General features: G+C 45.5%; 3 protein-coding genes across 9 annotated transcripts in view; 1 reads left to right on the forward strand and 2 right to left on the reverse strand.

Annotated features, from left to right (window-relative positions):
• Positions 1-6,984: 6,984 nt before the first annotated feature.
• SYN1 (synapsin I) lies at positions 6,985-108,149 on the forward strand. 4 transcript variants are annotated; one of them, XM_056537702.1, is made up of 13 exons: positions 6,985-7,926; positions 35,995-36,052; positions 37,997-38,088; positions 56,542-56,698; positions 58,057-58,146; positions 83,386-83,448; positions 84,809-84,951; positions 98,912-98,986; positions 101,579-101,681; positions 101,804-101,947; positions 103,424-103,484; positions 105,809-106,481; positions 106,998-108,149. In XM_056537702.1, the coding sequence occupies exons 1-13, from the start codon at positions 7,622-7,624 to the stop codon at positions 107,131-107,133; spliced, it is 2,100 nt and encodes a 699-aa protein (XP_056393677.1). In that variant the 5' UTR covers positions 6,985-7,621; the 3' UTR covers positions 107,134-108,149. The 4 variants fall into 4 exon arrangements, with proteins under 4 accessions (XP_056393677.1, XP_056393678.1, XP_056393680.1 ...); XM_056537703.1 differs by having other exon boundaries at positions 107,036-108,149; XM_056537705.1 differs by having other exon boundaries at positions 6,986-7,926; positions 105,809-106,516; positions 107,036-108,149.
• On the reverse strand, positions 60,676-75,239 carry TIMP1 (TIMP metallopeptidase inhibitor 1). 2 transcript variants are annotated; one of them, XM_056537707.1, is made up of 6 exons: positions 75,091-75,239; positions 66,955-67,073; positions 65,302-65,381; positions 65,033-65,150; positions 63,143-63,264; positions 60,676-61,139 (listed from the first exon to the last, which is right to left on the reverse strand). In XM_056537707.1, the coding sequence occupies exons 2-6, from the start codon at positions 67,061-67,063 to the stop codon at positions 60,933-60,935; spliced, it is 636 nt and encodes a 211-aa protein (XP_056393682.1). In that variant the 5' UTR covers positions 67,064-67,073; positions 75,091-75,239; the 3' UTR covers positions 60,676-60,932. The 2 variants fall into 2 exon arrangements, with proteins under 2 accessions (XP_056393682.1, XP_056393681.1); XM_056537706.1 differs by lacking the exon at positions 75,091-75,239 and adding an exon at positions 69,398-69,519.
• Positions 108,150-122,881: 14,732 nt separating the features above from the next.
• Positions 122,882-144,179, reverse strand: part of ARAF (A-Raf proto-oncogene, serine/threonine kinase) — a 53,223-nt gene continuing 31,925 nt past the window's right edge. For 2 of the 3 annotated variants that reach the window (XM_056541233.1, XM_056541231.1), the window contains 15 exons: positions 143,980-144,179; positions 142,414-142,517; positions 140,431-140,533; positions 140,173-140,324; positions 138,230-138,316; positions 137,997-138,138; positions 135,856-135,883; positions 134,185-134,303; positions 131,981-132,183; positions 131,729-131,905; positions 129,024-129,070; positions 126,119-126,237; positions 125,904-126,032; positions 125,551-125,685; positions 122,882-123,978 (listed from right to left, as the gene is read on the reverse strand). The exon at positions 143,980-144,179 is cut by the window's right edge. In XM_056541233.1, the coding sequence (XP_056397208.1) occupies positions 123,838-123,978; positions 125,551-125,685; positions 125,904-126,032; positions 126,119-126,237; positions 129,024-129,070; positions 131,729-131,905; positions 131,981-132,183; positions 134,185-134,303; positions 135,856-135,883; positions 137,997-138,138; positions 138,230-138,316; positions 140,173-140,324; positions 140,431-140,533; positions 142,414-142,517; positions 143,980-144,179 (1,886 nt within the window). In that variant the 3' untranslated portion in view covers positions 122,882-123,837. The remainder of the gene's footprint in view (positions 123,979-125,550; positions 125,686-125,903; positions 126,033-126,118; positions 126,238-129,023; positions 129,071-131,728; positions 131,906-131,980; positions 132,184-134,184; positions 134,304-135,855; positions 135,884-137,996; positions 138,139-138,229; positions 138,317-140,172; positions 140,325-140,430; positions 140,534-142,413; positions 142,518-143,979) is intronic. The other variant, XM_056541232.1, reaches the window with a different exon arrangement.

A 144,179-nucleotide genomic window follows, 5' to 3' on the forward strand; every position in this document is an offset into this window, starting at 1 on the left:
ACTTAGCTATCTACCTAGCTGGGTAAGAACCTACCTAGATATCTACCTATCTGGCCACTGACCTTGCTACATACCTACCTGGCTGTCTACCTACCTATCTACCTAACAAGCTACATAGCAAGCTACCTACCTAATAATCTCCCTACCTATTTAGTAACCTAGCTACATAGCTGCCTACCTACTTAGCTAAGAACATACCTAGCTAGCAACCAACCTAACTAGCTACCTACCTAGCTTAAAACCTATCCACCTGGCTACCTACCTAGCTAACTACCTACCTAGCTAACAGCCTGACTACCTTTATATTTACCTACTTTCGGGGGGGGGGGGTGATCTATCATACCTATTGGGGAGGGACTATCTGCTTATGAGAAGACTACCTAATGAGGTAACTATCTTACTACTATATGACATACCTACCTAATGGTGGAACTATCTGCTTTTTGTGGGGGATATACCTACGTAATGGGGGACCTACTATTCACCCACTTTTAATGTGCAGGACACCATGGGGGGCATTATTATAGTTTGGGGGTCTATGGATGGAGTGATCCTGTGTACAGCTGATATCTACCTCTAAATAGTCCTGTATATAATCACATATATATAGTATTCAGATCCTGTGTACAGCTGATATCTACCTCTATATGGGAACTGTATGGGTGAATACCAGTCTGTGTACAGTGGTGCAATAGTCAGTCACTGTGTAATGTATAGTGTGTTCCTGATGCACCAATATTATTTGGCCTTTGTATTCTTTGTATACTGGTATTATTGGTATTGTTAGTCTGTGTATATTGTTTTTTTTACCCAGTATTGTGATATCCAATCTTTGTGTGGTGGTAGAATTTGATTAATGTATACTGTTATTATTGATACTATGGGTTCCGGTACTTTGACTTTGGTCAGTAAGGGTGCATGCACACCACGTTTTTGCTATCCAGTTCCCGTATATGGTTTTCCTTCAAAAACCGCACTAAAACGTATTGAAAACCGGATGTATTGACTTAACATTGCAAACCGTATTGCAAACGCATCATACGGTTATGTCCGTTTGGCGACTTTTACGGTTGGGCCCGGTTTTTCAGCCGTGTTCGCAACCGGAGTATACAGCGTTTTTAGGTCCGGTTGATCAACCGTATCCTAACCGGATACGTTTTTATTAACATGGAAGTCAATGAGAACCAGACTAAACCGTATGAGTGTACGGTTGCATCCGTTTTAATCCCTCCATTTTTATTATTGCACATGTGCAATGCAAGCCGAAAACACCACTACACCTTCTAGAATGCTCTTTCTGGAAAAACTTTATTTAAAAAAAAGGCGAACATTGACAGACGTATACGTTTTTTTAGGGTGGAAACGGATACAACCGGATTAAACCATACAACACGATTCAAACCGGATACAGGTTGATCTATGTGAACACGGTTTAATACGGTTGAGTCCGGATTTTGCCTATGCGTTTTTTACAAAAAACCTGATACGGGAACTGGATAGCAAAAACGTGGTGTGCATGCACCCTAACAGTATGATTTTAATATAAATGACGATAATATTCCTCCTTCTACACTGGTATTATTGGTAATATTGGTCAGTATACAGGATTTGGTCAGTTACAGTATGATGGTAATGTGTATGTGATAATATTCCTGCTTGTATACTGGTATTATTGGTAATATTGGTCTCGGTATACAGGATTTGGTCAGGAACAGTATGATGGCAATATGTATGGTGATAATATTCCTCCCTGTATAATGGTATTATTGGTCAGTATACAGGATTTGGCCAGTAACAATATGAGGGTAATATGTATAGTGGTAATATTCCTCCTTGTATACTGGTATTATTGGTAATATTGGTCTCAGTATACAGGGTTTGGTCAGTAACAATATGATGGTAATATGTATGTGATAATATTCCTCATATACTGGTATTATAGGTAATCTTGGTCTCAGTATACAGGATTTGGTCAGTAACAGTATGGTGGTAATATGTATGGTGATAATTTTCCTCCCAGTATACTGGTATTATTGGTAATAGTGGTCTCAGTATACAGGATTTGGTCAGGAACAGTATGATGGCAATATGTATGGTGATAATATTCCTCCCTGTATAATGGTATTATTGGTCAGTATACAGGATTTGGTCAGTAACAATATGATGGTAATATATATAGTGGTAATATTCCTCCTTGTATACTGGTATTATTGGTCTCAGTATACAGGATTTGGTCAGTAACAATATGATGGTAATATGTATAGTGGTAATATTCCTCCTTGTATACTGGTATTATTGGTAATATTGGTCTCAGTATACAGGATTTGGTCAGTAACAGTATGATGGTAATATGTATGGGGATAATATTCCTCCCAGTATACTGGTATTATTGGTAATAGTGGTCTCAGTATACAGGATTTGGTCAGGAACAGTATGATGGTAATATGTATGGGGATAATATTGCTCCTTGTATACTGGTATTATTGGTCATGGAAAATAATTTTACCTCGGTTTACATTTATAGCAGGGGGTTTGGGGGCAGCATTTCATTCTCAAAACCAGACAGCACAGTGGCCGGCAGCATGGAGGGAAGGACTGAAGCCTTTCTAATGCTCCCCGGCCAGCCCCATTCCCTGCAGGCAGGTTGGCATCAGGCGGCAGCAGGGGAGGTCATCTGCAGAAGAGGTCAGTACTGGGGCCGAGCACATGGGGCATTGTGTGCTGGGGATGTGAGCGCTACCTAGCTACATACCTACCTGGCTATCTACATAGCAGACTGAATTAGCTGGCTACCTATGTTACACTGTGTATGGTTTGGTGTCACACATAATGTAAGTAAATGGAGTCGCATTACGACCCACAGATGGCTGCAACCCCCATCAAAATCCTCAGCACCATGACGCTCTGTCCAGCCCTGCTCATACCCTCCCCCCCCCCCCTATGTTACAGTCTCTCCGCTCTATATATACCCTCAGCCTCTCTCTGTACAGTATCCCTATATATACCCCCAGCCTCTCTCTGTACAGTATCCCTATATACCCCCAGCCTCTCTCTGTACAGTCTCTATATATACCCCCAGCCTCTCTGTACAGTCTCTCTATATATACCCCCAGCCTCTCTCTGTACAGTCTCTATATATATATACCCCCAGCCTCTCTCTGTACAGTCTCTATATATACCCCCAGCCTCTCTGTACAGTCTCTCTATATATACCCCCAGCCTCTCTCTGTACAGTATCCCTATATATACTCCCAGCCTCTCTCTGTACAGTCTCTCTATATATACCCCCAGCCTCTCTCTGTACAGTATCCCTATATACCCCCAGTCTCTCTGTACAGTCTCTCTATATATACTCCCAGCCTCTCTCTGTACAGTATCCCTATATATACCCCCAGCCTCTCTCTGTACAGTATCCCTATATATACCCCCAGCCTCTCTCTGTACAGTCTCTATATATACCCCCAGCCTCTCTCTGTACAGTCTCTCTATATACTCCCAGCCTCTGTACAGTCTCTCTATATATACCCCCAACCTCTCTCTGCTCATACCCTCCCCCCCCCCCCCTATGTTACAGTCTCTCCGCTCTATATATACCCTCAGCCTCTCTCTGTACAGTATCCCTATATATACCCCCAGCCTCTCTCTGTACAGTATCCCTATATACCCCCAGCCTCTCTCTGTACAGTCTCTATATATACCCCCAGCCTCTCTGTACAGTCTCTCTATATATACCCCCAGCCTCTCTCTGTACAGTATCCCTATATATACCCCCAGCCTCTCTCTGTACAGTCTCTATATATACCCCCAGCCTCTCTCTGTACAGTCTCTCTATATACTCCCAGCCTCTGTACAGTCTCTCTATATATACCCCCAACCTCTCTCTGTACAGTCTCTCTATATATACCCCCAGCCTCTCTCTGTACAGTCTCTCTATATACCCCAGCCTCTCTCTGTACAGTCTCTCTATATATACCCCCAGCCTCTCTCTGTACAGTCGCTCTATATATACCCCCAGCCTCTCTCTGTACAGTCTCTCTATATATACCCCCAACCTCTCTCTGTACAGTCTCTCTATATATACCCCCAGCCTCTCTCTGTACAGTCTCTCTATATACCCCAGCCTCTCTCTGTACAGTCGCTCTATATATACCCCCAGCCTCTCTCTGTACAGTCTATATATATATATACCCCCAGCCTCTCTCTGTACAGTCTCTCTATATATATACCCCCAGCCTCTCTCTGTACAGTCTATATATATATATACCCCCCAGCCTCTCTCTGTACAGTATCCCTATATACCCCCAGCCTCTCTCTGTACAGTCTATATATATATATATATATACCCCCCAGCCTCTCTCTGTACAGTATCCCTATATACCCCCAGCCTCTCTCTGTACAGTCTCTCTATATATACTCCCAGCCTCTCTCTGTACAGTCTTTATATATATATATATATATATATATATAATATATATATATATATATATATATATATATATATACCCCCAGCCTCTCTCTGTACAGTTTCCCTATATACCCCCAGCCTCTCTCTGTACAGTCTCTCTATATATACTCCCATCCTCTCTCTGTACAGTCTTTATATATATATATATATATATATATATATATATATATATATATATATACCCCAGCCTCTCTCTGTACAGTCTCTCTCTATATATATATACCCCCAGCCTCTCTCTGTACAGTCTCTCTCTCTATATATACCCCCAGCCTCTCTCTGTACAGTCTCTCTCTCTATATATATATACCCCCAGCCTCTCTCTGTACAGTCTATATATATACCCCCCAGCCTCTCTCTGTACAGTATCCCTATATACCCCCAGCCTCTCTCTGTACAGTCTATATATATATACCCCAGCCTCTCTCTGTACAGTCTATATATATATATACCCCAGCCTCTCTCTGTACAGTCTATATATATACCCCCCAGCCTCTCTCTGTACAGTATCCCTATATACCCCCAGCCTCTCTCTGTACAGTCTATATATATATACCCCAGCCTCTCTCTGTACAGTCTATATATATATATACCCCAGCCTCTCTCTGTACAGTCTATATATATACCCCCAGCCTCTCTCTGTACAGTCTATATATATATACCCCAGCCTCTCTCTGTACAGTCTATATATATATATACCCCAGCCTCTCTCTGTACAGTCTCTCTATATACCCCCAGCCTATCTCTGTACAGTCTATATATATATATACCCCAGCCTATCTCTGTACAGTCTCTCTCTATATATATATACCCCAGCCTCTCTCTGTACAGTCTCTCTATATATATACCCCCAGCCTCTCTCTGTACAGTCTCTCTCTATATATATACCCCCAGCCTCTCTCTGTACAGTCTCTCTCTATATATATATACCCCAGCCTCTCTCTGTACAGTCTCTCTATATATATACCCCCAGCCTCTCTCTGTACAGTCTCTCTATATATATACCCCCAGCCTCTCTCTGTACAGTCTCTCTATATATATATACCCCCAGCCTCTCTCTGTACAGTCTCTCTCTCTATATATATACCCCAGCCTCTCTCTGTACAGTCTCTCTCTCTATATATATATACCCCAGCCTCTCTCTGTACAGTCTCTCTATATATATACCCCCAGCCTCTCTCTGTAGTCTCTATATACCCCCAGCCTCTCTCTGTACAGTCTCTATATACCCCAGCCTCTCTCTGTGCAGTCTCTATATATATACCCCAGCCTCTCTCTATATACCCCAGCCTCTCTCTGTACAGTCTCTATATATATACCCCAGCCTCTCTATATATACCCCCAGCCTCTCTCTGTAGTCTCTATATACCCCCAGCCTCTCTCTGTACAGTCTCTATATATACCCCCAGCCTCTCTCTGTACAGTCTCTATGTACCCCCAGCCTCTCTCTGTACAGTCTCTATATATATACCCCCAGCCTCTCTCTGTACAGTCTCTATATATACCCCCAGCCTCTCTCTGTAGTCTCTATATACCCCCAGCCTCTCTCTGTACAGTCTCTATATATACCCCCAGCCTCTCTCTGTACAGTCTCTATATATATACCCCCAGCCTCTCTCTGTACAGTCTATATATATATACCCCCAGCCTCTCTCTGTACAGTCTCTATATATACCCCCAGCCTCTCTCTGTACAGTCTCTATATATATATACCCCCCAGCCTCTCTCTGTACAGTCTCTATATATATATACCCCAGCCTCTCTCTGTACAGTCTCTATATATATATACCCCAGCCTCTCTCTGTACAGTCTCTATATATATATACCCCCAGCCTCTCTCTGTACAGTCTCTATATATACCCCCAGCCTCTCTCTGTACAGTCTCTATATACCCCCAGCCTCTCTCTGTACAGTCTCTATATACCCCCAGCCTCTCTCTGTACAGTCTCTATATACCCCCAGCCTCTCTCTGTACAGTCTCTATATACCCCCAGCCTCTCTCTGTACAGTCTCTCTATATACCCCCAGCCTCTGTACAGTCTCTATATACCCCCAGCCTCTCTCTGTACAGTCTCTCTATATACCCCCAGCCTCTGTACAGTCTCTATATACCCCCAGCCTCTCTCTGTACAGTCTCTCTATATACCCCAGCCTCTCTCTGTACAGTCTCTCTTTATACCCCAGCCTCTCTCTGTACAGTCTCTATATACCCCCAGCCTCTCTCTGTAGTCTCTCCTCTCTATATACACAGTCTTTCTCTCTTTCTATAATGTTTCTCCCTGTCATCCTTCCTCCTCTGTCAGTGCTGCCTTCTCTCCATCTTTCCTACTTCTTCCTTTGGGTACCGGACTGCACCATTTCTCCGCGTCATAGAGGGAGGGTTGTAGGTGATTCACCATCACCACCCCGCCTCCCCTTTTTTTTCACTTGGCACATCCTTACCCCGTTTAATTGATTAGGGGTCTGGACTTTTCCATGGTTGCAGAGAGGGGAGTCGGATGGAGAGACCAAGTGACCGGGGGGAGGGGGGTGGGAGATGCTCTTCTGGCTCGGTCGTCGAGGAGACAGATTGAAGAGCAACGAGCGGAGCGGCCGGAGCACCTGGCGGCTCTCCATCCTCTCCCGGCTCCGTCCTCCTCCGCCGCCCGAGCACCTGGCGGCTCTCCATCCTCTCCCGGCTCCGTCCTCCTCCGCCGCCCGAGCACCTGGCGGCTCTCCATCCTCTCCCGGCTCCGTCCTCCTCCGCCGCCCGAGCACCTGGCGGCTCTCCATCCTCTCCCGGCTCCGTCCCCCTCCGCCGCCCGAGCACCTGGCGGCTCTCCATCCTCTCCCGGCTCCGTCCTCCTCCGCCGCCCGAGCACCTGGCGGCTCTCCATCCTCTCCCGGCTCCGTCCTCCTCCGCCGCCCGAGCACCTGGCGGCTCTCCATCCTCTCCCGGCTCCGTCCTCCTCCGCCGCCCGAGCACCTGGCGGCTCTCCATCGTCTCCCGGTCCGGTCGGCAGAGGATCTGTCCGCGATCGGTCACCAATTCTGCGGGGACCTGATCGGTGACTGGAGCCGTGATACCGGGTCCCTGCCGGTCAGAGCCGAGCACCTCAGCGGTCACCGGTGACAGTACCCATAGACCCCCGATCAGGAGCGAGCCCCGGCCCGGAGCACATGATGAATTACCTGCGGCGCCGCCTGTCGGACAGTAACTTCATGGCCAACCTGCCCAACGGCTACATGAGCGACCTGCAGCGTCCGGACCACCCCGCCCCGCCGCCCGCAGTCTCCCCGGCAGTGTCACCGGAGCCCAGCGCCGGGGGAGGCGGCGGCGGCTTCTTCTCCTCCCTGTCCAATGCGGTGAAGCAGACCACGGCCGCCCTCAGCGAGCAGGTGTCCACGGCGGCCGGGGGGGTGTCCGGGGCGGCGGCCAGAGGGGCCAAGGTGCTGCTGGTGGTGGACGAGCCCCACACCGACTGGTGAGCACGGGATGGGGATGGGGTACAGGTCGGGACATGAGGGGTACAGGTCAGGGTGTAAGGGGTACAGGTCAGGGCATGAGGGGTAAAGGTCAGGGCATGGGGGTAAAGGTCAGGACGTGAGGGGTAAAGGTCAGGGAGTGAGGGGTAAAGGGCAGGGCATGAGGGGTAAAGGTCAGGGCGTGAGGGGTAAAGGTCAGGGCGTGAGGGGTAAAGGTTAGGGTGTGAGGGGTAAAGGTCAGGGCATGGGGGGTAAAGGTCAAGGCATGAGGGTTAAAGGTCAGGGCATGAGGGGTGAAGGGCAGGATATAGAGGAGAAGAGCAGAGGGCACGGACTGGGCATGGAGTGAAGGGCAGGGTCTGGGGTATCAGGATAGGTCAGAAGTGGTTTATCGGAAGGTCATAGGGTAGACTGGTAGAGAGGAATTAGGTGAGTGCAGATGGAGAAGGGCAGGGAGTAGGTGGGTACAGGTGGAGATGGGCATAAGATAGGTAGGTACATGTGGAGAGGGTCAAGGGGTAGGTGGGTACAGGTGGTGAAAGGCTGGGGTATAGGTGGGTACAGGTAAAGGGTAGGTGGGTACAGGTGGGAATGGGTAGATGGGTATACCTGTGAAGGGCAGAGGTGAGCTGGGTACAGTTGGAGAACAGCAAAGAGTAGGTGGGTGCAAGTGGAGAACAGCATGGGGTAGGTGAGTACAGGTGAAGAGGGCCAGGGAGTAGTTGGTAACAGATGGTGAAAGGTGGGGAGTGTGTGGGTACAGGTGGAGAAGGGTAGATGGACACAGTGTGTAGGGCAGAAGTCAGGTGGGTACAAGTGGAGAACAGACAAGAGTAGTTGGGTACAGGGGGAGAAGGGATCAGATTGAGATAAATTAGAGTCAGTGTCTGGCTGTTGAGATGAGTCACTAAAGAGGCAGTAGGTAAGGGCAGAGGAAGTAGGTAAGGGCAGAGGAAAAAGGTAAGGGCAGAGGAAGTAGGTAAGGGCAGAGGAAGTAGGTAAGGGCAGAGGCAATAGGTAAGGGCAGAGGAAGTAGGCAGGGTATAAGGAAGATCAGGGTATAATATTAATATATGTAGAATAAGGGCAGGGTATAGGGGTGATATAGGAAGGGCAGGGTATAGGGATGATATAAGAAGGGCAGGGTATAGGGATGATATAAGAAGGGCAGGGTATAGGGATGATATAAGAAGGGCAGGGTATAGGGATGATATAGGAAGGGCAGGGTATAGGGATGATATAAGAAGGGCAGGGTATAGGGATGATATAAGAAGGGCAGGGTATAGGGATGATATGAGGAAGGGCAGGGTATAGGGATGATATAAGAAGGGCAGGGTATATGGATGATATAAGAAGGGCAGGGTATAGGGATGATATAAGAAGGGCAGGGTATGGGGATGATATAAGAAGGGCAGGTATAGGGATGATATAGGAAGGGCAGGGTATAGGGATGATATAAGAAGGGCAGGGTATAGGGATGATATAGGAAGGGCAGGGTATAGGGATGATATAAGAAGGGCAGGGTATAGGGATGATATAAGAAGGGCAGGGTATAGGGATGATATAGGAAGGGCAGGTATAGGGATGATATAGGAAGGGCAGGGTATAGGGATGATATAAGAAGGGCAGGGTATAGGGATGATATAAGAAGGGCAGGGTATAGGGATGATATAAGAAGGGCAGGGTATAGGGATGATATAAGAAGGGCAGGGTATAGGGATTATATAAGAAGGGCAGGGTATAGGGATGATATGAGGAAGGGCAGGGTATAGAGATGATATAAGAAGGGCAGGTATAGGGATGATATAGGAAGGGCAGGGTATAGGGATGATATAAGAAGGGCAGGGTATAGGGATGATATAGGAAGGGCAGGGTATAGGGATGATATAGGAAGGGCAGGGTATAGGGATGATATAAGAAGGGCAGGGTATAGGGATTATATAAGAAGGGCAGGGTATAGGGATGATATAAGAAGGGCAGGGTATAGGGATGATATAGGAAGGGCAGGGTATAGGGATGATATAGGAAGGGCAGGGTATAGGGATGATATAGGAAGGGCAGGGTATAGGGATGATATAAGAAGGGCAGGGTATAGGGATGATATAAGAAGGGCAGGGTATAGGGATGATATAAGAAGGGCAGGGTATAGAGATGATATAAGAAGGGCAGGTATAGGGATGATATAGGAAGGGCAGGGTATAGGGATGATATAGGAAGGGCAGGGTATAGGGATGATATAAGAAGGGCAGGGTATAGGGATGACATGAGGAAGGGCAGGGTATAGGGATGATATAGGAAGGGCAGGGTATAGGGATGATATAGGAAGGGCAGGGTATAGGGATGATATAGGAAGGGCAGGGTATAGGGATGATATAAGAAGGGCAGGGTATAGGGATGATATAAGAAGGGCAGGGTATAGGGATGATATAAGAAGGGCAGGGTATAGGGATGATATAAGAAGGGCAGGGTATAGGGATGATATGAGGAAGGGCAGGGTATAGGGATGATATAAGAAGGGCAGGGTGTAGGGATGACATGAGGAAGGGCAGGGTATAGGGATGATATTATAAGGGCAGGGTATGGGGATGATATAAGAAGGGCAGGGTATAGGGATGATATAGGAAGGGCAGGGTATAGGGAAGATATGAGGAAGGGCAGGGTATAGGGATGATATGAGGAAGGGCAGGGTATAGGGATGATATGAGGAAGGGCAGGGTATAGGGATGATATTATAAGGGCAGGGTATGGGGATGATATAAGAAGGGCAGGGTATAGGGATGATATAGGAAGGACAGGGTATAGGGATGATATAGGAAGGGCAGGGTATAGGGATGATATAAGAAGGGCAGGGTATAGGGATGATATAAGAAGGGCAGGGTATAGGGATGATATAAGAAGGGCAGGGTATAAGGATGATATGAGGAAGGGCAGGGTATAGGGATGATATAAGAAGGGCAGGGTATAGGGATGATATAAGAAGGGCAGGGTATAGGGATTATATAAGAAGGGCAGGGTATAGGGATGATATAAGAAGGGCAGGGTATAGGGATGATATAAGAAGGGCAGGTATAGGGATGATATAGGAAGGGCAGGGTATAGGGATGATATAGGAAGGGCAGGGTATAGGGATGATATAGGAAGGGCAGGGTATAGGGATGATATAGGAAGGGCAGGGTATAGGGATGATATAAGAAGGGCAGGGTATAGGGATGACATGAGGAAGGGCAGGGTATAGGGATGATATAGGAAGGGCAGGGTATAGGGATGATATAGGAAGGGCAGGATATAGGGATGATATAAGAAGGGCAGGATATAGGGATGATATAAGAAGGGCAGGGTATAGGGATGATATAAGAAGGGCAGGGTGTAGGGATGACATGAGGAAGGGCAGGGTATAGGGATGATATAGGAAGGGCAGGGTATAGGGATGATATGAGGAAGGGCAGGGTATAGGGATGATATGAGGAAGGGCAGGGTATAGGGATGATATAAGAAGGGCAGGGTATAGGGATGATATAAGAAGGGCAGGGTATAGGGATGATATAAGAAGGGCAGGGTATAGGGATGATATGAGGAAGGGCAGGGTATAGGGATGATATAGGAAGGGCAGGGTATAGGGATAATATAAGAAGGGCAGGGTATAGGGATGATATAAGAAGGGCAGGGTATAGGGATGATATAAGAAGGGCAGGGTATAGGGATGATATAGGAAAGGCAGGGTATAGGGATGATATAGGAAGGGCAGGGTATAGGGATGATATAAGAAGGGCAGGGTATAGGGATGATATAAGAAGGACAGGGTATAGGGATGATATAAGAAGGGCAGGGTATAGGGATGATATAAGAAGGGCAGGGTATAGGGATGACATAAGAAGGGCAGGGTATAGGGATGATATAGGAAGGGCAGGGTATAGGGATGATATAGGAAGGGCAGGGTATAGGGATGATATAGGAAGGGCAGGGTATAGGGATGATATAAGAAGGGCAGGGTATAGGGATGATATAGGAAGGGCAGGGTATAGGGATGATATAGGAAGGGCAGGGTATAGGGATGATATAAGAAGGGCAGGGTATAGGGATGATATAAGAAGGGCAGGGTATAGGGATGATATAGGAAGGGCAGGGTATAGGGATGATATAAGAAGGGCAGGGTATAGGGATGATATAAGAAGGGCAGGGTATAGGGATGATATAAGAAGGGCAGGGTATAGGGATTATATAAGAAGGGCAGGGTATAGGGATGATATAAGAAGGGAAGGGTATAGGGATTATATAAGAAGGGCAGGGTATAGGGATGATATAAGAAGGGCAGGGTATAGGGATGATATAAGAAGGGCAGGGTATAGGGATGATATAAGAAGGGAAGGGTATAGGGAGTATATAAGAAGGGCAGGGTATAGGGATGATATAAGAAGGGCAGGGTATAGGGATGATATAAGAAGGGCAGGGTATAGGGATGATATAAGAAGGGCAGGGTATAGGGATGATATAGGAAGGGCAGGGTATAGGGATGATATAGGAAGGGCAGGGTATAGGGATGATATGAGGAAGGGCAGGGTATAGGGATGATATGAGGAAGGGCAGGGTATATGGGTGATATAAGAAGGGCAGGGTATAGGGATGATATAGGAAGGGCAGGGTATAGGGATGATATAGGAAGGGCAGGGTATAGGGATGACATGATGAAGGGCAGGGTATAGGGATGATATAAGAAGGGCAGGGTATAGGGATGATATAGGAAGGGCAGGGTATAGGGATGATATAAGAAGGGCAGGGTATAGGGGTGCTATAAGAAGGGCAGGGTATAGGGATGATATAGGAAGGGCAGGGTATATGGATGATATAGGAAGGGCAGGGTATAGGGATGATATAGGACGGGCAGGGTATAGGGATGATATAAGAAGGGCAGGGTATGGGGATGATATAGGAAGGACAGGGTATAGGGATGATATAAGAAGGGCAGGGTGTAGGGATGATATAGGAAGGGCAGGGTATAGGGATGATATAGGAAGGGCAGGGTATAGGGATGATATAGGAAAGGCAGGGTATAGGGATGATATAAGAAAGGCAGGGTATAGGGATGATATGAGAAAGGGCAGGGTATAGGGATGATATAAGAAAGGCAGGGTATAGGGATGATATAGGAAGGGCAGGGTATAGGGATGATATAGGAAGGGCAGGGTATAGGGATGATATGAGGAAGGGCAGGGTATAGGGATGATATAGGAAGGGCAGGGTATATGGATGATATAGGAAGGGCAGGGTATAGGGATGATATAGGAAGGGCAGGGTATAGGGATGATATGAGGAAGGGCAGGGTATAGGGATGATATAAGAAGGGCAGGGTATAGGGATGATATAAGAAGGGCAGGGTATGGGGATGATATAGGAAGGGCAGGGTATAGGGATGATATAAGAAGGGCATGGTATGGGGATGATATAGGAAGGGCAGGGTATAGGGATGATATAAGAAGGGCAGGGTATTGGGATGATATAGGAAGGGCAGGGTATAGGGATGATATAAGAAGGGCAGGGTGTAGGGATGATATAGGAAGGGCAGGGTATAGGGATGATATAGGAAGGGCAGGGTATAGGGATGATATAGGAAGGGCAGGGTATAGGGATGATATAAGAAGGGCAGGGTATAGGGATGATATAAGAAGGGCAGGGTATAGGGATGATATAAGAAGGGCAGGGTATAGAGATGATATAAGAAGGGCAGGGTATAGGGATGATATAAGAAGGGCAGGGTATGGGGATGATATAGGAAGGACAGGGTATAGGGATGATATAAGAAGGGCAGGGTGTAGGGATGATATAGGAAGGGCAGGGTATAGGGGTGATATAAGAAGGGCAGGGTATAGGGATGATATAAGAAGGGCAGGGTATAGGGATGATATAGGAAGGGCAGGGTATAGGGATGATATGAGGAAGGGCAGGGTATAGGGATGATATAGGAAGGGCAGGGTATAGGGATGATATAGGAAGGGCAGGGTATAGGGATGATATAGGAAGGGCAGGGTATAGGGATGATATAGGAAGGGCAGGGTATAGGGGTGATATAAGAAGGGCAGGGTATAGGGATGATATAGGAAGGGCAGGGTATAGGGATGATATAAGAAGGGCAGGGTATAGGGATGATATAGGAAGGGCAGGGTATAGGGATGATATAGGAAGGGCAGGGTATAGGGATGATATGAGGAAGGTCAGGGTATAGGGATGATATAGGAAGGGCAGGGTATAGGGATGATATAGGAAGGGCAGGGTATAGGGATGATGTAGGAAGGGCAGGGTATAGGGATGATATGAGGAAGGGCAGGGTATAGGGATGATATGAGAAAGGGCAGGGTATAGGGATGATATAAGAAGGGCAGGGTATGGGGATGATATAAGAAGGGCAGGGTATAGGGATGATATAGGAAGGGCAGGGTATAGGGATGATATAAGAAGGGCAGGGTATAGGGATGATATAGGAAGGGCAGGGTATAGGGATGATATGAGGAAGGGCAGGGTATAGGGATGATATAAGAAGGGCAGGGTATAGGGATGCTATAAGAAGGGCAGGGTATAGGGATGCTATAAGAAGGGCAGGGTATAGGGGTGATATAGGAAGGGCAGGATATAAGGATGATATGAGGAAGAACAGGGTATAGGGATGATATAGGAAGGGCAGGGTATAGGGATGATATAAGAAGGGCAGGGTATAGGGATGATATAAGAAGGGCAGGGTATAGGGATGATATAGGAAGGGCAGGGTATAGGGATGATATAGGACGGGCAGGGTATAGGGATGATATAGGAAGGGCAGGGTATAGGGATGATATAAGAAGGGCAGGGTATAGGGGTGATATAAGAAGGGCAGGGTATAGGGATGATATAGGAAGGGCAGGGTATAGGGATGATATAGGAAGGGCAGGGTATAGGGATGATGTAAGAAGGGCAGGGTATAGGGATGATATAGGAAGGGCAGGGTATAGGGATGATATAGGAAAGGCAGGGTATAGGGATGATATGAGGAATGGCAGGGTATAGGGATGATATAAGAAGGGCAGGGTATAGGGATGATATAAGAAGGGCAGGGTATAGGGATGATATAAGAAGGGCAGGGTATAGGGATGATATAGGAAGGGCAGGGTATAGGGATGATATAAGAAGAGCAGGGTATAGGGATGATATAGGAAGGGCAGGGTATAGGGATGATATAGGAAGGGCAGGGTATAGGGATGATATAGGAAGGGCAGGGTATAGGGATGATATAGGAAGGGCAGGGTATAGGGATGATATAAGAAGAGCAGGGTATAGGGATGATATAGGAAGGGCAGGGTATAGGGATGATATAAGAAGAGCAGGGTATAGGGATGATATAAGAAGGGCAGGGTATAGGGATGATATAGGAAGGGCAGGGTATAGGGATGATATAGGAAGGGCAGGGTATAGGGATGATATAAGAAGAGCAGGGTATAGGGATGATATAGGAAGGGCAGGGTATAGGGATGATATAGGAAGGGCAGGGTATAGGGATGATATAAGAAGGGCAGGGTATATGGATGATATAAGAAGGGCAGGGTATAGGGATGATATAAGAAGGGCAGGGTATGGGGATGATATAAGAAGGGCAGGGTATAGGGATGATATAGGAAGGGCAGGGTATAGGGATGATATAAGAAGGGCAGGGTATAGGGATGATATAGGAAGGGCAGGGTATAGGGATGATATAGGAAGGGCAGGGTATAGGGATGATATAAGAAGGGCAGGGTATAGGGATGATATAAGAAGGGCAGGGTATAGGGATGATATAGGAAGGGCAGGGTATAGGGATGATATAAGAAGAGCAGGGTATAGGGATGATATAGGAAGGGCAGGATATAGGGATGATATAGGAAGGGCAGGGTATAGGGATGATATAGGAAGGGCAGGGTATAGGGATGATATGAGGAAGGGCAGGGTATAGGGATGATATAAGAAGGGCAGGGTATAGGGATGATGTAAGAAGGGCAGGGTATAGGGATGATATAAGAAGGGCAGGGTATAGGGATGATATAAGAAGGGCAGGGTATAGGGATGATATAAGAAGGGCAGGGTATAGGGATGATATAGGAAGGGCAGGGTATAGGGATGATATAGGAAGGGCAGGGTATAGGGATGATATAAGAAGGGCAGGGTATAGGGATGATATAGGAAGGGCAGGGTATAGGGATGCTATAAGAAGGGCAGGGTATAGGGATGATATAAGAAGGGCAGGGTATAGGGATGATATAGGAAGGGCAGGGTATAGGGATGATATAAGAAGGGCAGGGTATAGGGATGATATAGGAAGGGCAGGGTATAGGGGTGATATAGGAAGGGCAGGGTATAGGGATGATATAGGAAGGGCAGGGTATAGGGATGATATAGGAAGGGCAGGGTATAGGGATGATGTAAGAAGGGCAGGGTATAGGGATGATATAGGAAGGGCAGGGTATAGGGATGATATAGGAAGGGCAGGGTATAGGGGTGATATAGGAAGGGCAGGGTATAGGGATGATATAGGAAGGGCAGGGTATAGGGATGATATAGGAAGGGCAGGGTATAGGGGTGATATAGGAAGGGCAGGGTATAGGGGTGATACAGGAAGGGCAGGGTATAAGGATGATATGAGGAAGGGCAGGGTATAGGGATGATATAGGAAGGGCAGGGTATAGGGATAATATAAGGAAGGGCAGGGTATAGGGATGATATAGGAAGGGCAGGGTATAAGGATGATATGAGGAAGGGCAGGGTATAGGGATAATATGAGGAAGGGCAGGGTATAATGTTAATATATGTAGAATAAGGGCTGGTGTAGGGGTGACCTGAGGTAGGGAAGGGTATCAGGTGATATTGGAATAACTAGGAGAAGGGCAGGGTATTGGGTGATTATGGGAAGGGAACTAGTTGACTTGGGGAAGGGCAGAGTACAATGGGGCTGGGGAAGGACATGGTATAGTTTGATTTGGGGAAGGGCAGGGAAAAGATGGCTGCATTATAGGTGGACTAGATAGAAGAGGGCAGTGGTTGGTGGGTCATGTGAAGGGTGAGCGGGGAATTTAAAGGTTTGGGCAGAGTTTGGTGGGATGGGATAGTATAGTATATATATATATATATATATATATATATATATATATATTCATTCATTTATTTATTTTATTACCCTTTCTACTTTCCTTATAACACATGGAGTTATGTTGTGATATGTGAGATTCTCCTGATGATGGCTGCCTATGACTACACAATGGTGGGCCACGAGGGGGTATTGGAACGAGAAGTGAAGACCAATGCTTAGATGTGATAAATACAGTGCAGTTCTTCCCATAACCAGAATATCCCATAATCCGGCATCCATCATTTGTTCGGATAATGCCGCAGATATATTTCCTTTGCTTTGATATTGCAGAATTCACTACATGTCCTTCAGAGCTCCTAGTGGGTTAGTAGGGTTAGAACGGGGACCATGTAGGGTTAGAACGGGCACCATGTAGGGATAGAACAGGCACCATGTAGGGTTAGAATGGGCACCATGTAGGGTTTGAACGGGGACCATGTAGGGTTAGAACGGGCAACATGCATGGTTAGAACGGGCACCATGTAGGGTTAGAACGGGCACTATGTAGGGATAGAACAGGCACAATGTAGGGATAGAATGGGCACCATGTAGGGTTAGAACGGGCACCATGTAGGGATAGAACAGGCACCATGTAGGGATAGAATGGGCACCGTGTAGCGATAGAATGGGCACCATGTAGGGTTAGAACGGGCACCATGCAGGGTTAGAACAGGCACCATGCAGGGTTAGAATGGGCACCATGCAGGGTTAGAACGGGCACCATGCATGGTTAGAACGGGAACCATGTAGGGTTAGAATGGGCACCATGCAGGGTTAGAACAGGCACCATGTAGGGGTTAGAACGGGCACCATGTAGGATTAGAACGGGCACCATGCTTGGTTAGAACGGACACCATATAGGCTTAGAACGGGCACCATGCAGGGATAGAATGGGCACCATGTAGGGTTAGAATGGGCACCATGTAGGGTTAGAACGGGAACCATGCTTGGTTAGAACGGACACCATATAGGCTTAGAACGGGCACCATGCAGGGATAGAATGGGCACCATGTAGGGTTAGAACGGGCACCATGTAGGGATAGAAAGGGCACCATGTAGGGATAGAACAGGCACAATGTAGGGTTAGAATGGGCACCATGCATGTGTTAACCCTTTACTCTAGTAAAGCTAATGCACATCACATGATATACAAAGTCAGTTTAACCCCTTTGTGCCCACACCCCATCATCCCCTGCATGCAGTCACAGCCTCAGGCACGGAGCCTTGTAGCATTGAGGATGAGGGGGGAGCAGATGGCATCGGCTGATTTGGCCAACAGGAAATAATTGCAGCAGCCGAGCACCAGGCGCGAGGGGCTAGTGGCCGCACCAACCTGCGTGTGATGTTATGTACAGTCCGGGGGGCATAGATAGTCATAATAATGATGAAAATGTGGGATGTGAGTGACTATAGAGGTCACAACGTGTTTCTCAATGTTCCTAAGCCGACTCCTACTCCAGTAATTTACTTGAGCCTCCACCAGTAAGGGAGGGAGCATCCCTCCTTACACCATCAAGTCAGACCCCCCCCCCCCCCCCCTCTACGACGGCCGCCCCAGGGGATCAGCTGATCACCCACAGATCCATTAACCTATGTTTCTCCTGCTCTTACATTCATATGAATGGGCGTCCATGGAAGGATAAAGTCCTCCACAACCGAAGGGTAGTGTTTTCCAAAGTGTGTCTCCAGCTGTTGCAAAAATACAATTCCCAGTATGCCCGAACAGCCAACGGCTGCTATTAGAGAATAACATAGAGGTTCTTGTGTATGCCTTTTGCTTACCTGTTTTAGCTGATGTGGCAGGCTTGTTTTTTTTTTTGTTTTTTTTTTTGTTTCAGCCATACTAATTGAATTTTTTTGCAGGCCTGCATTTCCTAATAAATCCTCTGGCTTTGCAGAGAGAGGGGTGTGGGGTTTGATCACTGCACCTGGTCATCTGATAAGACTGCTGGTGCTGGAGTAAAGCCCTTAAAGGGGTACTCCACTGAAAACATTTTTTATTTTTAAATCAACTGGTGCCAGAAAGTTAAACAGATTTGTATATTACTTCTATTAAAAAATCTTAATCCTTCCAGTATTTATCAGCTTCTTTATGCTCCACAGGAAGTACTTATTTTTTTTTTTTCTGCCTGACCACAGTGCTCTCTGCTGACACCTCTGCCCATGTCAGCAACTGTCCAGAGTAGGAGCTCTGGACAGTTCCTGACATGGGCAGAGGTGTCAGCAGAGAGCACTGTGGTCAGGCGGAAAAAAAAATAATAATTCTTTATAGCGAAGAACTTACTGTGCCCAGGAGCTTGGTGTTGTCCCCTGGACACTGGTCATCTAGGGTTGTCTGATGATGTCTATAGAGAGAAGAAAAATGAAAGAAACAAAAAAGACAGCAGGGGGCGCCCCTCGTGAGTACCGCTTGGGTATAATGAAGCAGTAATAAAAATGAGGCTCCTTACCCTAAGGTGTTGCGCTCAGAGCACAACACCTACAGTAGCGTTGGGAAAGCCAAGGTATGGGGCAGCTGGCACAGGGAAGTGCCGGAGATGACAACGTCAGGTACGGTATATTGATGAAAATCGGAAGGCTATGAAAACTTGCTTCCCTAGATGAACAATTTTTATTTTATGTTGCCAACATAAAATAAAAAAATGTCAGTACCTCTTCTGGAGCAAGCGCCTTCATCTCGGGAAGTAAGTTTTCATAGCCTTCCGGTTTTCGTATAGAGAGAAGAAGGTTTTCTAACCATATGACTTGATGGCGTATGGCTTTTTACCAGTGGGAGTCCGACGTGTGGGACAGCCAAGAGAACGTAGGGTGCACAGAGCTGGTGTAGTATGCCCAGATGGGTCTCCATGAGTGCCACCGTGCAAAGAGATACTCATGAGATGGGGTACAACGTTATCGAGTGATCGGGATAGACAAGAAGAGTCTCAGAGATTGGAGGCAATGTCTGTCAGTGGTGACTCAAGGAAACCTGAGTGATAGACTGAGATGGTTATGGGGGCTGGGATGGGAGTCTGATCAAATAATGGGGGTAAGAGAAGACCATCCTAACATCTAGAGAATAATGTACCAACCGGCTTGGTGTTGTCCCCTGGAGACTGGTCAACTAGGGTTGTCCGATGATGTCCATAGAGAGAAAAAGGTTTTGATGTGTATGGATGTGTCCTTACGATATGATCAGGGGGACAACCATGATGATGAGGACGTAGGGTGCACAGAGCTGGTGTAGTATCACAACTAGGTAGCCAGGAGGGCTACCGTGCAAGGAGAAACTCAGGAGATGGGTGACGTCATTACTATGGGTGGGAAGACCCCCCACTAAATGTCAGATGATTCCCCCAAGTAATGGTGGGGTCTAATAACAAGTGTCCAGTGTTTCTGGTCACCTTGAGGATTATTTTTGGGCAGTGGTTCTCTAAGGTCTATGGGCAGCTGAAGGGTCACGGAGTAACATGAAGAGATGATAGGAAAATGTAAGGTCATCGATGGAGATGGGAAGAGGGAGGAGAAGAGCAAAGGTCACGAAGAGAGGTTATTCATTGTGCGCCATAATGGATGATAGGACATTGATCTAAGTCCAGAGGATGAGGTAATGAAAAGGGGATGAGAGAGGACGGTCAGGAACATGGGGAGGAAGAAGGGTAGAATATTGGGGCTTATTATTATTATTATTCATTATTTAGATCTAAAGTGTAAGGAAGAAATATGGATGTACACGGGGGAGATTTACCAAAACCTGTGTAAAGGGGAGAGCGGTGCAGTTGCCCAAAGAGAAGTGATCTGATTGGCTGCTTTGGACAACTGCCTCACTCTTCTTCCTCTACACAGGTTTTGATAAATCTCCCCTACACGTGTACATAGGGGGCAGTATAAGAATATTTTTGTTTTGTTATGTTGCTCCTTGTGCTTTTTTCTGCCCTCAATATCCCATAATGACAAAGTGAAAAGGTTTCATACCCTTTCCTCAGGACTTAGGTGAAGCTCTTTTGACAGTGATTCCGGCCTCCTGTCTTCTTGGGGACGAGGCCAAAAGGTTTACACACCCGCATTTTTGGCACTTTCCCCCATTATTCTCATTTTCAGGTCTCTCCTGTTCCATTTGGTTCCGTCTCTGCGGGTCATTGTCTTGTTGGGAGGTGAATGATCCCAGTTTAAGGTCCAGAGTGTTCTGGATTAAGTTTCTATTAAGAATATCTCTGTACTTTGCTAAATTCAGCTTTCCCCTCAATCCTGATCAGTCTCCCTATCCCCACAGCATAATGCTGCCCCCACCATGATGACTGTAGGGATGGTATTGGGCAGGTGATGGGCAGTGCCTGGTTTCCCCCAGACATGATGCTGCCCCCACCATGATCACTGTAGGGATGGTATTGGGCAGGTGATGGGCAGTGCCTGGTTTCCTCCAGATATGATGCGGCCCCCACCATGATCACTGTAGGGATGGTATTGGGCAGGTGATGGACAGTGCCTGGTTTCCTCCAGACATGATGCTGCCCCCACCATGATCACTGTAGGGATGGTATTGGGCAGTTGATGGGCAGTACCTGGTTTCCCCCAGACATGATGCTGCCCCCACCATGATCACTGTAGGGATGGTATTGGGCAGGTGATGGGTAGTGCCTGGTTTCCCCCAGAAATGATGCTGCCCCCACCACGATCACTGTAGGGATGGTATTGGGCAGGTGATGGGCAGTACCTGGTTTCCTCCAGACATGATGCTGCCCCCACCATGATCACTGTAGGGATGGTATTGGGCAGGTGATGGGCAGTACCTGGTTTCCCCCAGACATGATGCTGCCCCCACCATGATCACTGTAGGGATGGTATTGGGCAGGTGATGGGCAGTGCCTGGTTTCCCCCAGACATGATGCTGCCCCCACCATGATCACTGTAGGGATGGTATTGGGCAGGTGATGGGCAGTGCCTGGTTTCCTCCAGACATGATGCTGCCCCCACCATGATCACTGTAGGGATGGTATTGGGCAGGTGATGGGCAGTGCCTGGTTTCCTCCAGACATGATGCTGCCCCCACCATGATCACTGTAGGTATGGTATTGGGCAGGTGATGGGCAGTGCCTGGTTTCCTCCAGACATGATGCTGCCCCCACCATGATCACTGTAGGGATGGTATTGGGCAGGTGATGGGCAGTGCCTGGTTTCCTCCAGACATGATGCTGCCCCCACCATGATCACTGTAGGGATGGTATTGGGCGGGTGATGGGCAGTACCTGGTTTCCCCCAGACATGATGCTGCCCCCACCATGATCACTGTAGGGATGGTATTGGGCGGGTGATGGGCAGTACCTGGTTTCCTCCAGACATGACGTTCAGTATTAAGGATAAAAACTTCCATCTTTGTTCCATCAGACGAGAGAATCTTGTCCCTCACAGTCTGATCCTTTAGATCTTCTCTGTAATCTCCAGACGTCTTCCATGTTATTACTGAGGAGGCTTCTTTCTTCTTTCTGTCCAGATTGTGGAGGCCTCAGTGATGGTTCTGGACCTTCTGGAAGTTTCTCCCATCTGTACACAGGATCTTTGGAGCTCAGAGTGACCATTGGGTTTTCGGTTTTCTCTTACCAAGACCCTTCTCCCCCGATTCCTTAGTTTGTTGGGGCGGCAGCTCTAGGAAGAGTCCTGGTTGTTCCTTCTTCTCCCATGTAAGAATTATGGAGACCACTGGGGCTCTTGGGAACTTTCAGTGCAGCAGACATGGTTTGTCCCTTCTCCAGATCAGCACCTCCACACAATCCCGTCTCTGAGCTCTACAGGCAGTCCTTTCCGCCTCATGTCTTGGTGTTTGCTCTGATATACATTGTCAGCTGTGAGACCTTATATAGACAGGGCCGTGTCTTTGCAAATCCTGTCCAATCAGATGAATTTACCACAGGTGAATCCGACCAAGGGGGAGAAATGGGAGGAGCCAGAGATAAATATCAGGTGTCTTAGGAAATTTTTATTTAAAAAAAAATATTTGCAGGCATTTAAAAAAATTCTCTTATCACTTTGTCATTATGGGATATTGAGGGTAGAATAGTGGGGACATTCATTTATTTGTTTATTTATTTATTTATCACAATGAGCAACATAACAAAATGTGGAAAAAGTGAAAGGGTCTGAAAACTTTCTGAATGACTTTCGGAGTATTGGTTCTTAAAGGGGTATTCTAGGAATAAACTTTTTTTATATATATATATATCAACTGGTTCCAGAAAGTTAAACAGATTTGTAAATTACTTCTATTAAAAAATCTTAATCCTTTCAGTACTTATGAGCTTCTGAAGTTAAGGTTGTTCTTTTCAGTCTAAGTGCTCTCTGATGACACGTGTCTCGGGAACCGCCCAGTTTAGAAGCAAATCCCCATAGCAAAACCTCTTCTAAACTGGGCGGTTCCCGAGACAGGTGTCATCAGAGAGGACTTAGACAGAAAAGAACAACCTTAACTTCAGAAGCTCATTAGTACTGAAAGGATTAAGATTTTTTTCTAATAGAAGTAATTTACAAATCTGTTTAACTTTCTGGAGCCAGTTGATATATAAAAAAAAGTTTTTTCCTGGATAACCCCTTTAATGTTGGGGGGAGATGGAAGCGACTGGTGATGGAGTCTGTAGTATAGTGAACCCCCAGCTGTTGCAAAACTACATCTCCCAGCATGCCCGGACAGCCGTTGGCTGTCCAGGCATGCTGGGAGTTGTAGTTTTGCAACAGCTGGAGGCACGCTGGTCGGGAAACACTGGTGTAAAGGGGGATGTAGAGTATATAGTCCTCCATGTAATCTGTCTGTTCCTGTATAATTTACAGGGAAATCTCCTTTCAGGGAAGGCTTTGTTATATTTATTGCTCCTGTCACCCGTGGGGGCGGCCATGTTTCTTTTCTTTATTGGATCAATATTGGGAAGAATGTAGCCTGTCAGTGTATATCAGCCAGTGTCATGGCCTGATGTTCCTCATATCTCCCCGGAGTGTAGAACGTCCTCTCCTGTGTCTGTACTGGGGTCACTTATATGCCGGCCTGTTTATTGGGGTGGAGAATGATAATAACGCTACAATATATGGAGATTCCTCTGAAATCCTCTTATATTCATGAAGATCTCCCTAATGGCGGAAATCGGTGGTGCAAGTCTCCTATATGAGAGTATAATGGAGTATATGAGAGTATAAAAGAGTATATGAGAGTATAAAAGACTATATGATAGTATAAAAGAGTATATGAGAGTATAAAAGAGTATATGAGAGTATAAAAGACTATATGATAGTATAAAAGAGTATATGAGAGTATAAAAGAGTATATGAGAGTATAATAGAGTGAGAGTATAAAAGAGTATAAAAAAGTAGGTGAGAGTATAATAGAGTATATGAGAGTATAAAAGAGTATAATAGAGTATAAAAGAGTATATGAGAGTATAATAGAGTATATGAGAGTATAAAAGAGTATATGAGAGTATAATAGAGTATATGAGAGTATAATAGAGTATATGAGAGTATAAAAAAGTATAAAAGAGTAGGTGAGAGTATAATAGAGTATATGAGAGTATAATAGAGTATATGAGAGTATAAAAGAGTATGTGAGAGTATAATAGAGTATATGAGAGTATAAAAGAGTATATGAGAGTATAATAGAGTATAATAGAGTATATGAGAGTATAAAAGAGTATAAAAGAGTATAATAGAGTATATGAGAGTATAAAAGAGTATATGGGAGTATAATAGAGTATATGAGAGTATAATAAAGTATATGAGAGTATAAAAGAGTATATGAGAGTATAAAAGAGTATAAAAGAGTAGGTGAGAGTATAATAGAGTATATGAGAGTATAAAAGAGTATATGAGAGTATAAAAGAGTATGTGAGAGTATAATAGAGTATATGAGAGTATAAAAGAGTATATGAGAGTATAAAAGAGTATAATAGAGTATAAAAGAGTATAATAGAGTATAAAAGAGTATGTGAGAGTATAATAGAGTATATGAGAGTATAAAAGAGTATATGAGAGTATAATAGAGTATAATAGAGTATATGAGAGTATAAAAGAGTATAAAAGAGTATAATAGAGTATATGAGAGTATAAAAGAGTATATGAGAGTATAATAGAGTATATGAGAGTATAATAAAGTATATGAGAGTATAAAAGAGTATATGAGAGTATAAAAGAGTATAAAAGAGTAGGTGAGAGTATAATAGAGTATATGAGAGTATAAAAGAGTATATGAGAGTATAAAAGAGTATGTGAGAGTATAATAGAGTATATGAGAGTATAAAAGAGTATATGAGAGTATAAAAGAGTATAATAGAGTATAAAAGAGTATAATAGAGTATAAAAGAGTATGTGAGAGTATAATAGAGTATATGAGAGTATAAAAAAGTATATGAGAGTATAATAGAGTATATGAGAGTATAAAAGAGTATGTGAGAGTATAATAGAGTATATGAGAGTATAAAAAAGTATATGAGAGTATAATAGAGTATATGAGAGTATAAAAGAGTATCATAGAGTATATGAGAGTATAAAAAAGTATTTGAGAGTATAATAGAGTATATGAGAGTATAAAAGAGTATATGAGAGTATAATAGAGTATATGAGGGTATAATAGAGTATATGAGAGTATAGTAGAGTATATGAGAGTATAATGGAGTATATGAGAGTATAATAGAGTATATGAGAGTATAATAGAATAAATGAGAGTATAAAAGAGTATCATAGAGTATATGAGAGTATAAAAAAGTATTTGAGAGTATAATAGAGTATACAAGAGTATAATAGAGTATATGAGAGTATAAAAGAGTATATGAGAGTATAAAAGACTATATGATAGTATAAAAGAGTATATGAGAGTATAAAAGAGTATATGAGAGTATAAAAGACTATATGATAGTATAAAAAAGTATATGAGAGTATAATAGAGTATATGAGAGTATAATAGAGTATATGAGAGTATAATAGAGTATATGAGAGTATAATAGAGTATATGAGAGTATAATAGAATAAATAAGAGTATAAAAGAGTATATGAGAGTATAATAGAGTATATGAGAGTATAATAGAGTATATGAGAGTATAATAGAGTATATGAGAGTATAATAGAGTATATGAGAGTATAATAGAGTATATGAGAGTATAATAGAATAGGCCGTCAGTATCCGATGGGTCGGGATTCCAGATCCTGACTCCTCTCTGATTATCTCTTTATTCTACTCACTATCCATTTCATGTATCTGTCTGTCCCATATATCTCTCTCTCATATCTATCTATCCATCTATCTCATATCTATATATCTCATATCTATCATCTATCTCATATCTATCTATCTCATATCTATCTATCTCATATCTATCTATCTAGCTCATATCTATCTATCTATCTCATATCTATCTCATATCTATCTATCTAGCTCATATCTATATATCTCATATCTATCATCTATCTCATATCTATCTATCTCATATCTATCTATCTCATATCTATCTATCTCATATCTATCTATCTCATATCTATCTATCTCATATCTATTTATCTATCTATCTCATATCTATCTATCTCATATCTATCTATCTAGCTCATATCTATCTATCTATCTCATATCTATCTCATATCTATCTATCTAGCTCATATCTATCTATCTCATATCTATCTATCTCATATCTATCTATCTCTCTCATATCTATCTATATCATAGCTATCTCATATCTATCTATCTCACAGACCCCTTCTCAGTTACTATGCTTCCTGGCTGATGTTTTGGTCACTTTTGAATGCTGGCGGTGCTTTCACTCTAGTGGTAGCATCAGACGAAGTCTACAACCCACACAAGTGGTCAGGTAGTGCAGCTCATCCAGGATGGCACATCAATGCGAGCTGTGGCAAGAAGGTGGAGGAGGCGCTGTAGGAGGGCAACAACCCAGCAGCAGGACCGCTACCTCCGCCTTTGTGCAGGGAGGAGTACTGCCAGAGTCCTGTAAAATGACCTCCAGCAGGCCACAAATGTGCATGTGTCCACTCAAACGGTCAGAAACAGACTCCATGAGGGTGGTATGAGGGCCCGACGTCCACAGGTGGGGGTTGTGCTAACAGCCCAACACCGTGCAGGACAGTTGGCATTTGCCAGAGAACACCAAGATTGGCAAATTCACCACTGGCGCCCTGTGCTCTTCACAGATGAAAGCAGGTTCACACTGAGCACATGTGACAGACGTGAAAGAGTCTGGAGACGCCGTGGAGAACGTTCTGCTACCTGTAACATCTTCCAGCATGATCAGTTTGGCAGTGGGTCAGTAATAGTGCGGGGTGGCATTTCTTTGGGGGGGGGGGGGTGCACAGCCCTCCATGTGCTTGCCAGAGGTAGCCTGACTGCCATTAGGTCCCGAGATGAGATCCTCAGACCCCTTGTGAGACCATATGCTGGTGCGGTTGGCCGTGGGTTCCTCCTAATACAAGACAATGCGCGACCTCATGTGGCTGGAGTGTGTCAGCAGTTCCTACAAGAGGAAGGCATTGATGCTATGGACTGGCCGCCCGTTCCCCTGAATCCGATTGAGCACATCTGGGACGTCTTGCTCCATCCACCACAGACTGTCCAGGAGTTGGCGGATGCTTTAGTCCAGGTCTGGGAGGACATCCCTCAGGAGACCATCCCCCACCTCATCAGGATCATGCCCAGGCGTTGTAGGGAGGTCATATGGGCACGTGGAGGCCACACACACTACTGAGCCTTATTGGGACTTGTTTTAAGGACATTACATAAAGTTGGATCAGCCTGTAGTGGGGTTTTCCACTGTGATTTTTGGTTGATACATTTAATTTCCATTGATAATTTTTGTGATTTTGTTGTCAGCGAATTCAACTATGTAAAGAGGAAAGTATTTCATACGATTAGTTCCCTCAGATCTCGGATGTGTTACCTTAGTGTTCCCTTTCTGTTTTTGAGCAGTGTAATAGTAAGATCGTTGCTGAGGTTTAGCGCTCTGGTTTCTGCCATTATGCGGCATTGTATGGATCCTTAGGTGAAGGTCGGTATGAGGAGGTCGTCTTATCTCAGCCATTTAATGGTTTTATTTGGATCCTGGTTATATAAGGCTCTAATTTATTTATACGGCAGTTTTTCCGGTCGGCTGCCATCCTGTCCTCCCCTCCCCCCTGCCAGCAGCATTGCAGATTATAACCTCAATGACCACTATAGGAGTCAGGCTGTAAGAGCCCCCCCCATGTGCCCATCATTCATCCTGGCAGGATAATCAGTGGGTATAGGTGGACCCCAGAGCCTCCTCATCTAGGAGAGAAGAACAGCTGCATGCGCTGTAAGAGAGCGGACACCTCCATGATACCGCCGCATCATGATCAGCAGCTCCTCCGTGCAGAGCATATTGACTCGTGCTGACTGCAGGAATAAGCCGCCCGCATTCGCCTCATTCTCCCATAATTGTACCTTATAGCCGAGCTGGGGGAGGGGGGGAGGGAGGAATGCTGGCGTGATGGCGTTTATATCTCACAGCTCAGGGGGACATATCAGCATCGCCTGCTCTGTGATGTGATGGTGCAAAACTACAACGCCCAGCATGCCACAGACTGACCGGACGTGATGGACATTGTAGTTTTGCAATCTACTTATATCTATATCTATCTCATATCTATCTATCTATCTCATATCTATCTATCTCATATCCATCTATCTATCTCATATCTATCTATCTCATATCTATCTCATATCTATCTATCTATCTCATATCTATCTATCAATCTCATATCTATCTCATATCTATCTATCTATCTCATATCTATCTATCTATCTCATATCTATCTTTTTATCTATCTCATATCTATCTATCTCATATCTATCTATCTCATATCTATCTTTTTATCTATCTCATATCTATCTATCTCATATCTATCTATCTATCTCATATCTATATTTCTCATATCTATCTATCTCATATCTATCTATCTCATATCTATCTATCTATCTATCTCCATCATATCTATCTCATATCTATCTATCTCATATCTATCTCATATCTATCTATCTATCTCATATCTATCTATCTCATATCTATCTATCTCATATCTATCTCATATCTATCTATCTATCTCATATCTATCTATCTATCTCATATCTATCTATCTATCACATATCTATCTATCTCATATCAATCTATATCTATCTCATATCTATCTATCTATCTATCTCATATCTATCTATCTATCTATCTATCTCATATCTATCTATCTATCTATCTCATATCTATCTATCTATCTCATATCTATCTATCTCATATCTATCTCATATCTATCTCATATCTATGTATCTATCTCATATCTATCTATCTATCTCATATCTATCTATATCTATCTCATATCTATCTATCTCATATCTATCTCATATCTATCTATCTCATATCTATGTATCTATCTCATATCTATCTCATATCTATCTATCTCATATCTATCTATCTCATATCTATCTCATATCTATCTATCTCATATCTATCTATCTATCTCATATCTATCTCATATCTATCTATCTCATATCTATCTATCTCATATCTATCTATCTCATATCTATCTATCTCATATCTATCTATCTCATATATATCTGTCTATCTATATGTCTTATATCTCTCTCTCTATCTCATATCTATATATTTGTATATCTGTGTTCTTACAGTGCTGAAGTGTAAAGCATGGGGGAGTTTCTGAGAAGTCAGGAGGTGGGGGTCACACGGTCTTAGTCTCACACTAGGGTCTGAGGGATCCTGAATGATCCAAGTGGGGTTGTGGCTGCATTTGGGGGCCGTAATTATTCCCTGATAATTGCTAGAGGAGGGGGGGAGGGGGACTGCTGGCATGACAGTGTTCCTATGCCACAGCTCAGGGGAACATCCCAGCATCGCCTCCTACTGCTCTGTGACGTTGCAAAACTACAATGCCCAGCATGCCCGGACAGCCGAAGGCTGTCCGGGCATGCTGGGCATTGTAGTTTTGCAAAACACTGAGGCAAGGCAGAGGAGCTGGCACTGACAATGTCCATCACTGACAATGTTCTGCTCCCCTTCCCAGTCCTAGTTTATCAGGATGCGGTTTTCTAGCGATTCCATCATTACCGCCTGGTACATCTGCGGCCTCTTGTACTCCGGTCCGCGCCCTGCAGGGAGGCGACTACACATACGTATCCATTCCATGAAATCCTTCCAGTCCTTCTCCCCATCATAAGAGATCCCACCGCCATCATCTCCCTTTCCTAACCCCCCCCCCTCCCCCAGCCGCAGTTTCTTCTCCTTTTTCTTCTCGTGCAGCATCAATCACTCGTTTTTAAAGCAAAACGTTTTTGTTTTTTTTAAAAAAAAGTGCTAAGTAATTTTTCACAGTCTCGCCCCCTCATGCTGGAAATATGCGCCGCACAGATAAAATGACAACGGTGCCATCAGCTCCGGAATTATGGGCAGTGATTCACATTGTGCTAGGAGCAGAGGGATGATAAGACGAGGCAGGCAGGGACAATAAATAGGATTACAGGCTGCAGTGCGCGCGCGGAGGGATCGGGAGCCTCGGGGAAGGAGCCGGGGACGACAATCCGCACCATGTCTGCAGTCAGGGAGTGTTTGTCGTGTACAAGATGCAGGGGACCAGTCATAGACTTAGGGCTCGTGCTGCTGGATTATCTGGTGTCTCTTGACCCCATTACATTTTTTAGCTGAGATCTCCAAGGTAATAGAGTGTGTGGGGGGGGGGGGGGGGTCCTCTCTATAAGGAAAGGAGGGATTGGTAGAGGAGCCCTTCTATGGTGCCGCCCCTCTTAAAATGATGCATTGCCTGTGCAGAGGGGGAAACCATCAGAGCCCCCTGCCCAATCCCGCCCCCGCCCCTACAAACATTTTGTTATAGCTTTTAGAGGTAGTTCCCCCTGTGCTATTTCATCCTCCCCCTGTACCATGTCATCACCACCTTGTGCCATTTCATCAGCACCCTTTGCCATTTCATCACCCCCTTGTGCCATTTCATCACCCCCTTATTCCATTTCATCACCCCCTTGTGCCATCTCATCACCCCTTGTGCCATTTCATCACCCCTTGTGCCATTTCATCACTCCTTGTGCCATTTCATCACCCCTTGTGTCATTTCATCACCCCCTTGTGCCATTTCATCAGCCCCTTGTGCCATTTCATCACCCCCTTATTCCATTTCATCACCCCCTTGTGCCATTTCATCACCCCCTTATTCCATTTCATCACCCCCTTGTGCCATCTCATCACCCCCTTGTGCCATCTCATCACCCCCTTATTCCATTTTATCACCCCCTTGTGCCATTTCATCACTCCTTGTGCCATTTCATCGCCCTCTTGTTCCATTTCATCACCCCCTTGTGCCATTTCATCACTCCTTGTGACATTTCATCACCCCCTTATTCCATTTCATCACCCCCCTTGTGCCATTTCATCACCCCCTTATTCCATTTCATCACCCCCCTTGTGCCATTTCATCACCCCCTTTGTGCCATTTCATCAGCCCCTTGTGCCATTTCATCACCCCCTTGTGCCATTTCATCACCCTTTGTGCCATTTCATCACCCCCCTTATGCGATTTCATCACCCCCTTGTGCCATTTCATCAGCCCCTTGTGCCATTTCATCACCCCCTTGTGCCATTTCATCACCCCCTTGTGCCATTTCAGAGGTTTGCGGGACTGCACTGGATTGTGCCCAACCCGCTGTATGTTCTGTGACTGTCCACTCCCGCCCGCAACAACCTCATTACAGGGAAACCTGAATTTACGGTAGTGTTCCCCACTGAGACCACTGATGTAGGTGTGCTCCCCATATGGTACACTATTTCCGGGTTTTTTTTCCGTGTGAAATTTGCGCAGAATTTGCACGGGATTGATGCAGAATATTTTTTTGCTGGACTACAACCACCAATTAGAATTTCCCTTTTTTGCGCAAATTCCGCACGAAAACGATTTTGAGCAGAATTTTTTTTTACCATTGACTTCAATGGACTTCTGCTCGCGTGTTCCACAAGAAGAATGAACATGTTCTTTCTCCTAGCGGAACGGAATTCCGCGGCGGAATTTACGCAGTGTGAACAGTGCAGAGTAAACTACATTGAAGTCAATGGCAAAAACAGATGTTAATTATTTCTTATTCTAGAGGAATTACTCGAGAAAATTACTCTTGAACTACTCAGTGTGAATGCACCCTTGGGCTGAAATTGAACCTTCAAAACATGGAGCTCAGAAAGGTCCAGAAACAGCCCCCCCCCCACCTGTTAATATGGTCTGCATGTACGGTGGGATGTGAGGTCACATTGAGACATTAACCCTATTTTCTCCAGCACTGAGATGTGTGGGAAGGACAGTGACAATCTGTTCACATCAGTTATCACATTGTTCAGATCATTAATGTGGAGATCAGGAAGGCGTCTGTAAAACATCTCGTAGTCTGCAGAATTTTTACCTGACAGGTTCCCTTTAAGACCAGAACGTTACCGTTTCACCGCCTGGTTGAGTAACATAATTGCGTCTCCAGTGTTACAGTATTGATAGCGGAGATGTTGGCCTGAAGTCAGGTAGCTGGGACTTCTTCACTGATACGGTTTGGCGCAGGTCATACATATTGAAGTGTCTGCAGACTGACGCCCTGGAGCGGGGCAGGGTGCATGGCGAATGACGCCGTGATTTACTCACGCTCTCTGCTTCTATTTGAGAACAGACTAGAAGGATCAGACGCTGCAGTCACATCTGCCTGGATCTGGTGCAGCCGGTTACACCTATACCAGTCCATGGGATTCAGCAGATAATAGACCTCATTCTGATTCCAATAGGTCCCCTAATAACTACAGCTGGAGTCTATCCGTCCAGTGGTATCGACGTTAGTCCGATTCCTTACATTGAAGTCAACATTTTATAGCCATTGGTCACAAGTGTGGTCTGGAATGGCCTCATAGCCTTCTTATGGTCATGACTATAACAAGATGGCTAATGTTTGGAGTGCTTTCACAAGCTTTGACCTTTCCTACGTCCGGTGGCCGATATATATCAACTGTTCATAAACATCACCAACCTAAGTGGGTGGCACGTGATGGATGTTTGGACAACCTCGGTTAAGATTTCAGATTGGTCATTTAGAAGCCAAGACGATTCTTATGTCAATGGACCACTTAATGGAAATCAGTAGGGTCAGACATTGATGGTATCAAGTATGTGGACTGAACCCAACCCTGACCATACCTCAAGTGGAACCCTTTAACATTTAGCCACTACCATATCTATGTAATGTCAGATTGAGGAGACTATTGGCCAATGTTGGGTTGGAGCAGATTGCGGCATAGTCATCACTTTGTAACAAAGAGAAAATACGGAGGCACCCTGTTTACCAGCGATAACTTCTTTATTCTTTTACAGGTCCCGGATTCCACACATGGCCGATGGGCCGTTTCGCACACATGGCCGACAGGCCATGTGCGAAACGGCCCATCGGTCATGTGTTGTATCCGTGACCTGTAAAAGAATCAAAAAAGTAGTTGTTGGTAACCAGAGTGCCTCTGTATTTTCACTTTGTTACGTTTGGATATTGTGGACTTCTGGATGAGCACCGGGAAGGAGCGATTGGTGACGTTCCGTGAGTGTGGGCTACGATATACAAAGGACTGCATGAGGTACGGTAGTGCCGACTAAGCTAACTTCTATAATTGACTAGAGTCATCACTTCGATTCCCCCCGCTAGACATCAAAGAAGACCCAACCCTTACTAGGATCGTTATGTGGACACAATCCCATCCTGATGGTTCCCCTAGTCCAGTGATCTCAAACTGTGGCCCTCTGGATGTTCCAAAACTTCGACTCCCAGCATGCCCAGAGGGCCACAATTTGAGACCATTTCTCTAGTCAGACTCTTTCAGATTTAGCCACCAGTATATTTATGTAGGGTTAGCTGGTTGGTCCTCAATGAGATGGTCCTACAGGAGCCAGTTCTTCCACCTTTGGGGTGCATATTAGGGATCGACCGATTATCGGTTTGGCCGATATTATCGGCCGATAATCACGATTTTGGGCATTATCGGTATCGGCAATTACCTTGCCGATAATGCCCCACTTTAAATCAATGATCTGCAGCGGTGTCGCGGGGGGATAAATAGCCGATAACTTATACCGGAATATCGGTATAAGTTATCGGCTATTGGCCCTAACCTCCACCAATTATCGGTATCGGCCCTAAAAAAACTATATTGGTCGATCCCTAGTGCATATGGGTGATCCCAAGCTCTATGTACATCAGAATGCCCCTTGGAGATATTCTGGAGCAGCTCGGAACCCTTGAGCTAAATATAAACCTTTAAAGGGGTTCTCCACCCCCAGACATCTTATGCCCTATCCAAAGGATAGGGGATAAGATGTCTGATCGCGAGGTCCCGCCACTGGGGACCCCCTGCAATGTCCCTGCTGCACCGGGCATTCGTTTAGAACGTTGGGTACAGCGCCAGATGCTCGTGACGTCACAGGCGCGCAACCTCCCGTAGACTTGCATTGAGGGGGCATGGCCGTGACGTCACGAGCGGGGCGTGATCGTGACGTCACAAGCCTCCGCCTCGCATTGCCAGTCATTCGTGCACTGGATGTCTGGGGTGCTGCAGACGAGATCACGGGGGTCCCCAGCGGCGATCAGACATCTTATCCCCTATCCTTTGGATAGGAGATAAGATGTCTAGGGGCGGAGTACCCCTTTCAGACAGAAGGGTCCAGAACAGGTAGGCCTTCCCCGTGAATACTGTCTCCACCCCTACTGGGATTGTGATGTCACATTCAGAGGTCAACCCACGAGGGGTCTTTGTCCCACCCCCCCTTGACCTATTTCCTCCATGATTTAGATATGTGGTCTCCTTGTTTGGGTTCCTTATGTATTTAGGAGATCAGGGAGACGCCTACGTTGTGTAAAACATCTCGTATTCTGCAGATTTTCTTTTTTTTTGCATGGGATTGCTCTTCAATTTCTCCGATCGCTCCCCCCAGCGACATATTTTTAGGTTTTAACCCCCGCCTGTATCTCCTCTGAGTCCTCGCCGGCAGATCGTCTCATTACTTTACAATGATGTCTTCCCGGATCCCTCCGCTTCCGCCCGACCTGCTTACTTTATTGTCAAATCCGCCTCCAAAGCCGATCGATCCCAAGTGCGCAACGTAATGTATACGGTCAGATGTACATTAGTGGATTTAACCCCTTCTTGACACAACAGCACCTCATACAAAGCCAGCTATTCCTGTTAATCTTAGTGGGTTAGGTGCGTTGCAGAGTGCTTCACTCCCTGGCTCAGAGCTTAAAGGGTTGCTCCGGAGAAATGTTTTTGTTTTCAAATCTGCTGGTGCCAAAAAGTTACATATTTGTAAATTATTTCTATTTTGATATCTAAATTCTTTCAGTACTTGTCAGCTGCTGGATGCTACACAGGAAGTTGTGTAGTTCTTTCCAGTCAGACACGGTGCTCTCTGCTGACACCTCTGTCTGTGTAAAGAACTGTCCAGAACAGTAGAAAATCCTCATAGCAATCCACTCCTACTCTGGACAGTTCCTGACATGGACAGAGGTGTCAGCAGAGAGCACTGTGGTCAGACTAGAAAGAACTACACAACTTCCTCTGGAGCATACAGCAGCTGATACGTACTGGAGGAACACATAGTCTATTACTTTGTATGATCGCTGGGCAGGGGGATGAGCGGAGTGGAGCATGCACGTAACAGCAGCAAAGGGCTGCTGTAGACCCTTGGACTGAGCCAGTGTTTCCCAACCAGGGTGCCTCCAGCTGTTGCAAAACTACAACTCCCAGCATGCCCGGACAGCCGTTGGCTGTCCGGGCATGCTGGGAGTTGTAGTTTTGCAACAGCTGGAGGCACTTTTGCTAAAAAACAAACAAAAAAAACACACTGTTTTAACCCCTTACTCACTCATGAAGCTTTTCCTTCTCTTTTGCAGGGTGAAAATTTTTAAAGGGAAGAAAATTGGCGGAGAGTTTGACATCAAAGTTGAGCAAGTAAGTAAAGAGACTCTTCACCCCCCGCCGTGTTATGTCACATTGTACCTTACATCCTCACCGCATGTGTTTTATTCCTGTACAGCTGTATCCATACATTTCATTACTGTGACTGGGTCATGTGAGCACCAGCCTGACCCATAAAAAATCACAGTGTTTAATGTGCCAGAGATAAGTGGTCAGTCCTAGGTCAGCTGACTTCCTGTGAACTACAGGTTGACATCATCACCTATCAGATGAATTCTGCTAGCGCTCAGACACCTCCCCTTCCAGCTCTATCTATATACTGCTGCTGCTATCTCTATTGGATCAGGATATATAGTAGTTATACCCCTCCTCTCCAGCTCTATCTGTATACTGCTGCTATCTCTATAGGAACAGGATATAAAGTAGTTATACACCTCCCCTCCAGCTCTATCTATATACTGCTGCTATCTTTATGGGATCAGTATATCTAATACTTATACCCCTCCAGGTCTATCTGTATACTGCTGCTGCTATCTCTATAGGAACAGGATATAAAGTAGTTATACACCTCCCCTCCAGCTCTATCTGTATACTGCTGCTGCTATCCCTATTGGATCAGGATATATAGTAGTTATATCCCCCCTCTCCAGCTCTATCTATATACTGCTGCTATCCCTATTGGATCAGGATATATAGTAGTTATATCCCCCCTCTCCAGCTCTATCTATATACTGCTGCTATCCCTATTGGATCAGGATATATAGTAGTTATATCACCCCTCTCCAGCTCTATCTGTATACTGCTGCTATCTCTATTGGATCAGGATATATAGTAGATATAAACCTCCCCTCCAGCTCTTTCTGTATCCTACTGCTATCTCTTTGGGATCAGTATATAATAGTTATACCCCTCCAGCTCTATCTGTATACTGCTGCTATCCCTATTGGATCAGGATATATAGTAGTTATATCCCCCCCTCTCCAGCTCTATCTATATACTGCTGCTATCTCTATAGGATCAGTATATATAGTTGTTATACACCTCCCTCCATCTCTATTTGTATACTGCTGCTATCTCTATGGGTTCAGGATATATAGTAGTTATACACCTCCCCTCCAGCTCCATCTGTATACTGCTGCTATCTCTATGGGATCAGGATATATAGTAGTTATACACCTCTTCTCCAGCTCTATCTGTATACTGCTGCTGCTATCTCTATGGGATCAGGATATATAGTAGTTATACACCTCCTCTCCAGCTCTATCTGTATACTGCTGCTATCTCTATGGCATCAGGATATATAGTAGTTATACACCTCCCCTCCAGCTCTATATGTATACTGCTGCTATCTCTATGGGATCAGGATATATAGTAGTTATACACCTCCCCTCCAGCTCTATCTGTATACTGCACCTATCTCTATGGGATCAGGATATATAATAGTTATATGTGTCTCCTCCAGCTCTATCTGTATACTGCTGCTGCCTTTGGCTATAGGGGCATGCTGGGCATTGCAGTTTTGCAACAGCTGGAGGCACCCTGGTTGGGAAACACAGTATTAAGCCCTTGCCCTGGGAGTCTCTTCAGAGTTGTCCTTTACATTATGGAGTCCTTTACTCTGTGCCCCTGCTGTGTATACAATGGGACGGCCCTATTGATCGCCCCCTTTTACATTGTTTTTTGGTGCAGTGTTTCAGTGCTGGAAACGCTCCAGTCCTCCCTTTAATTCCTCCTCGCCGGCAGCCATTAGCGGTTCCTGAGGGAGGAGGTTTTACGGGGGGAACAAGCCGTCTTCATAAAGGATCTATAAAATACCTTCTAAAGCTGGAGATTTCACATCGCGTCAGATCCTCTGCGGGAAGGATAATATCCCAGAATCCTTAGCTCGTGTTCACACATAAATCTGCTGGAGTCAGAGTTCTCCTCTGGTGTCACCGCTCTCACTATATTCTCCTGGGTTTTTTTTCCCATTCGCAGGCGGAGTTCGCCGATCTGAACCTGGTGGCCCATTCTAACGGGACCTTCTCCGTGGACCTGGAGGTCATGAGAAATGGCGTGAAGGTTGTCAGGTGAGGTGACGCCCCCTACAGGTCATGGCGCCATTTACATTGCTTACCCTGTGTGTAGACTGCGACCGGATGGGCCCAGAAGTCAATGGTTGGTGGTGTCTGCCTCCATCATGGGAGGATGGGTTATCTAAGGACACATTCACAAAAATCGGCAGCAAAATACGAGTAAAGGGTACCCCCACCTTATAAAGTCACGACTAGGACGTGCCCATACAAAAGAGAGGGAAGAGCTAAGCTAACCATACATTTTTCCTTGATTATGCAGATTCCCTCCAGTACATGTGCACGCTCATCTCAGCCAAGTGTGCACGTACTGTAACCACTTAAAGGGGCACTCCACTGCCCCAGCGTTCAGAACATTTTGTTCCGAACGCTGGGTGCGGGCTGTGGGGGTTGTGATGTCACGGCCACGCCCCCTCAATGCAAGTCTACTGGAGGGGGCGTGGTGGTAGCCACGCCCCCTCCCATAGACTTGCATTGAGGGGACGTGGAGTGACGTCACAAGGGGCGTGGTCGTGACAACAACAAAACAAAATGTTCCGAACACTGCGGCAGTGGAGTACCCCTTTAAAGTACCCCTTTTTTTTTAATCAGCTGGTGCCAGAAAGTTAAACAGATTTGTAAATTACTTCTATTAAAAAATCTTAATCCTTCCAGTACTTATTAGCGGCTGTATACTACAGAGGAAGTTTTCTTTTTGGATTTCTTTTCTGTCGCTGAAGGCTGTCCGGGCATGCTGGGAGTTGTAGTTTTGCAAACAGCCGGAGGCGCACTGGTTGGGAAACACTGGCTTACGGTTACTAGTTACAGTCCAGGCACGGTTGTAAGGGAACTTTTCCAGACTCCTGAATGGTCAGATAATGCGATGATATAGGATAGACCAGTTTTTCCAACCAGTCTGCCTCCAGCTGTTGCAAAACTACAACTCCCAGCATGTTCGGAACGGCAAAAGAGGCTCTAGTATCCTGATAGGCGTCTCTAGCCTGGATACAAGATGAGATACGGTTGGGATACATGGAGGCTCTAGTATCCTGATAGGCGTCTCTAGCCTGGATACAAGATGAGGTACGGTTGGGATACATGGAGGCTCTAGTATCCTGATAGGCGTCTCTAGCCTGGATACAAGATGAGATACAGTTGGATACATGGAGGCTCTAGTAGCCTGACAGGCGTCTCTAGCCCGGATACAAGATGAGATACGGTTGGGATACACAGAGGCTCTAGTATCCTGTTGGGCGTCTCTAGCCTGGATACAAGATGAGATACAGTTTGGATACACAGAGGCTCTAGTATCCTGTTGGGCGTCTCTAGCCTGGATACAAGATGAGATACACTTTGGATACACAGAGGCTCTAGTATCCTGTTGGGCGTCTCTAGCCTGGATACAAGATGAGATACACTTTGGATAAACAGAGGCTCTAGTATCCTGTTGGGCGTCTCTAGCCTGGATACAAGATGAGATACAGTTTGGATACACAGAGGCTCTAGTATCCTGTTGGGCGTCTCTAGCCTGGATACAAGATGAGATACACTTTGGATACACAGAGGCTCTATTATCCTGTTGGGCGTCTCTAGCCTGGATACAAGATGAGATACAGTTTGGATACACAGAGGCTCTACTATCCTATTGGGCGTCTCTAGCCTGGATACAAGATGAGATACCGTTTGGATACACAGAGGCTCTAGTATCCTGTTGGGCGTCTCTAGCCTGGATACAAGATGAGATACACTTTGGATACACAGAGGCTCTATTATCCTGTTGGGCGTCTCTAGCCTGGATACAAGATGAGATACACTTTGGATACACAGAGGCTCTAGTATCCTGTTGGGCGTCTCTAGCCTGGATACAAGATGAGATACAGTTTGGATACACAGAGGCTCTAGTATCCTGTTGGGCGTCTCTAGATTGGATACAAGATGAGATACAGTTTGGATACACAGAGGCTCTAGTATCCTGTTTGGCGTCTCTATCCTCGATGCAGGATGAGATACAGTTGGGATACATGGAGGCTCTTGTATCCTGTTGGGCGTCTCTAGCCTGGATACAAGATGAGATACGGTTGGGATACATGGAGGCTCTAGTAACCTGATAGGCGCCTCTAGCCTGGATACAAGATGAGGTACGGTTGGGATACATGGAGGCTCTAGTATCCTGTTGGGCGTCTCTAGCTTGATACAAGATGAGATACAATTGGGATACATGGAGGCTCTAGTATCCTGTTGGGCGTCTCTAGCCTCGATATAAGATGAGATGCGGTTGGGATACACGGAGGCTCTAGTATCCTGTTAGGAGCCTCTTGCCTGGATACAAGATGAGGTACGGTTGGGATACACGGAGGCTCTAGTATCCTGTTAGGAGCCTCTTGCCTGGATACAAGATGAGGTACGGTTGGGATACACGGAGGCTCTAGTATCCTGTTAGGAGCCTCTTGCCTGGATACAAGATGAGGTACGGTTGGGATAAATGGCGGCTCTAGTATCCTGTTGGGCGTCTCTATCCTCGATACAAGATGAGATACAGTTGGATACATGGAGGCTCTAGTATCCTGATGGGCGTTTCTAGCTTGATACAAGATGAGATGCAGTTTGGATACACAGAGGCTCTAGTATCCTGTTGGGGCGTCTCTAGCCTGGAAACAAGATGAGATGCAGTTTGGATACACAGAGGCTCTAGTATCCTGTTGGGCGTCTCTTGCCTGGATACAAGATGAGATGCAGTTTGGATACACAGAGGCTCTAGTATCCTGTTGGGCGTCTCTAGCCTGGATACAAGATGAGATACACTTTGGATACACAGAGGCTCTAGTATCCTGTTGGGCGTCTCTAGCCTGGATACAAGATGAGATACAGTTTGGATACACAGAAGCTCTAGTATCCTGTTGGGCGTCTCTATCCTCGATACAAGATGAGATACAGTTGGATACATGGAGGCTCTTGTATCCTGATGGGCGTTTCTAGCTTGATACAAGATGAGATATGGTTGGGATACATGGAGGCTCTAGTATCCTGTTGGGCGTCTCTAGCCTGGATACAAGATGAGATACACTTTGGATAAACAGAGGCTCTAGTATCCTGTTGGGCGTCTCTAGCCTGGATAGAAGATGAGATACAGTTTGGATACACAGAGGCTCTAGTATCCTGTTGGGCGTCTCTAGCCTGGATACAAGATGAGATACACTTTGGATACACAGAGGCTCTAGTATCCTGTTGGGCGTCTCTAGCCTGGATACAAGATGAGATACACTTTGGATAAACAGAGGCTCTAGTATCCTGTTGGGGCGTCTCTAGCCTGGAAACAAGATGAGATGCAGTTTGGATACACAGAGGCTCTAGTATCCTGTTGGGCGTCTCTAGCCTGGATACAAGATGAGATGCAGTTTGGATACACAGAGGCTCTAGTATCCTGTTGGGCGTCTCTAGCCTGGATACAAGATGAGATACACTTTGGATACACAGAGGCTCTAGTATCCTCTTGGGCGTCTCTAGCCTGGATACAAGATGAGATACAGTTTGGATACACAGAAGCTCTAGTATCCTGTTGGGCGTCTCTATCCTCGATACAAGATGAGATACAGTTGGATACATGGAGGCTCTTGTATCCTGATGGGCGTTTCTAGCTTGATACAAGATGAGATATGGTTGGGATACATGGAGGCTCTAGTATCCTGTTGGGCGTCTCTAGCCTGGATACAAGATGAGATACACTTTGGATAAACAGAGGCTCTAGTATCCTGTTGGGCGTCTCTAGCCTGGATAGAAGATGAGATACAGTTTGGATACACAGAGGCTCTAGTATCCTGTTGGGCGTCTCTAGCCTGGATACAAGATGAGATACAGTTTGGATACACAGAGGCTCTAGTATCCTGTTGGGCGTCTCTAGCCTGGATACAAGATGAGATACACTTTGGATACACAGAGGCTCTAGTATCCTGTTGGGCGTCTCTAGCCTGGATACAAGATGAGATACAGTTTGGATACACAGAGGCTCTAGTATCCTGTTGGGCGTCTCTAGCCTGGATACAAGATGAGATACACTTTGGATACACAGAGGCTCTAGTATCCTGTTGGGCGTCTCTAGCCTGGATACAAGATGAGATACACTTTGGATAAACAGAGGCTCTAGTATCCTGTTGGGCGTCTCTAGCCTGGATACAAGATGAGATACACTTTGGATACACAGAGGCTCTAGTATCCTGTTGGGCGTCTCTAGCCTGGATACAAGATGAGATACAGTTTGGATACACAGAGGCTGTAGTATCCTGTTGGGCGTCTCTAGCCTGGATACAAGATGAGATACAGTTTGGATACACAGAGGCTCTAGTATCCTGTTGGGCGTCTCTATCCTCGATGCAGGATGAGATACAGTTGGTATACATGGAGGCTCTTGTATCCTGTAGGGCGTCTCTAGCCTCGATACAAGATGAGATACAATTGGGATACATGGAGGCTCTTGTATCCTGTTGGGCGTCTCTAGCCTCGATACAAGATGAGATACGGTTGGGATACATGGAGGCTCTAGTAACCTGATAGGCGCCTCTAGCCTGGATACAAGATAAGATACAGTTGGGATACATGAAGGCTCTAGTATCCTGTTGGGCGTCTCTAGCTTGATACAAGATGAGATACAATTGGGATACATGGAGGCTCTGGTATCCTGTTGGGCGTCTCTAGCCTCGATATAAGATGAGATGCGGTTGGGATACACGGAGGCTCTAGTATCCTGTTAGGAGCCTCTTGCCTGGATACAAGATGAGGTACGGTTGGGATACACGGAGGCTCTAGTATCCTGTTAGGAGCCTCTTGCCTGGATACAAGATGAGATATGGTTGGGATAAATGGCGGCTCTAGTATCCTGTTGGGCGTCTCTAGCCTGGATACAAGATGAGATACAGTTTGGATACACAGAAGCTCTAGTATCCTGTTGGGCATCTCTATCCTCGATACAAGATGAGATACAGTTGGATACATGGAGGCTCTTGTATCCTGATGGGCGTTTCTAGCTTGATACAAGATGAGATACGGTTGGGATACATGGAGGCTCTAGTATCCTGTAGGGCGTTTCTAGCTTGATACAAGATGAGATACGGTTGGGATACACGGAGGGTCTAGTATCCTGTTGGGCGTCTCTATCCTGGATACAAGATGAGATACGATTGGGATACATGGAGGCTCTAGTTTCCTGTTAGGAGCCTCTTGCCTGGATACAAGATTAGATATGGTTTGGATACACAGAAGCTCTAGTATCCTGTTGGGCATCTCTAGCCTCGATACAAGATGAGATACGATTGGGATACATGGAGGCTCTAGTATCCTGTAGGGCGTCTCTAGCTTGATACAAGATGAGATACGGTTGGGATACACGGAGGGTCTAGTATCCTGTAGGGCGTTTCTAGCTTGATACAAGATGAGATACGGTTGGGATACACGGAGGGTCTAGTATTCTGTTGGGCGTCTCTAGCCTCGATACAAGATAAGATACGGTTGGGATACACGAAGGTCTATGGCCAGATATAGAAGGGGGTGCAGAACTAAATCATCCTTGTGGCCTCCTCTTTAGGACCGGTGTTTCCCTACCAGGGTGCTTCCAGCTGTTGCAAAACTACAACTCCCAGCATGCCCGGACAGCCGTTGGCTGTCCGGGCATGCTGGGAGTTGTAGTTTTGCAACAGCTGGAGGCTGCCTGGCTGGGACACACTGCTGTATTTAATTGGGATACCCCTTTAAGGGACATGTATTAGGCCTTTGATGAATTGTCTGTTCAGTTGTTGGCATCTCCTCCATGTCTCTTTCCCTGCTCTATTTTCAATCACCCCCCCTGTATATAATAGGGATCTGTATACCTGCGGTGGGGGGGGGTGGGGGGGTGTTCAGTGTTCCTGTGGGTCCTTTCATCTCTCACGTCATCGAAGAGACAACATCTGCCCGAACGCCAGAGATCAGCGTAGCCTACACGCTGCGGCTGCCATAGTCTGTATGCTAATTTTCCAGATAACACCTCCCGTCCTTTGCCGCACTTTAATAGTGCGAGACCTGTGCTGACTGATAGGGAATACTGAGCGCGCTGAGGTAGCAGAGCCAATTGGAATGGAGCATCTAAAGGGTTAAAGGGGTACTCCAGTGAAAACCCCTTTTTTTTTTTTTTTTTTATTAACTGGGGCCAGAAAGTTAAGCAGATTTGTATATTACTTTCATTGAAAAATCTTAATCCTTCCAGTACTTATCAGCTGCTGTATGTTCCACAGGAAGTTCTTTTCTTTTTGAATTTTTTTTCTGTCTGACCACAGTGCTCTCTGCTGACACCTCTGTCCATGTCAGGAACTGTCCAGAGCAGGAACAAATCCCCATAGCAGACCTCTTCTGCTCTGGACAGTTCCTGGTATGGACAGAGGTGTCAGCAGAGAGCACTGTGGACAAGACAGAAAGGAAATTCAAAATAGGAAAGAACTTCCTGTGGAGCATACAGCAGCTGATAAGTACTGGAAGGATTAAGATTTTTCAATAGAAGTCATTTACAAATCTTTTTAACTTTCTGGCACCAGTTGGTTTAAAAAAAAAAAAAAAAACTGGAGTCCCCCTTTAAAGCTCTCCGCAGGTAATAGATATTTGCAGTCTTATCGCACGCCAGGGTTGTCTACGAAATACGCACGTGTGAACGTAACCTTAAAGGGGTCCTCCCACCTTATAAAGTGATGTTATAAAACTAAACAGGAAGGAAAAAATAGAATGAAATGGCGCTCTTATACTAAAAGACCGGGCAACTAGTAAAACACCAACCGCAGGTTCTATAAAAGAATAAATAGAAATAACAAATAGAACTATTCAGATCTTGAGCACTAGTTACATTTGTTATTTCTATGTTATAAAACTAGGATGTGCCCATACAAAAGAGAGGGACGAGCTAAGCTGGCCATACAGTTTCCTTTAGACGGCTATGTCTTTATGTCTTCTGATCCTACCCCCCCCCCCACCTCTATACACCCTATACACATGCACGCTCATCTCAGCCAAGCATACACTATGAACAAGGATGGGACAGAAAGTCACTCTTGACTCCTGTGTAGCAGCTTATCTCTACAAGTAATAAAGGATCGGGCATTTTGGAAACTAACATGCCCGACCGGCATCTGCTATGGGACAAGAGTTGGGGTGCCGCCTCCTACGCACCGGACTGGTTCGCCTATGACACCACAATCAAAGGGTTAGACCAACTTTAAAGGGGGATCCAGAATTAGAAAAGCGTAGCTGCCATACATTTTTCCTTTACCCTCCCCCCCACACACACACATCTTTATACAAGTGCACGCTCATCTCAGCGAAGCATGCATGTACTGTGATCAAGGATAGGGCAAAAAGGTGCCCTAGACCAGTGTTTCCCAACAAGGGTGCCTTCAGGTGTTGCAAAACTACAACTCCCAGCATGCCTGGACATGCTGCCGAAGGCTGTTCAGTCATGCTGAGAGTTGCAGTTGTGCAATAGCTGGAGGCACCATGGTTGGGAAACTCTGCTCTAAACTCTTATGTGGAAGCTTTATCTCTTCGAGTACTAAAGGAATAGGCATTTTAAAGTCCAATATGCCCGACCGGAATCTGCTATCGGCGTAGAATTGTGATGCCCCCTACATACTACTGCAAAAAACTGAGATCACGAGTGCCTGGCAGCCACTTGTCTCCTCTGCAATGAAATTATCTGAATGTACAGACTAGTACAGGAAACCTACAGCTGTTGCAAAACCACAACACCCAGCATGCCCGGACAACCTTTGGCTGTCCGGGCATGCTGGGAGTTGTAGTTTTGCAACCGTTGCAAAGTAGTAAAGTAGAAAACTAATAACCTACATATATGTAGATCGGTACAATAGGCTCACAGTATGGTGCATAAATAAAATGCCAGAATAGTAGTGAAGACTGACACATGGAGTACCATTGCTTTCCAGCTGTTCCAAAACTACAACTTTCTATATGAGAGCATGCTGGGAGTTGTAGTTTTGCAACAGTGAGAGACCGGCAGATTGGGGAACACTGATCTATGGGTTTGGAGGTTTTGTCTCCCCCCTATGCTCTCCGTAAGGCCAGTCCTCATGAAATGGTTAATAGTTGTCGCTCTACTCCACCAGTCTGATGGTGGCAGCGTGGCTTTGTGCCATGTGTGTATCAGTACGAGTGCCGCGGAATAGCCCGACGCCTGGTTTATATACACAGTGTAGTGGGTATGAAGTATCACTCACACACAGCAGCGCCATTCAGGTCCCCGCTCGCGCATTAACATCGATCAGTCTAATAACACATCACGCTGCTGTCATTGTGCCTGAGTTAATGTGTAGGATGCCCCCTGTAGAGAGCCTGGAGTATTACAGTAAAGTAACCACTAATTTAGTACTTTGTGTATTTTCTAACCATCATAGGAAGCTTTGTGCTTCAGTGACGTGTGACGGATTTGTCTGCAGCGTCTGACCTCTTGGTAACAAAGTTCAGTGTGTAATGGCTGTGAATGAGGCGGGTATCATAGACATAGTGATTGTAGATGAGGAGATATCATGGACATAGTGATTGTAGATGAGGAGAAATCATGGACATAGTGATTGTAGATGAGGAGATATCAAGGACATAGTGATTGTAGATGAGGAGATATCATGGATATAGTGATTGTAGATGAGGAGATATCATGGACATAGTGATTGTAGATGAGGAGAAATCATGGACATAGTGATTGTAGATGAGGAGATATCAAGGACATAGTGATTGTAGATGAGGAGATATCATGGATATAGTGATTGTAGATGAGGAGATATCATGGACATAGTGATTGTAGATGAGGAGAAATCATGGACATAGTGATTGTAGATGAGGAGATATCAAGGACATAGTGATTGTAGATGAGGAGATATCATGGACATAGTGATTGTAGATGAGGAGATATCATGGACATAGTGATTGTAGATGAGGAGATATTATAGACATAGTGATTGTAGATGAGGAGATATCATGGACATAGTGATTGTAGATGAGGAGATATCATGGACATAGTGATTGTAGATGAAATATCATGGACATAGTGATTGTAGATGAGGAGATATCATGGACATAGTGATTGTAGATGAGGAGATATCATGGACATAGTGATTGTAGATGAGGAGATATCATGGACATAGTGATTGTAGATGAGGAGATATCATGGACATAGTGATTGTAGATGAGGAGATATCATGGACATAGTGATTGTAGATGAGGTGATATCATGGACATAGTGATTGTAGATGAGGAGATATCATGGACATAGTGATTGTAGATGAGGAGATATCATGGACATAGTGATTGTAGATGAGGTGATATCATGGACATAGTGATTGTAGATGAGGAGATATCATGGACATAGTGATTGTAGATGAGGAGATATCATGGACATAGTGATTGTAGATGAGGAGATATCATGGACATAGTGATTGTAGATGAGGAGATATCATGGACATAGTGATTGTAGATGAGGAGATATCATGGACATAGTGATTGTAGATGAGGAGATATCATGGACATAGTGATTGTAGATGAGGAGATATCATGGACATAGTGATTGTAGATGAAGAGATATCATGGACATAGTGATTGTAGATGAGGAGAAATCATGGACATAGTGATTGTTGATGAGGAGATATCATGGACATAGTGATTGTAGATGAGGAGATATGGACATAGTGATTGTAGATGAGAAGGTATCATGGACATAGTGATTGTAGATGAGGAGATATCATGGACATAGTGATTGTAGATGAAGAGATATCATGGACATAGTGATTGTAGATGAGGAGATATCATGGACATAGTGATTGTAGATGAGGAGATATCATGGACATAGTGATTGTAGATGAGGAGATATCATGGACATAGTGATTGTAGATGACGAGATATCATGGACATAGTGATTGTAGATGACGAGATATCATGGACATAGTGATTGTAGATGAAGAGATATCATGGACATAGTGATTGTAGATGAGGAGAAATCATGGACATAGTGATTGTAGATGAGGAGAAATCATGGACATAGTGATTGTAGATGAGATATCATGGACATAGTGATTGTAGATGAGGAGATATCATGGACATAGTGATTGTAGATGAGGAGATGTCATGGACATAGTGATTGTAGATGAGAAGGTATCATGGACATAGTGATTGTAGATGAGAAGGTATCATGGACATAGTGATTGTAGATGAGGAGGTATCATGGACATAGTGATTGTAGATGAGGAGATATCATGGACATAGTGATTGTAGATGAGGAGATATCATGGACATAGTGATTGTAGATGAAGAGATATCATGGACATAGTGATTGTAGATGAGGAGAAATCATGGACATAGTGATTGTTGATGAGGAGATATCATGGACATAGTGATTGTAGATGAGGAGATATCATGGACATAGTGATTGTAGATGACGAGATATCATGGACATAGTGATTGTAGATGACGAGATATCATGGACATAGTGATTGTAGATGAAGAGATATCATGGACATAGTGATTGTAGATGAGGAGAAATCATGGACATAGTGATTGTAGATGAGGAGAAATCATGGACATAGTGATTGTAGATGAGATATCATGGACATAGTGATTGTAGATGAGGAGATATCATGGACATAGTGATTGTAGATGAGGAGATGTCATGGACATAGTGATTGTAGATGAGAAGGTATCATGGACATAGTGATTGTAGATGAGAAGGTATCATGGACATAGTGATTGTAGATGAGGAGGTATCATGGACATAGTGATTGTAGATGAGGAGATATCATGGACATAGTGATTGTAGATGAGATATCATGGACATAGTGATTGTAGATGAGGAGAAATCATGGACATAGTGATTGTAGATGAGATATCATGGACATAGTGATTGTAGATGAGGAGATATCATGGACATAGTGATTGTAGATGAGGAGATGTCATGGACATAGTGATTGTAGATGAGAAGGTATCATGGACATAGTGATTGTAGATGAGAAGGTATCATGGACATAGTGATTGTAGATGAGGAGGTATCATGGACATAGTGATTGTAGATGAGGAGATATCATGGACATAGTGATTGTAGATGAGGAGATATCATGGACATAGTGATTGTAGATGAAGAGATATCATGGACATAGTGATTGTAGATGAGGAGAAATCATGGACATAGTGATTGTTGATGAGGAGATATCATGGACATAGTGATTGTAGATGAGGAGATATCATGGACATAGTGATTGTAGATGACGAGATATCATGGACATAGTGATTGTAGATGACGAGATATCATGGACATAGTGATTGTAGATGAAGAGATATCATGGACATAGTGATTGTAGATGAGGAGAAATCATGGACATAGTGATTGTAGATGAGGAGAAATCATGGACATAGTGATTGTAGATGAGATATCATGGACATAGTGATTGTAGATGAGGAGATATCATGGACATAGTGATTGTAGATGAGGAGATGTCATGGACATAGTGATTGTAGATGAGAAGGTATCATGGACATAGTGATTGTAGATGAGAAGGTATCATGGACATAGTGATTGTAGATGAGGAGGTATCATGGACATAGTGATTGTAGATGAGGAGATATCATGGACATAGTGATTGTAGATGAGATATCATGGACATAGTGATTGTAGATGAGGAGATATCATGGTCATAGTGATTGTAGATGAGTAGGTATCATGGACATAGTGATTGTAGATGAGGAGATATCATGGACATAGTGATTGTAGATGATGAGATATCATGGACATAGTGATTGTAGATGAGAAGATATCATGGACATAGTGATTGTAGATGAGAAGGTATCATGGACATAGTGATTGTAGATGAGGAGATATCATGGACATAGTGATTGTAGATGAGGAGATATCATGGACATAGTGATTGTAGATGAGTAGATATCATGGACATAGTGATTGTAGATGAGGAGATATCATGGACATAGTGATTGTAGATGAGGAGATATCATGGACATAGTGATTGTAGATGAGATATCATGGACATAGTGATTGTAGATGAGGAGATATCATGGACATAGTGATTGTAGGTGAGGAGATTTCATGGACATAGTGATTGTAGATGAGGAGATATCATGGATATAGTGATTGTAGATGAGGAGATATCATGGATATAGTGATTGTAGATGAGGAGATATCATGGATATAGTGATTGTAGATGAGGAGATATCATGGACATAGTGATTGTAGATGAAGAGATATCATTGATATAGTGATTGTAGATGAGGAGATATCATGGACATAGTGATTGTAGATGAGGAGATATCATGGACATAGTGATTGTAGATGAGATATCATGGATATAGTGATTGTAGATGAGGAGATATCATGGACATAGTGATTGTAGATGAGGAGATATCATTGATATAGTGATTGTAGATGAGGAGATATCATGGACATAGTGATTGTAGATGAGATATCATAGACATAGTGATTGTAGATGAGGAGGTATCATGGACATAGTGATTGTAGATGAGGAGAAATCATGGATATAGTGATTGTAGATGAGAAGGTATCATGGACATAGTGATTGTAGATGAGGAGATATCATGGACATAGTGATTGTAGATGAGGAGATATCATGGACATAGTGATTGTAGATGAGGAGATATCATGGACATAGTGATTGTAGATGAGATATCATGGACATAGTGATTGTAGATGAGGAGAAAACATGGATATAGTGATTGTAGATGAGGAGATATCATGGACATAGTGATTTTAGATGAGGAGATATCATGGACATAGTGATTGTAGATGAGGAGAAATCATGGACATAGTGATTGTAGATGAGGAGATATCATGGACATAGTGATTGTAGATGAGGAGATATCATGGACATAGTGATTGTAGATGATGAGATATCATGGACAAAGTGATTGTAGATGAGGAGATATCATAGACATAGTGATTGTAGATGAGGAGATATCATGGACATAGTGATTGTAGATGAGGAGATATCATGGACATAGTGATTGTAGATGAGGAGGTATCATGGACATAGTGATTGTAGATGAGGAGATATCATAGACATAGTGATTGTAGATGAGGAGATATCATGGACATAGTGATTTTAGATGAGGAGGTATCATGGACATAGTGATTGTAGATGAGGTGATATCATAGACATAGTGATTGTAGATGAGGAGATATCATGGACATAGTGATTTTAGATGAGGAGGTATCATGGATATAGTGATTGTAGATGAGAAGGTATCATGGACATAGTGATTGTAGATGAGGAGATATCATGGACATAGTGATTTTAGATGAGGAGATATCATGGACATAGTGATTGTAGATGAGGAGAAATCATGGACATAGTGATTGTAGATGAGGAGATATCATGGACATAGTGATTGTAGATGATGAGATATCATGGACATAGTGATTGTAGATGATGAGATATCATGGACAAAGTGATTGTAGATGAGGAGATATCATAGACATAGTGATTGTAGATGAGGAGATATCATGGACATAGTGATTGTAGATGAGGAGATATCATGGACATAGTGATTGTAGATGAGGAGGTATCATGGACATAGTGATTGTAGATGAGGAGATATCATAGACATAGTGATTGTAGATGAGGAGATATCATGGACATAGTGATTTTAGATGAGGAGGTATCATGGACATAGTGATTGTAGATGAGGTGATATCATAGACATAGTAATTGTAGATGAGGAGATATCATGGACATAGTGATTTTAGATGAGGAGGTATCATGGACATAGTGATTGTAGATGAGGTGATATCATAGACATAGTGATTGTAGATGAGGAGATATCATGGACATAGTGATTTTAGATGAGGAGGTATCATGGACATAGTGATTGTAGATGAGGAGATATCATGGATATAGTGATTGTAGATGAGGAGATATCATAGACATAGTGATTGTAGATGAGGAGATATCATGGACATAGTGATTGCAGATGAGAAGGTATCATGGACATAGTGATTGTAGATGAGGAGATATCATGGACATAGTGATTGTAGATGAGGAGATATCATAGACATAGTGATTGTAGATGAGGAGATATCATGGATATAGTGATTGTAGATGAGATTATATCATGGACATAGTGATTGTAGATGTGGAGATATCATGGACATAGTGATTTTAGATGAGGAGATATCATGGACATAGTGATTGTAGATGAGATATCATGGACATAGTGATTGTAGATGAGATATCATAGACATAGTGATTGTAGATGAGAAGGTATCATGGACATAGTGATTGTAGATGAGAAGATATCATGGATATAGTGATTGTAGATGATGAGATATCATGGACATAGTGATTGTAGATGAGGAGATATCATGGACATAGTGATTGTAGATGAGGAGATATCATGGACATAGTGATTGTAGATGAGGAGATATCATGGACATAGTGATTGTAGATGAGGAGATATCATGGACATAGTGATTGTAGATGAGGAGATATCATGGACATAGTGATTGTAGATGAGGAGATATCATGGACATAGTGATTGTAGATGAGGAGATATCATGGACATAGTGATTGTAGATGAGGAGATATCATGGACATAGTGATTGTAGATGAGGAGATATCATGGACATAGTGATTGTAGATGAGATATCATAGACATAGTGATTGTAGATGATGAGATATCATGGACATAGTGATTGTAGATGAGATATCATGGATATAGTGATTGTAGATGAGGAGATATCATGGACATAGTGATTGTAGATGAGGAGATATCATTGATATAGTGATTGTAGATGAGGAGATATCATGGACATAGTGATTGTAGATGAGATATCATAGACATAGTGATTGTAGATGAGGAGGTATCATGGACATAGTGATTGTAGATGAGGAGAAATCATGGATATAGTGATTGTAGATGAGAAGGTATCATGGACATAGTGATTGTAGATGAGGAGATATCATGGACATAGTGATTGTAGATGAGGAGATATCATGGACATAGTGATTGTAGATGAGGAGATATCATGGACATAGTGATTGTAGATGAGATATCATGGACATAGTGATTGTAGATGAGGAGAAAACATGGATATAGTGATTGTAGATGAGGAGATATCATGGACATAGTGATTTTAGATGAGGAGATATCATGGACATAGTGATTGTAGATGAGGAGAAATCATGGACATAGTGATTGTAGATGAGGAGATATCATGGACATAGTGATTGTAGATGAGGAGATATCATGGACATAGTGATTGTAGATGATGAGATATCATGGACAAAGTGATTGTAGATGAGGAGATATCATAGACATAGTGATTGTAGATGAGGAGATATCATGGACATAGTGATTGTAGATGAGGAGATATCATGGACATAGTGATTGTAGATGAGGAGGTATCATGGACATAGTGATTGTAGATGAGGAGATATCATAGACATAGTGATTGTAGATGAGGAGATATCATGGACATAGTGATTTTAGATGAGGAGGTATCATGGACATAGTGATTGTAGATGAGGTGATATCATAGACATAGTGATTGTAGATGAGGAGATATCATGGACATAGTGATTTTAGATGAGGAGGTATCATGGATATAGTGATTGTAGATGAGAAGGTATCATGGACATAGTGATTGTAGATGAGGAGATATCATGGACATAGTGATTTTAGATGAGGAGATATCATGGACATAGTGATTGTAGATGAGGAGAAATCATGGACATAGTGATTGTAGATGAGGAGATATCATGGACATAGTGATTGTAGATGATGAGATATCATGGACATAGTGATTGTAGATGATGAGATATCATGGACAAAGTGATTGTAGATGAGGAGATATCATAGACATAGTGATTGTAGATGAGGAGATATCATGGACATAGTGATTGTAGATGAGGAGATATCATGGACATAGTGATTGTAGATGAGGAGGTATCATGGACATAGTGATTGTAGATGAGGAGATATCATAGACATAGTGATTGTAGATGAGGAGATATCATGGACATAGTGATTTTAGATGAGGAGGTATCATGGACATAGTGATTGTAGATGAGGTGATATCATAGACATAGTAATTGTAGATGAGGAGATATCATGGACATAGTGATTTTAGATGAGGAGGTATCATGGACATAGTGATTGTAGATGAGGTGATATCATAGACATAGTGATTGTAGATGAGGAGATATCATGGACATAGTGATTTTAGATGAGGAGGTATCATGGACATAGTGATTGTAGATGAGGAGATATCATGGATATAGTGATTGTAGATGAGGAGATATCATAGACATAGTGATTGTAGATGAGGAGATATCATGGACATAGTGATTGCAGATGAGAAGGTATCATGGACATAGTGATTGTAGATGAGGAGATATCATGGACATAGTGATTGTAGATGAGGAGATATCATAGACATAGTGATTGTAGATGAGGAGATATCATGGATATAGTGATTGTATATGAGATTATATCATGGACATAGTGATTGTAGATGTGGAGATATCATGGACATAGTGATTTTAGATGAGGAGATATCATGGACATAGTGATTGTAGATGAGATATCATGGACATAGTGATTGTAGATGAGATATCATAGACATAGTGATTGTAGATGAGAAGGTATCATGGACATAGTGATTGTAGATGAGAAGATATCATGGATATAGTGATTGTAGATGATGAGATATCATGGACATAGTGATTGTAGATGAGGAGATATCATGGACATAGTGATTGTAGATGAGGAGATATCATGGACATAGTGATTGTAGATGAGGAGATATCATGGACATAGTGATTGTAGATGAGGAGATATCATGGACATAGTGATTGTAGATGAGGAGATATCATGGACATAGTGATTGTAGATGAGGAGATATCATGGACATAGTGATTGTAGATGAGGAGATATCATGGACATAGTGATTGTAGATGAGGAGATATCATGGACATAGTGATTGTAGATGAGGAGATATCATGGACATAGTGATTGTAGATGAGATATCATAGACATAGTGATTGTAGATGATGAGATATCATGGACATAGTGATTGTAGATGAGGAGATATCATGGATATAGTGATTGTAGATGAGGAGATATCATGGACATAGTGATTGTAGATGATGAGATATCATGGACATAGTGATTGTAGATGAGAAGATATCATGGATATAGTGATTGTAGATGATGAGATATCATGGACATAGTGATTGTAGATGAGGAGATATCATGGACATAGTGATTGTAGATGAGGAGATATCATGGACATAGTGATTGTAGATGAGGAGATATCATGGACATAGTGATTGTAGATGAGGAGATATCATGGACATAGTGATTGTAGATGAGGAGATATCATGGACATAGTGATTGTAGATGAGGAGATATCATGGACATAGTGATTGTAGATGAGGAGATATCATGGACATAGTGATTGTAGATGAGGAGATATCATGGACATAGTGATTGTAGATGAGGAGATATCATGGACATAGTGATTGTAGATGAGATATCATAGACATAGTGATTGTAGATGATGAGATATCATGGACATAGTGATTGTAGATGAGGAGATATCATGGATATAGTGATTGTAGATGATGAGATATCATGGACATAGTGATTGTAGATGATGAGATATCATGGATATAGTGATTGTAGATGAGGAGATATCATGGACATAGTGATTGTAGATGAGGAGATATCATAGACATAGTGATTGTAGATGAGGAGATATCATGGACATAGTGATTGTAGATGAGGAGATATCATGTATCTTTCCCTTTCTCTTTATGCTTTTGGTTCCACCTTAAATCCCTATATACACAAGGACAATATATATTGTGACACCTGCTCCTGCGCCCTCAGCTACAAAGTGCTGCATTCCTCCACTGCAGTGGGGGTTACTGATGCCAGAACATTGCGACGCAGAGGATTTTGTCACAATTCAGTCACCGCTGTAAATAAACCCCTCAGGCCCGATCACTCCATATGTGAAGCCCCTGACAGCTCGGCGATTGTAGTCTGGGGGTCACATCTGGGTATTACACATCAATGCACATAACAATAGTGTCTGTATTCTCAGAGCGCCGCAGGGTCACCTGACCTGCCTGTATGGCCAGAAATCTCCTTACTCCCCCTAATCACACATAACTAAGGAGATTTGTCTCGTCTCTAGGAAAGCTGGGTGACAACTTCTGCTACCAATATTTCACCATAATATGAAAAATTCCCAGTACATACGAGTCCTGGGGGCAACCAATATGCGGAGCTCAGGACTCGTAAGTACTGGGAATTTTTGATATTATGGTAAAATATTGGTAGCTCCTTAGGATTGGATCTGGAGATGTCAATTGCGTCTGATATAAATGACTTCTATAACTCCTTGTTCTGCCTTACTGGATCTTGTAGGTCTCTGAAGCCGGACTTTGTCCTCATTCGTCAGCACGCGTTCAGCATGGCACGAAACGGCGATTTCCGTAGCCTGGTGATCGGACTGCAATACGCTGGCGTCCCGAGCCTCAACTCTTTGCACTCAGTGTATAACTTCTGTGATAAACCCTGGGTGGTAAGTACTAATATCTTCACATTTACAGTCACCTGTCTGTAGCAAATACCTTTCTATCATTCTAGGCTTTAATACAGAGAAGTGTACAGTGATCCCTCAAATTACAATATTATTCGGTTCCAGGACAACCATTGTATGTTGAGACCATTGTATGTTGAGACCATATCTCTATGGAAACCTGGTAATTGGTTCTGAAGCCCCAAAATGTCATCCAAAAATAGGAAAAAGTGAGGATTAATGAATAATAAGTAGATAACTAATATAGATAAAGCAAATCCTTACATATAAAAGTAATAAAGATCTGCTGGGAGCTGTAATCACTGTCTATATAGAGGACAGGAGCTTCTTCAGGGCCCTGTACAGTACACAGTGTCCTAAAAAGTAATGGAGCAGCCCTCACCTGGTGTCCAAAGGAGCAGCTAACCCTGGCACAGGTAAAGAGTACAGAACATGTAATACCTCCCTGTACTGTAGGGGGTGCTACCAGACACCAGTAATACAAGTAAAGAGTACAGAACATGTAATACCTCCCTGTACTGTAGGAGGAGCTACCAGACACCAGTCAGTGTATACACTTCAGTAATACAGGTAAAGAGTAGTACAGAACATGTAATACCTCCCTGTACTGTAGGAGGCACTACCAGACACCAGTCAGTGCATGTACTTCAGTAATACAGGTAAAGAGTAGTACAGAACATGCAATACCTCCCTGTACTGTAGGGGGCGCTATCAGACACCAGTCAGTACATGCACTTCAGTAATACAGGTAAAGAGTACAGAACATGTAATGCCTCCTTGTACTGTAGGGGGCGCTACCAGACACCAGTCAGTGCCTACACTTCAAGAATACAGGGGTTTTACCAATGAAATGTCCATTCTGATTGGTCAGTTCTTCTGGGTATTGACACGTTTCGCAGATCTGGACTGTCTGTAGCATTGTATGTTGAGTCTGGTTTCAGGTTCAATGGTCCAGAAAAGACCATTGTATGTTGAAACTATTGCATGTTGAAGGATCACTGTATATGAAAAAAACTGTATATTGTTTAGTTTCACAGCAGGCTGTAAAGCAGGATGGTCGTTGGTGTATTCTGCTTTGCTGACATCTGGTGGTCAGTATGAAAACTGCAGCATGATTTTAAAGTATTCTATTTTCTGCTGCCAGTGGCCCTTTAGCTCAGTGCTACCAGCCATATATAGCAGTGCTGCCCTGATATAACCGTGTTATAGGACGCATATGTTTGGGCAGCTCTGCAGTTTTCTCATTGGATGATATGATGATTCTTGGTTCCCTCAGTAAACATTTTCTTCTGTAACATTCGGCCAGGACCCCTTCATCACCTCCATCTTTTATCTTTCAGTTTTCTCAGCTGGTTCGTCTGCAGAGGAAACTAGGACACGAGGACTTCCCTCTGATCGAGCAAACGTACTACCCCAACCACAAGGAGATGGTGAGTCAGAGAATATTAATGTCCATCTGAAGCCACAGAGGTCCAGTCCGCATAGTCCCACCTAAAGGAGTCATTTCCTGATGTCATGAATAACACCTTGTTTGGGATCCTGCGTCCTGTATTGACCTCCGGGCTGCAGCAGCAAAGCTCCTACTGTACCCTACATGTTATCCCCCCCCCCCCCCCAGTCCGGAAGGAGGTTACGTGTCATGGAAAAAGCTTTGAAATCTCTCATGAAACCACTGATGTAAAACAGATGTCTATCTATAGAACGCTGTACTTAGCCACATATCTACTTTCTCCAGATTCAGTCAGCAGCAATTACTTTCAGTGTCACGTTGAGATCTACATGACCTATCCAGGCCTGGTCACTATAGTGAACTATACTGCCCCCTATGTACAAGAAAATAACCACTGTAATACTGCCTTCTATATACAAGAATATAACTACTATAATACTGCCTCCTATATACAAGAATATAACTACTATAATACTGCTCCTATATACAAGAATATAACTACTATAATACTGCTCCTATATATAAGAATATAACTACTATAATACTGCCCCCTATATACAAGAATATAACTACTATAATACTGCTCCTATATACAAGAATATAACTACTATAATACTGCTCCTATATATAAGAATATAACTACTATAATACTGCCCCTATATACAAGAATATAACTACTATAATACTGCTCCTATATACAAGAATATAACTACTATAATACTGCTCCTATATACAAGAATATAACTACTATAATACTACTCCTATATACATGAATATAACTACTATAATACTGCTCCTATTTACAAGAATATAACTACTATAATACTGCTCCTATATACAAGAATATAACTACTATAATACTGCCCCCTATATATAAGAATATAACTACTATAATACTGCCCACTATATACAACAATATAACTACTATAATACTGCTCCTATATACAAGAATATAACTACTATAATACTATCTCCTATATACAAGAATATAACTACTATAATACAGCTCCTATATACAAGAATATAACTACTATAATACTGCCCCCTATATATAAGAATATAACTACTATAATACTGCCTCCTATGTACAAGAATATAACTACTATAATACTGCTCCTATATACAAGAATATAACTAGTATAATACTGCTCCTATATACAAGAATATAACTACTATAATACTGCTCCCTACATACAAGAATATAACTACTATAATACTTCTCCTATATACAAGAATATAACTACTATAATACTGCTCCTATATACAAGAATATAACTACTATAATACTGCTCCTATATACAAGGATATAACTACTATAATACTGCCTCCTATATACAAGAATATAACTACTATAATACTGCCTCCTATATACAAGAATATAACTACTATAATACTGCTCCTATATACAAGAATATAACTACTATAATACTGCTCCTATATACAAGGATATAACTACTATAATACTGCCTCCTATATACAAGAATATAACTACTATAATACTGCCTCCTATATACAAGAATATAACTACTATAATACTGCTCCTATATACAAGAATATAACTACTATAATACTGCTCCTATGTACAAGAATATAACTACTATAATACTGTCTCCTATATACAAGAATATAACTACTATAATACTACTCCTATATATAAGAATATAACTACTATAATACTGCCCCTATATACAAGAATATAACTACTATAATACTGCTCCTATATAGAAGAATATAACTATTATAATACTGCTCCTATATACAAGAATATAACTACTATAATACTGCCCCTATATACAAGAATATAACTACTATAATACTGCCTCCTATATACAAGAATATAACTACTATAATACTGCCTCCTATATACAAGAATATATCTACTATAATACTGCTCCTATATACAAGAATATAACTACTATAATACTCCTCCTATATACAAGAATATAACTACTATAATACTGCTCCTATATAGAAGAATATAACTATTATAATACTGCTCCTATATACAAGAATATAACTACTATAATACTGCCTCCTATATACAAGAATATAACTACTATAATACTGCCCATATATACAAGAATATAACTACTATAATACTCCTCCTATATACAAGAATATAACTACTATAATACTGCTCCTATATACAAGAATATAACTACTATAATACTGCCTCCTATATACAAGAATATAACTACTATAATACTGCCCATATATACAAGAATATAACTACTATAATACTCCTCCTATATACAAGAATATAACTACTATAATACTGCCTCCTATATACAAGAATATAACTACTATAATACTGCTCCTATATACAAGAATATAATTACTATAATACTGTCTCCTATATACAAGAATATAACTACTATAATACTGTCTCCTATATACAAGAATATAACTACTATAATACTGCCTCATATGTACAGGTAGATGGTCCCCGCTCTCTCTGGGGGGCTGTGTCAGCCATGTTTTGGGGTAAATGATGGAATGATACCAGATCTATGTACAAAACAAATCCTAAAAAATATTTATTAAAATAAAGTCCAATACATGTATAAAGCAGTAGAGATCCTGTGACTTAGCACTGAGTGCTTACAACATTGGCTGAGGAGTGACGCTCACTATCAGCAGGGGGCGCTGCAGTTGCTCTTTCTTGGGGTTTGCCCTCTTGGTGTGGAGCTGCAGAGATGCTTTGTGCTACTTCTTGGTGAAGGGTCAGGAGTGGTAAATGTTGCGCCGGTGACCCCGCGGACCTTCTTACTGGGCTGTGTTGCTGTCAGTGGTGGTGGCGGTGTACACGCGGGACTTCAGGCTTTTCCAGCTGCACATGTCTTCACCATTGTACATGCAGGCGTAGGTGGCAGCCTGGTAGTTGGCGTACAGAGACTTCTTTCTCATCAGTGGGTCGGTCCAGAGACACTGGAGGCTGTTATCCAGAGAACAGGGCCCGAAGCACTGCTTTATCTGTAATAAGACAGGACGCGTAAGAGGGGGATCTACTGCTATAGTGTGGGGATCTACTGCCATAGTGGGGGATCTACCGCTATAGTGGGGGATCTACTGCTGTAGTGGGGGATCTACTGCTGTAGTGGGGGGACCTACTGCTATAGTGGGGGATCTACTGCTAAAGTGGGGGATCTACATTTCCTGCTATAGTGTGGGGATCTACTGCTATAGCGTGGGGATCTACGGCATCTACTGCTATAGTGTGGGATCTACTGCTATAGTGTGGGGATCTACTGATATAGCATGGGGATCTACGGCATCTACTGCTATAGTGTGGGGATCTACTGCTATAGTGTGGGATCTACTGCTATTGTGTGGGATCTACTGCTATAGTGTGGGGATCTACTGCTATAGTGTGGGGATCTACTTCTATAGTTTGAGGATCTACTGCTATAGTGGGGAATCTACTGCTATAGTGTGGGTTCTACTGCTATAGTGGGGGATCTACTACTATAGTGTGGGATCTGCTGCTATAGTGTGGGGTTCTACCGCTGTAGTGGGGGGATCTACTGCTATAGTGGGGAATCTACTGCTATAGTGGGGAATCTACTGCTATAGTGTGAGATCTACTGCTATAGTGGGGGATCTACTACTATAGTGTGGGATCTGCTGCTATAGTGTGGGGTTCTACTGCTATAGTGGGGGATCTACTGCTATAGTGTGGGGATCTACTGCTATAAAGGGGGATCTACTGCTATAGTGGGGGGATCTACTGCCATAGTGGGGGGATCTACTGCCATAGTGGGGGGACCTACTGCCATAGTGGGGGATCTACTGCTATAGTGGGGGGGGCCCAACTACTATAGTGGGGGATCTACTGCCATAGTGGGGGATCTACTGCTATAGTGGGGGATCTACTGCTATAGTGGGGGGTCTACTGCTATAGTGGGGGGATCTACTGCTATACTGGGGGACTTGTGCATTTACACAGCAGCCAATCTGAACAAGCCGAGCTGTAAGTATAAGGCATGAGGGGCCTTAAGGGGGTACTCTGCCCCTAGACATCTTATCCCCTATACAAAGGCTAGGGGATAGGATGTCTGATTGCGGGGGTGCCGCTGCTGGGGACCCTTGCAATCTCGGCTGCAGCACCCCAGACTTCCGGTGCACGGAGCGAACTTCACTCCATGCCGGATAACTGGCGATGCGGGAGGGAGGCTCGTGTGGTCACGGCCATGCCCCCTCAATGCAAGTCTATGGGAGGGGGCGTGACGGCCGTCACCCCCTTCCCACAGACTTGCACTGAGGGGGCATGGCCATGATGTCACGAGCCTCCAGCGCTGCACCTGACGTGCTAAACAAACGCCGGGTGCAGCAGGGAGATTGCAGAGGTCCCCAGCAGCGGGACCCCCACAATCAATCATCTTATCCCCTATCCTTCTTATACTCTTTGCACAGGATAGGGGATAAGTGTCGGATTAAATAGAGGCGGTATGTTGGCCACCATTTTGTGCCAGGGCACTGGGCAGGAGATCATGGGGGGTCCAAGCAGTAGGACCCCCGCGATTTCCTGCCCGGCGCCTCGGCACAAAATTGGGGCTGGCACGCCCCCTTCATAGTTCTCTTTGGAAGAGCCAGAGATACAGTGCTTGTGCATCATCCACTTTCTTATTGAGATACATGGAGGGGGCGGATCTCCGTGGATAAGGAGAGCCGGGGTTCTGGGCAGAAGATCACGGGGGTCCCAGCAGTCGGACCCCCTGGATCAGACACTTATTCTCTATGGATAGGGAATAAGAACGCTTGTACTGGAGCTCAGATATCTGAGCCTCTGCTGAGATTACAAGGGGATTAAGGACTTTAAACTGCGCAGCTCAGACTGGAGACTGTAAATAGCTGGTAAATATCACCTATAGGGGGCGCCCAGTCCATGTGTTAGCATGCACTAAAAGTCCCAGCATGCTCTTCACTGATCACAGCATTGTATGATTCTATACTCAGGCACTGGGTGGGGGTCTCACCTGGCAGTTACAGTGCTTGGCGTACACCTGCAGGAAGCCCCTCTTCTGGCCCAAGGACAGGGAGGCCCATGGTACCACGTAGCTACAGGTGTTGATGTAAACCTTGTTGTCCACCAAGGTCCCTGTGTGGGGAGAAACCAGAGAAAGGTCAAAGGTGAGGAGACAGGAGGAACGGTATAAAGACGGACAGGTATTATAGGAGGATGATAGGTGTTGGGGTCTTCTATAGAGAGTCCATAGATATTGTTGGTCACCATGGAGGGATGATAGGTGTTGGGGTCTTCTATAGAGTCCATAGATAATGGTGGTCGCTATGGAGGGATGATAGGTGTTGGGGTCTTCTATAGAGTCCATAGATATTGGTGGTTACTATAGGAGGATGATAGGTGTTGGGGTCTTCTATACAGTCCATAGATATTGGTGATCACCATATGAGGATGATAGGTGTTGGGGTCTTCTATAGAGAGTCCATAGATATTGGTGGTCACTATAGGAGGATGATAGGTGTTGGGGTCTTCTATAGAGGGTCCATAGATATTGGTGGTCGCTATGGAGGGATGATAGGTGTTGGGGTCTTCTATAGAATTCATAGATATTGGTGGTCACTATGGAGGGATGATAGGTGTTGGAGTCTTCTATAGAGGGTCCATAGATATTGGTGGTCACTATATGAGGATGATAGGTGTTGGGGTCTTCTATAGAGTCCATAGATATTGGTGGTTACTATAGGAGGATGATAGGTGTTGGGGTCTTCTATAGAGTCCATAGATATTGGTGGTCACTATGGAGGGATGATAGGTGTTGGGGTCTTCTATAGAGAGTCCATAGATATTGGTGGTTACTATATGAGGATGATAGGTGTTGGGGTCTTCTATAGAGAGTCCATAGATATTGGTGGTCACTATAGGAGGATGATAGGTGTTGGGGTCTTCTATAGAATTCATAGATATTGGTGGTCACTATGGAGGGATGATAGGTGTTGGAGTCTTCTATAGAGGGTCCATAGATATTGGTGGTCACTATAGGAGGATGATAGGTGTTGGGGTCTTCTATAGAATTCATAGATATTGGTGGTCACTATGGAGGGATGATAGGTGTTGGAGTCTTCTATAGAGGGTCCATAGATATTGGTGGTCACTATATGAGGATGATAGGTGTTGGGGTCTTCTATAGAGTCCATAGATATTGGTGGTTACTATAGGAGGATGATAAGTGTTGGGGTCTTCTATAGAGAGTCCATAGATATTGTTGGTCACTATAGGAGGATGATAGGTGTTGGGGTCTTCTATAGAGAGTCCATAGATATTGGTGGTTACTATAGGAGGATGATAGGTGTTGGGGTCTTCTATAGAGTCCATAGATATTGGTGGTTACTATAGGAGGATGATAGGTGTTGGGGTCTTCTATAGAGAGTCCATAGATATTGTTGGTCACTATAGGAGAATGATAGGTGTTGGGGTCTTCTATAGAGTCCATAGATATTGGTGGTTACTATAGGAGGATGATAGGTGTTGGGGTCTTCTATAGAGAGTCCATAGATATTGTTGGTCACTATAGGAGGATGATAGGTGTTGGGGTCTTCTATAGAGAGTCCATAGATATTGTTGGTCACTATGGAGGGATGATAGGTGTTGGGGTCTTCTTTGGCCGGTCCATAGATATTGGTGGTCACTATAGAACAGTTTTTCCCAACCAGGTTTTCTCCAACTGTTATAAAACTACAACTCCCAGCATGCCCAGACAGCCGAAGGCTGTCTGGGCATGCTGGGAGTTGTAGTTTTGCAACAAATGGAGTCACCCTGATTGGGAAACACTGCTATAGAAGGATGATAGCTTTGATAGGAATAGATTAGCACTGGACAGTAGGGGGCAGCGTGTTGATATACTGACCGACCACCAGGAACTCTTCGCTCTTGTTAGTTGAGGGGTGTTGGTAGCCGCACATACTCTCTATCTTCGAGCTGTACACAAACTGGACGTCATCAAGATCTTTAGGAGCCTTGAAAATCTGATGATAAAGAACAAATATATAATAAATAAATAAATATATATAAGGGTAGCACATACTGCGGCACCTCACTGGTTAACTGTGCAGAGAAATGGGAGATCTGCAGCGGGCACAGACCAGCCGGGCACACATGGGTAGACGAGGGACCTACCTTGGTGGCTTTCACTTCAAACTCCGTCCATTGCTCTCGCTCCGCGCTGTCTTTCTGTCCGATAAACTTTGCCTTGAACACTGCAGATATACAAGACATAACCTCTGGATCAGACATTACAGTAATAATCTCCAGGCGTTATGTAACTACTACTCCCAGCATGTCACCAGGGTCACAGATGCCCAGCATTCACCTGCCTGAGGGTCAAAGACAGACGGGTATGAATCCCATGTGATGCGCTGATCTGGACCCCGCTATCTACGGGTCTGTTCTGCCCCCACTTACAGGTATCACCTAATAGATACATAAAACTACCATTCATCATGACCCATAGTGTGTACTGTCAGCGGAGTGTGTGCCCTGTACATGAGGCGGAGGGGGTGAGGGCACAGATCAGCCGCCTGGAGCCTATCGGAGTAGTCAGGTGTCACATCTGTATAGACTGCATAACCTCTAAAGTGTACTTAGGCACTTAGTAAGTACATTACATACTTATCCTAGTAATGCACTCACTATTCTACTGGTGGGGGTCACTGTGTACATACATTACATTACTTATCCTGTACTGATCCTGAGTTATATCCTGTATTATACTCCAGAGCTGTACTCACTATTCTGCTGGTGAGGTCACTGTGTACATACATTACATTACTTATCCTGTACTGATCCTGAGTTATATCCTGTATTATACTCCAGAGCTGTACTCACTATTCTGCTGGTGAGGTCACTGTGTACATACATTACATTACTTATCCTGTACTGATCCTGAGTTATATCCTGTATTATACCCCAGAGCTGTACTCACTATTCTGCTGGTGAGGTCACTGTGTACATACATTACATTACTTATCCTGTACTGACCCTGAGTTATATCCTGTATTATACTCCAGAGCTGTACTCACTATTCTGCTGGTGAGGTCACTGTGTACATACATTACTTATCCTGTACTGATCCTGAGTTATATCCTATATTATACTCCAGAGCTGCACTCACTATTCTGCTGGTGAGGTCACTGTGTACATACATTACATTACTTATCCTGTACTGATCCTAAGTTATATCCTGTATTATACTCCAGAGCTGTACTCACTATTCTGCTGGTGAGGTCACTGTGTACATACATTACATTACTTATCCTGTACTGATCCTGAGTTATATCCTGTATTATACTCCAGAGCTGCACTTACTATTCTGCTGGTGCAGTCAATAATGTGAAGGACCCTATAAGCCATTGACTACACATTTTACATGAAGACTCAGGATATAATACTGCAGAGTATTTGTGCTGTGTGTTCAGTTTTGCTGTATAGCAGTGTTTCCCAACCAGGGTGCCTCCAGCTGTTGCTAAACTATAACTCCCAGCATGCCCGGACAGCCAACGGCTGTCCGGGCATGCTGGGAGTTGTAGTTTTACAACAACTGGAGGCACCCTGGTTGGGAAACACTGCTGTATAGTCTGTGATGGGTGGTCCGGGGGGCTCGCCCACTATTTGGGCACATTCTGCAGGCTTTACCATGGCTCTGTGATGTGGTGTCACTATCTTGCTAACTTCTCCAGGAGATGAATGAGCGTTACTGTTCTTCCCCTGTCCGGTACGCAGAATATTTCTCCCTACAAGAAGCTCTTTGTGCAGAACATGTCATGGTCTTACCGATAGGGGAGTCACAGTAGACTGTCTGGGGGTGACGGGGGCCACATGTACAGGACCAGGCCTCTCTGCTTACACATCCCAAAAGCATCAGCACCACAAGAGAGAACATCGTGCACAGTCTGTGGAGATAAAGACATCACAATGTAACACAACATGGTGCTTTCCCTGCCATAAGGTGGGGGGCCGGCGTTCGGTGGTGGGGAGGGGGCGGCGTTCGGTGGGGGCAAGATTGGTTCCATACAAACAAGAAGGCTCAGGCAGGAAAGCACATGAAATGTGGTGAGGATCTTGCGAGAGAAGTTAAATAATAGTCTGTGCGGTCTCGGCAGGAAATGAGTCGACGCCTTGACATGGTGGAACTATAATTTACATTATTTTGGGTGCCGGGAACACAAGGGTTAAGTTTTGTCAGAGACTGAAGGTTGTTATTGTGCGGATTGCTGGGTGGGAACATGTCACACAACGGGGGATCGGGAGAGTCCGCGCCGCGTTCTGGTGGATGACGGGGAACAAGTTTTGGCAATTTATTATCTGACCGAGCCGAATTATAAATGGTTGCAGTAGTCGTGCGGGGCTCAGTCACATAATGGTTGCAGTAGTCGTGCTGGGCTCAGTCACATAATGGTTGCAGTAGTCGTGCGGGGCTCAGTCAGATAATGGTTGCAGTAGTCGTGCAGGGCTCAGTCAGATAATGGTTGCAGTAGTCGTGCTGGGCTCAGTCAGATAATGGTTGCAGTAGTCGTGCTGGGCTCAGTCACATAATGGTTGCAGTAGTCGTGCTGGGCTCAGTCAGATAATGGTTGCAGTAGTCGTGCAGGGATCAGTCACATAATGGTTGCAGTAGTCGTGCTGGGCTCAGTCAGATAATGGTCACAGTAGTCATGCAGGACTCAGTCAGATAATGGTTGCAGTAGTCGTGCGGGGCTCAGTCAGATAATGGTTGCAGTAGTCATGCTGGGCTCAGTCAGATAATGGTTGCAGTAGTCGTGCAGGGCTCAGTCAGATAATGGTTGCAGTAGTCGTGCAGGGCTCAGTCACATAATGGTTGCAGTAGTCGTGCTGGGCTCAGTCAGATAATGGTTGCAGTAGTCGTGCTGGGCTCAGTCAGATAATGGTTGCAGTAGTCGTGCTGGGATCAGTCACATAATGGTTGCAGTAGTCGTGCTGGGCTCAGTCACATAATGGTTGCAGTAGTCGTGCTGGGCTCAGTCAGATAATGGTTGCAGTAGTCGTGCAGGACTCAGTCAGATAATGGTTGCAGTAGTCGTGCTGGGATCAGTCACATAATGGTTGCAGTAGTCGTGCGGGGCTCAGTCAGATAATGGTTGCAGTAGTCGTGCAGTGCTCAGTCAGATAATGGTTGTAGTAGTCGTGCTGGGCTCAGTCACATAATGGTTGCAGTAGTCGTGCTGGGCTCAGTCAGATAATGGTTGCAGTAGTCGTGCTGGGCTCAGTCACATAATGGTTGCAGTAGTCGTGCTGGGCTCAGTCAGATAATGGTTGCAGTAGTCGTGTTGGGCTCAGTCAGATAATGGTTGCAGTAGTCGTGCTGGGCTCAGTCACATAATGGTTGCAGTAGTCGTGCTGGGCTCAGTCAGATAATGGTTGCAGTAGTCGTGTTGGGCTCAGTCAGATAATGGTTGCAGTAGTCGTGCTGGGCTCAGTCAGATAATGGTTGCAGTAGTCATGCTGGGCTCAGTCAGATAATGGTTGCAGTAGTCGTGCTGGGCTCAGTCAGATAATAGTTGCAGTAGTCATGCTGGACTCAGTCACATAATGGTTGCAGTAGTCGTGCTGGGCTCAGTCAGATAATGGTTGCAGTAGTCATGCTGGGCTCAGTCAGATAATGGTTGCAGTAGTCGTGCTGGGCTCAGTCAGATAATGGTTGCAGTAGTCGTGCTGGGCTCAGTCACATAATGGTTGCAGTAGTCGTGTTGGGCTCAGTCAGATAATGGTTGCAGTAGTCGTGCTGGGCTCAGTCAGATAATGGTTGCAGTAGTCGTGCTGGGCTCAGTCAGATAATGGTTGCAGTAGTCGTGCTGGGATCAGTCACATAATGGTTGCAGTAGTCATGCTGGGCTCAGTCAGATAATGGTTGCAGTAGTCGTGCTGGGATCAGTCACATAATGGTTGCAGTAGTCCGGACGGGCTGATGTCCAGGGAAGATGCAGAGTTTGGAGGCAGAGAGATTTGTGGTTAATAAGATGGGCAGAGTTCCAGCAGACAGAAGGGTAAAGCGACTATTCAGAATTAGGGGACCTGAGGGGTTAAGAGGTATTTTTGCTGCCCCAATCGCACTGGTAAAGGGTTAATTAGTGCACATTATAGGCTGTCAAGTGTGTAAGGGGTTAAGTCACACATCAGGACCAAAATACTAGAGGGTCTGTGTGGTTGGGGGCAGCCATGCGGGTGGAGAGCGCCAGCGCTGAGAGCTGCTGCTTACCTTGATCTGAGAGTTGTCTACGGGTCGGAGGCTCAGCTCTGCTGCATCTCTCTCCATTCCCCGTCTGGAATTTAAAGCGTCCCCGTCCCCCTCCCTCCCGTGATACGATTGGCCAAGAGCCCAGCACCAGACGCCTTCCCCATTAGTCAGAGATTTCAAAACAGGAAGAGATCATACGGGGAGCTGGGAAATGGTTCTGGTCATCCACAGTGACCTCGGCAGGGCCCTCCATGGTTATGGTTACCAGATCAGGTCATCCACAGTGACCTCGGCAGGGCCCTCTGTGGGTATGGTTACCAGATCAGGTCATCCACAGTGACCTCAGCAGGGCCCTCCATGGGTATGGTTACCAGATCAGGTCATCCACAGTGACCTCGGCAGGGCCCTCCATGGTTATGGTTACCAGATCAGGTCATCCACAGTGACCTCAGCAGGGCCCTCCATGGGTATGGTTACCAGATCAGGTCATCCACAGTGACCTCGGCAGGGCCCTCTGTGGGTGTGTTTACCAGATCAGGTCATCCACAGTTACCTCAGCATGGCCCTCCGTGGGTATGGTTACCAGATCAGGTCATCCACAGTGACCTCGGCAGGGCCCTCCATGGGTATGGTTACCAGATCAGGTCATCCACAGTGACCTCAGCAGGGCCCTCCATGGGTATGGTTACCAGATCAGGTCATCCACAGTGACCTCGGCAGGGCCCTCTGCGGGTATGGTTACCGGATCAGGTCATCCACAGTGACCTCGGCAGGGCCCTCCATGGGTATGGTTATCAGATCAGGTCATCCACAGTGACCTCGGCAGGGCCCTCCATGGTTATGGTTACCAGATCTGGTTATCCACAGTGACTTCGGCAGGGCCCTCAGTGGGTATGGTTACCAGATCAGGTCATCCACAGTGACCTCGGCAGGGCCCTCCGTGGGTATGGTTACCAGATCAGGTCATCCACAGTGACCTCGGCAGGGCCCTCCATGGTTATGGTTACCAGATCAGGTCATCCACAGTTACCTCGGCAGGGCCCTCCATGGTTATGGTTACCAGATCTGGTTATCCACAGTGACCTCGGCAGGGCCCTCAGTGGGTATGGTTACCAGATCATGTCATCCACAGTGACCTCGGCAGGGCCCTCCATGGGTATGGTTACCAGATCATGTCATCCACAGTGACCTCGGCAGGGCCCTCCATGGGTATGGTTACCAGATCAGGTCATCCACAGTGACCTCAGCAGGGCAATCCGTGGGTATGGTTACCAGATCTGGTAATCTGCCGTAGGGTTTATTCCATATGGATGTTGCTTTGGATGTTTACTGGCGGAGTGCATGCTGGGTAATTCACACACGTACACATTTTTCATTGGTAACACATGTAGTTCTTCTCTATACAATGACATTCGCCAAAGGTCAGGCCCAGACAGCCATGAATCCTGGGGGGTTCTCTAGGGGATGACGCCTGTGACGCACAATACACCCAAACATGTACAGCAGAACCTCTCCAAAGGACCACTATTTTTGAGAAGACCAGGTTTTGTTTGTTAAAGGGGTACTCCGCCCCTAGACATCTTATCCCCTATCCAAAGGATAGGGGACAAGATGTCTGATAGCTGGGGTCCCACCACTGGGGACCCCCGCGATCTCTCCTGCAGCCCCCCAGTCATTAGCTTTGCTCCGATGACTCACGATACAGGGACCGGAGTACGGCCCCCTTGTGATGACACACTCCGCCCCCTCAATGCCAGCCTATGGGAGGGGACGTGACGGGACCCCCGCGATCAGACAATGTGCCCATTTTCTTTTCAGAAGACCACCCCCATGGATGAACCTTTTTTTTTTTTTCAATACAATTTTGGGGGTTTCTTTTCGGCGATGTCACTGCACATTGATGGCTTCATGGAGAACGTATGGAATGATAACGACTGCATTAAAGATGGCGGTCACATAAGAGATCAGGACATCAGCAGCTTCATAGTCAAGGAATATATGACGGTCTAACAAGTGTTTCCCAGGTGTTAACCAGGCTGCCTCCAAAACTACCGGCAGCTTGGTTGGGAAACAGCTTGGTAGGAACTGAAAGTTGTGATTGGCTAGGGATGTAAGGGAGGAAGTACATGTGTGTGTACTTCTGAGAAAAAAAATCTAAAATTCCACCAATTTCCTTGTTTCCTAGGTTAAGGCAGTGTTTCCCAACCAGGGTGCCTCCAGCTGTTGCAATACTACAACTTCCAGCATGCCCGGACAGCCAACGGCTGTCCGGGCATGCTGGGAGTTGTTGTTGTGCAACAGCTGGAGGCACCCTGGTTGGGAAACACTGGTCTAACATCAGTGAAAAACAACCAAAAATGTGTATAGATAGGGATCAGAACTCATCGATGGACAAGTATTGATGACCTTCTAGACTGGCATGGATTTTTAGAGATGGCAACGCAACCTAGCAAGCAGATATTCGACAAGTCTACGTGGGGAGATAAGCAACAGACGCCCTACTTGGTATACACTGTGTCCCCAATAGCCGTCGTCATAGACTCATCAGGAGATCACGTCGAAATCTGATGGATCCTCCAACAAATATCTGATGACTACAGCGCTCTTAAAGTTCCACCCATTGAAGCAAACAGTCTCCTTTGAACACCTGACTAGTGATGTAATGTCTCGGGCCGTACTGAAATCTGGGAAAACTGTTAAAAATAAACATCGGGGCTAAAATCACAGAAGAATTGCGAGAAGACCGTGAAACACAGGGACAGACATTATATTATGAATTACACTAACTTTACAGCCCCTGTAGCATAGTAATAAAATAAAATTTTAAATCCCGGAATACCCCTTTAAAGGGGTACTCCTGTGGAAAATGTTTTTATTTTTTTAAATTTTTTTTATCAACTGGTGCCAGAAAGTTAAACAGATTTGTAAATTACTTCTATAAAAAAAAATGTAATCCTTCCAGTACTTATTAGTGGCTGTATACTACAGAGGAAATGTTTTTCTTTTTGGATTGTCACGATCACAGTGCTCTCTGCTGACCTCTGCTGTCCATTTTAGGAACTGTCCAGAGCAGGAGAAAATCTCCATAGCAAACATATGCTGCTCTGGACAGTTCCTGAAATGGACAGCAGAGGTCAGCAGAGAGCACTGTGGTCGTGACAGAAGAGAAATCCAAAAAGAAAAGCATTTCCTCTGTAGTATACAGCCCCTAAAAAGTACTGGAAGGATTAAGTTTTATTCATTTTTTTTTAATAGAAGTCATTTACAAATCTGTTTAACTTTCTGGCACCAGTTGATCTAAAATAAAAAAGTTTTCCACGGGAGTACCCCTTTAACTCCTCATTGAAAGGAGAAATGACTGGACTGAAGCTTTGTCTTATTCTGGATGTTGTAGAAGAAGCTTATTCGGAGAAGACACGTATGGATAGAAGAGCAATAAGGAACGGAGGACGAGAAATGGAGACAAGCATGGAATCCATACTAAGGAGCCCGAGGACCCAACAGAAGGGATGTCCTAAAGCCGTGGTCTCAAAATGTGTCCCTCCAGATGTTGCAAAACTTCATCTCCCAGCATGCCCGGACAGCCAAAGGCTGGGACCTTTGGGGAGTCAGGCCGGGCCTAGATTGTCCTATCAGACCAGTGGTCTCAAACTGTGGCCCTCCAGATGTTGCAAAACTTCAACTCCCAGCATGCCCGGACAGCCGTCGGCTGTCCGGGCATGCTGGGAGTTGAAGTTTTGCAACATCTGGAGGGCCACTGTTCGCGACCATTATCCTAGGGTAACCCTACATGTTGTAGAGAGTGGTTAGTAGGAAATGTGCTATAATACACAAGTTATTAGTGGATATAATATATACTTCAGAGCCTCATATTACTTCCCCACATTCTTGGAGCTTGTATATACATCCTGACCGTGAAGATCTCATCCACATTATCACGTTTCCTTAATACAGACGCGCGCTTTCCCCTCGCTGCGGGATTTAATTTTAGACTCCAAGCCGCAGCCATGAGACTTAATATTAGAATCGCAAATCCCCTATTGTGTGAAGCCTTATGGTCTTAATGTACGGCATCTGTCACCGCGTGCCCCCAGGATCTCCTCCAAATGGTGAAGGATGACGAACGATTTCCAGCCAGCAAATTTGTAAGCGTGGCTCTGTGTAAGCGTGGCTCCTTGTAAGCGTGGCTCCTTGTAAGCGTGGCTCTGTGTAAGCGTGGCTCTGTGCAAGCGTGGCTCCTTGTAAGCGTGGCTCTGTGTAAGCGTGGCTCCTTGTAAGCGTGGCTCTGTGTAAGTGTGGCTCCTTATAAGCGTGGCTCTGTGTAAGCGTGGCTCCTTGTAAGCATGGCTCTGTGTAAGCGTGGCTCCTTGTAAGCGTGGCTCTGTGTAAGCGTGGCTCCTTGTAAGCGTGGCTCTGTGTAAGCGTGGCTCCTTGTAAGCGTGGCCCTGTGTAAGCGTGGCTCTGTGTAAGCGTGGCTCTGTTGTAAGCGTGGCTTTGTGTAAGCGTGGCTCCTTGTAAGCGTGGCTCTGTTGTAAGCGTGGCTCTGTTGTAAGCGTGGCTCTGTGTATGCGTGGCTCTGTGTAAGCGTGGCTCGGCAGAGATGAAGCCATAACCATGAAAAGCCTGGCCCGTATTACAGTAGGCCATGGCAGGTTGGAGACTCTCGTTGGAGTGGTCAGCAGGTGGTCAGCTGTTCTCTCCAACCTACGGCTGACCATCATACCTGTTGGGGTACACAGGATTAGTGTTCCTACAGTCGTGGTTTGTGAACGTAGGGAGTCCAGAGACCTGTGTACTGAACCAGAAACCCGGCCAACAGGGACCAACGCAGAATAAAAGGAAAGCCACCATAGAGCAATAACCTTCAATGACGACGTAGTGAGAAGGTACTGGGAGAAAAAGCTGACCTAAGGAGGGGGTCAACCAGGGCTCAAGTCCGGCAGCAACGCATGGGAACTGAGTTCCTGCACTTTTTCCACAGCAGGAACAGCCCTTGAGTGGAAATCTTGGGTGAGTTCCCACACTTTTTTTTCTCCAGGACTTGACCCCCGGGGGTCAACGTCACGACATGGGGCTCCAACATGGTTTTGGATATCTCCTGGCGTTCAGCCACCCAGGCTCAGGGATGAGCTAGCAATTGGCAAAATTATAGGAGGATACATGAAGGGAGAAGCTGCACTTGAAGGATAAGTTTTAGGGGATAAGTTTTAGATTGCAGGAGGGGGGTCCAAGCACTGGGCCACCACGCCCCTACATAAAGCTCTATGGGAGAGCCGAAGATTGCCGAATGGAAATGGAGGGGGCATGGTGGCTCCTGCTTTCGGCGGGGGTCATGACGCGCTCCTGTGCTAGAGAACCAGGGCTCCAAACAGGAGATCACGGGGAGGGGGGCCAGCGCTCGGACCCCCAGCGAACTAAAACTTACCCCCTATCCTTATCCCCTATCCAGCTGATTACCAATATTCGCTCTGTTCAGGGTGCGATCTGAGCGGCGCTGCAGAACTACATCTGTTGGCTTCTAAGAACATCGGTGCCCTATGTCGTAACATCCATATGGTCCCCACATATGTAGCCGGCTCAGGATGCCTAATACCAGTAAAAACCAGTTTACAGCAATGTGGATTTTTTTGGCAGGCTGAGGTCATACGTAAATAAAGAGAAAGTGGAAGGTATACGAGATGTGCGTGGCGCGGTGACGTCGGCCGCATTCTTACCAGTAAAGAAGAGCCACCCGTCATTTCCTGGGGTTTCCCCCTCACTATCTGTCTCCTGTATATTGTGTGTAGCGGGGCCGCACTCTGCTGATAAACGCCTCGGCACTGGAACACACCCAACGCTCTCACAGACACTCTCTGTCTGGACTTCAAGGCAGTCACGTGTTTTCCTGAGTAGACCACAACATTTACTGCCTGATGCTTCTTCGCTCTGGGTTTGTGCTAGGGACGCTGCCCAGAGGTGCATTAAACATAAGTCCCTGTATTCAGCCATCTCTTATGTTATGTCTCCAGCTGGGAAAGCTGGGTGACTGCCAATATGGCTGCCAAGATAGATACCACAGGGGGTTAACTAAGAAACTGCAGACTTGATGTCAAAAACAGTAGATACCAAGTCCTTGAGTTGCTTCTTAATTTTATCTGCTTCTTGGAAAGCTGGGTGACAACCAGTTTGGTCACCCTGACAGCCTAAATGTTTATGTATTGTAAAAACATGTCATGAGTTTTGATCACTCGGGGCCTGAGTGTTCACTAGAACGAGCCGGGACAAGAGCGCGTTCTCCCCGGGCTCTGTGCCACGTGACCGAGACAAATTTACAATGTAAGTCTATGGGATTGTCTCTTCTGCGCTCTTTCTAGGACACGGAGACCCCAACTGATCAAAACCTTTGACATGGCTCTAGGATAAGTTTTTTAAAGCAACATGTAGTGTCCCACGGAGCGCATCCGCAGCGGATTTCATGCTGCGGATGTGCCGATGGCAGTCACAAGAGCGAGTTCCCTGTTGCGGCCGGGTAGCTCTGTGTGTCCGCTCGTAGCGGCGGATTATCCGCCGCTACGAGCGGACACACAGCTACCCGGCCGCAGCAGCGAGTTCACTCTTGTGACGTCGGCAAATCAGCAGCGTTAAATACACTGCGGATGCGCTCCCTGTAACCCTATCCTTAAAGGAGTATTCCACCTTTATACATCTTATCCAATATCCAAAGGGGATAAGATGTTAGACCCCCCGCAATCTCTGGGCTGGCAGCTGTGATGTCCGGAACACGGAAGCTTGCAGCTTCCACGTTTGTGACGTCACGACATGCCCCCTCCATTCATGTCTATGGGAGGTGACGTGACGGCTTGTACATAGACTTGAATGTTGGGGACGTGGCGGCATGCATCGCCAGTCATCGGGCATGGAGCGGGGTACGCTTCGTGCACCGAATGACAGGGGTGCCGTGCCGGAGATCGCAGGGGTCCCCAGCGGCGAGCAATCTAACATCTTATCGCCTATCCTTTGGATAGGGGATAAGATGTGTGCAGCGGAGTACCTCTTTAAGGGGTACTCCCATCTCATAAATGATGGCATATTGCTAGGTTATGCCACCACTTTGTGATTAGTGGGGACCAACCCTGGGACCCCCACTTATTGTAAAAATGTGCTATTAGACCACTGGTCTAATAGGACAATCTAGTGCTGATTCGGCTCTGTGGCCTCTTTATAGCCTTTATTTGGGAAAAACGGAGAGGGGGAGCGCTGAATCAGCGTTTTTGTCCCTTAGTTCTCAGGATTGGTTGGAGTCCCCACCAGTCATAAAGTGATGGCAGACCACTGTTCCCCAGCCTTTTGGCTATCATGGCATGATGGGAGTTGTGGTTCTGGAGCAGCTGGAAAGACACAGCTTGGCGAACACTGTCCTAGCTATAGGTTACCCCAGAAATGCTAAGTGTCAACCATTGTGGGGCCTGTAACGGCGGATATAATGACACCAAACGTTTCCAAAAGTGGAATATCTATGACGGGTGTTGGATAGAATCTGTTACGTGAAAACTGAAGAACGAATATCTATGACGGGTGTTGGATAGAATCTGTTACGTGACAACTGAAGAACGAATATCTATGACGGGTGTTGGATAGAATCTGTTACGTGACAGCTGAAGAACGAATACTTGATGGTCAATCCTGGACTTGGGATGGAATGTACTATAAGCCATTACACCACAACAGAACGACTAGAAGAAGATTCACTTTTTCCATAGAAACCTTCCCAGGCTCGTTTCCTTTCCTTCTTCCCATTCGCTGTTTTTTTAGCAGCCCCTGCCCAGTCCTGTAAACCACAGGGCTGTGATCCACGACCCCCCCGAGACCACGTCTGCTAAAAATAAAATACCAGGTAATGAAATGATTATAATAGCCGGGCAGGAAGCGGCTACTTGTGGGTTTTAAATCCCAAATCTTATTGCTACCATGTCATTTCTGACCACAGCCCCTCAGGCATTTGTAATCCGATCTAAACAAAAGTGAGGTGACTATAGGCGGCAGCGAGATCTCCAAACACTTCTGGGGAGAGGATATTGTTTACATAACGTAAAGCTGGAAGCTTTCCGGCAGCAGCCTGACATTGAGTACACACGTCATTGTTGACTTTGCATCATTGAAGTGGCTGATCCCCGGCAGCTCTTGAGAAGAACATCAGAGAACGGCGGAGGAGATCCATTATCCCAAGGATTATGTCAGGGCTGAGGAATGTCGGTGAAAGTTAGGGTGAAGTGGTAGGCCAGTGAGGAAGCCATGGAAACTACGTCACCAGTGAAATCTATAGGTGTTAGCTCAGAAAGATGGGCTGTGAAATGTATACTCCGAGCTTCGTCATAGGCTTGACATGCAATGTCTTCATTACTCTACACGTGCAGTGAAGGATGACTTGTTCTGACCTATCAAGAAGACAACCAAGTCTATGGACTGGACAAATAACTGTCCATACATTTTACATAACACTTGTTTGGTCGACAGCTATCCCTCCTAACACCCCAATATACATGCAAGGTGACGTGGAGGGGAATTAGCCAATACCAAACTCCTCTGTTCCCTCCAGACTCTAATTTCCTCTCGAGATGTCTCTGTTCTCTAGACCCTTCTGTTCCCTCCAGATTACTCTATCCTCCTCCTCCAGACCCATCTGTTCTCTTCCTTCATACCCCTCTGTGCTCCTCTAGACTCCTGTTCCCATCAGACACCTCTGTTCTTCTCTAGACTCATCTATCCCATCCAGACCTCTCTGTCCCCTCCAGACTCCTCTGTCCCCTCCAGATCTCTGTACTCTTCCAAACCCTTTATCCCTCCCAGACTCCTCCTGTCTGTCCCCATCAGACTTATCTTTCTTCCTTTAGACTCCTCAGTCTCCTTTCGACCTCTCTGTCTTGTGAAGACCTCTTTGTACTCCTCCAGACACCCATGTCCCCTCCAGACTTCTATCTTCCCCCCAGACCGCCTCTGTCCTTCTCCAGACTCCTATGTTCCCATCCAGATCTCTCTGTCCTCCTTCCAGACACCCCTGTCCCCATCAGACTTTTCTGTCCCCTTCAGACCCCTCTGTACTCCTTTAGACACCCCTGTCCCCATCAGACTTCGTTGTCCCCCTCCTCCTGATCTCTCTGTCCCCCTTCAGACTTCCATGTGCCCCCTTTAGACTCCACTGTTCCCTTCAGACCAGTTTGTCCCACTCAGACTACTCTCGCCCTCTTCAAACCCCCCTTAGACTCCTCAGTTCTCCTCCAGATCCCTGTCTTCTCCAGACTACTTTGGGGTGACTTATTTTTCAGGATGAGGCACATAAAATCCAATTCCCCATTTGCTGCTGTAGGAGTCAGGAGGCTACGCGACCCGACACCCAATGGTGTGTATGGGCACCTTAGATATGTCATAAAGAGACCATTGAAATGTATTGAGTTCTAACTTATCCATAGTTGAGCTGGTGTTAGTATTATAACTGATAAGATGTAAGGTTCATGCCCCTTTAAATGTAGTCTCAGTCCTGAAGTTTTAGTTCTCTGTACTTGTTGGGTGGGTGGGTTGTTGTTACGTGATTTTTGTAGAAAGTTGCGGTGGAATGTCAGGTTCCTAGTTAACTGTGTGGGGGTTAAGCATCCTGGGTGTGAGGCACATAGTGTTACTGCCCTTCAGCTGACCACAGAAAAAGAGAGTGTAAGACCGCAGGAGCCAGAGAGGCGCATGGGGGGAGAGGGCACTGCCAGGACCACTCACTCTCACCCCTGCCTTCCTGTATTTCCACACTTGCGTTATGTGGTGCCAGTTTACATTAAACTCCTTCACCCTCTCCGTGCAGATTAAGAGAAGTGAGAGGCGAAGACGAGAGCCGGACGTCACATTGTTGATTGTTCTGGGTGGAAAAGAAAACATAAAGTCCGGGTGATCTCGTTCTTTTGTCCTCTGGCGTAACCACAGAATTCTAAAAGAAAACTCCCCACCCCTCACCCTGGACAGATTGAGGGTCCCGCACGTAGGCTGAGCGAAGAAAAATCTACACAGAGACGTCATTCATAGTTATATATGGCCGCTCTTTGTACATATGTTGGCATCTTGGCCCATGTTGGGGTTGGTATAAATCCCTATATTAGTTTTGCATATACACCGATCAGCCATAACATTAAAGGGGTACTCCACTGGCCAGCGTTCGGAACATTTAGTTCCGAACGCTGTGCACCCTCGTGTCGTCACTTTACCTCAATGCAAGTCTATGGGAGGGGGCGTGGCAGCCACCACGCCCCCTGCCATTGACTTGCATTGAGGTAACGTGACGTCACGAGGGCGCGTGGCCGATCCCCACAGCCCGCGCACACAGCGTGGAAGAAGGTGGCAGGTCTTTTTCATCACGTTTTCGATAATGTGGACGGACGGGAGCCTGTGCATCATTTACCTGGGGGAAAATATGGCACCGGGATGATGACAAGCCGGCAGGGGCAGTGTGATGGGCAATTTTCTGGCATTATGTGGAGGATACTGCTAAATGTTCCACCGACCTAAACATTGTAAAGACCAAGTCATGGCAGTGGGACCCTCTAATGGCAGTGGGACCCTCTAATGGCAGTGGGACCCTCTAATGGCAGTGGGATCCTCTAATGGCAGTGGGACCCTCTAATGGCAGCGGGACCCTCTAATGGCAGTGGGATCCTCTAATGGCAGTGGGATCCTCTAATGGCAGTGGGACCCTCTAATGGCAGTGGGAACCTCTAATGGCAGTGGGATCCTCTAATGGCAGTGGGACCCTCTAATGGCAGCGGGACCCTCTAATGGCAGTGGGATCCTCTAATGGCAGTGGGATCCTCTAATGGCAGTGGGACCCTCTAATGGCAGTGGGATCCTCTAATGGCAGTGGGATCCTCTAATGGCAGTGGGACCCTCTAATGGCAGCGGGACCCTCTAATGGCAGTGGGATCCTCTAATGGCAGTGGGATCCTCTAATGGCAGTGGGATCCTCTAATGGCAGTGGGACCCTCTAATGGCAGTGGGAACCTCTAATGGCAGTGGGACCCTCTAATGGCAGTGGGATCCTCTAATGGCAGTGGGACCCTCTAATGGCAGTGGGATCCTCTAATGGCAGTGGGATCCTCTAATGGCAGTGGGACCCTCTAATGGCAGTGGGAACCTCTAATGGCAGTGGGACCCTCTAATGGCAGTGGGATCCTCTAATGGCAGTGGGACCCTCTAATGGCAGTGGGATCCTCTAATGGCAGTGGGATCCTCTAATGGCAGTGGGACCCTCTAATGGCAGTGGGAACCTCTAATGGCAGTGGGACCCTCTAATGGCAGTGGCCTCTTTCAGCAGGACTTACTGGACGTATAAAATATGGCACCTTCATAGGTTTTGTGGAGTCCGGGCTTCGACAGGTCAGCAATGTTTGGGTAGTACAAGGGGAACCTATACAACTGCTACTCACCCTTTTCACAGTTTAGAAACTAGAAAATGGTTTTCTAACTATAAGTTATGAGGCAGATTAATTAAACACGGAAAAAAATAACGCTTCTATATGTTCCTCACTATGTCTTGCAGATTATTTACATGTCTTTTTTATGTGTCCAGCTTCTGTATTTGGCTCACAAATTCCTCTTTTCTGCTGCTCACTCATTCTGATACTCACTGCTCAGGAAGGGGCGTGTCCGAGGCAAGCACTGGGCCTGCTCTCACTCACCATTGATTAACCTCCTCCCTGAGTCTGCTGTGCTGTACTGGGTCTCTTCATCCAATCACTGCAGGCTGCTCTGTAACCCCCTCCTATCTGTTTTCATGCTGCGGTCTGATAGATAGGACAGGAGTGAGCACAGAGGAGTAATAGTCCCGCCCTCACTTCCTGGACTTTTCCCAGTCTGTGCTTCAGCCGGGACATAGGTGATGCTGCAGCCGGACAGGATTATCTACCCCTAGTGGTATTTTTATAAGCCATGATGGAAGAAGAAAAAGATGGAATTTTTTGTATGAAGTATAAAGAAAAATGTGTCTGGAGAAGAGCATCAGTATCGGATAAGTGGCTAGTTAGTGGTTTAATGCCTGCGATGATGGGACGGCCCGAGGGCGGGGGGGGGGGGGGGGTGCCTATAGATAATGATATTAGCATTTTCTGACAGGTTCTCCAGGGCTAACATTTCTATTCTTGTAAGATTGCTCCCCTTGAGCGTCATTTGAATAAACTTTTGACATGTTGTCCAGATATGTCAAAAGTTTAGCCCTGAGACCCGCTACAATCACAAGCAATGCGACGTGTGCGGCAGCCTGTTCACTCCCCGGCCCGCCGCCTCGGCTGACCTTCTCCCTTCGGTTTGGCCGGAGTGATTACCAATTCATTTCGGCAGCACCTGCTGCTCATGGAATGTCTGCCTGGAATTTTCCAGACGGATAATCCATAGTGTGCACATACCCGTATGGTTTTCAGTCTCCCTCAGTTTGAGTTTCTAGCATAATGGACTTGAAAAATATTCTGTCTGGATGGTACCGTATATATATATATATATATGTGTGTGTGTGTAAAAAATATATACTGTATGTATATATATATACACACACATATATATACTGTAAAAATAATATATATGTGTGTGTGTGTGTGTAAAAAAATATATACTGTATGTATATATACACACACATATATATACTGTAAAAAGAATATATATATATATATGTGTGTGTGTGTGTAGATCTATGTATTTAAAAATATATATATATATATATATGTAAAAAAAAATATATATATATATATACACACATGTATAGATATATATATATATATATATATATATATATATGTACTGTAAAAAAAAATATATATATTTTTGTGTATATATATATTTACTTTTTAATACCTACATATATACACACACATATACAGTGGTCCCTCAAGTTACAATATTAATTGGTTCCGGGATGACCATTGTAAGTTGAAACCATTGTATGTTGAGACCAGAACTCTATGGAAACCTGGTAATTGGTCCAAAGGCACCAAAATGTCATCCAAAAATAGGAAAAAGTGAGGATTAAACATAAATAAGTAGATAACTAATATAGATAAAGCAAATCCTTCCATATAAAAGTAATAAAGAGCTGCTGGGAGCTGTAAATCACTGTCTAAGTCAGTGTTTCCCATGCAGGGAGCCTCCAGCTGTTGCAAAACTACAACTCCCAGCATGTCCGGACAGCCAAAGGCTGACCGGGCATGCTGGGAGTTGTAGTTTTGCAACAGCTGGGGGCCACCCTGCTTGGGAAACACTGGTCTATGTAGAGGACAGGAGCTTCTTCAGGGTCCTGTACAGTACACAGTGTCCAAAAAAGTAATGGAGTCGCCTTCACCTGATGTCCAAAGGAGCAGCTAACCCTGGGACAGGTAAAGTGTACAGAACATGTAATACCTCCCTGTACTGTAGGGGGCGCTACCAGACACCAGTCAGTGCATACACTTCAGTAATACAGGTAAAGTGTACAGAACATGTAATACCTCCCTGTACTGTAGGGGGCGCTACCAGACACCAGTCAGTGCATACACTTCAGTAATACAGGTGTTTTACCAGTGAATGTCCATTCTGATTGGTCGGTTCTTCCGGCCATTGACACGTTTCACAGATCTGGACTGTCTGTACATTGTATGTTGTGTCTGGTTTCAACTTACGATGGTCCAGAAAAGACCATTGTATGTTGAAACTATTGTATGTTGACGCCATTGTAAGTTGAGGGATCACTGTAGATAGATATACGTATATGTCCATTACTTTATTCACATGTGTAGTGTATTAGTCTGTGTAAAACTGACAAAGGGTTAACTACAGAACCCCAAGACGTGTTATTTTATTGGAGCTGGGAACCTGAGCGCTTTTCCTATTGTAAAATTTTAAAATGGCTGATAACAGGGAGCAATAGAACGTGTTCAACTACACGGTCCATAAAGAGATTTCCATAAGACTCAGCGATTAGATGCGGATGATGTCACTACATTGGATTACATCACTTGTCTGTTCTCTTGCAGCTGACCGCCTCTAAGTTTCCCGTGGTGATAAAGATGGGTCACTGTCATTCCGGTATGGGAAAGGTGAGTGAAGTTTACAGGTCGACCCCGGGGCAGTCTATAGGAATGCTCAGGTCGCTGGACGGCTGCACATTACACACTATGACTTGTGACATCCTTCCTGTGCCCGAGGTGTCACCCGCCGGTCGCCTTCTTCCTCCGCATACATTTGGCCTTCATTTACCTCTCTTCCATTTCCTATGAAGAAACCATTGAGGTCTCCTATTCCCCAATCATGTAAGGTGTCCTATTGACCTTTAAGTATATACATCAGGGTGAAATGGCTTTATCGATGTCGGGTTGTTCAATAATAAGTAGCTGGGAGTTCCCCTGATTGGGCAATGCCATTAATCAGCACCTATGTTTTGCATTGGTTCACTTTTGGATGGGTAAGGAAGCTACTTTATCCATCAACGCCCTGATATATTGCTACATCCGGGCCTGGACCTCTACACCCTTACTGTCAGCTGCCTTTATAGGGTTCTGGCCTTCTGATTGAGATAAAACGTAATCCTTTATGATAGTCAGAGTCAAATTCATACATTACAGTCATTATCCCAGTGTTTCCCTACCAAGGTGCCTCCAGCTGTTGCAAAACTACTACTCCCAACATGCTCGGACAGCCTTTGGGCATGCTGGGAGTTGTAGTTTTGTAACAGCTGGAGGCATCCCGGTTGAGAAAAACTGGCATATAGTAGAAACTGAGTGTTGTGATTGGCTATCGATGTAAGGGAGGAAGTACCTGTGTGTGTGCTCCTGAGAAAAAAAAATAATAATTCCACCAATTTCCCTGTCTCTCAAGAATAGCTTAAGGCAGTGTTTTCTAACCAGGGTGCCTCCAGCTGTTGCAAAACTACAGGCACCTTGGATGGGAAACACTGCATATAGTATGAACTGAGTGTTGTGAATGGCTATCGATGTAAGGGAGGAAGTGCCTGTGTGTGTGCTCCTGAGAAAAAAAATCCCAAATTTCCACCAATTTCCCTGTCTCCCAAGAATAGCTTAAGGCAGTGTTTTCTAACCAGGGTGCCTCCAGCTGTTGCAAAACTACAGCCACCTTGGATGGGAAACACTGCATATAGTATGAACTGAGTGTTGTGATTGGCTACAGATGTAAGGGAGGAAGTACCTGTGTGTGTGCTCCTGAGAAAAAAAATCCCAAATTTCCACCAATTTCCCTGTCTCCCAAGAATAGCTTAAGGCAGTTTTTTCCAACCAGGGTGCCTCCAGCTGTTGCAAAACTATAACTCCCAGCATGCCCAGACAGCCGTTCGGAGCACTAAACTAGAATCACATTTTTGACCTTTTTAGATTTGCACAAAGAAAAATGTGTTATATTTATCTATCACTGATTGAATGACCCGCACTCTCATGACTATTCCAGGTGAAGGTGGACAACCAGTATGACTTCCAGGACATCGCCAGTGTGGTCGCCCTAACAAAAACCTATGCCACGTCTGAACCATTTATTGATGCCAAGTATGATGTCCGCATCCAAAAAATTGGAAACAATTACAAAGCCTACATGTAAGTACCAAACATACAGAAAGCACATAACTATAACAGGGACCCCTCAGCTCTTCGTGGGGACCCGTCACCTGTCAGTGCTGCCCAAACCACAGGCAGCATGAAACAGCTGCAGTGAATGGGATTTACTTGCTCGGGATGAGTAGTCACTGGAGGAACGGACCCCGCGTCTGTCACCCGCCCCACCAGCCTTCAGTGATATGTCTCACTGTACACAGATAGTGATATGTCTCACTGTACACAGATAGTGATATGTCTCACTGTACACAGGTAGTGATGTGTCTCACTGTACACAGGTAGTGATGTGTCTCACTGTACACAGATAGTGATGTGTCTCACTGTACACAGGTAGTGATGTGTCTCACTGTACACAGGTAGTGATGTGTCTCACTGTACACAGGTAGTGATGTGTCTCACTGTACACAGATAGTGATATGTTTCACTGTACACAGGTAGTGATGTGTCTCACTGTACACAGATAGTGATGTGTCTCACTGTACACAGATAGTGATGTGTCTCACTGTACACAGGTAGCGATGTGTCTCACTGTACACAGATAGTGATGTGTCTCACTGTACACAGATAGAGATGTGTCTCACTGTACACAGGTAGTGATGTGTCTCACTGTACACAGGTAGTGATGTGTCTCACTGTACACAGATAGTGATGTGTCTCACTGTACACAGATAGAGATGTGTCTCACTGTACACAGGTAGTGATGTGTCTCACTGTACACAGGTAGTGATGTGTCTCGCTGTACACAGATAGTGATGTGTCTCACTGTACACAGATAGTGATGTGTCTCACTGTACACAGGTAGTGATGTGTCTCGCTGTACACAGATAGTGATGTGTCTCACTGTACACAGATAGTGATGTGTCTCACTGTACACAGATAGTGATGTGTCTCACTGTACACAGGTAGTGATGTGTCTCACTGTACACAGATAGTGATATGTTTCACTGTACACAGGTAGTGATGTGTCTCACTGTACACAGGTAGTGATGTGTCTCACTGTACACAGATAGTGATATGTTTCACTGTACACAGGTAGTGATGTGTCTCACTGTACACAGATAGTGATGTGTCTCACTGTACATAGATAGTGATGTGTCTCACTGTACACAGGTAGCGATGTGTCTCACTGTACACAGGTAGCGATGTGTCTCACTGTACACAGGTAGGGATATGTCTCACTGTACACAGGTAGTGATGTGTCTCACTGTACACATAGCAATGTGTCTCACTGTACACAGATAGCGATGTGTCTCACTGTACACAGATAGTGATATGTCTCACTGTACACAGATAGTGATATGTTTCACTGTACACAGGTAGTGATGTGTCTCACTGTACACAGGTAGTGATGTGTCTCACTGTACACAGGTAGTGATGTGTTTCACTGTACACAGGTAGTGATGTGTCTCACTGTACACAGATAGTGATGTGTCTCATTGTACACAGATAGCGATGTGTCTCACTCTACACAGATAGCGATGTGTCTCACTGTACACAGATAGCGATGTGTCTCACTGTACACAGATAGCGATGTGTCTCATTGTACACAGATAGCGATGTGTCTCACTGTACACAGATAGCGATGTGTCTCACTGTACACAGGTAGTGATATGTCTCACTGTACACAGATAGTGATATGTTTCACTGTACACAGGTAGTGATGTGTCTCACTGTACACAGATAGTGATATGTCTCACTGTACACAGATAGTGATATGTTTCACTGTACACAGGTAGTGATGTGTCTCACTGTACACAGGTAGTGATGTGTCTCACTGTACACAGGTAGTGATGTGTTTCACTGTACACAGGTAGTGATGTGTCTCACTGTACACAGGTAGTGATGTGTCTCACTGTACACAGATAGTGATGTGTCTCACTGTACACAGATAGTGATATGTCTCACTGTACACAGGTAGTGATATGTCTCACTGTACACAGATAGTGATGTCTCACTGTACACAGATAGTGATGTGTCTCACTGTACACAGATAGTGATGTGTCTCACTGTACACAGATAGTGATGTGTCTCACTGTACACAGATAGTGATGTGTCTCACTGTACACAGGTAGTGATATGTCTCACTGTACACAGGTAGTGATATTTCTCACTGTACACAGATAGTGATATGTCTCACTGTACACAGGTAGTGATGTGTCTCACTGTACACAGATAGTGATGTGTCTCACTGTACACAGATAGTGATGTGTCTCACTGTACACAGGTAGTGATGTGTCTCACTGTATACAGGTAGTGATGTGTCTCACTGTACACAGATAGTGATGTGTCTCACTGTACACAGATAGTGATGTGTCTCACTGTACACAGGTAGTGATGTGTCTCACTGTACACAGATAGTGATGTGTCCCACTGTACACAGGTAGTGATGTGTCCCACTGTACACAGGTAGTGATGTGTCTCACTGTACACAGGTAGTGATGTGTCTCACTGTACACAGGTAGTGATGTGTCTCACTGTACACAGGTAGTGATGTGTCTCACTGTACACAGATAGTGATATGTCTCACTGTACACAGGTAGCGATGTGTCTCATTGTACACAGATAGTGATATGTCTCACTGTACACAGATAGTGATGTGTCTCACTGTACACAGTTAGCGATGTATTTTACTGTACACAGGTAGCGATGTGTCTCACTGTACACAGATAGTGATGTGTCTCACTGTACACAGGTAGTGATATGTCTCACTGTACACAGATAGTGATGTGTCTCACTGTACACAGGTAGCGATGTGTCTCATTGTACACAGATAGTGATGTGTCTCACTGTACACAGATAGTGATGTGTCTCACTGTACACAGGTAGCGATGTGTCTCATTGTACACAGATAGTGATGTGTCTCACTGTACACAGGTAGTGATATGTCTCACTGTACACAGATAGTGATGTCTCACTGTACACAGGTAGTGATGTGTCTCACTGTACACAGATAGTGATGTGTCTCACTGTACACAGATAGTGATGTGTCTCACTGTACACAGATAGTGATGTGTCTCACTGTACACAGATAGAGATGTGTCTCACTGTACACAGATAGAGGAAAATGCTGTCACGATGCCGGCTGGCAGGAGGTGGATCCTCTGTGCCAGAGAGGGATTGGCGTGGACCGTGCTAGTGGACCGGTTCTAAGTCACTACTGGTTTTCACCAGAGCCCGCCGCAAAGCGGGATGGTCTTGCTGCGGCGGTAGTGACCAGGTCGTATCCACTAGCAACGGCTCAACCTCTCTGACTGCTGAAGATAGGCGCGGTACAAGGGAGTAGGCAGAAGCAAGGTCGGACGTAGCAGAAGGTCGGGGCAGGCAGCAAGGATCGTAGTCAGGGGCAACGGCAGGAGGTCTGGAACACAGGCTAGGAACACACAAGGAAACGCTTTCACTGGCACAATGGCAACAAGATCCGGCGAGGGAGTGCAGGGGAAGTGAGGTATACATAGGGAGTGCACAGGTGAACACACTGATTAGAACCACTTGCGCCAATCAGCGGCGCAGTGGCCCTTTAAATCGCAGAGACCCGGCGCGCGCGCGCCCTAGGGAGCGGGGCCGCGCGCGCCGGGACAGGACCGACGGAGAGCGAGTCAGGTACGGGAGCCGGGGTGCGCATCGCGAGCGGGCGCCACCCGCATCGCGAATCGCATCCCGGCTGGAGGCGGTATCGCAGCGCACCGGGTCAGTGGATCTGACCGGAGCGCTGCAGTAGCGAGAGTGTAGCGAGCGCTCCGGGGAGGAGCGGGGACCCGGAGCGCTCGGCGTAACAAATGCATCACCCAAGGCCAAGAGCAGCTTCATAAACTATGATTTCACTGCGCCCCCCGCACACTGCACTTGATGTATGAAAGGCCCCTTAAAGCTAAGTAAGATGGCAGTGATGGTAACAACATCCAGCCGGTGTATGATATCTACTGCTTATATACTCGTCCTAAAGCATATGTCCTAATGCTGGACTAGTTCTATTAGAAAGTCTCCTCATCCCAGTATTAGATAATAATTCATACAACTGGTCACATTCTAGAACACTGACACCTGGGGTACAGGATGATAACACTTGGGGTACAGGATGATGACACTTGGGGTACAGGATGATGACACTTGGGGTACAGGATGATAACACTTGGAGTACAGGATAATAACAATTGGGGTACAGGATGATAACACTTGGGGTACAGGATGATAACACTTGGGGGTACAGGATGATAACACTTGGGGTACAGGATGATAACACTTGGGGTACAGGATAATGACACTTGGGGTACAGGATGATAACACTTGGGGTACAGGATGATAACACTTGGGGTACAGGATGATAACACTTGGGGTACAGGATGATAACACTTGGGGTACAGGATGATAACACTTGGGGTACAGGATGATGACACTTGGGGTACAGGATGATGACACTTGGGGTACAGGATGATGACACTTGGGGTACAGGATGATGACACTTGGGGTACAGGATGATGACACTTGGGGTACAGGATGATGACACTCGGGGTACAGGATGATGACACTCGGGGTACAGGATGATGACACTTGGGGTACAGGATGATAACACTTGGGGTACAGGATGATAACACTTGGGGTACAGGATGATGACACTTGGGGTACAGGATGGTAACACTTGGGGTACAGGATGATAACACTTGGGGTACAGGATGATAACACTTGGGGTACAGGATGATAACACTTGGGGTACAGGATGATCACTTCTGCTCTATCACGTCCTGTCCGGTCCTGTCTGGAGAATACTGTCGGCCATTATCCCGTCCTCTATAGGTCCAGTCCAGGTTTCCTTTGCTGTGGTCTCCTGCAGGAGTCTTATATCCGGAGCTCCTCCACATGGTTTGCGCTGTTTATTATTTGTCGCTGTTTATGACTATTTCCTTCTTTCAGGCTGGAAATAGATTTCACAGTTTACCTAAAGCTATAAATATCCCGGTGTCGGTCTCTCTGTTATGGGGCGCTCTCCCTCCCTGTCTGCCGCGCAGGTTTTTCTGGTTGGGTGCCACGTAATATTGGCCTCTCCCTGCTCTCTCGCTGTCGCTGACATGACCCGGCATGAGTCTTCACAACACCTAGATCCTGATCAGCCCATCTATGAGGACACACAGATCCCGCAGTCTGTGGGAAAGTGACATGTCTCATTACGTGGGCCCAGGACGCTCTTAGTGGTCACCACGGGGTTTTTCTGCTGCCCATAAAACGCTCTTTAGAACATCCTTAGAAGGAAAAGCTGCCGCGTCCATGAGGGATTTTATCACCATCAGATGTCTGAGAAGAAAGAGATAAAAAGGAAAATTCCCAGAAAGCCAAATCTCCCCTCACATTCTAAAAATTCCCACATTCACGTGAACACAAAACCGTCTGGTCACAATTATCCAAGCGTACCTGAGAACAGACCGGAAGGGTGGGGGGGCTAGAACAACCCGTCCCGGGGGCCGTCTCCTGGATCGATGCCTTAGAGTCTATTCACACGGCGGAATTTCCGCTTGTAGAGTGCGGAATCCCATAGAAGTCTATGGGCTTTAATTTAAGGCGAATTCCACAAGCGGAAATTGTGCCGTGTGAATAGACCCTTGGTGTCGCCTGACGCAGACGAAGAAAAAACAGAAAAGTGCGTGAAAATTCCTAGAAGAATTAGTGAGCAGTATCTAGATACATGGATCCAGACCAGTGTATGGAAGAACCAGCCAAGATTTAGAACCTTGGTCCTGCAAGAACTGTAGAAATATATGATGTTCAGTCTTGTATAGAAACAGGGCCTGACCAGTCAAGCATTCAGTCATGGCCGTAAATGTTGGCCCCCCTGAAATCTTTCTAGAAAACAGTATTTTTCTCAAAGAAAAGGATTGCAGTAACACGTGTTTTGCTATACAGTGATCCCTCAACTTACAATGGCCTCAACATACAATAGTTTCAACATACAATGGTCTTTTCTGGACCATTGTAACTTGAAACCAGACTCAACATACAATGCTACAGACAGTCCAGATCTGGGAAACCTGTCAATGGCCGGAAGAACTGACCAATTAGAATGGGCATTTACTGGTAAAACCCCTGTATTACTGAAGCGTATGCACTGACTGACGTCTGGTAGCGCCCCCTACAGTTCAGGGAGGTATTACATGTTCTGTACTCTTTACCTGTATTACTGAAGTGTATGCACTGACTGGTGTCTGGTAGCGTCCCCTAGAGTACAGGGAGGTATTACATGTTCTGTACTCTTTACCTGTGCCAGGGTTACCTGCTCTTCTGGACACCAGGTGAGGGCGACTCCATGTTAGGACATTGCGTGTACTGTACAGGACCCTGAAGAAGCTCCTGTCCTCTACATAGACCCGTGTTTCCCAAGCAGGGTGCCCCCAGCTGTTGCAAAACTACAACTCCCAGCATGCCCGGACAGCCAAAGGCTGTCCGGGCATGCTGGGAGTTGTAGTTTTGCAACAGTTGGAGGCTCCCTGCTTGGGAAACACTGACATAGACAGTGATTACAGCTCCCAGCAGATCTTTATTACTTTTATATATAAGGATTTGCTTTATCTGTATTAATTATCTACTTATTTTTCTTTAATCCTCACTTTTTACTATTTTTGGATGACATTTTGGGGCTTTAGAACCAATTACCAGGTTTCCATAGAGTTCTGGTCTCAACATACAATGGTTTCAACATACAATGGTCGTTCCGGAACCAATTAATATTGTAACTTGAAGGACCACTGTACACATGTTTATTCCCTTGGGGGGGGGGGATTCACCAACATCAGTGTATGGTAGAGCTTTTTTTTTACCCCTTTCTGCTGCGTGTACTTGTCATTTACCTGCGCAAAATGTACTGAACTTGCGCACGGGTCTCAGTGAATCATGTGCAGTAATAGAATCTCAGCTCTTGAAAAAAAATATAAGGCAGACTTGTACGTGTGCTCGGAGCTGGTGTATATTTGCGCCAAAAAAAAAAAAAGACGCAGTTAATAAATTCATGTCTACCAGAAAAACGGCTCTACGGTACACCTGAAGGGTGACATCTTTAGAAAAAGTTCCACCAAAAAAGACGCACAAAAAGAACGCAGGAAATATCGATTTTGCGCAAAAAAATACACCTAAAATGACTCTGTATAGATGAATCCCCCCCCCCCCCCTTTGTGTGTATTGGAACTAAACCAAAAAGGGAGGGAAAAAAAGCAAATTGGACATCATGTCACCAAACTCCAAAAATGGGCTGGACAAAATTTTTGCCACCCTTTGGAAAAAATAACTGAAATCAGTGGCTTCCTATAACCATCAATAAGCTTCTTACACCTCCCAGTCGGAATGTTGGACCATTCTTCCTATAACCATCAATAAGCTTCTTACACCTCTCAGCCGGAATGTTGGATTACTCTTCCCATAACCATCAATAAGCTTCTTACACCTCTCAGCCGGAATGTTGGACCACTCTTCCTTTACAAACTGCTCCAGGTCTCTTATTGGAAGGCGCCTTTTCCCAACAGTAATTATAAGATCTCTCCACAGGTGATCAATGGGATTTAGATCTGGACTCATTGCTGACACTTCAGAACTCTCCAGCGCTTTGTTGTCTCCATTTCTGGGGGCTTTTTGACGTATGTTTGGGGTCATTGTCCTGCTGGAAGACTCAAGATCTCGGACGCAAACCCAGCTTTCTGACACTGGGCTGTACAGTGCGACCCAAAATCCGTTGGTAATCCTCAGATTTCATGATGTCTTGTACACATTCAAGGCACCCAGTGCCAGAGGCAGCAAAACAACCCAAAACATCACTGACCTCCACCATATGTCACTGTAGGTACTGTGTTCTTTTCTTTGTAGGCCTCATCCCATTTTCGGTAAACAGTAGAATAATGGACTTTACCAAAAAGCTCTATCTTGGTCTCAAGATGTTTTCCCAGAAGGATTTTGGTTACTCAAGTTCATTTTGGCAAAATGTAGTCTTGCTTTTTTATGTCTCTGTGTCAGCAGTGGGGTCCTCCTGGGTCTCCTCCATATCGTTTAATTTAATTTAAATGTCGATGGATAGTTTGCGCGGACACTGATTCTCCCTGAGCCTGCAGGACAGCTTGAGTATCTTTGGAACTTGTTTGGGGCTGCTTATCCACCATCTGTACTATCCTGTGTTGACACCTTTCATCAATTTTTCTCTTCTGTCCACGCCCAGGGAGATTAGCTACAGTGCCATGGGTTGCAATCTTCCTGATAATGTTGCGCACTGTGGACAAAGGCAAATCTAGATCTCTGGAGATGGACTTGCAACCGTGAGATTGTTGATATTTTTCCCCAATTTTGGTTCTCAAGTCCTCAGACAGTTCTCTTCTCCTCTTTCTGTTGAACACACTAAGTGAACTTCTCTCCTTTTTATCTGCTTTCAGGTGTGATTTTTATATTGCCCACACCTGTTACTTTCCCCAGGTGAGTATAAAGGAACATCACATGCTTGAAACAATCTTATTTTTCCACAATTTTGAAAGGATACCAATAATTTTGTCCATATCATTTTTGGAGTTTGGTGACATTATGTCCAATTTGCTTTTTTTTCCTCCCTTTTTGGTTTAGTTCCAATACACACAAAGGGAATAAACATGTGTATAGCAAAACATGTGTCACTGCAATCCTTTCCTGTGAGAAATACTTCATTTTCTTGAAAAATTTCAGGGGTGCCAACATTTACGGCCATGACTGTATATACCGGAGGTATAGTCATGGACATGAACTTGAAGCCTAGAAAAGGCAAAAATAAAAAGTAAATAGTTAACGTAAAGTCTAGAACACTGATTCCCAACTTATGGCGGGGGGGGGGGGGGGTAGTTTTGCAATAGCATGAGAGCCATAGGTTGGGCTTGCTCTAGAACAGACAGACAGTATAAATAGTTATGGACTTGAACTCAACGATTGGCTGCAACTTGGCCTGGAACAGTATACAGGATAGAAACTTGAAAGAAGTAAAAAGGCTGCTGGTCTAGAACATTTGTACAGTAGGATAAATCATGGACACGAACTTGAGTCCAAGAAGAGGCATAAAGTCAATGGGATGAGACACTTTAAGAACTGGAACAAGTATGCAGTAGTGAGTCAAGATGAACAAGAACTCAAGTCTTAGAAGAGCCTAGTACAGGAGTGGAGACATCTGGAACAATTATACCGTTGGTTAGTCGCGATCTGGAATAATTATACCGTTGGTTAGTCGCGATCTGGAATAATTATACCGTTGGTTAGTCGCGATCTGGAACAATTATACCGTTGGTTAGTCGCGATCTGGAACAATTATACCGTTGGTTAGTCGCGATCTGGAACAATTATACCGTTGGTTAGTCGCGATCTGGAATAATTATACCATTGGTTAGTCGCGATCTGGAACAATTATACCGTTGGTTAGTCGCGATCTGGAATAATTATACCATTGGTTAGTCGCGATCTGGAACAATTATACCGTTGGTTAGTCGCGATCTGGAACAATTATACAGTTGGTTAGTCGCGATCTGGAACAATTATACCGTTGGTTAGTCATATACAAGAACGTGAGGCCTAGAACAAGTACAGAGCAGAAGCAACGGGACAACTTGAGATCTGGAACAAGAACCTGAGTCCTAGAGCAGGTGAAGAGAAGAAGTGATGAGAGGAATTATGATCTAGAACACATGTACCATAGGACCAATCACAGACAAAAACCTGGTATAGAACAAGTGTTCACACGTCATGGACAAGAACAGAGCAGACACGATGAGACACTAATCCAGTGTATCCCAACAAGTGTGCCTCCAGCTGTTGCAAAACTACAACTCCCAGGATGCTGGGAGTTGTAGTTTTGCAACAGCTGGAAAAACCCTGGTTGGGAAACACTGCCCTAAGTTATACTTGGGAGACAGGGAGATTGGTGAAATTTTTGGATTTTTTTTCTCAGAAGTACACACACGTGTACTTCCTCCCTTACTTCTCTGGCCAATCGCAACACTCAGTTTCTACTATATACCAGTGTTTGGAGTTGTAGTTTTGCAACAGCTGTAGGCACACCAGGTGGGAAACACTGCACTAATCTGTGTGAGGTGGCTCCAGTATATAGAGGGGCAGATCCACGGACCAGGTTTCTGACCGCATCTAAAGATCTTCACCTTTTGGACTCCTGGAGCCATCAGTTCTACTACCTATGATTTAGTCTCCAGTAGGACCGCACATCAGGACTGATCGATCACAACACAAGGACCAGGTCAGAACGTGAAATAGTCTGCAGCTCATGAGGGACAGAAATGCAAGAATTGGACACAATGTCTTGTTCTAGACTAGATAGTATGGGCAGCCTCCATCATTCCCACCCGGGCCGACTCCTATTGTCTCCGGCGCAGTATGAGGGAGTGGGAGGCTGCCGTCTGCTCATCTTGTGTTAGCGCCAAGACAAAAGATCTGTTCACACAGCGGAAGTTACAGTGGGTGGAATTATTCTTAAAGAGATAGATATCAACCATTTCAGGTGAGGGGACCCATTACAAAGATTAAAATAGCGACCCCTACTGGTGACGCTGAACACTTCCACCTCTGACCACTTGTGACAGGAGGACTTGTTGCTTTTGTATGATATTTGGGTTAATGCTCTACTACCTATGTGGTACCCTTCGAGAGGGAATCCTCACATATGTTCTCACCTGATGCAGCCTCTGTAGGGTACCCATACCAAATTGTCCAAAACCAGATGACTATCTTATGTGTATGGGGGTCTCCCAACATATGACATTGGGCAAAATTAAGGTCAGACATGTTGTATGCAGAAGGGGACAGAGGGGTCTAGAGGGGACAGAGGGGTCTGCAGAGGACACAGGGATCTGGAAGAGGACAGAGGGGTCTGGAGGGGACAGAGGGGTCTGCAGAGGACACAGGGATCTGGAAGAGGATAGAGGGGTCTGGAGAGGGCAGAGGAGTCTGGAGAGGAAAGAGGGGTCTTGAGGAGATAGAGTGGTCTTGAGGGCACAGAGGAATCTGGAGGGGACAGAGGGGTCTGGAGGAGGAAAGAGGGGTCTGGAGGAAGAATAAGGGGTCTGGAGGAGGAAAGAGGGGTCTGGAGGGGACAGAGGAGTCTGATGGAGGACAGAGGGATCTGGTGGAGGACTGAGGGATCTGGCGGAGGACAGAGGGATCTGGCGGAGGACAGAGGGGTCTGGAAGAGAAAAGAGGGGTCTGGAAGAGAAAAGAGGGGTCTGGAAGAGGAAAGAGGGGTCTGGGAGAGGAAAGAGGGGTCTGGGAGAGGAAAGAGGGGTCTGGAGGAGGACAGAGGAATCTGGTGGAGGACACAGGGTTCTGGAGGAGGAAAGAGGGGTCTGCAGGAGGAAAGAGGGGACAGAGGGGTCTGGAGGAGGAAAGAGGGGTCTGGAGAGGAAAGAGGGGTCTTGAGGAGATAGAGGGGTCTTGAGGGGACAGAGGAATCTGGAGGGGACAGAGGGGTCTGGAGGAGGACAGAGGGATCTGGTGGAGGACAGAGGGGTCTGGAGGGGACAGAGGAGTCTGGAGAGGAAAGAGGGGTCTGGAGGAGGACAGAGGAGTCTGGAGGGGACAGAGGGGTCTGGAGAGGACAGGGAGGTCTCTAGGAGGACAGAGGGGTCTGGAGAGGACAGGGAGGTCTCTAGGAGGACAGAGGGGTCTTGTAGCAGCATATTTGCCTCTACACTTTGAGAACACATGTGCACTCATCTGAACTGAGCATACATGTTTATAGGGGGAGGGGGTCAGGAGGAATAGTTATCAGCTGATCACACATTTGGGTCACAGTTATTAAAGATGCTTGGGGATCTTTAAAGGGGTACTCCACTCGAAAACATTTTTTTTAAATCAACTGCTGCCAGAAAGTTAAACAGATTTGTAAATGACTTCTATAAAAAAAAAAAAATCTTAATCCTTCCAGTACTTATCATATGATCCACAGGAAGTTCTTTTCTTTTTGAATTTACTCTCTGCCTGACCCCAGTGCTCTCTGCTGACACCTCTGTCCATGTCAGGAACTGTCCAGAGTAGGAGCTAATCCCTATAGCAAACCTATACTGCTCTGGACAGTTCCTAAAATGGACAGAGGTGTCAGCAGAGAGCACTGTGGTCAGACTGAGGGGAGGAAGAAATAATCATTGACATTAATAACTAAAATGTGATCTAAGGATCCATCTCCTGCGATACCGGCAATGGTGGGAAAAAAATAAGAACTTCTATTTCTTTGTACTTGAAAATATAGTGAAAGACAGAAAAGATAATGGATTAATACTAAAGCTGGTCGGGGGGGGGGGGGTTCCCCCTGGAGAATATAGAAGCCAGGGTGCTGCTTTATTTTTCCCTTCACAGCAGCACTCCAAGCCAAGGATCTGCAGCTGCCTCTATTCACGTGAACCACCCAAAATAGTGCCGCAACGAAGGGGTTAACGCTGGGACCGTTCAGCCCGTAATTAGTAGGCAGCGCTCTTTCCCCATATTAGATTTCCCCTGATGAGATGTGACGCCAGCCTCCTGCGCTTTTCCATAAGTAGGAGCCCCGGGTAGGGAGGATGTAATCGACGGAGCTGACTCACCGCACAATGACCAGGTTACGGCCAAACTCCAGGGGCTCCTGGGGGCCAATATGGGGGATCTGTCAGTAGGACAAGTCATTTGTATAGGCCTGGAGGGAAGGCGACGAGCCGCGTCCATGGTGGGCATCGATCCAGATCACAACAGGTGACATGAAGATCGGGGACGGGCCCCCTGATAGGCCTGGTGTCTCCCCCCCAGTGTTGTGTCCGGTTCCGGTAATCTGGCTCTGGCCAAGCATTTTCTGGATTATTGAACAGATATGAATCCAGACAAGAACGCTGCAATAAGGGGCAGTCAGGTTTTTCAGGCTCCATCCCAACTACTCAGCCTGAGTCATCAATTACAACAGAGCGTGGCAGACGGCCAGGGTGGGGGGGAACAACCCTTTATAAGACGAGGGCATGAATAATGGAAGGTTATTAAGTTTAAAGTCTATTTTTATGGAGAAAAAGTCGGGTCAGAACCCTGTGTCATGCCAGTAATGGCCACTAGGTGGCGGCGTGCCAGCAAGTGTAAAAATAATGCAAGGTACATATTTCACAATGACGTCTTCCAGTATATATGAGGTGATTCACAGCTCGCAAGATGGACCACGGACCCATCAGATCCCACCTGCCTCACTGTTCAGCAGTGTAATGGTTAGCAGCAGGCGTGATTCCAAACTGGGGGCGCTGTTGCATTGTTGCCTATAGAATGTTTGTGACATAGGCGGTGGTGAAGAGCGGTACTGCAACTGATATATGAACATGGAAGGTAATCCCATCTATGTGGGTGTACAGCAGTGTTTCCCAACCGGGGTGCCTCCAGCTGTTGCAAAACTACAACTCCCAGCAAATAGAGAAAACGGTAAAATGTGATTACATTGATTAAACGGGGCGTGATTAGACCCCATAGCAGTTCCTTATAAGTCCCATTCTTGTGATCAGCACCTTATTCATACTTATACAATATACAGGGTGCCTCCAGCTGTTGCAAAACTACTACTCCCAGCATGCCTGGACAGCTGTAATATACAGGGTGCTTCCAGCTGTTGCAAAACTACAACTCCCAGCATGCCTGGACAGCTGTAATATACAGGGTGCTTCCAGCTGTTGCAAAACTACAACTCCCAGCATGCCCGGACAGCTGTAATATACAGGGTGCTTCCAGCTGTAGCAAAACTACAACTCCCAGCATGCCCGGACAGCCGTTGGCTCTCCGGGCATGCTGGGAGTTGTAGTTTTGCAACAGCTGGAGGCACCCTGGTTGGGAAACACTGGTGTACAGGGAGGCAGAAATGAGTTAAGAGCGGCCACTACTATTACATATACTTCCCTATAGGTGCCGGCTGTCTGGGTGGAGTAAGAAGGTTCTGACTGATCCTTGTGTTATATTTCAGGAGAACATCAATTTCTGGAAACTGGAAAACCAACACCGGTTCAGCCATGTTGGAGCAGATAGCGGTGTCGGACAGGTACGGTATACATATCGGATTGAGGTCATGTGTAGACAGCATAGGCTTATACATGCAGCTTCACACTCCTTTTATACAGGGCCGGTGCTACCATAAGGCAGCTAAGGCAGCTGCCTTAGGGCACCGAGCCTGTAGGGGCGGAAAAAACTGAATCCTCAAACACTCACTGTCAGGAGAATTGGACGCTTTTACTTCGGGTTGACATTTAGGAAACCAGAATGGATTAGGCTGTGGGGGTTGTGGCCTGGTGGTTACACTTTATAGCTGTATAGCCAGAGTGGGTAGGGGAGAGGCAGGTGATTGCGATGGGGTCAGGCGGGGGCACCAAAATGCTTCTTTGCCTGTGTAGTCAAAAATCCTTGCACCAGCCCGGCTTATATTGGGGGCTCCAGTGAGTGGATGGCCCCTTAGGGCTTATGGACATCATAGAGGGTCCGACAAGGGGCAGGACAGAATGACATCTGTAATACTAGGGGGCATTTAATGTGGGGCAACATGTAAATTGACCAGCAGCCTGACCCCTGGTGATCAGCTCATCACAAGAGGAGGTTCCCCATATAAGAGTATATTCCTGACTGATCTAACCCCCCAAATACTGCCACACACTGTGCTCCTCAATATAATACTGCCACACACTGTCCCCCTCAATATAATACTGCCACACACTGTCCCCCTCAATATAATACTGCCACGCACTGTACCCCTGAATATAATACTACCACACACTGTACCCCTCAATATAATACTGCCACACAATGTCCCCCTCAATATAATACTGCCACGCACTGTGCCCCTGAATATAATACTGCCGCACACGGTGCCCCTGACTATAATACTACCACACACTGTACCCCTGAATATAATACTGCCACACACTGTACCCCTGAATATAATACTGCCACACACTGTACCCCTGAATATAATACTGCCGCACACTGTGCTCCTGAATATAATACTGCCACACACTGTGCCCCTGAATAGAATACTGCTGCACACTGTACCCCTGAATATAATACTGCCGCACACTGTACCCCTGAATATAATACTGCCACACACTGTCCCCCTGAATATAATACTACCACATACTGTACCCTCTGAATATAATACTACCACCCACTGCGCCCTCTGAATATAATACTACCACACACTGTACCCCTGAATATAATACTGCCGCACACTGTGCCCCTGAATATTACTACCACACACTGTACCCCTGAATATAATACTGCCACTCACTGTACCCCTGAATATAATACTGCCGCACACTGTGCCCCAGAATATAATACTACCACACACTGTACCCCTGAATATAATACTGCCACACACTGTGCCCCAGAATATAATACTGCCGCACACTGTACCCATGAATATAATACTGTCGCACACTGTACCCCTGAATATAATACTGCCGCACACTGTGCCCCTGAATATAATACTGCCACACACTGTACCCCTGAATATAATACTGCCGCACACTGTACCCCTGAATATAATACTGCCGCACACTGTGCCCCTGAATATAATACTGCCACACACTGTACCCCTGAATATAATACTGCCACACACTGTACCCCTGAATATAATACTGCCGCACACTGTGCCCCTGAATATAATCTTTTATATCTGATCAGTATGGCGGCCGATGACAGCTGCTCCTCCCCCTATCAGTACAGCTGTGAAGATCTGAGTAATGTCTGACAGTCTGGTTGCTATGGATACATTGCCTAAAAACGACCGTCTCTTCAGTCCAGGTGTCTGGCAGCATGTCCCATTCTGTCTCCGATTACTCAGGTCTTCAGCTCGAGGCAGAAGATGGCAGAGAAGGGGTTAATCATGGGTCAGACACCGCAGGCCTCCTGTCAGATCCGGGGAGGCTCTAAATGCCCCTAGACTCACACAGGAGGGGCAAATACAGACAACAAATATACCATACAGTATACCCATTACTTCAGAAAGACATGTACGTCCAGCCAGGACGTGTGGTCACACTGCCCTCTGTTGGCCATGTTAGTAATGACGAGAGCTTCACAAGAAAAATCCAAGATGGTGGAGATATAGAGTAAGGTTCACACTGAGGAATTCAGTCAGCAGTGGAAAACCCAATAGAGTTTAACTATTTCCGCTCCTCAGTTCACACTGAGGAATATCCGCAAGCGGAATTCCGACGCTGAATTCTGTTCGGCATGAAGAGTGAACATGTTCTTTCTTCATGCGGAATCCACATCTTTGTCCCATAGAAATCAATTAAATGTTGTTGTTTTTCAGCCATACGCCGTTCCGTGAGGAATTTGCGTGGAAATTCTGTGCAAAGTGAAAAAAGGGGGAATTCGAATTGGTGGTTGTCGTCCAGCAAAAAAAATAAATTAAAAATAAAATAAAAAACAGTTTCCACCTATAATTCCACATCAATTCTACACAAATTACACGCAAATTCTGCGTGGAAAAAAAACTGAAATTCCGCGGCAGAATTTTTAAGCAAGAATTCCTCGCAAATTCCTCAGTGTGAACATACCCTAACACATACCACATGACTATGTCTAATGCTAAGCCCGGCTGGGGTCAAAGGTTCACATAAGGCCGCGTATCTTGCAGGTACAAGCTCTGGGTGGACACCTGCTCAGAAGTATTCGGGGGTCTTGACATCTGCGCTGTGGAGGCGCTGCACGGTAAAGACGGCAAGGACCATATCATAGAGGTGAGTGCTGGGGCAGGATGGGTTTTTGGTTAGTCGGAGTTGTCACCTCTGGTGCGGCGCCACCTTGTGGTCACAGTAAAATGTTGGCAATGTGATGTTGTGTTTCCTCCTCTCTTCATTAGGTTGTCGGCTGCTCTATGCCTCTGATCGGTGACCAGCAGGAGGAGGACCGCCACCTGATAGCCGACCTGGTTGTTACCAAGATGGCCCAGACCCTTCAGTGCAGCTCATCCCCAAGCCGCTCCATGCACGCACAGCCGCCCCAGGTGAAGATGGCCGAGCGCGCGCGACGCTTCCTGATAAGATCATCAAGTTCTTTCTTAGCAACAGACTACAGGTGGCCAACGATGCCCCAGGTTGTAGTCAGTCGCTGAGGAGCACGTGAAGGCTCAAAGCAGAAATGGTCTTGGGATTTGTCATAGTGTTGTAAAACATACAACTTCCATCAGTCTGGGCATGCTGAGAGTTGTAGTATTCAGTTTTGCAACAGCTGGAGGCACCCTGGTTGGGAAACCCTGGCAAAGAGTAAAGGCTTTGTTGTGATTGGCTAGCGATGTAAGGGAGGAAGTACCTGTGTGTGTACTCCTGAGAAGAAAATACTAAAACATTTTCTCTCTAAGAATAACTTAAAGGGGTACTCCAGTGGAAAACTTTATTTTTTTTAATCAACTGGTGCAAGAAAGTTAAACAGATTTGTAAATGACTTCTATTAAAAAAATCTTAATCCTTCCAGTACTTATTATCTTCTGAATACTACAGAGTAAAATATTTTCTTTTTGGAACACAGAGCTCTCTGCTGACATCATGACCACAGTGCTCTCTGCTGACACCTCTGTCCATTTTAGGAACTGTCCAGAGCAGCATATGTTTTCTATGGGGATTTTCTCCTACTCTGGACAGTTCCTAAAATGGACAGAGATGTCAGCAGAGAGCACTGTGCTCGGGATGTCAGCAGAGAGCTCTGTGTTCCAAAAAGAAAATATTTTCCTCTGTAGTATTCAGCAGCTAATAAGTACTGGAAGGATGAAGATTTTTTTAATAGAAGTCATTTACAAATCGGTTTAACTTTCTGGCACCAGTTGATTAAAAAAAATAAAGTTTTCCACCGGAGTACCCCTTTAAGTTATTCTTAGAGAGAAATTTTTTTTGTATTTTCTTCTCAGGAGTACACACACAGGTACTTCCTCCCTTACATCGCTAGCCAATCACAACACTCAGCCTTTACTCTTTGCCAGGGTTTCCCAACCAGGGTGCCTCCAGCTGTTGCAAAACTGAATACTACAACTCTCAGCATGCCCAGACTGATGGAAGTTGTATGTTTTACAACACTATGACAAATCCCAAGACCATTTCTGCTTTGAGCCTTCACGTGCTCCTCAGCGACTGACTACAACCAGGGTGCCTCCAGCTGTTGCAGAACTACAACATTCAGCATGCTGGGTGTTGTAGTTTTGCAACATCTGGTGGTCCACAGTCGTAGATCCTTTGCTTAGCTCAGTATTTCCCAACCAGGGCGCCTCCAGCTGTGGCAAAACTACAACTCCCAGCATGCCCGGACAGCCTTCGGCTGTCCGGGCATGCTGGGAGTTGTAGTTTTGCCACAGCTGGAGGCACCCTAGTTGGGAAATACTGGTTAGCTCATCGTTGTCCATTTCTGTACTTACCCTTCTGGTTGCTCCTGGAAACAGTCAGCAGTCGGGCTCCACTATTCTCATGTGTCATTTTGTTTTCTCTTTTTGCAGGCTCAACCTGTTCACTCCCGGTCCGGCACCCCCGTCCAGCAGCAGAGACCTTCTCCACAAGGTAGTTCCCCTCCATACACCCTATAGTTAAAGGGGCTATCCAGCAAAAAAAAATAAGTTTAACAGATTCGTAAATTACTTCTATTAAAAAATCTTAATCCTTTCAGTACTTATGAGCTGCTGAAGTTGAGTTGTTCTTTTCTGTCTAAATGCTCTCTGATGACACCTGTCTCGGGAACTATCCAGAGTAGAAGCAAATCCCCATAGCAAACCTCTTCTACTCTGTGCAGTTCCCGAGACAAGCAGAGATGTCAGCAGAGAGCACTGTTGTCAGACAAAAAAGAACAACTCAACTTCAGCAGCTGATAATTATTGGAAGGATTAAGATTTTTTAATAGAAGTCATGTACAAATCTGTTTAACTTTCTGGAGCCAGTGGATATAAAAAATAAAAGTTTTTTCCTGGAATACCCCTTTAATGGGACATTCCCCCATCTCAGTTTATTATTCCCTATCCATAGGATAGGGCAGTGTTTCCCCTGACATGCTGGGAGTTGTAGCTTTGCAACAGCTGGAGGCACCCTGGTTGGGAAACATTGGGATAGGGAATAACAAGCTGACTGATGGGGGGCTCGATCGATGGGACCCCCGCCGATTCCCAAGTACATAGTTGTCCCTGGAATAATTGGAGGGGCCACGTCTCCATTCGTTTTCTAAGGGACCGTCGAACATTTCCAAGTTCAGGGTTTGGCGGCCCCATAGGGAATGAATAGAGCGGTGGTGACGCAGGCCTGTTGGGGGGGGGGGGGGGGGGGGCTCTCTGTTTATTTCAAGGACAGTTATGTCACCATTCTCGGGATTGGCGGCCGGACCCCCACCTATCACCCTCTTAATTCCATATGCTATGGATACAGGATAACAGGATGAGATGGAAACACGCCTTTTAAAGGGGAACTGTACCAATTTCCTGCTGCTCAAATCCCAGTTTCATGCTGAATGGCATTTGAGCAGCAGGAAATTGCTGACAGATTCTCTTTAAAGGGGTACTCCAGTGGAAAACTTTTTTTTTTTTTTTAATCAACTGGTCCCAGAAAGTTAAACAGATTTGTAAATTACTTCTATTTAAAAAATCTTACTTATTAGCTGCTGAATACTACAGAGAAAATTCTTTTCTTTTTGGAACACAGAGCTCTCTGCTGAATCACGGTCACAGTGCTCTCTGCTGACACCTCTGTCCATTTTAAGAACTGTCCAGAGTAGGAGAAAATCCCCATAGAAAACATATGCTGCTCTGGACAGTTTTTAAAATGGACAGAGATGTCAGCAGAGAGCACTGTGCTCGTGATATCAGCAGAGAGCTCTGTGTTCCAAAAAGAAAAGAATTTCCACTGTAGTATTCAGCAGCTAATAAATCCTGGAAGGATTAAGATTTTTTAATAGAAGTAATTTACAAATCTGTTTAACTTTCTGGCACCAGTTGATTTAAAAAAAAAAAAAAAGTTTTCCACCGGAGTACCCCTTTAAAGGATAGGGGATAAGATGTCCGATTGCGGGGGTCCCGCCGCGATCTGCCTGCTGTTCCGGGTGCATCGCCGGAGGCCTGTCACGCCCGCTCCCATAGACTTGCATTGAGGTGGCGTGACCGTGACGCCATGAGCCTCCGCCCTGCATCGCCAGTCATCCGGCACGGAGTGAAGTTCCCTCCACGCACCGGATGTCTGGGGTGCCGCACAGCCAAGATCATGGGGATCCGACATCTTATCCCCTATCCTTTGTCTAGGGGTGGAGTACCCCTTTAAGAGAAGGGTCACACATAGCATATATGCTGCATATTCTCTTATGGGGAGACACACAGGGCTATCCGGTTGCTACCCTGTGCTCGCAGTGAAGTTTGGAGGTGGGGCCGCACGTCCCACTCACATGGGCGTGCTGGCCCCGCCTCCAAACCTTACTGCGCACACAGGATAGGCACGGGATAGGAGAATAGGAGATTTTGCACGTTGGGATAGACGCGTTGTGTGACCCCATCCTGAACTGTATCCTGGATCATTGAATTTATATTCAGAGGGCCTCAGGGTGGCATGACTAAGTAGTGACACGCATTAGCCAGTGTTTGGCGTAGTGAACATTTCCTATGTGTCAGGGAGCGGGGTATCGGGGGCAGGTAAGTACAGTTTTTTTCCTTTTCTATGCCACCCAGAGGATTTCTATGTAAAAACGTAATGATCTTGGAATACGCCTTTATTTAATTGAAGGAGCATTATGAGAAATATTTATGAACACTGCAGATGTAGCAGGGCCGATCGGGTTAAATGCAGTAAATGTTTCCTGTATGCTGAGCTGAGTTGTACCCGGCTGCATGATGTTTACATGTCATCTATTTTAGGGGGTCCTCCGGCGGCACAGGGTCCTCAACGTCAGGGACCTCCCTCTCAGCAGAGGCCTCCACCTCAAGGACAACCGCTTCAAGGATTAGGTCCTCAGCCATCACAGCACCCACCAAACCTCCCCAGCCCCGGGGCACAGCAGCGTCAAATGATCCCCCCTCAGCAGCAACCACTGCCGCAGCAGCAGCCGTTGCCTCAGCAGATGAGGGCCCAGCAACAGCCTTCACCCCGCCAATCTCAATCCCCCCAAAGGCAGCCAAGCCCACAGTCACCCCAACGTCAGCAGCAGGCTCCCCCTATGCCAGCCGGCCCTAAGCCAATGGGTGTCCAGCCCCCTCAGCCTCGGCCCCCCGGACCTCCAAGGCAGCCAGTTCCTCCAGGACCCCAGCAGAAGCCTCCACCTCCCACCCATCAACAACAGCACGGCATCCGCCAACCAGGACAGCAGCCACCACCACCGCAGCAGCGGCAGTCAGCTCCGGGCGGACCCCAGCAACAGCCACCCCAGCAGCCGCCCCAACCACAACAGCCGCCACAACAACGACCAATGACCCAGCAGCCCAGGCCTAACCAGCAAGGACCTGGGCAGGGTTCACGTCCTGGTGGGCCCCAAAAGCCTCAATTGGCTCAGAAGCCGGGCCAAGAGCTGCCCCCACCCCAGCCGCAGCTGAAGTAAGAGCCCTCGAGGTTCTGGGTGGGCCACACAGGTTTCAGCTTCCTATACTACCTATTGCATCCCTTTTGTTGCATGCTGCTTAGGAGAGGTAGGCACAGCTTTGGCACAGTCTGGGTCGCCTTGCTTGTCTTTGCTTCTACGTTTACTACTACTTTACTACTAAGGGGTTTTGGTGGCAGCAATCTGTCCCGGTGACTCGGGACCCTTAGTCACGTTTGTGGTGGGTTAAGTGGGTTCGGGGTTTGGCCGTTCTTTCGCAGTGCCCAGTGTAGAAGGTGGTGGATAGTTTAGCGAGAATGACTAATATTGCATGACTTTAACTGATCATTATTTTTCTTTCCTCCTTCTTCTACCTTCTCCCGATGCAACATATATAACATATCCCCTCCACCGTCTCTTGTGTCCCCCTCCAACCCAAACATTCCTGACCCGACCGTAAAACCACCACTCTACCATCCCCCCACCCATCACTCTTCTCCCATCATCGGCCATCACCTCACATCGTTCTCCAGTAAGTCCCAGTCCCTCACCAACTCCTTCACCCTTGCAGACTCACCAGCTCCACGTTCCAGTCTTAGTCACGACGAGGTGAAAGCCGAAACGATCCGCAACCTGAGGAAATCCTTCGCCAGTCTCTTCTCAGACTGAACGGGATCCATTGTTCCCACGTTTCCTATATCTCTCCCAAAAAACCCAGCATCGCGGCTCTATGTATTACCCGCTCCCTTCACCTGTGTGCACGGCTTAACATCTTGAGAAACAAAAAAAAAAACTAACAAAAAAAAAACGATAAAAAAAGATAAGTAAAACTACGCCGACGAAGAGGTAGATATGGAGAGGAGACCAATCGTAAGATCACGGGAGGAAGAGACAAGGCTACGAAACAACGGCTGCAGATTATCGCACGGAACAGCAGAGCCCACAGCTCCCGCCACGGTAGAATCCATAGGGCCTTCTTAGAGGATGCATGATACGAGGGCGACCGCTCACACAGCTGTATCCTGGCAGGACCGTGGGTGCGGGCACGAGTCCTCCGTGTACATAAGTGTATACAAACGCACATCCATGGGGATCCCCCTGCCGGAGTCTGTGGCCGTGCCGCTCATTTTGTACTTGTTGTATGTGTTCTTTTCTGCGCTCTCCTCCCAGACCCTCTCGGTATCTATCCCTCCTGGTTCCGTCCGATGCTCAGTTCTTTTGAAACGTGGTGTGTTGCGGTGTTCCTGCCTGTGATCCCCCCCCCCCCCCAGATATTATGTTGACATCCCTCCCACCCCTCACCATCAAGGCTTTGCTCCCTAATTTTGTGTTATCTCTCCCCTCCCCCCCCCACTTCCCGTTGTGTCCCCCTCCATTTCAGGTCTATTTTTACGTGTGACGGTAACGCTGTTGTAACGTGTGTGCCCTAACGCTTGCCGTGCGGTTACTATCGTGATATGATTGTTCTAAGTATTCAGAGTAATATATTATATTATGACTATATTAAAAAAAAAAAAGAGAGAGAACTTATTCTACGGCCCGCACAGAGCGGGCGCCATGACATGTGTGTGTAAACGTGCGTCAGCGTTTGTGTGCAAATGTGAAAAAAACAAAACCCTTACACCAAAAGGGGGCAAGAAAATGTGATGTGTCCATATTAAACTATTCTCTGAAAGCAAAAAGAACACAGGTGTCTGGTGTCGGATATGTGGAGTATTGGGGGGCTGCGCCGAATGGTGGGAGAGGCTTGTGTGTACAGGGTGGGGGGAAACCTGATTCCCTGAAATACTCTGTGCTGCAGGAGAACCCTGCGCCTTCTGTTAACAGGCTGTGGCTTCCTACTTGCCTCTATTATCTTCTGTCCTTACGGAAATCATCCCAGGTTTCTGTCCACTGTAAGAACAACACCAATCTCCTGAAATACTCTGTTCTGCTGTGCCGTGAACCTCCCTCTTGTCTGCATCATAACACGGCCCTGTTGTCCTGAAATACTCTATGCTGCAGAAGAACGCTGCTCTCCCACTTTTCATTCCGTCAAATTAGGGGACAGGTTTCTGTCCTCTGCAAGGACAGCAACAATGTCCTGAAATACTCTGTGCCGCAGCAGAGCTCTCCTCCTCGCACTATGTATGTGACCATCTATTTGCCCCCCACCATACCTATTATAAGCAGCCGTTTTCTTACAGACATCTTCACTGCCCCCCACAAATACAACAGTACTATCCTGAAACACTCTGTGCTGCTTAGGCCTTCTTCTTCCTCTATTAGCCTGCGATCTCCCATTTGCCTCCAATGCCTTACTGCACTGTTTTCCCAACCAGGGTGCCTACAGCTGTTGCAAAACTAGAACTCCCAGCATGCCCGAACAACCGGAGGCTGTCCGGGCATGCTGGGAGTCGTAGTTTTGCCACAGCTTTTGCCACAGCTGGAGGCACCCTGTATATTGTATAGGTATGAATAAGGTGCTGATCACAAGAATCTGACTTATAAGGAACTGCTATGGGGTCTACTCACGCCCCATTTAATCATTTTAATCACATTTTACAAATTTTTCTCTCTCTCTTTGCTTTATGATATACAGTCATGGCCATAAATGTTGGCACCACTGAAATTTTTCAAGAAAATGAAGTATTTCTCATAGGGATCGACCGATTATCGGTATGGCCAATATTATCGGCCGATAATCCCGATTTTGGGCATTATCGGTATCGGCAATTACCTTGCTGATAATGCCCCGCTCCCCGCACCGCGAACGCCCCCCCCCCCCCCGACCCACCGCGTCGCACCCCCCACCGTAGTGCTGGGCGGTATACCGGTATGAACCGGATACCGTTTTTTTTTCTCCCACGGTATGGATTTTTGCCCATACCGCTATACCGGTCGGGCCCCTCCCCCACCCTCCGAGTCAATAAAAAAAATTAAACTTACCCGTAATGGGGGCGGTCCGGGCCATCCATCCTTCCTGTAGGGTCATCTTCTCCACTCGGGGCAGGCTCCGGCCTAGTACACTGCATAGACGCCGCTACGCCTTGACGTCAGGTGCGTCGCTGCGCACGGGCGTCACTGCGCAGCGGCGTCTATGCTGCGTTACTAGGCCGGAGCCTACGCGGAGTGGAGAAGATGACCCCCGGAGAAGGACAGCCCGGACCGGTTCACCCTCCATCCGGAATGCCGCTGGACACTACAGGAAGGATGGATGGCCCGAACCACCCTGACAGGTAGGGGGAGAGAAGCGGGTGGCGGCGGCAGCCTATGGCACCGCAAAAGCCACTGCAGTGCATTGATTTAAAGCGCCCGCTTTAAAACAATGATCTGCAGCGGTGTCGCGGGGGGATAAATAGCCGATAACTTATACCGATATTCCGGTATAAGTTATCAGCTATCGGCCCTAACCTCCACCGATTATCGGTATCGGCCCTAAAGAACCGATATCGGTCGATCCCTAATTTCTCACAGAAAAGGATTGCAGTAACACATGTTTTGCTATACACGTTTATTCCCTTTGTGTTTATTGGAACTAAAGCAAAAAAGGGATGAAAAAAAGCAAATTGGACATAATGTCACCAAACTCCAAAAATGGTCTGGACAAAATTATTGGCACCCTTTCAAAATTTTGGAAAAATAAGATTGTTTCAAGCATGTGATGCTCCTTTAAACTCACCTGGGGCAGGTAACAGGTGTGGGCAATATAAAAATCACACCTGAAAGCAGATAAAAAGGAGAGAAGTTCACTTAGTCGTCTTCGCATTGTGTGTCTGTGTGTGCTACACTAAGCACGGACAACAGAAAGAGGAGAAGAGAACTGTCTGAGGACTTGAGAACCAAAATTGTGGAAAAATATCAACAATCTCAAGGTTACAAGTCCATCTCCAGAGATCTAGATTTGCCATTGTCCACAGTGCGCAACATTATCAAGAAGTTTACAACCCATGGTACTGTAGCTAATCTCCCTGGGCGGGGACAGAAGAGAAAAATTTATGAAAGGTGTCAACGCAGGATAGTCCGGATGGTGGATAAGCAGCCCCAAACAAGTTCCAAAGATATTCAAGCAGTCCTGCAGGCTCAGGGAGCATCAGTGTCAGCGCGAACTATCCGTTGAAATTTTAATGAAATGAAACGCTATGGAGGAGACCCAGGAGGACCCCACTATGGAGGAGACCCAGGAGGACCCCCCTACTGACACAGAGACATAAAAAAGCAAGACTACATTTTGACAAAATGAACTTCAGTAACCAAAATCCTTCTGGGCAAACGTCTTGTGGACAGATGAGACCAAGATAGAGCTTTTTGGTAAAGCCCATCATTCTACTGTTTACCGAAAACAGAATGAGGCCTACAAAGAAAAGAACACAGTATCTACAGTGAAATATGGTGGAGGTCAATGATGTTTTGGGGTTGTTTTGCTGCCTCTGGCACTGGGGGCCTTGAATGTGTACAAGACCTCATGAAATCTGAGGATTACCAATGGATTTTGGGTCGCACTGTACAGCCCAGTGTCAGAAAGCTGGGTTTGCGTCCAAGATATTGGGTCTTCCAGCAGGACAATGACCCCAAATATATGTCAGAATGGAGGGCAACAAAGCGCTGGAGAGTTCTGAAGAGGCAGCAATGAGTCCAGATCTAAATCCCATTGAACACCTGTGGAGAGATCTTCAGGACGCGTGCCAGGCGGGGTCCGGACCAGGATGCCTGCTGAAATCATTCAGCAGGCACCCCGTGCAAACCCCTGGGGGGGTCCTGAGACCCCCCCCATGTAAATTCAGATCGGCGATTTGCAGCGATTCTGGGTCAATAGGAAAAAAAGTGATATTGCCGTCTGAAACGGCACCTATCACCCTTTAGCAGCAGGAGTGAGGTGGCACTGGTGCCACCTCACGATCGCCCTGATTTGCGGCCAATGAACTCCTGCTGTGGGGGTGTCCTTAATGGCACCTGCTCCGCCCCTATTTCGGAGGGCGAGAGCGGGTGCCGGGAGTCCTCACCTGGACCTGGGGCCCCTGATCTCGGGCATCGGCAGTGGGATCGTGGCCCCAGGAGCGGAGACAGCGGCGGCATCAGGCAGGATCCGGCAGAGCAGCAGCAAAGGCCGTGCCTCCTGCTGTTACCTAGCAACAACTCCCAGCATGCACAGAAGGCACACCTACAACTCCCAGCATGCCCTTTGGAATTTTTTGCATGCTGGGGGTTGTAGTTATGCAACAGCTAGAGGCACATTTTTTCTTTGAAAAAGTGTGTATCCAGCTGTTGCATAACTACAACCCTTAGCATGCACGGACAGCCAAAGGGCATGCTGGGAGTTGCAGTAGTGTGCCTCCAGCTGTTGCATAACTACAAGTCCCAGAATGCCCTTCGGCTGTAAGTGCATGCTGAGAGTTGTAGTTTTGCAACAGCTGAAGGCACACTGGTTGTGAAACACTCAGTTAAGTAACAAACTGTGTTTTGCAACCAATGTGCCTCCAGCTGTTGCATAACTACAACCCCCAGCATGCACGGACAGCCAAAGGGCATACTGAGAGTTGTTGTTTTGCAACAGCTGGAGGTCCCCCCCCAATGTGAATGTACAGGGTACATTCACACGGGCGGGGGATTACAGCGAGTTACTCGCTGAAAGTTTGAGATGCAGCAAATTTTCCACTGCATCTCAAACTCCCAGCGGGAAATTCGCTGTGAACCCTCGCCCGTGTTAATGTACCCTAAAAACACTACACTACACAAAATAAAAAGTAAAACACTACATATACCCCTACACAGTAGTGATTTGCACAAGGGTGGCTGATCATTACAGCGGTTCTGACAAACTTAACTCCTTGGGGACGGAGCCCATTATAACCCTAAGGACGGGAGCATTTTTTTGCAATTGTGACCACTGTCACTTTAAGCATTGATAACTCTGGAATGCTTTTACTTTTCATTCTGATTCTGAGATTGTTTTTTCGTGACATATTCTACTTTATGTTAGTGGTAAATTTTTGTCGATATTTGCATCATTTCTTGGTGAAAAATTCAAAAATTTGATGAAAAAATTGAAAATTTCGCATTTTTCTAACTTTGAAGCTCTCTGCTTGTAAGGAAAACAGACATTCCAAATAAATTATATTTTGATTTACAAATACAATATGTCTACTTTATGTTTGCATCATAAATTTGACATGTTTTTACTTTTGGAAGACATCAGAGGGCTTCAAAGTTCAGAAGCAATTTTCCACAAATTTTTCTAAATCAGAATTTTTCATGGACCAGTTTTGAAGTGGATTTGAAGGGCCTTCTTATTAGAAATACCCCATAAATTACCCCATTATAAAAACTGCACCCCTCAAAGTATTCAAAATGACATTCAGTAAGTTTGTTAACCCTTTAGGTGTTTCACAGGAATAGCAGCAAAGTGAAGGAGAAAATTCAAAATCTTAATTTTTTACACTCGCATGTTTTTGTAGACCCAGTTTTTTAAATTTTACAAGGGGTAAAAGGAGAAAAAGCCCCCCAAAATTTGTAACCCAATTTCTCTCGAGTATGGAAATACCTCATATGTGTATGTCAAGTGTTCGGCGGGTGCAGTAGAGGGCTCAGAAGGGAAGGAGCGACATTGGGATTTTGGAGAGTGAATTTAGCTGAAATGGTTTTTGGGGGCGTGTCACATTTAGGAAGCACCTATGGTGCCAGAACAGCAAAAAAAAACAAACACATGGCATACTATTTTGGAAACTACACCCCTCAAGGCACGTAACAAGGGGTCCAGTGAGCCTTAACACCCCACAGGTGTTTGACGACTTTTCGTTAAATTCGGATGTGTAAATTGCACTAAAGTGCAGTTTTTTTTCCAAAATTTACCATTTCTACAAAGGGTAATGGGAGAAAAATCCCCCCAAAATTTGTAACGCAATTTCTCCCGAGTACGGAGATACCCCATATGTGGCCCTAAACTGTTGCCTTAAAATACGACAGGGCTCTGAAGTGAGAGAGCGCCATGCACATTTGAGGCCTGAATAAGGAATTTGCAATAGGGGTGGACCCGGTTACAAGGATGGGGCTTGTCTCCACCAAAACCCTACAGCAGTTTCCCCCAAACAGGGTGCCTCCAGCTGTTGCAAGACTCCCAGCCTGCCAGGGCAGTCTATGGCTGTCCAGCAACACTGGGAGTTGTGGTTTGGCAACAGCTGGAGGCGCCGTTTAGGAAACACTGCCGTATGAGACGTTTTTAATTTTTATTGGGGGGGCGACGTGTAAGGGGGTGTATGTGTAGTGTTTTACTTTTTATTATTTGTTAGTGTAGTGTAGTGTAGTGTTTTTAGGGTACGTTCACACAGGCGGGGGTTCACAGTAAGTTTCCTTGAAGGAAAGCCACCCGTGTGAATGTACCCTGTACATTCACATGGGGGGGGGGGGCGCCCCAAACCTTCAGCTGTGGCAAAATGACAACTCCCAGAATGCACTGACAGACTGTACATGCTGGGAGTTGTAGTTTTACAACAGCTGTAGGCACACTGGTGGGGAACCACTGAGATAGAAAACAGACTAGCTCAGTGATTCCAACCCATGTGCCTCCAGCTGTTGCAAGACTACGCCTCCCAGCATGTACGGTCTGTCAGTGCACTCTGGGAGTTGTAGTTTTGCAACAGCTGGAGGCAGACGGGTTGGAATCACTGAGTTAGGAAACAGACTCTAGCTCAGTGTTTCCCAACCAGTGTGCCTACAGCTGTTGCAAAACTACAATTCCCAGCACGGTCAGACTGTCAGGGATGCTGGGCATGTAGTTCTGCAATATCTGGCCCTTCAGATGTTGCAGAACTACAATTCCCAGCATGCCTGGACAGTCTGGGCATGCTAGGAGTTGTAGTTATGCAACCACTGGGGAAGAACAGTGGCCTCCAAACTGTAGCCCTCCAGATGTTGCAAAACTACAACTCCAAGCATGCCCAGACTGTCCAGGCATGCTGGGAATTGTAGTTCTGCAACATCTGAAGGGCCAGATATTGCAGAACTACACGCCCAGCATCCCTGACTGTCTGGGCATGCTGGGAGTTGTAGTTTTGCAACATCTGGAGGGCTACAGTTGAGAGACCACCATATAGTGGTCTCCAAACTGTGCCACTTCAGATGTTGCAAAACTACAACTCCCAGCATGCCCGGACAGTCAGTGCATGCTGAAAGTTGTAGTTTTGCAATATCTGGAGGACCACAGTTTAGAGACCACTACACAGTGGTCTCCAAACTGTGACCCTCCAGATGTTGCAAAACTACAACTCCCAGCATGCCCAGACAGCCTTTGGCTGTCTGGGCATGCTGGGAGTTGTAGTTTTGCAGCTTTTAGAAAGCCACAGTGAAGATCACTTATTGTGATCTTCACTGCAGCCTTCTCAGCCGCACTTTCCGGCCGCTGCTCCTCCTGCTTTCGCCGCTGCTCCGTAGATGCCGCCGATGCCGCCTCCGAAGGTCCGGGTAAGCCGGGCCATGCCCCCCCCCCTCTCCACCCGTGTTCCCCCACTCTGTACAGACTTCCGATCGCTGGGCAGAGCGGGAGGAAATTAACTCTAACCCCCTGCCCCCCTCCTGCCATTGGTGGTCAGCCTGACCGACCAATGGCAGGGGATAGGAGGGGGTGGCAGCTCGCTCCTATCCTTCAGGCTGGTCGGAGCTGTCTCTGACAGCTCCAATCAGTCTTATTTTCCGGGAGATCGGGTCACCAGTGACCCGATTTGCCCAGATCGCGGCAAATCGCAGGTCTGAATTGACCTGCGATTTGCTGCGATCGCCGATATGGGGGGGGGTCATGACCCCCCCTAGACATTGCCACGGGATGCCTGCTGATAGATATCAGCAGTCATCCCGGTCCGATCACCGCCCGGCGAGCGGCAGTGATCGGAAATGCCGAGGGCGTATGGATACGCCCTCCGTCCTCAAGGAGTTAAAAAAAAAAAAAAAGAAAACACCCACATGTGACCCCATTTTGGAAACTACACCCCTCACAGAATGTAACAAGGGGTATAGTGAGCCTTAACACCCCACAGGTGTTTGAAGAATTTTCGTTAAATTTGGACATGAAAATTAAAAAATATTTTGTTTCAATAAAATGCTGGTGTTATCCCAAATTTTTCATTTTCACAAGGGGTAATAGGAAAAATGCCTCCCAAAATTTGTAACCCCATTATGTAAATACCCCATATGTGGATATAAAGTGCACTGCGGACGCACTACAGGGCTCAGAAGAGAAGGAGCGCCAGTGGGCTTTTGGAGAGAGAATTTGGCTGGAATTGAAGCCATGTGCGTTTACAAAGCCCCGTGCTGTCAGAACAGTGGACCCCCCCCCCCCCACGTGACCCCATGTGAGAAATTGGGTTACAAATTTTGGGGGTCTTTTTCTCCTATTACCCCTTGTAAAAATTTTAAAACTGGGTCTACAAGAACATGTTAGTGTAAAAAAATTGAGATTTTGCATTTTCTCCTTCACTTTGCTGCTATTCCTGTGAAACACCTAAAGGGTTAACACACTTACTGAATGTCATTTTGAATACTTTGAGGGGTGCAGTTTTTATCATGGTGTCATTTATGGGGTATTTCTAATATGAAGGCCCTTCAAATCCACTTCAAAACTGAAAAAAATGAAAAAAAAATTCACCAAGAAATGATGCAAGGATCGACGAAATTTTACCACTAACAAAGTAGAATATGTCATGAAAAAACGATCTTGGAATCAGAATGAAAAGTAAAAAGCATCCCAGAGTTATTAATGCTTAAAATGACAGGTCAGATGTGCAAAAAATGCTCGGGTCCTTCAGGTGAAAATGGTCTGGGTCCTTAAGGGGTTAAAATCACACCAAAAAAAAAAAGAAATCCCTAAAATTCTAGATGCAGCAATTCAGACGTCCTCGGCCGTTGAAGGTAAGCGCCATTCTTATAGTGTCCTACATGTTCCATACCAGAAAATACATGTCTGACTCCACCCCTTATTACCCTCACTGTACACTAGTCGTGATAACTAAGCCCCACCCACTATATGAAGTTTGAGAACATTTGCATGATGGGTAACCCCAGTCAGCCAACACTAAAACCAATGGCCTTGTATAACCCCCCTCACATGCTCTGGCTAATTGAGGCCTTAATCCCAAAGCCATGTGATGTGGCCCCCAAGGCCCAGTCCCCATATACCTATGATGTGACCCCAAGGCCCGGACGGACCCCAAAGCCCTGTGATGTGGCCCCTGAGGCGAGTCCCCACATATCTGTGATGTGACCCCGGGGCCTGGACGGACCCCCAAAGCCCGGTGATGTGACCCCCCCCCCCCCCCAAGGTCCGGACCCCATAGACCTGTGATGTGACCCCGAGGACTGGACTGTTCTGTGGTATCAGATCCTGTAAGTTGTGAGATACGGCCTTGGATCAGACTCCAGCACATCCCACAGATGGTCGATCGGATGAGATCTGGGGAATCTGGAGGCCATGTCACTATCTTGATCTCTTTGTCATGTTTCTCATTCCTGAACAATGTCTGCAGTGTAGTTGGGGGCATTATCCTGCTGTATTAGGCCGCTGCTATTAGGTGGTCCCACTGCCATGAAGAGGAGGACTTGGTCTGTACATTGGGTAGGTAGGTAGGTGGTACGTGTCCCAGTAACATCCACATGATGGCAGGACACAAGTGCTCCAGCAGGACATTGCCCACCACACTGCCCCCGCCATATTGTCTTCTTCCCATAATGCATCCTGGTGCCATCTCTTCCCCAGGTAATGATGCATCACATATCCTTCCTTGAACACTTTTGGTCGATACTAGCCACTATATCGCCATTGTGTGTCTCCAGCTGTTGCCTAACTAAATCTCACAATATGCCCAGACAATAACTGCCAATGCCAAGGTACCCAGGTTGGAGGTACCCAGGTTGGGGGAACACTGCCTTACTATCACATACATCCCTGTTCTTCCTGACATCATCACTTCTTGCATTCAGATTAGCACCCTCCTCTCCTAAAAGACTCTGTGCTGCTGGGGACTCTCCTGGCCGCAGCGCTATTCGTAACACACTTTAGGACGGAATGAAGGAACCGTCCTCAGAACTACACAATTAGATAAATCTCTGAAGTAAGGCGACCTGCAGAAGAGAGCCTGAATCTCACTCCTTCCTGCAGAAACAATGGTTACTAGGAAAGATGCCTGCCATGAGAGACATTTTACATCTACTTGATCCAGAGGTTCAAAAGGTGTCATGAATAAATGTCTCAGCACAAGAGATAAATCTAATGAAGGTGCAGACAGACAAACAGGAGGTCTTTTCTTCTTCAAAGCCTGGAAATATCTCAACTAGAGAGTTGTTACAAATCAATGAAGGGTACCTAGAGGAGATGGCTGACCGGAGCATGTTCAATGTATTATACTTTAAAAGGGTACTCCACTGCCCCAGCGTCCGGAACATTTAGCTCCGAACGTTGGGTGTGGGCATGCGGGGGTTGTGACATCACACCACACCGCCTCAATGCCAGTCTATGGGAGGGGGCGTGACAACTGGCATTGAGGAGGTGTGGCGTGACATCACGAGGGGCATGGCCGTGACGTAACGACCCCCGCAGCCCCCACCCAGCATTCGGAACTAAATGTTCCGGATGCTGGGGCAGTGGAGTACCCCTTTAAGTCTTTTTCAAAGTGGTAGAACCTTAGGCACTGTAAGTAGCGAAATATTGGACGCACACCAAGATGCAAAAATTTGCAGGATCCTGCTATAAGTCTTTTTAGTGGAAGTCTTCGTGGACACCAAGATGGTATTACCTGTTGGGATAAACCAGAAAATTCTAATACGTTCATTTCACCAGCCACATCGTCCGGGATAAGCTGTTGGGATCTAGATTAGAGGATCACGACGGTCTGGAAGCTTCAGAAATGTTCTTTTCCATATTTCTAACAATGGGGCAAACCATGCCCTTCTTGGCCAAAATGGAGTGATTAATATGACGGTGGGTTTCTCTAGCTTTAACTACTGAATCACCCTGGGTAGGAGAGGCAGTGGTGGAAACACGTAGAGGAAAAGTTTCTTCCAGTACATGGTTAAGCCGTCCTGGTGAAGAGGACTTCCCCACTTGATGAGGGAACAAAACGCTGGAATGTTCCTTCTGGATACGAAAACATCCATTTGCGGATTTCCCTATTTGCTGGTCAACCATTTGAACACTTCCCTGTTGAGGGACCATTCCCCTGGTTTCGGAGTATGACGGCTGAGTTTGTCAGCCTTTAAGTGGTTTACTCCTCTTATGTGGATTGCCGACAGACTGGCAACATGCTCTTCCGCCCAGTCCATAATTTTGTCACATTCCTTCGCTAGAGTGTCGCACCTCATCCCTCCCTGTTCGTTTAGGTAACAGGCCGCTACCTTATTGTCCGTCTGAATCCTTACAGCTTGGTCTTTTAGATGATCCTAAAAACAAAAAAGAGCTAACTTGATCGCCCTCAATTCTTTCATGTTTGAGGATAAAGAGTGATCCGATACACTCCACTTCTGCTGCATCCAGTTGGTTCCTAGGTGAGCCCCCCATCCAGAGCTGGAAGCATCCGAGGTCAGGACAAGGGGGAGGGGATGAAAGCAGACACCGACCCGAAAAACTGTTTTTCAACCACCACTTCAGACTCCGTAATGTGGTCTGGCTGATGGTCAGATTCTTGTTCAGATTACTAGGACGCTTGGACCACTGATTGAGAATTTCTGTCTGTAGGTGCTTGAAGTGTGCTCTGGCCCATGGGACAGCTCCTATTGAGGACGTCAAGATCCCTAGAATCTTCATTGCAGATCGGACTGGCATGAATGGATGAAGCATCGCGTGGTTAATGGAATCCCTCAAGTTGTTGATTCTCTCTGTTGTTAAATGGGTATTCTGCTGCCCAGCTTTTGGAACAAACTGTGCCAAACGCTAGAGCCGGGAGCTTGTGACATCATAGCCCTGCCCCCCTCATGAAGTCACGCCCCACCCCCTCAATGCAAGTCTATGGAAGGGGGCGTGATGGCTGTCACGCCCCCTCCCATAGACTTGCATTAAAGGTGACATCATGAGGGGGTGGGGCTATGACGTCACAAGCTCCCGGCTGAGCAGCAGAGTACCCCTTCAACACAGGCGCATCTCCACTGAGTCCAACCAAAAACCCAGAAACGTCACTCTCAGACGGAATTTACTGCCACTTTAGTCCGTTCACCAGAAAGCAGTGATGTAATAGAACCTGAAGAACCATCTGTAGGTGATTGAGGAGAATGGACTCTGTTGTGGCCTTTATCAACAAGTTGTGGAGATAAGGTACTAAAAATACACCTTGTTCGCGTAGGTGAGCTACCAGAATGACGACCACCTTGGTGAATACTCTTGGGGCTGATGACAGCCTGAAGGGAAGAAAGAGTTAGTAATGATAAACTCCGGAAGCTTCCACTCCAAACCTGAGGGAATTTCCTGTGGGATTTGGCAATAGATATGTGTGGAGATGAGTCTTTTAGGTCTATTGTTGCAAAGAAGTCTAGGGATTGTAGAAATGTCGGTACAGAGGTCACTGACTACATCTTGAATTTCTTCTGCTGAATGTATTGATTAAGAAAAGATATATCAATCACTAGATGCCACTTGCCTCCCGGGACTGGAAAAATTCTTGAGTAAACTCCTGGACCTTTTTGCATCTTTAGAACCAGCTCTATCGCCTTCTTTTCCAGAAATTCTCTCACAAGGTGAAGAACCACCGGATGCACTTTGTTGAAAGAACTTTTCTTTTGACACTGTGGAAAATTCTATAAGGTAACCTCTCTCTATTAATGAGGTTACCCGCAGATCTCTAGCACCATTGCTCTGAGTTTTTAGGTTAATTTCGGTCTTTCTCCTTACTTGCTTGCATACTTCCTCTTGCTTTTCAGCGATTGCCTGAGGTTGAAGCGAAAGGGGCGAAATGACGCCTTCTTCTTGACCGCAGGAAATTTGGCGCCTTTATCCATACTAAGATTAAGAATATTCTCCAATTGACACCCAAACAGGGAACAAAAATTTTATGATGGTACATCTGACCATTGCTTTATTCACTGCGCCGTCCAAGCTGAAGTTGCTGCTGTAAGGTTCTTCGTTGACAACGCAAGGGTGTTAATCGGCATATCACAAAGAAACTCCGACTTTAGCAAGGGCATGCTCTTAATTACATCATCTCTCTTAAACCCTGACTCTAGGTCACCTGACTCAGCCATATGTGCAGTGCTCTCACAACTGGTATAGTAGAAAGAGAAGCCTTACAGTATAAAGCGGACAGAGAATAGGATTTTCTCAACAATTAATCCGTCTTCCGGTCCACGGCCGCTTTAAAAGCTGAAGAGTCTTCTGACAGAAAAAAATTTCATAGCGATCTTGGCTACAGGCAGATTCCCCTTTGGTGGGTTCTCCCATTTACCCACTTCTGAGGGATCCACACAGTACATGGACCTGAAACCAGATCCCAAATCCATCTTTTTCACTGGCTTCTCGCAATCTCTGGACAAAATTTTTGACACAACAGGATGTGACGGCAGAAATGTATTTTCTTTTTTTGGGAAAATAATATAGCTGCTCTTTAGCCGGAAGATGTTCCTCCTGAGCTGATTCAACCACATCCTTTACTGACTTAATGAGCTTGGATCTCTAAGATTGATTGAATAAGTAATAATTATCCTCATCTATACTCTCTGAAGAGGAACTAGAATGGAGCTCGCCCTCAGATTTTCTCCGGGAAGAGCTAGGAGACTATTCAAAAGATAAATGCCTCCTCTTACGTTTTTTCTTTTTAGTCTGCTTCGAGGCTTCTAAACCAGGAGAAGAAACTTTTTGCTTCAGACTGCAGGGGAACATCTTCCACTGTGCACAACACAACACATATCCTGCTGGTAATCATCAGGTAGTGTCACCTTATAAAGGTGATCTGCAGCCCTAGACACTTATTCCCTATGCGCAGAATGAATGGAGGGGGCGTGTCATCAACCTCAGCCGCGCCATAGCCAAGCAGACCTGCGGCAATGCTGGGTCCCCTGCGGATAGGGGATAAAAGACTGCAGTACTCCTTTAAGCATATTTATGGTGCGATTTCCTTTACATACTTTGTCCCCTGATGGCTGGACATCTGGGAAGAGACAATATACACAGCTTTAGGGTACGCTCAGACGAGCGGACCCACAGTGTAGTTTACGCTGCAGATCTGCCACCGAAGGACTGCTACAGTGTGCCTTTAGATGTGCCTGCTCGGAGCGGCAATACGCTGCTACAAGCAGACACACTACGATGTGCGAGTCACCGCGTGCATGTGCAGTATACTCGCACATCGCGGCTGCTCTCGGCCTAGCTCAGGAGGAAGGGGGAGAGGCCACGATGTGTGCGAGTACACCGCGCATGCGCAGCAACTCGCACATCCCAGCAGTGTGTCTGCTCGTAGCATAGTACCGCTCCGAGCAGGCACATCTAAAGGCACCCAGTAGGGGTCTTTTAACGGCGGATCCACAGCGTTAAATACGCTGTAGAGCCGCTTGTCTGAAGGTACCCATAAGAATATAAAAAGAAGCAGATAGGAGAGAAGTGGCCCTCAGGATAACACCTGTACCTCGCTCTCTGCAGTGTTAAGCTTCCCGGGCCGGCGCTGAGAACGCCAAGAACTAACCTGACTTTTAAACTTGGCGCCAATTCTCTCTGCCGATGACGTCACCGTGTCTGCTTCCGGCAGAGCGCACAGGGCCGCGACCCAGAAATAGAATACATCAGCCAGCGTTGCCGGAGAATTATGCCGGCTGTACATGGGCCACTTACGCACGGCTGCTTCACCACTTAACCGGCGCAGGGATGGAGTAATCCGTTTGCACGCTGCCAATCCATACAAGCCGGGACATTGGATCGGGTGCAGGGACAATGTCATTCATTTAGCACCACCCGGTACTCTCCTAGCTCCACTAACAGATGTTTCCTCCATTAGGGAGATAAATAAAAAAATACAAAGTGGTTGGAGTTTAGCTGGGTTTTATACACTAGGAGGTGGTGCTTTTAATTGTTAATTAATTGAACTGCTATTAAAGGGGTATTAAACTGCCCCAGCGTTCAGAACATTTTGTTCCGAACGCTGGTTGTGGGCTGCGGGGGTCATGACGTCACGCCACGCACCCTCAATGCAAGTCTATGGGAGGGGGAGTGGCAGCTGCCCTTCCCACAGACTTGCATTGAGGGAACGTGGCATGACGTCATGACCCCCGCAGCCCACAACCAGCGTTCGGAACAAAATGTTCCAAACACTGGGGCAGTTGAGTACCCCTTTAATTGTGTTCTGTCCAATAGGTCTGGGGATCTAACCCTCTATGTGCTGCCTGAGGACGTCTAGGAAGGAAAGTATATTAATAACTAGACAAACTTTGCTGCCCCTGTCTCACATTCAAAGAACCAAGAATCCCGGAATACCCCTTAAAATTTTTTTTTTTTTTATACACCAAACTTATTTTATTTAAAACTATATATATATTACACATCCTTATATTCAATACATTTCTTATTTCTGTTCATTTCCCCCACCGTACAGTTTTAATTTATGGGATTCTCAAGCATGACCAGGCTCAAATTTTCACCCCCTCCTCCCCAGCATCACTGGCGGCTTATCACATGACAAAGCGATATTGATGCTAGAAAAAAAAAAAAAAAAAAAATTCCTTAATTAGATTTTTTTTTTTACAGAAGATTCTTCCCAACTAACGGAAAAAGAAAAAAAAAAATCTTAAGCAAGGAAGGAATCAGGCACCTGTAGAAATAAATATCTTCCCCCTCGTAGATTGGCGGCTCCCGACAGTCTCTATATAGTAAATGCGACATTGATTCGGCGGCAGGAGGCGGGTTTGTGGCAATCGGCTAAACCACGTAGGCCCCGGAGAAGGGGTGTTCTATTGATTCGTAGAAAATAATTTGCGTCATCCATAAACCATTACATTTCATTGGTTCACTAGGATAGGAAATGCGCCAACGTATCGTCCCGCAATGGCGACCAGATAACCAGGCTTAAAAGTATCTCCAATAATCCAATTCCTCCACAGTCCACTTCCATTTAGTCATAATGCTTCTTCGGATACTTTAAAGGGGAACTCCGATCATACAGGATAAATTGCCTCTCAATGTCTGTACGTGCTCCCTGTGACAGTATGGTTTCTACCGCATAGCAGCTCATGGCTATTGTCTCCATGATGCACGCACATTTCCAGTGGGTGTGCATCTTAAAAGGAGGAGTCTGCTCACCCAGGAGCCTTAAAGACGACCAGGCGACACCCAAGAAGCGGACAAATAGGAGAAAGGGTTAAAGAGTGTGACATGTACCAGGGAGGACAGGACATCTGCTGGAGGCCCCTGAATCAGAGATACTGCGAGATGACCGGCACTGCTCACTGAGGCACCAGGCGCAAGGTGTTTATCAGGAAGGGGTTGAGGTCCTCAGCATTGACCGCTCGGTGAAGCGAAGGTTCAGACGCACTGCGCTCTATTTTTGGGAGAGCTCGCTGCAGCAGCTCAATAGTGGAGAGGATCTATAATAAAGAAGAGCAAAATATAAGAATATAGGAACCCAAAATTACAGGTTACATATAGAATTAACCTGCTTCAAAAGTGAAGTGGTGGTGAACATAAATGACCGCTTAAATCCTGTATTATACTGCAGAGCTGCACTCACTATTCTGCTGGTGGGGTCACTGTGTACATACATTACTTATCCTGTACTGATCCTGAGTTATATCCTGTATTATACTCCAGAGCTGCACTCACTATTCTGCTGGTGAGGTCACTGTGCACATACATTACATTACTTATCCTGTACTGATCCTGAGTTATATCCTGTATTATACTCCAGAGCTGTACTCCCTATTCTGCTGGTGAGGTCACTGTGTACATACATTACTTATCCTGTACTGATCCTGAGTTATATCCTGTATTATACTCCAGAGCTGTACTCACTATTCTGCTGGTGAGGTCACTGTGTACATACATTACATTACTTATCCTGTACTGATCCTGAGTTATATCCTGTATTATACCTCAGAGCTGTACTCACTATTCTGCTGGTGAGGTCACTGTGTACATACATTACATTACTTATCCTGTACTGATCCTGAGTTATATCCTGTATTATACCTCAGAGCTGTACTCACTATTCTGCTGGTGAGGTCACTGTGTACATACATTACATTACTTATCCTGTACTGATCCTGAGTTATATCCTGTATTATACTCCAGAGCTGTACTCACTATTCTGCTGGTGAGGTCACTGTGTACATACATTACATTACTTATCCTGTACTGATCCTGAGCTATATCGTGTATTATACCCCAGAGCTGTACTCACTATTATGCTGGTGAGGTCACTGTGTATATACATTACATTACTTATCCTGTACTGATCCTGAGTTATATCCTGTATTATACTCCAGAGCTGTACTCACTATTCTGCTGGTGAGATCACTGTGTATATACATTACATTACTTATCCTGTACTGACCCTGAGTTATATCCTGTATTATACTCCAGAGCTGTACTCACTATTCTGTTGGTGAGGTCACTGTGTACATACATTACATTACTTATCCTGTACTGATCCTGAGCTATATCGTGTATTATACCCCAGAGCTGTACTCACTATTATGCTGGTGAGGTCACTGTGTACATACATTACATTACTTATCCTGTACTGATCCTGAGCTATATCGTGTATTATACCCCAGAGCTGTACTCACTATTCTGCTGGTGAGGTCACTGTGTATATACATTACTTATCCTGTACTGATCCTGAGTTATATCCTGTATTATACTCCAGAGCTGTACTCACTATTCTGCTGGTGAGGTCACTGTGTACATACATTACATTACTTATCCTGTACTGATCCTGAGTTATATCCTGTATTATACTCCAGAGCTGTACTCACTATTCTGCTGGTGAGGTCACCGTGTACATACATTACATTACTTATCCTGTACTGATCCTGAGTGATATCCTGTATTATACTCCAGAGCTGTACTCACTATTCTGCTGGTGAGGTCACTGTGTACATACATTACATTACTTATCCTGTACTGATCCTGAGCTCAGCTCTTGAGGTGTCGCTCACCTGTGGGAACAGCGGCCTCTCCTCCCTCTTGAATTTCAGGCAATTTGCTAGAAGTCTTTTCATGGCTTTGGGGCAGTTGTTGGAGATTTTGCTGAGGTCAGGACTGAGGTATCCACGGCCAACCATGAAAATGATCTGCCGAAAAGAAATACATTTATATTGTGATTATGCGAAGTCTGTCCGCCATTTTTATTTTTAATGCTGCTTTACCTCTCAATCACATTCCCCTGTCCATGTAAAAGTTGGAGGGATTGGCATGCTGGGAGTTGTAGTTTTGAAAAAGTTGTAGAGCCACAGGTTGGAGACCACTGTCCAAGGACAATGGACCCATAGCATGTGGGGGTCCCACTCACCTGGTCTCGGTTGTTGATACTTGCATATGGCAATAGTCCCGCCATCAGCTCATACAACACCACCCCGTAGGCGTAGACATCTGACTGGAAGCTGTACGGACTGTTCTGCATTCTTATCACTTCTGGGGCCTGAACAAAAAGGACACGACAGGAAGATATGAGACCCGGGTCAGGAGGAGAATAAGAGACTATCCAGAGCGGGCCCAAGAGCTTACCATCCATAGGATGGAACCACTAGGCTGCTCCACCTGCTGAGATCCGCTCCACCTCGTCTTCACCGTGGCCAAGCCAAAATCACCGATCTTCACCGTCAGACCCTCGTGGAGGAAGATGTCTGAAGGTCCAGTTAAGGAGGAAACTGTTCAAAAACGTCAATGTTCTGGAGATATGGCTGGGTTCACACTGGGGTTGTGCTCTGACCCCTTCTGTTTTTATTCATTTTTTATGCGCCGAATGGGTCAGAGCGCAAATGACACTGATGGATCCCATTGACTTGGCAACTGACACTAATGGATCTCATTGACTTGAATGGGGTCCCATTGGGTGTCCGGTACTTTACAGGAGTTAAAGGGGTACTCCAGTGAAAAACCATCTTATCACATAGCCAAAGGATAGGGGACAAGATGTCTGATCGCGGGGTCCAGCCGCTGGGGACCCTAGCAATCTCCGGCACGGCACCCCAGTCATCCCAGCACGAAGCAAACTCTGCTCCGTGCCGGATGACTGGTGACTACCGCCGCCAATTCCCCTCCATTCATGTCCACGGGAGAGGGAGTGACGGCTACGCAGTAGCCGTCACGCCCCCTCCCATAGACATGAATGGAGAAGGCGTGGCGTGACGTCCCAAATACGGAAGCTCTAAGCTTCCGTGTTCCGGACGCCGCTGCTGCCGGTCCAGATATCACAGGGGTCCCCCCAGCGGCGGGACCCCTGTGATGAGTCATCTTATTCTTTGGATGATAAGATGTTTTTTGCCAGAGTACCCCTTTAGGTGGAGAGAAAAGAAAATATATAGGACATCCACAATTTTTTTTTCTTTACTCAACCACTGTCCTTCCGACTGACTCTGTGATGATACATGACGCAATGTGAACGGCCCCTAAGTAGTTAAAAAGAGGAGAGTGGGGCCCTCTGTTATAGACTCCCAATGTGTTGTAAGGATTGCCTCTCACTACCTTCGGCTGTCCCGGCATTCTGAGAGTTGTAGTTTTGCAACACCTGGAGGCACCCTGGTTGGGAAACACTGCCTTACATTTAGCACTTTTCCCTATATTTTGCTTTTTTTTTTTACACATGTTCTGATCTGTTGGGTTTTCCTCGGCTCAAATCCACCACATTTTCTGTGGAAACCTTTAGTAAATATGTTTTTCTTTTTGTCAAAATGTCGGGAACACGCCCCCTTTTCAGTGGACACGCCCACTTTCCCAGATGGCCACGTATATATATATATATATATATATATATATATATATATCTATATCTATCTATCTATCTATGCAAAAAAGCGGCGGCACACCAATTTCCAAGTGAAAAAGAATGGATGGCTTTTATTTCAACCAAACATCTATAGGAGCGACGTTTCGCCTGTCTCACACAGGCATTGTCAAGCCTGTGTGAGACAGGCGAAACGTCGCTCCTATAGATGTTTGGTTGAAATAAAAGCCATCCATTCTTTTTCACTTGGAAATTGGTGTGCCGCCGCTTTTTTGCATATCTACTTTGGACCTGGGACCGGGTTATCCAGCGTGCACCCCCCTCCTCCACGTGTGCTGCCAAAAATTTCTTCTCTATCTATCTATCTATCTATCTCAACTGGCTCCAGAAAGTTAAACAGATTTCTAAATTACTTCTATTAAAAAATCTTAATCCTTTCAGTACTTATGAGCTTCTGAAGTTAAGGTTATTCTTTTCTGTCTAAGTGCTCTCTGATGACACGTGTCTCGGGAAACAGTTTAGAAGAGGTTTGCTATGGGGGATTTGCTTCTAAACTGGGCGTATCCCGAGACAAGTGTCATCAGAGAGCACTTAGACAGAAAAGAACAACTCAACTCCAGCAGCTCATAAGTACTGAAAGGATTAAGATTTTTTAATAGAAGTAATTTACAAATCTGTTTAACTTTCTGGAGCCAGTTGATATATAAAAAAAAGTTTTTTCCTGGATAACCCCTTTAATGACGGGTTAAAACGGGTAATGTAAAAATCCCATAGACTATAATGGGATTTTGTAACGGCCGTTTTTAATGTATTAACGGGTCATTAGAACGGATTTTTAAAACGGACATTTCTATAGTGTGAAAGCAGCCTTAGTCAGAATTTTTTCAATCCTTACGAGAATTTTGCAGCAGACAGATTCTGGTGCACAACCCGACAAGGCATGCGGGCGGGGTTTACAATGGAGAAATCAGGGCCAATATCAGGAACCGCTGCAAAAAAATATTAAAAAAAAAAAAAAACACGACAGCGCATAAAAAGTTGTCAATGGAGAAATACCTGGCTACACTCCCACCAGAACAGGTCCTAAAGGGTCGGGGCAAGACACCTTCATAGAAAAACTAAGAATCTGTGCCTGCTCTGCCTCCTCAATTCTTGTATAAGGAACAACATGGTGTATCAGCTTTAGGGTACGTTCACACTGAGGAATTGGAGAGGAATTTCCGCGAGTAATTCTGCTCGCTTATTCCTCTCCAAATCATTCAGCAGTGAAAAACCCCATAGCATGTAATGAAAATTCTGCTCCTCAGTTCACACTGAGGAATTTCCGCTAGCAGAATTCCGTCACTCAATTCTGTTCCGCATGAAGAATGAACATGTTCTTTCTTCATGCGGAATTCGCGGCGTAACTCCATAGAAGTCAATGTAAATTTTTTTTTTTCAGACCGCCACACTTTCACGCAAAAAAAAAAAAAAAAATGTACAATGTCTCCTATGCTTGCCTGAACTCTGATTTCTGTGCGGAATCCGCGTGGAAAAAAACTGTCATTTCTGAGCGGATTTGTTCAGCGCAAATTCCTCGCAGATATTTGTCAGTGTGAACGTACCCTTACCTGGAGTGTTCCTTTAAAAAAAAAATTGTTGTAGTAAAAAGAAAAAAAAAAAATTCTATTTGAGGCAGAAGGATACTGTTGGATTTCAGATCTCGATGTATGATATTCTTTGCATGGAGGTAGCTAAAAAGGAGAAAAGAAAACGACAATGAAAATGAGTAAAACATTACAGAACAATATATACAAAGGACAAATTTATCTCCCATAGGTTTAAAGGGGTACTCTGCCGACACACCCACTCCCATAGACATGAATGGAGGGGGCGTGACGTGACCTCACGAGGGGGCGTGGCGTGACGTCCTGACCACTGCGGTTGCTGCGGGAGGCCCCAGCGGAGAATTTTTGACACAGGTCTTAAATTTGCCATGTGAACAAGCCCTTAAAGGGGTACTCCGGTGGAAAACCTTTTTATTTTAAAATGAACTGGTGCCAGAAAGTTAAACAGATTTGTAAATGACTTCTATAAAAAAAATATTTACCCTTCCAGTACTTATTAGCAGCTGTATGCTACAGAGGAAATTCTTTTCTTTTTGAATTTCTTTTGTCCACAGTGCTCTCTGCTGACACCTGATGCCCGTATCAGGAACTGCCCAAAGCAGGAGAAAATCCCCATAGCAAACCTATGCTACTCTGGACAGTTCCTGACACGGACAGAGGTGCCAGCAGAGAGCACTGTGGACAAGACAAAAAAGAAATTCAAAAAGAAAAGAATTTCCTCTGTAGCATAATAAGTACTGAAAGGATTAAAGGAGTACTCTGGTGCAGACTACTCCTGCTCCGTTCTGCTCGGGCTGCAAAAAAAATGCAAATGAACCATCACTCACCTTCCTGGGTTCCCGCGGAGCGTCACTACAGCTGATCGGTCCTCCGGTCCATCTCCTTCATACTTCCGTGTGAACGAAGCGTCACATGGCGCTCAGCCTATTGCCGGCCGCCGCGATGTTCTGCCTCGGCCCATAACAGGCTGAGCACCATGTGACGCTTCGTTCACACAGAAGTATGAAGGAGATGGCTCGGAGGACCGATCAGCTGTAGTGGCGCTTCGTGGGAACCCAGGAAAGTGAGTGATGGTTAATTTCCATTTTTTTGTAGCCCGGGCAGAATGGAGCAGGAGTAGTCAGCACCAGAGTACCCCTTTAACCCCTTAAGGACTCAGCCCATTTTGGCCTTAAGGACTCAGACAATTAAATTTTTACGTTTTTTCCTCCTCGCCTTCTAAAAATCATAACTCTTTTATATTTTCATCCACAGACTAGTATGAGGGCTTGTTTTTTGCGCGACCAGTTGTCCTTTGTAATGACATCACTCATTATATCATAAAATGTATGGTGCAACCAAAAAAATACTATTTTTGTGGGGAAATTAAAACGAAAAACGCAATTTTGCTAATTTTGGAAGGTTTTGTTTTCACGCCGTACAATTTATGGTAAAAATGACGTGTGTTCTTTATTATGAGGGTCAATACGATTAAAATGATACCCATTATTACATACTTTTATATTATTGTTGCGCTTAAAAAAAATCACAAACTTTTTAACCAAATTAGTACGTTTATAATCCCTTTATTTTGATGACCTCTAACTTTTTTATTTTTCCGTATAAGCGGCGGTATGGGGGCTCATTTTTTACGCCATGATCTGTACTTTTTTTTGATACCACATTTGCATATAAAAAACTTAATACATTTTTTATAATTTTTTTTTATAAAATGTATTAAAAAAGTAGGAATTTTGGACTTTTTTTTTTTTCGTTCACGCCGTTCACTGTACGGGATCATTAACATTTTATTTTAATAGTTCGTACATTTACGCACGCGGCGATACCAAATATGTCTATAAAAAATGTTTTTTACGCTTTTTGGGGGTAAAATAGGAAAAAACGGACGTTTTACTTTTTTATTGGGGGAGGGGATTTTTCACTTTTTTTTTACTTTTACTTTTACATTTTTTTAAATTTTTTTTTTACACTTGAATAGTCCCCATAGGGGACTATTCATAGCAATACCATGATTGCTAATACTGATCTGTTCTATGTATAGGACATAGAACAGATCAGTATTATCGGTCATCTCCTGCTCTGGTCTGCTCGATCACAGACCAGAGCAGGAGACGCCGGGAGCCGCACGGAGGAAGGTGAGGGGACCTCCGTGCGGCGTTATGAATGATCGGATCCCCGCAGCAGCGCTGCGGGCGATCCGATCGTTCATTTAAATGGCGAACTGCCGCAGATGCCGGGATCTGTATTGATCCCGGCACCTGAGGGGTTAATGGCGGACGCCCGTGAGATCGCGGGCGTCGGCCATTGCCGGCGGGTCCCTGGCTGCGATCAGCAGCCGGGATCAGCCGCGCATGACACGGGCATCGCTCCGATGCCCGCGGTTATGCTTAGGACGTAAATGTACGTCCTGGTGCGTTAAGTACCACCTCCCCAGGACGTACATTTACGTCCTGCGTCCTTAAGGGGTTAAGATTTTTAAATAGAAGTTACAAATCTGTACCCCTTTAAGCTCCTGTATACAGAGGAAAAACCTAGTACAGACAGCCATAGGTTATAGATTAACTCTTCTTGCACCAGGAAGGCTACAATTTGCCTGATCCCTCCCAATCAGCAAACGCACGAAAATAAAAATGATGAAATCTGCAGTGCTTAGGATCGGACACCAGATGGCGCTGCATCACCTAATATCAAACCAATCTTCTAGATCCAGAAGCTTATATTTTATTACCATCATCTATAATATAGGGATGGAGAACGGTCTATATTCCAGAAGCCATTACTTACTCCATCCCCTGCGCAGTTTGCCGCGCAATGTCAATCAGCTGGAAAACATCAAACCGGGTCTCGATGACGTGTAGATGTCGGTACAGGCTGCTCCCCTCGCACCACTGGGTGATTATTGCAAAGGTGGGTTTTGTCATGAAGCCCATGAAGAGCAGGATGTTGACATGACGCGTTTTCCTGTATGAGGGGAGGGGGGTTAGTCTTGTGACAGGACGATATAACAGGGGTCTCATGGGCAGGACTGGGCCTCACCTGAGAACCTGCATCTCGTTCTTGAAGGCCTGGATTTGTTCGGAGGTGGGATTAGTCACTTTGAGGATCTTGACAGCCACGTCCCCGTGCCACTTGCCTCTGTACACTGTGCCGAAGGATCCGGTGCCGATGCGTTTATGCATGATCACCTCGCTGGAGTTAACCTCCCAGTAGTAGCTGGAGTCCCGGTAGTTCAGTTGTTTCTAGAAGAAAATGGCCAGAACCAGGGTCATGGTGGGTGAAGTCCAGGTATAAGGGTGGGGGCAGCACCGTGTGGACCGGCACCAGACGCCCCCTCACTACGCCCCCTCACTACGCCCCCTCACTACGCCTTGCCCTTTGTCATGTAACTCAGCTGCTGTTAGGGGAAACCTGGAAAAAGCCATCCTGGCGAAACACGTTGGGATGATTGGTGGGGTACAGGGGCGAGTCCTACTGCGTTGTATGTACTTACATCTATTGTTCTTACAGGCACATTTTACATTACTCAGGTACTAGGAGTTTCACTTTATATTTACGCTTTAGTTACACCTGCTGCTACGGTATTATACCCTTTACTAATTCAGTGTGACCTCTATATTAGTGCTATATATTCGGTGTGACCTCTATATTAGTGCTATATATTCGGTGTGACCTCTATATTAGTGCTATATATTCGGTGTGACCTCTATATTAGTGCTATATATTCGGTGTGACCTCTATATTAGTGCTATAAAATATTCAGTGTGACCTCTATATTAGTGCTATATATTCGGTGTGACCTCTATATTAGTGCTATATATACGGCGTGACCTCTATATTAGTGCTATATATACGGCGTGACCTCTATATTAGTGCTATATATTCGGCGTGACCTCTATATTAGTGCTATATATTCGGCGTGACCTCTATATTAGTGCTATATATTCGGCGTGACCTCTATATTAGTGCTATATATTCGGCGTGACCTCTATATTAGTGCTATATATTCGGCGTGACCTCTATATTAGTGCTATATATTCGGCGTGACCTCTATATTAGCGCTATATATTCGGCGTGACCTCTATATTAGCGCTATATATTCGGCGTGACCTCTATATTAGCGCTATATATTCGGCGTGACCTCTATATTAGCGCTATATATTCGGCGTGACCTCTATATTAGTGCTATATATTCGGCGTGACCTCTATATTAGTGCTATATATTCGGCGTGACCTCTATATTAGTGCTATATATTCGGTGTGACCTCTATATTAGTGCTATATATTCGGTGTGACCTCTATATTAGTGCTATATATTCGGTGTGACCTCTATATTAGTGCTATATATTCGGTGTGACCTCTATATTAGTGCTATATATTCGGTGTGACCTCTATATTAGTGCTATATATTCGGTGTGACCTCTATATTAGTGCTATATATTCGGTGTGACCTCTATATTAGTGCTATATATTCGGTGTGACCTCTATATTAGTGCTATATATTCGGTGTGACCTCTATATTAGTGCTATATATTCGGTGTGACCTCTATATTAGTGCTATATATTCGGTGTGACCTCTATATTAGTGCTATATATTCGGTGTGACCTCTATATTAGTGCTATATTCAGGCATACAGAATATATGCAATGCATCAGGTGCTGGATATCTGATGATTCTTTTTTAGTTTAGGTGTTTACATCTATTTATATAGGTCTCTCCCCCTCTTAATTGTATTGTGAGACTCTTATGTGGGGTGCTGTAAATGTTGTGTGTGTGGGGGGGGGGGGGGGGGGGGGTCACATGACTCACGCCATGTTTATGGGTTATACTAGTAGTCTTCAACCTGAGGCTCTCCAGCTGTTGCAAAACTGCAACTCCCAGCATGCCCTGCCAGTTGTTGGCTATTTAGGCACGCTGGGAGTTGTAGTCTTGCAACAACTGGAAAGTCACAGGTAAAAAGACCCTTGGGTTAAAGGGGTTCTCCGGTGGAATTATTATTATTATTATTATATATTTTTTTTTTAAATCAACTGGTGCCAGAAAGTATACATCCCCGAAGTAGTACTGGAAGGATTAAGATTTTTTTAATAGAAGTAATTTACAAATCTGTAACTTTCTGGCACCAATTCATTAAAAAAATAAAAATAAAAGTTTTCCACCGGAGCACCCCTTTAACCCATTCCACTCCCCATTTTTCAGCGACCTACGCTGTGAGGTTTTCTATGACGAGTCAGTCACTCACCACTTTCTTCTTATCGTCAGAAGACGATGTCCTTCGGTCCCTCGGGGCCTCCACAGGCGACTTTGCCGACGGGGACTTATTGCCCACAGGCGTTACGTTTTTCGGGTACCCATCCTTAGCTGAAAACACAAGATGTAATATGGCCTTAGGCTGCATTCACACCACGCTTTTGCAATACAGTTCCTGTTTCAGGTTTTTGATAAAAAAACGGATTCCTCAAAACCGCACTAAACTGTATCAAAACGGGTGTACAAATTTTAATCCGTAGTTTGAAAAATTATGTCCGGTTGCATCCGTTTAAGAAAAAAAAAAACGTATATGTTTTTAACTTTTCACTCCATTATGAATAAAGTTTCACTTGTTTGATTGAAATTGCAAGAAAAAAAACTGCACAGTCAAAAACCGTCTGGTGAAAACTGGATGGAACCGTACGCACATACAGTTCTGTACGGTTCCCATTGACTCCCATGTTAAAAAAAACGTACACGTTTCAATACGTTTTTTTCACCCGGATTAGGCTGGGTTCACACTACGTTTTGTCCCATACGGGAGCGCATACGGCAGGAGGGAGCTAAAACCTCGCGCTCCCGTATGTGACCGTATGGTCAACCACGGTTTTAGGTCCGGTTGTAAAAGCGCATACGGCGCAAAAATGAGCCGACCGGACCGAACGTTTCACTCCGGTCGGCTCATTGAAGTGAATGGCATACGGGAGCGCATACGGTCACATACGGGAGCGCGAGGTTTTAGCTCCCTCCTGCCGTATGCGCTCCCGTATGGGACAAAACGTAGTGTGAACCCACCCTAAGTGTAGGTTCAGACTACGTTTTTCAACTACGGTTCCCGCATACGTTTTCTATTAAAAACCATATGGGGAAAAAAACGGATGGAACAGTATGGGAAAAAGTAAACCGTATGCGTTTTCAAACAGTATACTGTTTTTAAAAGTGTATACGGTTCCGTCAGTTTTTATAGGAAAAAAAAAAACCATAAGTTTTTGAAAATGTTGTCCATTTTTAATGGGAGGGGTCTTGGGTGGGGACTTTAGGATTCAAATGCGCATGTGCAAAGTAAAAACGTATACGTATACATGTGCGTTTCCCATTGACGTCCATGTTAAAAAATACACGTATGCGGTTGCAGTATGGTTTTTAAACCGGAGTCAAAACTGTGGTTGACCACGATTTTGTCTCTGGATTAAAAACCGTACTGCAACCGCATACGTTTATTTTAACATGGACGTCAATGGGAAACGCACATGTATACGGTTCCATACGGGAAAAACGTATACGTTTTTACTTTGCACATGCGCATTTTCTTCCTAAAGTCCCCACCCAACACCCCTCCCATTAAAAATGGACAACATTTTCAAAAACTTATGTTTTTTTTTTTTTTTTTTTTTTAATAAAAACTGACGGAACTGTATGCACTTTTAAAAACAGTATACAGTTTAAAAACGCATACGGTTTACTTTTTCCCATACTGATCCATCCGTTTTTTTGCCATAAGGTTTTCTTTAGAAAAAAAACCGGATTGAAAACAGTATGGCAAAAACGTGGTGTGAACCCGGCCTTATAGGTGCTAATTGAAAATGCTGGGACTAGTAGTACGGAGAGGAGGAGGAGATAGAAGACGTCCGTGCGGGGGATGGGAATATGAAACATCACTTACGGGAGGTGGCGGCGATCCTCAACGCCTCCTGACAAAGAAAAAGAAGAAAAACTTTACCATGGCCGATCTTACGGTACATTGGGGAGGGGTATGGGGGGGGGGGGAGATGAGCGAAGCAAACGACAGACTTCCCCTTTAAGATCCCAAATCCGGTAACTAATCTTATATCACCTCGGACGCTTCTCTTACAGTTCAAGAAATTGATGAATCACAGGAGGACAATGATGTCTGAAAATGGATGTAAATGGCCAATGGTGTCAATGTTTGTCCAGGAGCGCCCCCTCCTGGCCATAACTGACATCCTATCTTTTACCTACCTGTATATGGGAATACATAGTATGGTGTTTCCCAACCAGGGTGCCTTCAGCTGTTGCGAAACTACAATTTCCAGCATGCCCGGACAGCCGAAGGCTGTCCGGGCATGCTGGGAGTTGTAGTTTCACAACAGCTGGAGACACCCTGATTGAGAAACACTAATATAGGACATTGTACAAGGAACATATAAGCCAATATGGTGGTTCCCATAGCCCCCTCCCATCCTACAACATACTATTATGTTAAGGGGTTATCCAGGAAGAATTTATTTTTTTTAAATATAAATATCTCAACTGGCTCCAGAAAGTTAAAAAGATTTGTAAATTACTTCTATTAAAAAAATCTTAATCCTTTCAGTACTTATGAGCTGCTAAAGTTGAGTAGTTCTTTTCTGTCTAAGTCCTCTCTGATGACACCTGTCTCGGAAACTGTCCAGAGTAGAAGCAAATCCCCAGAGCAAACCTCTTCTACTCTGTGCAGTTCCCAAGACAAGCAGAGATGTCAGCAGAGAGCACTGTTGCCAGACAGAAACGAACAACTCAACTTCAGCAGCTGATAGTTATTGGAAGGATTAAGATTTTTTTAATAGAAGTAATTTACAAAAAATAATGAAAAAATAAGTTCCCCCCCCCCCCCCCCCCCCCCCCTGGAATACCCGTTTTAACGTAAGGTGTCATAATAGTTCACTCTGGTATACAGCGGACACCAGCTTTCCAATGGAGTACCCCTTTAAGTAGACACCCAATCAGTACCCCAGTGCCAATGGGTTGCTGTTGAATCCAGGTCTGCCACGTCCAGAAGTCTATTAGGTCCTGCCAGAGGAATAATACACTAAAGCATGAGAGTACTGAAGAGCACAAAATGACCGACCAGAGGATCGCAAACAGCAGTGTTTTCTAAAACAGCATGTGTCCAGCTGTTGCAAAACTACAACTCCCAGCATGCCCGAACAGCCTTCGGCTGTTCGGGCATGCTGGGAGTTGAAGTTTTGCAACAGCTGGGGGCACACTGCTTGGAAAACACTAGCACACAGGGTTTCCCGACCAGGGTGCCTCCAGCTGTTGCAAAATTAAAACTTCGAGCACGCCCGGAATGCTGAGAGTTGTAGTTCTGCAACAGCTGGGGGCACCCTGGTTGGGAAACACTGGTCTAGAGAACAAGGAGTCTGCAACTGTATGATCTAATCCAGTATTTCCCAACCAGGGTGCCTCCAGCTGTTGCAAAACTACAACTCCCAGCATGCCCGGGCAGCCAAAGGCTGTTCGGGCATGCTGGGAGTTGAAGTTTTGCAACAGCTGGGGGCACACTGCTTGGAAAACACTGGCAGACAGTGTTTCCCGATCAGGGTACCTCCAGCTGTTTCGAAACTACAACTTCAACACGCCAGGACAGCAGAAGGCTGTCCTGGCGTGCTGGGAGTTGTAATTTTGCAACAGCTGGAGGCACCCTGGTTGGGAAATACTGGATTAGATCATACAGTTGCAGACTCCTTGTTCTCTAGACCAGTGTTTCCCAACCAGGGTGCCCCCAGCTGTTGCAGAACTACAACTCTCAGCATTCCTGGCGTGCTCGAAGTTTTAATTTTGCAACAGCTGGAGGCACCCTGGTCGGGAAACACTGATGTAATCTATGCTTATGCTCCAGTGTAGGCCCTATATAATTTGGTTTACATTCTGACTATGTTTTGGTGATTGGTTGGCGTCTCCCCAACCGTTGCAATACTCCGACTCCCATCATGCAGTTTTGCAGTTGCTTGGGTCGGGGAACTCTGGTCCAAGTCATATATATATAGTGACAGTGCAGCCGCTCTCTTCCTGACAGGGTACCTCAATAATGCTGTTATCCACGGGACCAGTGGTGCTGTCAATATGAACGTTGGGGGTGGAGGTGGAGCGATGCCGTTGCAGGGGTTGCCCCTCGCTGGGGAATGAAAAGGAAGCAGCTCCAGGGTGCTGTGTCCGGGGGCTGCTGGAGGGAGAGATGGAATGGGGTGGGAACCAGAGACATCAACAGAGAATGGCACAGACATGAAGAGGAAGATGGCGGAGGGGGTTGTTACCTGGATGGCTGTGGGGTGTAGGGTTCATGGATAATGCCAGGGGAAGGATCGGGATACAGAGGATAATCCTGATAGCCGCCCACTGGTCTAGAGAACAACAAGCAAACATTTATTGTGACATTTATATAGATCCAAAACCCTGTTCTGGATAATTCCATAGTATGTATCTTTATAGTAATCAAGGCTCCATTCCTGTCTATAAGGCAGTGCTTTCCAAGCAGGGTGCCTCCAGCTGTTGCAAAACTACAACTCCCAACATGTCTTTATTTTCCAGTCCGAAAAATAGGTAAAAAGGAAAAAAAGTCATGGAGGCGGGGCCAGCACCGATCCAGCACCACGTCACAGCCGAGTGATGGAAAACCCAACCTATCCGGCGCGTGCGCTGGAAACAACAAGTGTGGGCGCAAGCGAAAACTGCACAGATAGAGATGATTGCAGCCGGATAATGGGAAAGGTCAATCACGCGGATGTGACCTGGTGCTGACAGGCATGCTGGACCCGCCTCCAGGACACTTCAAGCGATTTACCAAGTCCTTTTTATATATTTTTGGGCCACCAAAAAGGATAATAAAGGTATATAACGAAAAGGGGACATGATTAAAGGGGTACTCTCCCCCCCCCCCCCCCTAGACATCTTATCCCCTATCCAAAGGTCGCAGGGACCACCACGTTCTCGGCTGTGGCACCCCAGACATCTTGTGCATGGAGAAAACTTTGCTCCGTGCCGGATGACTGGCGATGCGGAGGCTCGTGACCTCACAGCCATGCCCCCTCAATGTAAGTCTACGCCACGGCCACGCCCCCTCCCATAGACTTGCATTGAGGGGGCGTGACGTCAGGAGCCTCCGGCGCTACCCCCGACGCGCTAAATGATCGCCGGGTGCAGAAGGGAGATCACGGTGCTCCTTTGGATAGGGGATAAGATGTCTAGGGGCAGAGTACCCCTTTAAGGATGTCTTTAAAAGGGTACTCAACTGGAAAACTTTTTCTTTTAAATCAACTGGTGCCAGAAAGTTAAACAGATTTGTAAATTACATCTATTTAAAAATCTTAATCCTTCCAGTACTTATCAGCTGCTGTGTTATACACAGGAAGATCTTTTCTTTTTGAATTTCCTTTCTGCCTGACCACAGTGCTCTCTGCTGACACCTCTGTCCATGTCAGGAACTGTCCAGAGCAGGAGAGGTTTGCTATGGGGATTTGCTCCTACCCTGGACAGTTCCTACAATGGACAGAGGTGTCAGCAGAGAGCACTTGTGGTCAGGCAGAAAGGAAATTTCTGCCACCAGCTAATTTAAAAGAAAATGTTTTCAGGTGGAGTACCCCTTTAAGGGAAGAGCTGATACTGACAGATAGTTCTTTACTATCTATAGTAGGGGGGGGGGGGGGGGGTCGGCCTGCCTGTGGGATTAAGCATTCTGTGCCGGGTGCGGCTTCAGTCCAAGAAACCTCTGAGTTTCCGTGACTGGACATGTGACATCACGCCACGCCCCCTTATGATGTCACACCACGCCCCCTCCATTCATGTCAGCCTCACCCTCCCTATAAAGTGACCTCTGAAAAGGTCACAGAACATGCCCAGCCACATTTTCTTTCCCTTTAGGACACACATTTGCATATACACAATCCGCTTGCAGATTTTTTTTTGGTCCTTATGAACGTACCCTTAAATAGAAAGGGGTGTGGCTTCTCAAGAAGGGGAGTGGTTTAATATGCTCCAAAATATAGATGTCGATTTTTAAGCCAACTTCGAGTTCTTATAAAACTTGCCTGTATATTTAATATACAGGCAGCACTGATAAATCTGACCCACATTTACAGACAGCAAGCAGAAGTTTTGCAACGGTGAAGAATAGAAACAAAGAAAGCTGCTGAACTCTGCTAATGTATATACAAGTAGAGACCCCCTCTAGGACTGGTAATAGGGGCTCCGGACCACTTACTTGGGCAGCTTGGTTATGTCCACGCAGGCCGTGGGCACTTTACTGCTGCAGTGCTGGTGAAACTTGTAGCCGCAGGTCTGACAGCGGAAACCGTGGAACAGGAACTTGAGACAGAAGTCGCAGAACGCCAGGTTAAAGTGGGTCTTCCGAACCTGCAGAAAGGGATTATGGGAAAGCAAATTGATTGAAATGAGAAGAGGGGGGGCGCATGTGCAAGACAGGACATAGCGGGCAAGGTAGGACAGAGGGACTACTTACAAAATTGTGCATGGACAGAGGAACATCCGCCAGGACCTCCACCATCAGCTCCTCCCCCACCAGCGGCGTGATGTCCGTCTCCCAGTCGGTGAGGGTTTTACGTCTATGGCAGGAAAAAGGGTTCAGGTCAATGTTAAAAGGGTACAGCATGCCCCTCTCCCTGTTTATAGGGCAAGGTATCCCAACCAGGAAGCCTCCAGCTGTTGCAAAACTACAACTCCCAGCATGCCAGCATCAGTGAGTAGGCACGGAGAGGGCAGAGCAATGTTGGAGAAAAGGAAGAGAAGTCCAGCGCTAGGTGCAGCAATATCAGGTATTTATTGTAGGATCAAGGATACACAAAAGGCAACAAGACAAATAGCCGACACGTTTCTGATCTCTAAGGGTCCTTAGTCATGGCATGATTAAAGACCCTTAGAGGTCAGAAACGCGTCGGCTATTTGTCTTGTTGCCTTTTGTGTATCCTTGATCCTACAATACCTGATATTGCTGCACCTAGCGCTGGACTTCTCTTCTTTGCTGCTAATCCGGTCCGGGGACGCCGCCGGCTTGTCCGTGCACAGGTGCTTGAAGCCACGAGGAAGCGAGCTGTCTGCACACATTGTTTCAATGTTGGAGAGAAGGGAGGATGAGCAGCCTATCACTGCTGGGGTTTCAGAAGACTGGGAAAGCTGACAGTACGCGTGTCACCCAGCTTTCCCAGTCCCCTGAAGAGCTCAAATATAGTTGCTTAAATAAAAATAAAAAATGTTACTACCCCGGGTGCCCACTATGTGATGCTGTTCATAAGCAATGCAAGAATGCTACTGCAATGCAAGGTTCCCCAACCTGTGGCTCTCCAGCTGTTGCAAACCTACAACTCCCATCATGCCAAAGTCTTGCACAAGCTGGAAAGCCACATATGCTGCACAAAACACTAAGGAGAAGTTATAGTCTTGCTAACATAAAGCTGCCGTCTGCTACAATGTATCAGTGTAGGCCAGTGTTTCCTGACTAGGGTGCCTCCAGCTGATGCAAAACTACAACTCCCATCATGCCCAAGTCTTGCACAAGCTGGAAAGCCACATATGCTGCACGAAACACTAAGGAGAAGTTATAGTCTTGCTAACATAAAGCTGCCGTCTGCTACAATGTATCAGTGTAGGCCAGTGTTTCCCGACTAGGGTGCCTCCAGCTGTTGCAAAACCACAATTCCCATCATTCCTAAGTTTTGCACTAGTTGGAAAGCCACATATGCTGCATGACACCCTAAGGAGAAGTGTTAGTCTTGCTTACACAAAGCTGCAGTTTGCTACAATGTATCAATGTAGGTCAGTGTTTCTCAAACAGGGTGCCTCCAGCTGTTGCAAAACTACAACTCCCAGCTTGCCCGGACAGCCAACGGCTGTCCGGGCATGCTGGGAGTTGTAGTTTTGCAACAGCTAGAGGCACCCTAGTTTGGAAACATCGTTGAAGGGGGAAGGGAAATGACAAACTGAGCGCCAAAAGATGGCGCCCAAACTGGTTGTCAGGTTACGGCGACAATACTTCATGCTAAAACCCCATGAAAGCAAATAGTCCCTTATTTTTCTTGGAGAAGACAGATGACAGCAAATTTCTGCTGCATTATGGTGTTACATAATCGCATCCAAGGAACGCCCATACAGACAGAGAAGTGTCAGGGAATGGGTATTGCCGAGCTGCCAAAACACGCAGGGAAGACAGCGCTGAGTGACATGGGCCCATATGGTTACTGAGCGCTGATCGGGAGAGAATCTCACACAGGAATATCAGAAATAACTATGTACATAGATATAGCAGAGCTGACGGTGTCCTATTTAATCCTTTGGGGACTGCGCCAATTGGGTATCACAACAGCAAACCTGCAGTCCTATGTAAAGCAGCGTGGTATCGCCCATAGCTCTGCTGAACTCTGCATGCTTTCTATCCATATAGACAGAGACATGTCCTGCCTATAGTCCAGTGCTCCATGTCATGACGTACCCGTGTAGGAGGCGATAAACTGCGCAGCACTGCTGGTTCAGACCGCGCACTTTCAGCGCTTTATCCAGGGAGTCGTACACGGTCATCCCGGGCCGCACGTTCACCTGAAAACAGAGAAGGCCTTCAGTGATAGAACAGGGCAAATATATATATGTATGTGTGTGTGTAGATGTAAAAGAGCGGTCCGAGAATTACAGAGGAAGAAAAAACTAAAATATTGGCAATATAGGATCTGTCACATGACACCAATCGCACCTGATGAACACCACGGATTTTAATGGAGTCTGTGGGACATCTATCTATCTCTTACACCTTTATATCTCATCTCATATCTCACATCTATCTATCTCACATCTATCTATCGCTCTATCTCTCATATCTATCTATCTATCTGTTACACCTTTATATCTCATATGCATCTATCTCCTACCTATCCATCTATCTCTCTCTATCTATCTATCCATCTATCCCCCTATCTATCCATCCATCTATCCCCCTTCTATCTATCTATCTATCTATCCCCCTATCTATCTATCTATCCCCCTATCTATCTATCTATCCCCCTATCTATCTATCTATCCCCCTATCTATCCATCTATCCCCCTATCTATCCATCTATCCCCCTATCTATCCATCTATCCCCCTATCTATCTATCTATCCCCCTATCTATCTATCTATCCCCCTATCTATCTATCTATCCCCCTATCTATCTATCTATCCCCCTATCTATCTATCTATCCCCCATCTATCTATCTATCCCCCTATCTATCTATCTATCCCCCATCTATCTATCTATCCCCCATCTATCTATCTATCCCCCATCTATCTATCTATCCCCCATCTATCTATCTATCCCCATCTATCTATCTATCTATCCCCCATCTATCTATCTATCTATCTATCTATCTATCCCCCATCTATCTATCTATCTATCTATCTATCTATCTATCCCCCATCTATCTATCTATCTATCTATCCCCCATCTATCTATCTATCTATCCCCCATCTATCTATCTATCTATCCCCCATCTATCTATCTATCTATCCCCCATCTATCTATCTATCTATCTATCCCCCATCTATCTATCTATCTATCTATCCCCCATCTATCTATCTATCTATCCCCCATCTATCTATCTATCTATCTATCTATCTATCCCCCATCTATCTATCTATCTATCTATCTATCTATCTATCTATCTATCCCCCATCTATCTATCCATCTATCCCCCATCTATCTATCCATCTATCCCCCATCTATCTATCCATCTATCCCCCATCTATCTATCCATCTATCCCCCATCTATCTATCCCCCATCTATCTATCTATCCCCCATCTATCTATCTATACCCCATCTATCTATCCCCGATCTATCTATCCCCGATCTATCTATCCCCGATCTATCTATCCCCGATCTATCTATCCCCCATCTATCTATCTCCCATCCATGTATCTCATATCTATCTATCTATCTCATATCTATGTATCTCTTATCTATCTCACATCTATCTCTCATGCATATTTACACAGCACACATAGATTTATCAAACCAGACATGACTCACCACTGTCCTCTGCTGGTTGGGCAGATAGACTTTGACAGTCCCCCCAGATTTGCCCTCTGTAGATGGGGCTTCACTCTGTGATCCTCTGGGTCCATCCTGGTGAACCGCTCCCCGCCCGCCAGGACTGGGCAGCTCCAGGACGGCGGCCGACAGCATGACCGCGCTTCCTTTGCCGAGCTCCTGGGACAGAGAGCGCAGGG

Source organism: Hyla sarda, chromosome 9 (genome assembly GCF_029499605.1).
Source record: "Hyla sarda isolate aHylSar1 chromosome 9, aHylSar1.hap1, whole genome shotgun sequence".
Classification (NCBI taxonomy): domain Eukaryota; kingdom Metazoa; phylum Chordata; class Amphibia; order Anura; family Hylidae; genus Hyla; species Hyla sarda.

Excerpts from the sequence above, each read along its gene's own strand:
- SYN1 (XM_056537702.1), top strand. The coding sequence starts at position 7,622 with ATGATGAATTACCTGCGGCGCCGCCTGTCGGACAGTAACTTCATGGCC. Across the intron at positions 38,089-56,541 it reads AATGGCGTGAAGGTTGTCAG|GTCTCTGAAGCCGGACTTTG; the intron begins GTGAGGTGACGC and ends TGGATCTTGTAG. Across the intron at positions 101,948-103,423 it reads TGCACGCACAGCCGCCCCAG|GCTCAACCTGTTCACTCCCG; the intron begins GTGAAGATGGCC and ends CTCTTTTTGCAG.
- TIMP1 (XM_056537707.1), bottom strand. The coding sequence starts at position 67,063 with ATGTTCTCTCTTGTGGTGCTGATGCTTTTGGGATGTGTAAGCAGAGAG. Across the intron at positions 65,382-66,954 it reads CTACTGTGACTCCCCTATCG|TGTTCAAGGCAAAGTTTATC; the intron begins GTAAGACCATGA and ends GTATATCTGCAG. Across the intron at positions 61,140-63,142 it reads CCAAGCACTGTAACTGCCAG|ATAAAGCAGTGCTTCGGGCC; the intron begins GTGAGACCCCCA and ends GTCTTATTACAG.